This window comes from Heterodontus francisci, chromosome 41 (genome assembly GCF_036365525.1).
Source record: "Heterodontus francisci isolate sHetFra1 chromosome 41, sHetFra1.hap1, whole genome shotgun sequence".
Lineage (NCBI taxonomy): Eukaryota > Metazoa > Chordata > Chondrichthyes > Heterodontiformes > Heterodontidae > Heterodontus > Heterodontus francisci.
In genome coordinates this window covers 13,458,415-13,601,744 of record NC_090411.1, presented here as the reverse complement: position 1 = coordinate 13,601,744, position 143,330 = coordinate 13,458,415, and the positions used below count along the sequence as shown (strand labels likewise).

Below are 143,330 nucleotides of genomic sequence, written 5' to 3'. Positions count from 1 at the left end.
CAGAGCAGGAGGGGGCAAGAGGGGCTTGACACAGGGGGTGGGGATGGGGAGTTAGCGGGGATGGGCAGCAGGCGAGTGGGTTGTGAAGGGCAGGGTGGCGAGATGGAATAGGGCATGATGACCAGCTCATCATTTCCACCCTTTTTCGCAGGTTTGTATTGTAGAGGCAGGATTGTACAGCTCCATTTTGACAAGGTTGAGTAAAGCTTTAAACCGTTGGAACAGCCCGGGGGAATTTGCTCCAATAAGTAGGCAGTATTTACATAAATACCATGAATTAGGACAAATTAAATCTGAAATAAGTTCGTTTCTGATTGAATCATACTCCAGCAATTCAGTCCTTTATAGATTGTTCTGATAGATAGCAACCATTCACTCTCAGCCCAGAGTGTGGCCCTGGGCACCAAACCAAACCAGGCTGTATGACAGCTCAAGGTCACACATTATTAAACCCATTGTTAATAACATACTTTGCTGCATCAAATGCCAACATGTAGGTTATGCTAATTCCGAGCACATGAATCCTTAACAAAACAGCACAGCGGACAGGGGAGCAGAGTGTCGCAAGTCCATGGTGGGAGGAGGGAGTGTCGCAAGACAGGGGTGGGGTGGGGGCATAGGGAGTGAGACAGAAGCTGGAGGCAAGTCCATGCAGCTAATTACTGAATCCCCCTCCAGCACAGTGAAGCACACTCCTACTGCTTTCATCCATCAACAATTCTAACGTCACTTTCTGTTAATTGTGTGATTATATGCAGGTGAAGGGAATTCACTGGGGTTTTAGTTGAGCACTTGAAAGCAGTCACTCACTGGGAGAGGGATTTGTGTGAAGAGCAACATGTTTGTAATCCTTTTATTCTGCACAATAAATGTGAAACTGCGCAAATATTGACTCCAGCCTTATCCTTTTACAAGCTTTCAGGAGTTTAACACTTTCTCCTCTCATCTTAGGTGAAACTCTGTACTTCTTCCAGCACTAACAGTTCCAAAAAACTTGGTTCCCTCCTTTGTCCCCTGTATAATTCATAACCTTGAACAACTCCCTGTTGATACATGAGCTAAGGGTTCATGGGGTTGGGGATAATATATGGGATGGGATAGAGGATTGGAAAACAGGGAGTAGGAATAAACGGATCATTTTAAGGTTGACAATCTGTTACTAGTGAGGTTTGTGCTGGGGCCTCAGCTATTTGCACTCTATATATTAATGACCAGTTCCAGGATTTTGACCCAGCAACAGTGAAGGAACGGCGATATAGTTCCAAGTCAGGCTGGTGTGTGACTTGGAGGGGAACTTGCAGGTGGTGGTGTTCCCATGCATTTGCTGCCCTCGTCCTTCTAGTTGGTAGTGGTTGCGGGCTTGGAAGGTGCTGTCTAAGGAGCCTTGGTGAGTTTCTGCAGTGCATCTTGTAGATGGTACACACTGCTGCCACTGTGCGTCGGTGGTGGAGAGAGTGAATGTTTGTAGATGGAGTGCCAATCAAGCGGGCTACTTTGTCCTGGATGGTGTCCAGCTTCTTGAGTGTTGTTGGAGCTGCACCCATCCAGGCAAATGGAGAGTATTCCATCACACTGCTGACTTGTGCCTTGTAGATGGTGGACAGGCTTTGGGGAGTCAGGTGGTGAGTTACTCGCCGCAGGATTCCTAGCCTCTGACCTGCTCTTGTAGCCACAGTATTTATATGGCTACTCCAGTTCAGTTTCTGGTCAATGGTAGCCCCTAGGATGTTGATAGTGGGGGATTCAGCGATGGTAGTGCCATTGAATGTCAAGGGGAGATGGTTAGATTCTCTCTTGTTGGAGATGGTCATTGTCTGGCACTTGTGTGTTTTTAGTTTTTTTAGTTTTAGAGATACAGCACTGAAACAGGCCCTTCGGCCCACCGAGTCTGTGCCGACCATCAACCACCCATTTATACTAATCCTACACTAATTCCATATTCCTACCACATCCCCACCTGTCCCTATATATTTCCCTACCACCTACCTAAACTAGGGACAATTTATAATGGCCAATTTACCTAACAACCTGCAAGTCTTTGGCATGTGGGAGGAAACCGGAGCACCCGGTGGAAACCCACGCAGACACAGGGAGAACTTGCAAACACCGCACAGGCAGTACCCAGAATTGAACCCGGGTCGCTGGAGCTGTGAGGCTGCGGTGCTAACCACTGCGCCGCCACTGTGGCGCGAATGTTATTTGTCACTTATCAGCCCAAGCCTGGATATTGTCCAAGTCTTGCTGCACGGACTGCTTCAGTATTTGAGGAGTTGCGAATGGTGCTGAACATTGTGCAATCATCAGCGAACATCCCTACTTCTGACCTTATGATTGAAGGAAGGTCATAGATGAAGCAGCTGAAGATGGTTGGGCCTAGGACACTACCCTGAGGAACTCTTACAGTGATGTCCTGGAGCTCAGATGATTGACATCCAACAACCATAACCATCTTCCTTTGCACTAGGTATGACTCCAACCAGCGCAGAGTTTTCCCCCTGATTCCCATTGACTTCAGTTTTGCTAGGCTCCTTGATGCCATACTCAGTCAAATGCTGCTTTGATGTCAAGGGCACTCACTCTCACCTCACCTCTTGAGTTCAGCTCTTTTGTCCGTGTTTGAACCAAGAGTGTGATGAGGTCAGGAGCTGAGTGGCCCTGGCGGAACCCAAACTGAGCGTCACTAAGCAGGTTATTGCTGAGCAAGTGCCGCTTGATGGCGCTGTTGATAACACATTCCATCACTTTACTGATGATTGAGAGTCGGCTGATGGGACGGTAATTGGCCGGGTTGGACTTGTCCTGCTTTTTGTGTACAGGACGTACCTGGCAATTTTCCACATTGCAGGGTAAATGCCAGTGTTGTAGCTGTACTGGATCAAGGTCACGGCAAGTTCTGGAGCACAGGTCTTCAGTACTATTTCCAGAACCCATAGCCTTTGCAGTATCCAGTACCTTCAGTTGTTTCTTGATATCACATGGAGTGAATCGAATTGGCTGAGGTCTGGCATCTGTGATGCTGGGGAATTCAGGAGGAGGCCGAGATGGATCATCAACTCGGCACATCTGGCTGAAGATTGTTGAAATGCTTCTGCCTTATCTTTCACACTGATGTGCTGGGCTCCCCCATCATTGAGGATGGGGATATTTGTGGAGCCACCTCCTCCAGTTAGTTGTTTAATTGTCCATCACCATTCATGGCTGGATGTGGCAGGACTGCAGAGATTAGATCTGATCCGTTGGTTTTGGGATCGCTTAGCTCTGTCTATCACATGTTGCTTACACAGTTTGGCACGCAGATAGTCCTGTGTTGTAGCTTCACCAGGTTGACACCTCATTTTGAGGTATGCCTGGTGCTGCTCCTGGCATGCCCTCCTGCAGTCTTCATTGAACCAGGGCTGGTCTCCTGGCTTGATGGTAATGGTAGAGTGGGGGATATGCCGGGCCACGAGGTTACAGATTGTGGTTGAGTACAATTCTGCTGTTGCTGACAGCCCACAGAGTCTCATGGATGCCAAGTTTTGCATTGCTGGATCTGTTTGAAATTTATCTCATTTAGCATGGTGGTAGTGCCACAATAAAAGATGGAGGGTATCCTCAATGTGAAGGTGGGACTTCGTCTCCACAAGGACTGTGTGGTGGTGACTCCTACCAATACTGTCATGAACAGATGCATCTGCGGCAGGCAGGTTTGTGAGGACGAGGTCAAGTATGTTTTTCCCTCGTTGGTTCCCTCACCACCTGCCGCATACCCAGTCTAGCAGCTATGTCCTTTATGACTCGGTCAGCAGTGGTGCTATCCAGCACACTCTTGGTGATGGACATTGAAGTTATTATTTAAGTTTTGCTGCAGTTGCCCAGGGCTTTGCTGAGACAACACCTGCAGTACTGTGTGCAGTTTGTATGTGAGAGAGATAAAGTTCTACTCTCTGTACCTAAGGAAAGATATACTTGCCTCAGATGGGGTGGAAGAAAGGTTCATTAGATTGATTACTGAAATGACAGCATTGTCATTTGAGGAGAGATTGAATAGAACGGACTTAAACTCTGAGGCTTAGAAGACTGAGAGCTGATCTCATTGAATCATACAAGATTCTGGGAGGGCTTGACAGGGGAGATGCTGAGAGGCCGATTCCCCTGCCTCGAATATCTAGAACTTGGGGGCATTGTCTCTGGATAAGGTATTAGCCATTTAGGGCTGAGATGAGGAGAAATATCTTCACTCAGATGGCTGTGAAGCTTCTGAATTCTGTACCCGAGAGCTTTGGCTGTCCAGTTGGTAAGTATATTCAAGACTGAGATCAATAGATTCTTGGAATCTAAGGGTATCAAAGGATATGGGGAATGGGCGGGAAAGCGGAGTTGATGTAGATGAACAGCCGTGATCTTATTGAATGGTGGAGCAGGCTCAAAGGACTGTATGGTCTACTCCTGCTCCCATTTCTTGTATTCCCATTTTCCAGCCAATTTCAAGTGCGCTTGGAGCAGGGGTGTTGCGGAACAGCTCCACAGTCACGATCTCTTCGAGGTTTTTCTCTGGGAAGCAACCCAGAAATGGTGGGTATATTTAAAGCATGTGATAATATTTGACCTCGTCAGCAGACAGGATCGCTTCAGACGACTAGCAAAGATCGGATGTCCACCAAAGCTACTAAGTATCATCACCTCATTCCATGACAATATGAAAGGCAGTATTCAGCATAGTGGGGTGTCATCAGACCCCTTTCCTATCCTGAGTTGCGTGAAACAGGGCTGTGTTCTCGAACCCACATTGTTTGGGATCATCTTCTCCCTGCTGCTCTCTCATGCGTTCAAGTCTTCAGAAGAAGGAATTTTCCTCCACACACGATCAAATGGCAGGTTGTTCAACCTTGCCCATCTTAGAGTGTAGACCAAAATACGGGAGGTCCTCATCAAGGAACTCCTCTTTGCTGACGATGCTGCATTAACATCTCACACAGAACAGTGTCTGCAGAGACTCATTGACAGGATTGCGGCTGCCTGCAACGAATTTGGCCTAACCATCAGCCTCAAGAAAACGAACATCATGGGACAGGACATCAGAAATGCTCCATCCATCAATATTGGCGACCACGCTCCGGAAATGGTTCAAGAGTTCACCTACCAAGGCTCAACTATCACCAGTAACCCGTCTCTCGATGCAGAAATCAACAAGCGCATGGGAAAGGCGTCCGCTGCTATGTCCAGACTGGCCCAAGAGAGTGTGGGAAAATGGCGCACTGACACGGAACACAAAAGTCTGAGTGTATCAAACCTGTGTCCTCAGTACCTTGCTCTACAGCAGCGAGGCCTGGATAACATATGTCAGCCAAGAGCGGCGTCTCAATTCATTCCATCTTCGCTGCCTCCGGAGAATCCTTGGCATCAGGTGGCAGGACCATATCTCCAACGCAGAAGTCCTCGAAGTGGCCAACATCCCCAGCATATACACCCTACCGAGCCAGCGGCGCTCGAGATGGTTTGGACATGTGAGCTGCATGGAAGATGGCAGGATCCCCAAGGACACATTGCACAGCAAGCTCGTCACTGGTATCAGATCCACCAGCTGTCCATGTCTCCACTTTAAAGACATCTGCAAACGCGACATGTAATCCTGTGATATTGACCACAAGTTGTGGGGGTCAGTTGCCAGTGACGGCCAGAGCTGGTGGAAAGAGTGGCGAGTCGAAGAGACTTAGCAGCTGGCAGGAAAAAAGACAGAAGCGCACGGGGAGAGCCAACTGTGTAACAGCCCCGACAACCAATTTTTTCTGTAGCACCTGTGGAAGAGTCTGTCACTCTGGAATTGGTCTTTATAGCCACAAACCACTGACCACCTCTAGGCACTTAGCCATTGTCTCTCGAGACAAGGTTTTTTTTTAATTTCCAAAATATATTTTATTCATAAAAATCTGTAAAAATTACATTACCAGCTTCAAACAGCACCAAGTCAAAAAATACAAACAGTGCAAAGGAGGTCCGTTTGCTTCATTACAATCATGAGTTGCCTCACAACACTTCCATTTCACATTTGTCATGCCAATTACATTTTTACATTTTACAGCAAATGAAAGTTTTCCCGATACAGTTCGAGGGGTTTCCAATGGATCCAGCCCCTCAGTTCAGCTTGGTGGAGGGAGCTTACACTGTGATCTTTCCCCATTGAGCCTTTGCTGCGGCTGCCCCAAGCTTTAGTGCGTCCCTCAGCACGTAGTCCTGGACCTTGGAATGTGCCAGTCTGCAACATTCGTTCGTGGACAACTCTTTGCGGTGGAAGACGAGCAAGTTTCAAGCAGACCAAAGGGCATCTTTCACCGAATTGATAGTCCTCCAGCAGCAGTTGATGTTTGTCTCGGTGTGCGTCCCTGGGAACAGCCCGTAGAGCACAGACTCCTGTGTTACAGAGCTGCTTGGGATGAACCTTGACAAAAACCACTGCATCTCTTTCCACACCTGCTTTGCAAAGACACATTCCAGGAGGAGATGGGCAACCGTCTCTTCCCCACCACAGCCACCTCGAGAGCATTGCGCGGAGGGGGCGAGACTTCGGGCGTGCAGTAAGGATCTGACGGGGAGGGCTCTTCTCACCAACAGCCAAGCTACATCTTGGTGCTTGTTTGAAAGTTCTGGTGATGAGGCATTCCGCCAAATGACTTTGGCGGTCTGCTCGGGGAACCATCCGACAGGATCCACCGTCTCCTTTTCCCGTAGGGCCTTGAGGACATTCCGTGCAGACCACTGCCTGATGGACCGGTGGTCAATGGTGTTTTCCCGCAGAAACTGCTCCACGAAGGATAGGTGGTACGGCACGGTCCAACTGCATGGAGCGTTCCGCGTCAATGTGACCAGGCCCATCCTTCGCAACACTGGGGACAGATAGAACCTCAGCACGTAGTGACACTTGGAGTTTGCATACTGGAGGTCTACACACAGCTTGATGCAGCCGCACACGAAGGTGGTCATCAGGATGAGGGCCACGTTGGTTACATTTTTCCCGCCCTTGTTCAGAGGTTTGAACATCGTGTCCCTCCGGACCCGGTCCATTTTGGATCCCCAGATGAAGCGGAAAATGGCTCGGCTGACTGCCACAGCGCAGGAGTGGGGTATGGGCCAGACCTGCGCCACGTACAGCAACAACGTGAGCGCCTCGCACCTGATGACCAGGTTCTTACCCACAATGGAGAGAGATCGCTGCCCCCACATTCTCAGCTTGTGTTGTACCATGGCTACTCGCTCCTCCCAGGTTTTGGTGCACACCCCGGCCCTTCCGAACCATATCCCCAGCACCTTCAGATAGTCTGACCTGACGGTGAAGGGGACACAGGATCGGTCAGCCCAGTTCCCAAAGAACATGGCCTCGCTCTTGCCGTGGTTAACTTTGGCTCCCGAGGCCAGTTCGAACTGGTCGCAGATGCTCATCAGTCTGCGCACGGACAGCGGATCCGAGCAGAAGACGGCGACGTCATCCATGTACAGGGAGGTTTTAACTAGAGTGCCTCCGCTGCCTGGGATTGTCACCCCTCTTATGCTCGCGTCCTTCCTAATAGACTCAGCAAAGGGTTCAATACAGCAAACAAACAAGACCGGGGAGAGACAAGGTGGCCAAGGAGAGAGAGAAGAGATAATAGAGAACCTCATACATCACTAGTATATGTAGGTGATAGGGAAATATAGGGACAGGTGGGGACAGGTGGGGACGTGGTAGGGATATGGGATTAGTGTAGGATTAGTATAAATGGGTGGTTGATGGTCGGCACAGACTCGGTGGGCCGAAGGGCCTGTTTCAGTGCTGTATCTGTAAACTAAACTAAACTTCTTCCATCATCACTTCCACAGGACACCAAACATTACAGTAACAGGTGGAAGGGTGTTTAAATTCTACAGGGTCCCCAAGTCACAGGAGGTTGAGTGTATTCTCTGATCCTGCTCTCCTCAGTCCCGAGCCTGGGTAACTCCCACCCGGAGCACATCAGACTGATCGAGACAGTGAAGCACCTTCCCACCAAGGCATATAATGCCCATGTTTAACTCGCATTCCTTCCTGACCCTCCCTCCCAAATCATCTCCTACCTTCCCCACCCCTCAACCCTCTCACCCGCGCTCACCCCTCCCCACCCCACCCTCCCTCTCACAGGCTCCGCTTCCCCCCTCCTTCCGCGGCCAGACCCTCCGCCGCCTTTCCCGGGCCGGCTCGCCGTTTCCCCCTCTCCCGGACACTCACATCAGGTCGGGCCGGTGGCGATGGATGATGGCACAGAAGGCGAGCCCATCCCTGAAGCTCGAGCTCATGTTCTTCACATCCACCCCCGGGTATCCGGCGGCCTGCAGCCGGGCCCATTCCTGCAGCGCTCGGGTCGCCATGGGAGCGGCTCCGAACTCTCAGCACCAGCGGCTGCCGCCACTTCCGGTCCGGCAACACCCGCGCCCCCTGCGGCCACCGGCAGTACCGCAGCTCCACCGCCCCCCGCGGCCACCGGCGGCACTACATGTCCACCGCCCCTGCGGCCACCAGCGGTACCGCAGCTTCACCGCCCCCTGCGGCCACCGGCAGTACCGCAGCTCCACCGCCCCCCACGGTCACCGGCGGCACTACATGTCCACCGCCCCTGCGGCCACCCTCAGTACCGCAGCTCCACCGCCCCCCGCGGTCACCAGCGGCACTACATGTCCACCGCCCCTGCGGCCACCAGCGGTACCGCAGCTTCACCGCCCCCTGCGGCCACCGGCAGTACCGCAGCTCCACCGCCCCCCGCGGTCACCGGCGGTACTACATGTCCACCGCCCCTGCGGCCACCAGCGGTATCGCAGCTCCACCGCCCCCCGCGGCCACCGGCGGTACTACATGTCCACCGCCCCTGCGGCCACCAGCGGTATCGCAGCTCCACCGCCCCCCGCGGCCACTAGCGGGACCGCAGCTCCACCGCCCTCCCCCGCGGCCACCGGCGGTACTACATGTCCACAGCCCTCCGAGGCCACCGGCGGGACCGCAGCTCCACCGCCCCCCGCGGCCACCGGCGGGACCGCAGCTCCACCGCCCTCCCCCGCGGCTACCGGCGGCACTGCAACATTTCTGAGGCGATCATAGCGTCATCCTCTGTTCAGAAATGGCACTGCACCAGTTTTAACACAAAATAAAAACAAAATGCTGGACATGTTAAACATCATATGGGGATAGAGAAATGGAATTAAACTGTCAGGTCATTGATTTTTGGTCCGTTTTAAGGCATCTGCCACCTGTGTAAAGGTCAGGGTGCTGCCCAATGACCATGTTCTCTGATGGCTTTGCCTGGAATGTCATTTTTCTTCACCCTGCTGATGACCTGTGTGATTATGTTTTAGAAAAGTTTCCAGCTCCTTTTTTTGGGGTGGGGAACCAAAACTGGTCCAGATCTTGCTGTAATGAAGCATCCCGCCCACCATTAGACTTATTCCTGCACCCTTCAACTCAAACCATTTTTGTGATGTAACTTGCTGGCAGCACAAGCTGATAATGGCAGGGCGCGGGCAATAGGGCCTCTGGGACCTTGGTAAACAGAGGGACAAACAGTGGACCTTAAACCATGAAAGAGAGGAACAACGTGAAGGTAATTGGTTGGATTAGAGTCAAATCAGGTACAGAAAGAGAAATAAAGAGAGGAAAAGATTGGATTTGTGAGAGAGATAAAAAGACAAAGTAAAAATTTAAAAAAGCTTGAAATTTTTTCAATCTCTAACAACAATTTCATACCTGCAGGAATGAGACTGAATAGTTTAAATTTTTCCATTTCTGGAGGTTGATTGGCATTGCATTAACAATTAATAGCACTGAGCTGCCCAACGGCATTTCTCCATGCCTCGCGGTGCTTTCCCCTTCACTTCCAAGATAAATGAGCAATATGCCTAGGGAAAAGTACATGAGATGGTTTTTTGTTGCCTTCCTCATGTGTGCTGTCATGCCCATCGGCAGTGCGATGATGCAAAATTCACAGACTAACCCTGAAGAGTTATGAGAAAACAGACTTTCTTTTAAAAAAATGAAAAAGGGGATAAACCAGTGGGGATCTGCCTGACATGTTTCCAGTGTGGCAAATCTGGGCATGCCCAGGCCAATTGTTGGTATGCCAGGAAGCACTGCAGTCAAGACTATGTCTGTGGCTTTGAAAGTTATAAGCCTGTGTTCTAATATAACACAAGAGCACATATCAGAACTTTATGCACAGAGGAAAAATGACTCCTTTAGTGTCCCAGGCACCAGACAAGGAGATAACCATCCTCAGGGATACCGATTGTTTTCATACCCTACTGGCAGCCAAACTGACAGAAATGCCACCGGAAAGCAGAACAAATACCAGGATATTAGTAAAAGGGTTTACTGGCAAATGCTTGAAGGCTCCCCTAGTTAAAATTTACCTACAGAGTAAGTTGGTCACTGGGGTAGTGACAGTTGGAATCATTCCAAGCTTACCCATGCAGGGGGTATACCTATTGCTGGGCAATGACTTGGCAGGAAGCACAGTATTGTACCCAGAAGGTCCAGAGCAGTCCAAGAAGACTGGAGAAACTGAGGGGAGAAAACAGAACTATGTGCAACTGCAGAGGGCTGAGGAAGTCCCAAAAATCCCATGGGGTGGGAGGGGCGGCGATAGAGCCAGAAGAATTTAAAAGGGCCCAGATAGAGCTGAAAAGATTTAAAGAAGCTGAAATAAAATCCACAAAAGCTGAAGGAAAAGCAACTGAGATATGGTTTGCTTGAAACTTTTTCTAAAGGTTTAAATGGGGACAAGGAAAGTTCCCAAACTGGAAAGCCAAGAGTGAGGGAGATGCCTCACCTGGTTGAAGTGCCACAGGGGAGAGTAGTGGAAGCTGGAAAATCAACTTCGAGCAGTAGTGTCCCAGAGGACATGAGCCAGATTAGGGAAACACCTATCTCTGAATTGAAAGGAAAAGGGAAACTAACAAGAGAACTAAAAGTGAGGTCAGTACGGATCTACCCACTGAAGAATCACACAATCAGGTTCCAAATCCAAAACTGATCAAACCCAACAATTTAGAGTCAGAACTCTGCAAGAACAAGGGGCAGGAAGAAATTCCAGATGCCTCGTAGGGGCTAAAAAACAATGTATCATCCACTATCACCCTAGAAATAAGAACTACCAATGTGCCAGAATCTGAATGGTTAACTGTTATGATCCTAAAGTTTTTTTTTTCTTTTCCGGGAAGTATGCGATGTGCCTTTAAGGCTGTAAAAGGATCAGTACTGCTTTAAGAACCAGCAAGCCTCACCATACGGAGAGGGAACCAACCAGCTTCAAAGAATGCATCCTGGTTACCCGGCAACAGCCATTTGGAGAATGAGGACAAAAGGTACAATGTTGCCAATTGCCTTTTGAAAAACTAGCTAAAAAACTGGCTTTTGACAGACACAGTTTAACAGACAGACACAGTTTAACTGGCAGACAGCTGCTCTGCCAGAATATACTGAAGGAAAAGAGAGGTCTCCCTCTGGTTGTTTAAACCCTATTTATTAAACTCCCAGAATTCTGATAAATCAAGCCAGATTAATTTCTCAAAAGAAAATAACCAATTACTTTAACACTGAACTGTAATTGCTGAACTCATTGCTAGAAAAAGGAGAAGAGCATCACTTCAACTGGAACTAGACTACTGACTGTTCTACTGTTGAAGAACCTTTTTTCCCCATCGGATGGCTGTGAGGACTTCAAGCAACCTTGGACTGTTCCACATTGGGAGGTTTCACTTCGGCAGGAGTGTAAATCTGCAAAGAGACTAATTTTTTCTATTTTAAATGTTGTTTATATCTTGGTAGTGTTTAAGAATTTCGTTTTTCCAGTTAAACAGTTAATTTGTTGATCTAAAGACACCTAGTTTGGTTAGCCTCATTCGGGGGTTAATAGATAGTCAATGTAGCTCTGGTTTTCTTTAATTTGCAAAGTTTAAAGTGATATGTTAGGTGATCTGTGAAGTGGTAGGAATGATTTGACAGTGTTTTCCTCCCACCGCAATCAGAATCATATATTTTGATTGGGGGCTTTGTCTTGTATTGTAACGCCATGTATTGTGGAAGCAGTAGTCAAGGGGTTAAAGCTTGCACAAACAGAGAATCTTGCCATAAACAGTAACAGAAATTTGCATACTACAAGATTCACCAACAATCACGTGGTCCTGCAGATTAATATTCCTAAAGTAGTGCAAACTGGTGTGAGAGAAACTACAACCCCATTTGACAACACGTAACCAAAAGATATGCAAATTTTTGATGCTACCTCATCCAAAAAAGGATGATGAAAAATGTAGGATGGAAGCCTGAGGAGTGAATGAAATAAACATGTAAAGTAGTGTGACTCTAAACTATTTTACTGATTTGTTTTCCCCTCTTTTTAAACCCCAAAAACATAAAAATGAAAGCCAAGGAATTTCACTTTTTCCTCTCATGCACCTTGGAAGTTCGATGACACAACATTCATGGACTAACCCTGAAGAGTTATGAGAAAATGGACATTGCTTTAAAAAATAAACGATGGTCCAAAATGGCCACTGAAGAAAAAGAGGATTAGCCCTTTGTGTGTTCAAATAGTCTGACAAAGACAAAGGACAAATCTTCAAAGCCAAAAGGAGTTAATGAAATCCATCTTACATCTATCCTAAATAAATTCCAGAATTGAATGTCTTCAAAACAAAGGATGTGTGAAGTAGCCATGTCCTGGGCCATTGTGCGATCACCATGGGGAGGAAACCAGAATGTCTCCTAACAGAAGGTGAGAGGCTACATATTTTTACCTTAAAACAAAGACAGCCAGAGAGAGAGACAGGGGGAGACTGAACAATGAGCTGAAGCTACTTATAACAGTTGGCATTCCAGCAAGTTCCAAGGAAGGCTCTGCTTCACAGCAGAGAAGGAAAAGGGGTGGAAGAGCTATAGTGATAGGGGATTCTATCGTAAGGGGTGCAGATAGGCGTTTCTGTAGCCGCAAATGAGGCTCCAAAATGGTATGTTGCCTCCCTGGTGCTAGGGTCAAGAATGTCTCGGAGCGGCTGCAGGACATTCTGAAAGGGGAAGGTGAACAGCCAGAGGACATGGTCCATATTGGTTCTAACGACATAGGCAGGAAGAGAGATGAGGTCCTGCAAAGTGAATATAGGGAGTTAGGCAGAAGGTTAAGAAGCAGGACCTCTGGATTACTCCCTGTGCCATGTGCTAGTGAGGGTAGGAATAGGAGGATAAGGCAAATGAATGTGTGGCTGATGAGCTGGTGTAGGTGGGAGGGCTTCAGCTACTTGTATCATTGGGATCTCTTCTGGTGCAGAGGTGACCTGTACAAGAGGGACGGGTTGCATCTGAACTGGAGGGGGACCAATATCCTTGCAGGGAGGTTTGCTAGTACTACTCGGGAGGGTTTACACTAGTCTTGCAGGGGGGGTGGTAGTAGTCTCTCCGATGAGATAGTTGAGGAAAATGTAGAGGTTAAAGCAAGCAAGTCCAGTAGGCAGGCCAAGCAGGGGCAGGACAGGGAGCGTGGAAGGTCTGGTAGGCTAAACTGCATTTACTTTAATGCAAGAAGCCTTACAGGTAAGGCAGATGAACTCAGAGCATGGATCGGTACATGGGATTGCGATATTATAGCTATTACGGAAACGTGGTTGAGGGATGGGCAGGACATGGCACCGGGGTACCGATCTTTCCGGCGTGATAGAGGTGGAGGTAAGAGAGGAAGGGGAGTTGCACTATTGATTAAGGAGGACATAACGGCAGTACTTAGAGAGGATATCCAGGGGGAACGTCCAGAGAGGCCATATGGGTAGACCTTAGAAATAAGAAAGGGGTTGATGAGATTATACTATAGGCCCCCCAATAGTCAGAGGGAATTGGAGGAGCATATATGTAGGGAAATCACAGATAGATGTAGGAATTATAGGGTTGTAATAGTAGGTGATTTTAACTTCCCTAATATTGACTGGGACTGCCTTAGTGCTAAGGGATCAGATGGAGAAGAATTTGTTAAGTGTGTCCAGGATAGTTTTCTGAAGTAGAATGTGGATGGCCCTACGAGAGAAGGGCTACACTCAATCTCCTCTTAGGAAATGAGGATGGGCAGGTGTTTGATGTGTCAGTGGGGGAGCACTTTGGGACCAGTGACCATAACTCTATTAGCTTCAAGATAGTTATGGAAAAGGATAGGACTAGTCCTCAAGTTGAAGTCCTAAATTGGGGGAAGGCTAATTTCGATGGCATCAGACAGGAACTCTCAAAAGTTGAATGGGAGAGGCTGTTTACAGGTAAAGGGACGTCTGGCAAGTGGGAGGCTTTTAAAAGTGAGATAGGAAGAGTTCAGGGCCAGCATGTTCCTGTTAGATGGAAGGGCAAGGCTGGTAAGTTTAGGGAACCTTGGTTGATGAAATATTGAGGGTCTGGTCAGGACAAAGAAGGAGGCATATGTCAGGTATAGGCAGCTGGGATCGAGCGAGTCCCTCGTGGAGTATAGGGGATGTAGGACTACACTTAAGAAGGAAATTAGGAGGGCGAAAAGGGGCCATGAGATTTCCCTGGCAGATAAGATAAAGGATAATCCTAAAAGATTCTGTAAGTATATTAAGAGTAAAAGGGTAGCTAGGTAGAGAGTAGGTCCCCTTAAGGATCAGTGTGGTAATCTATGTGTAGAGCCACGGGAAATGGGCGAGGTCCTAAATGAATACTTCTCGTCTGTTTTTACCGTGGAGAAGGTCCTGGAAGCTAGTGAGTTCAGGGGAGGGAACAGTGATATCAACATTACAAAGGAGGAGGTGTTGGAGGTTTTGAAGGTGGATAAATCCCCAGGGCCTGACCAGGTGTATCCTAGGATGTTATAGGAAGCAAGGGAGGAGATTGCTGGGGCCCTGGCAGAGATTTTTGTATCATCGTTAGCCATGGGTGAGGTACTGGAAGACTGGAGGATAGCTAATGTTGTGCCTTTATTTAAGAAGGGCAGCAGGGATAAGCCAGGGAACTACAGGCCGGTGAGCCTTACATCAGTGGTGGGAAAGTTATTGGAAGGGATTCTGAGAGACAGGATCTATATGCATTTGGAAAGGCATGGTCTGATTAGGGATAGTCAGCATGGCTTTGTGTGTGGGAAATCATGTGTCACGAATTTGATTGAGTTTTTCGAGGAGGTGACCAAGAGGATTGACGAGGGCAGGGCGATGGACGTTGTCTAAATGGACTTTAGCAAGGCCTTTGACAAGGTCCCGCATGGTAGGCTGGTCCAGAAGGTTCGAACACATGGGATCCAGGGTGAGCTCGCAAATTGGATACAAAATTGGCTTGGTGATAGGAGGCAGAGGGTGGTAGTGGAGGGTTGTTTTTCAGATTGGAGGCTGGTGACCAGTGGTGAGCCGCAAGGATCGGTGCTGGGCCCTCTGTTGTTTGTCATATATATTAATGACTTGGATGAGAATGTAGGGGGCATGATTAGTAAGTTTGCAGATGACACCAAAATTGGTGGTATAGTGGACAGTGAAGAAGGTTGTCTAAGGTTACAACAGGATATTGATCAACTGGGAAAGTGGGCAAGGGCGTGGCAAATGGAATTTAACGCCGACAAGTGCGAAGTGATGCAGTTTGGGAAGTTAAACCAGGGCAGGACATATACAGTGAATGGCAGGCCCCTGGGGAGTGTTGTTGAGCAGAGAGACCTTGGGATGCAAGTAGATAGTTCCCTGAAAGTGGCAACATGGGTAGACAGGGTGGTGAAGAAGGCGTATGGCATGCTTGCCTTCATTGGCCGAGGCATTGAGTACAAGAGTTGGGACGTCATGTCACAGTTGTACATAACGTTGGTTAGGCCGCATTTGGAGTACTGTGTGCAGTTCTGGTCGCTGCACTACAGGAAAGATGTGTTTAAGCTAGAGAGGGTGCAGAAAAGATTCACAAGGATGTTGCCTGGTTTGGAGGGCTTGAGTTATAAAGAGAGATTGGGTAGGCTGGGTTTGTTTTCCCTGGAGCGAAGGAGGCTGAGAGGGGACGTGATCGAGGTATATAAAATTATGAGAGGCATAGATAGGGTAGATAGCCACAGTCTGCTTCCCATGGTAGGGGTGACTAAAACTAGAGGGCATAGATTTAAGGTGAGAGGGAGGAGATTCAAAGGAGTAAATGTTTCACACAAAGAATAGTGGGTATCTGGAATGAGCCAGAGGAGGTGGTGGAGGCAGGAACAGTAGCGACATTTAAGAGGCATCTGGACAGGTACTTGAATGAGCAAGGCATAGAGGGATATGGAATTAATGCAGGCAAGTGGGATTAGTATAGATAGGCATTATGGTCGGCATAGATGCAGTGGGCCGAAGGGACTGTTTCTATGCTGCACGACCCTATGACTCTCTATGACTCTAAGTCAGAAAGCACCTGCCTGGTTGAAACAAATCTGACATCTACATTATACAACAGAGAGAGAGAGCTGGAAGTGACCCACCATCTTCAACAGAACCTTCAATCAAGACAGAAATCTACAATCATCTCAGGCCTGCAACTTTCTGGAATTTGAGTCTCAAGAGAATTCAACAGGTTTATCGTAACCCTCCTCCCCACTAAAGCCCACCTACCTCTGTCCCTTCTCTATCTGTTTATTCATGTGTGTGTGTGTGTGCATGTGAGCGAATGTGTGAGGGAATGAGGTTGCGACAATTTTGGGATAAGACGTATTAGAGTCATAGAGTTATACAGCACAGAAACAGGCTCTTCGGCTCATCGTGTCTGTGCTGGCCATCAAGCACCTAACTATTCTAGTCCCATTTTCCAGCACTTGGCCTGTAGCCTTGTATGCTTTGGCATTTCAAGCGCTCATCTAAATACTTCTTAAATGTTGTGGGGGTTCCTGCCTCTGCCACCCCTTCAGGCAGTGTGTTCCAGATTCCAACCACCCTCTGGGTAAAAAAAAATGTCCTCAAATCCCCTCTAAACCTCCTGCACCTTACCTTAAATCTATGCCCCCTGGTTATTGACACCTCCGCTAAGGGAAAAAGTCTCTTCCTATCTAATCTATCTATGCCCCTCATAATTTTGTATACCTCAATCAGGTCCCCCCTCAGCCTTCTCTGCTCTAAGGAAAACAACCCTAGCCTTTTCAGTCTCTCTTCATAGTTGAAATGCTCCAGCCCAGGCAACATCCTGGTGAATATCCTCTGCACCCTCTCCAGTGCAATCACATCCTTCCTATAGTGTGCTGCCCAGAACGGTACACAGTACTCCAGTTGTTTCCTAACTAGCGTTTTATACAGCTCCGTCATAACCTCCCTGCTCTTAGATTCTGTGCTTGAGCTAATAAAGGCAAGTATCCCATATGCCTTCCTAACCAGCTTACCTACCTGTACTGCTGCCTTCAGTGATCTATGGACAAGTACACCAAGGTTCCTCTGACCCTCTGTACTTCCTAGGGTCCTACCACCCATTGTATATTCCCTTGCCTTTTTAGTCCTCCCAAAATGCATCACCTCACACTTCTCAGGATTAAATTCCATTTGCTACTGCTCTGCCCATCTTACCAGCCCATCTATATCATCCTGTGATCTAAGGCTTTCCTCCTCACTATTTACGACACCACCAATTTTCGTGTCATCTGCGAACTTACTGATCATAGCTCCTAAATTCATGTCTAAATCATTAATGTACACTACAAACAGCAAGGGTCCCAGCACCAATCCCTGTGGTACACCACTGGTCACAGACTCCCACTCGCAAAAACAACCCTCGACCATCACCCTCTGCCTCCTGCCACTAAGCCAATTTTGGATCCAATTTGCAAATTGCCCTAGATCCCATGGGCTCTTACCTTCTTAACCAATCTCCCATGTGGGACCTTATCAAAAGCCTTACTGAGGTCTATGTAGACTACATCAACTGCTTTACCCTCATCTACACATCTAGTCACCTCCTCGAAAAATTCAATCAAGTTAGTTAGACACGATCTCCCCTTGACAAAGCCGTGCTGACTATCCCTGATTAATTTCTGTCTCTCCAAGTGGAGATTAATCCTGCCCCTCAGAATTTTTTCCAATAGTTTCCCAACCACTGATGTTAGACTCACCGACCTGGAATTACCTGATCTATGTTGTCACTGAGACTGCCCTCAATGCAGCCCAGTCTCTACCAGTCATGGATGAGCTAGACGGACAGCCAACAAAATCGGAACTCAGTGATGCATCGATTCTCTAGCTAGTGGAAAAGCCCCTGGGAAGGACGGCATTACCCCTGAAATAATCAAGAGTGCCAAGCCTGCTATACTCTCAGCACTCCATGAACTGCTATGCCTGTGCTGGGATGAGGGAGCAGTACCACAGGACATGCGCAATGCCAATATCATCACCCTCTGTAAAAACAAAGGTGACCGTGGTGACTGCAACAACTACCGTGGAATCTCCCTGCTGAGCATAGTGGGGAAAGTCTTCACTTGAGTCACTTTAAACAGGCTCCAGAAGCTGGCTGAGCGTGTCTACCTTGAGGCACAGTGCGGCTTTCGAGCACAGAGATCCACCATTGACATGCTGTTCTCCCTTCGCCAGCTACAGGAGAAATGCCGTGAACAACAGATGCCCCTCTAAGTTGCTTTCATTGATCTCACCAAAGCCTTTGACCTCGTCAGCAGACGTGGCCTCTTCAGACTACTAGCAAAGATCGGATGTCCACCAAAGCTACTAAGTATCATCACCTCATTCCATGACAATATGAAAGGCACAATTCAGCATAGCGGCGCCTCATCAGACCCCTTTCCAGTCCTGAGTGGCGTGAAACAGGGCTGTGTTTGGGATCTTCTTCTCCCTGCTGCTCTCACATGCATTCAAGTCTTCAGAAGAAGGAATTTGCCTCCACACAAGATCGGGTGGCAGGTTGTTCAAACTTGCCCATCTAAGAGCGAAGTCCAAAGTACGGAAAGGCCTCATCAGGGAACTCATCTTTGCTGATGATGCTGCATTAACATCTCAGACTGAAGAGTGTCTGCAGAGACTCAGACAGGATTGCGGCTGCCTGCAATGAATTTGGCCTAACCATCAGCCTCAAGAAAACGAACATCATGGGACAGGATGTCAGAAATGCTCCATCCATCAATATCGGCGACCACGCTCTGGAAATGGTTCAAGAGTTCACCTACCTAGGCTCAACTATCACCAGTAACCTGTCTCTAGATGCAGAAATCAACAAGCGCATGGGAAAGGCGTCCACTGCTATGTCCAGACTGGCCCAAGAGAGTATGGGAAAATGGCACACTGACACAGAACACAAATGTCCGAGTGTATCAAGCCTGTGTCTTCAGTACCTTGCTCTATGGCAGTGAGGCCTGGACAACGTATGTCAGCCAAGAGCGGCTTCTCAATTCATTCCACCTTCGCTGCCTCCGGAGAATCCTTGGCATCAGGTGGCAGGACTGCATCTCCAACACAGAAGTCCTCGAGGCGGCCAACATCTCCAGCATATACACCCTACTAAGCCAGTGGCGCCCGAGATGGCTTGGCCATGTCAGCCGCATGGAAGCTGGCAGGATCCCCAAGGACACATTGTACAGCGAGCTCGTCACTGGTATCAGACCCACCGGCCGTCCATGTCTCTGCTTTAAAGATGTCTGCAAACGCGACATGAAGTCCTGTGATATTGATCACAAGTGGGAGTCAGTTGCCAGTGATCGCCAGAGCTGGCGGGTAACCATAAAGGCGGGGCTAAAGTATGGCGAGTTGAAGAGACTTAGCAGTTGGCAGGAAAAAAGACAGAAGCGCAAGGGGAGAGCCAACTGTGTAACAGCCCTGACAACCAAATTTATCTGCAGCACCTGTGGAAGTCTGTCACTCTAGAATTGGCCTTTATAGCCACTCCAGGCGCTGATTCACAAACCACTGACCACCTCCAGGCGCTTACCCATTGTCTCTCGAGACAAGGAGGCCAAAGAAGAAGAATCCCTACTACCCTTCTTGTATAATGGTACCACATTCGCTGTCCTCCAGTCCTCTGGTACCTCTCCAGTGAAAATTTGTGTCAGAGCCCCTGCTATCACCTCCCTTGCCTCACTTTACAGCCTGGGATACATCTCATCTGGGCCTGGGGATTTATCCACTTTTAAGCCTGCTAAAGCATCTAATACTTCCTCCCTTTCAACGTTAATATGTTCAAGTATATCACAATCCCCCTCCCTGATCTCTACACCTACATCGTTGTTCCCCACAGTGAACACAGATGAAAAGTAATCATTTAAAACCTCACCTACGTCCTCCGGCTCCACACACAGATTTCCATTTTGGTCCCTAATGGGCCCTACTCTTTCCCTAGTTATCCTCTTGCCCTTAATATTCTTATAAAACGCCTTAGGATTTTGCTTTATATTGACCGCCAATGTTTTTTCATGTTCCCTCTTCACTCTCCTAATTACTTTTTTAAGAACCCCCCCCTCCCCCTACACTTTCTTTCCTCCTCTAATGCCTCTGCTGTTTTCAGTGTTCTGAATCTTCCATTGATCAATAAACAACTGACTTTCTGTTTTTCAAAACCTACAAAAAAAAAACTGTGGCTGTCTGTTTATTTGAAAAATAAAACCCCAAGGGGCTAAGCTCTTAATACAAATACACTTGCTGCAGTCAAGTGGCGAGTTGAAGAGTAGGGAGCCATCATGTGGCCGGAACAGTGCTTTTTGGAAACAACAATCCTCTTCCCACAGGATCCTCCATCTGTAAGCAGCCATTGGGCTTCGAGGATTTAACTCTTCCACCATCACCACCGAAAATTCGCTGTTTCCACCATTGGCCATGACTCGTAACCCTGAGCATGGGACCCTAACGTGCACTTGCAAAAGGGGCAGGACCACCACTCCCTGGGGGCCCAAATGACCCTGCTACCTTACCCTACTTCCAAAGGTTAATTACCAGACTTAACTTTCTGTGGCGAGTTTAATGAGCAGTTAATGTACAAACCCAGCAGGCTCCTAACAATAACACTGAAAGCTAAGGACAAGATTCTGTGGCCTGAGTGTAAACTGACCATCAAAATTGTGCAGATTCGCAACTCCTGGCATATCTCTTAATCCCCTAAAGTTGTTGATTGATTTTCACATCGATAGCAGAGCGTAGCGTTAACACACCTTTAATTTCCCAACTCCTTCCAGCCCAATGTGTGGTGAGACTCGCTCGGTTTGAACCCGCACCCTCAGTTTTGTATGTTCTAGATTGTATTCAATTCATTTTTTTTTTTTTAATTTCCAAAATATACTTTATTCATAAAAATCTGTAAAAATTACATTGCCAAACAGTTTCCAAACAGCACGAAAAAATACAAACATTGCAAAAGAGATCAGTTTCCTTCAATACTGTCATGAGTTTCTTCTCAACCCTTCCGTTTCACAATTGTCATGTCAATTACAGTTTTACATTTACAGCAATTGAGAATATTAACGATACAGTTCGAGGGGCTTCCCATGGTTCCAGCCCCTCAGTCCAGCTTGGTGGGGGAACCTTACACTGTGGTCTTTCCCCATTGAGCCTTTGCTGCGGCTGCCCCAAGCTTTAGTGCGTCCCTCAGCACGTAGTCCTGGACCTTGGAATGTGCCAGTCTGCAACATTCGGTGGTGGACAACTCTTTGCGCTGGAAGACCAGCAAGTTTCGGGCAGACCAAAGGGCGTCTTTCACCGAATTGATAGTCCTCCAGCAGCAGTTGATGTTTGTCTCGGTGTGCGTCCCTGGGAACAGCCCGTAGAGCACAGACTCCTGTGTTACAGAGCTGCTTGGGATGAACCTTGACAAAAACCACTGCATCTCTTTCCACACCTGCTTTGCAAAGGCACATTCCAGGAGGAGGTGGGCGACCGTCTCTTCCCCACCACAGCCAACGCGGGGGCACTGTGCGGAGGGGGCGAGACTTCGGGTGTGCATGAAGGATCTGACGGGGAGGGCCCTTCTCACCACCAGCCAAGCTACGTCTTGGTGCTTGTTTGAAAGTTCTGGTGATGAGGCATTCCGCCAAATGACTTTGACGGTCTGCTCGGGGAACCATCCGACAGGATCCACCGTTTCCTTTTCCCGTAGGGCCTTGAGGACATTCCGTGCAGACCACTGCCTGATGGACCGGTGGTCAAAGGTGTTTTTCCGCAGAAACTGCTCCACGAAGGATAGGTGGTACGGCGCCGCCCAACTGCATGGTGCGTTCCGCGGCAATGTGACCATTGTATTCAATTCATTCTCACGTTATGGTCAGCTCTAACATGCTCGATTCGTTGCCATCGCGAGCCATTTCAGGGGGCGTTTAGGGGTCAACCACATATAAGTCAGACTGGGTTAGGACTGCGGGTTTCCTTGCATTAAGGAAACGTGATTTGGGTTTGAAGTGTGGGGGAGGTTTAATTATAATTCCAACTCAGACCAGTCTGTGCAGCAGTGTGTCTGAGTGAGAGAGAGACTGTGTTCACTCAACTATGTGTCAGCGTCTGGCGAGAGGGGTGTGACAGAAACGATAGATTCAGCAGTAGCTGTGATCGGAACATGTTGCTTCCTGTCGAATGTTTCAGATCATGTGCTTGTGACTCAGCATCGATTCGAAAACAGATTTCAAGCCGCGCTTTTAAACTGAGATGGCTCCTCGGAAATGATTCGTCAAATACTCTTCAAGCAGCTGCATGGAGAGGGACAGAGCAGGAAGTTACAAAGCCTAGTGACTGCAACACCCTCAGTCTCCTTACACAATCAGCCTCAGCAGCCTCAATAGATATTACTGATTATATACCATATATTACTGTGTACAGTGTATGTTACCCATTATATAAGTCGCCACTGACTATATAAAGTTTATATTACTGATTGCATATAATGTATATTACTAACAGTACGGTGTACATTACTGACATTATAGTGTATATTACTGACTGTGTACAGTGTATATTACTGACAATTCTTTTCTTTTTCTTTTGGGCCTCCTTATCTCGAGAGACAATGGATACGCGCCTGGAGGTGGTCAGTGGTTTGTGAAGCAGCGCCTGGAGTGGCTATAAAGGCCAATTCTGGAGTGACAGGCTCTTCCACAGGTGCTGCAGAGAAATTTGTTTGTTGGGGCTGTTGCACAGTTGGCTCTCCCCTTGCGCCTCTGTCTTTTTTCCTGCCAACTACTAAGTCTCTTCGACTCGCCACAATTTAGCCCTGTCTTTATGGCTGCCCGCCAGCTCTGGCGAATGCTGGCAACTGACTCCCACGACTTGTGATCAATGTCACACGATTTCATGTCGCGTTTGCAGACGTCTTTATAACGGAGACATGGACGGCCGGTGGGTCTGATACCAGTGGCGAGCTCGCTGTACAATGTGTCTTTGGGGATCCTGCCATCTTCCATGTGGCTCACATGGCCAAGCCATCTCAAGCGCCGCTGGCTCAGTAGTGTGTATAAGCTGGGGATGTTGGCCACCTCGAGGACTTCTGTGTTGGAGATACGGTCCTGCCACCTGATGCCAAGGATTCCCCGGAGGCAGCGAAGATGGAATGAATTGAGATGTCGCTCTTGGCTGACATACGTTGTCCAGGCCTCGCTGCCATAGAGCAAGGTACTGAGGACACAGGCTTGATACACTCGGACTTTTGTGTTCTGTGTCAGTGCGCCATTTTCCCACACTCTCTTGGCCAGTCTGGACATAGCAGTGGAAGCCTTTCCCATGCGCTTGTTGATTTCTGCATCTAGAGACAGGTTACTGGTGATAGTTGAGCCTAGGTAGGTGAACTCTTGAACCACTTCCAGAGCATGGTCACCAATATTGATGGATGGAGCATTTCTGACGTCCTGCCCCATGATGTTCGTTTTCTTGAGGCTGATGGTTAGGCCAAATTCATTGCAGGCAGCCGCAAACCTGTCGATGAGACTCTGCAGGCACTCTTCAGTGTGAGATGTTAAAGCAGCATCGTCAGCAAAGAGGAGTTCCCTGATGAGGACTTTCCGTACTTTGGACTTTGCTCTTAGACGGGCAAGGTTGAACAACCTGCCCCTGATCTTGTGTGGAGGAAAATTCCTTCTTCAGAGGACTTGAACGCATGTGAAAGCAGCAGGGAGAAGAAGATCCCAAAAAGTGTGGGTGCAAGAACACAGCCCTGTTTCACGCCACTCAGGATAGGAAAGGGGTCTGATGAGGAGCCACCATGTTGAATTGTGCCTTTCATATTGTCATGGAATGAGGTGATGATACTTAGTAGCTTTGGTGGACATCCAATCTTTTCTAGTAGTCTGAAGAGACCACGTCTGCTGACGAGGTCAAAGGCTTTGGTGAGATCAATAAAAGCAATGTAGAGGCGCATCTATTGTTCACGGCATTTCTCCTGTATCTGACGAAGGGAGAACAGCATGTCAATGGTCGATCTCTCTGCACGAAAGCCACACTGTGCCTCAGGGTAGACGCGCTCGGCCAGCTTCTGGAGCCTGTTTAGAGCGACTCGAGCAAAGACTTTCCCCACTATGCTGAGCAGGGAGATTCCACGGTAGTTGTTGCAGTCACCGCGGTCACCTTTGTTTTTATAGAGGGTGATATTGGCATCACGCATGTCCTGAGGTACTGCTCTCTCGTCCCAGCACAGGCAAAGCAGTTCATGTAGTGCTGAGAGTATAGCAGACTTGGCACTCTTGATTATTTCAGGGGTAATGCTGTCCTTCTCAGGGACTTTTCCGCTGGCTAGAGAATCAATGGCATCGCTGAGTTCCGATTTGGTTGGCTGTATGTCCAGCTCATCCATGACTGGTAGAGGCTGGGCTGCATTGAGGGCAGTCTCAGTGACAACATTCTCCCTGGAGTACAGTTCTAGGTAGTGCTCAACCCAGCGGTCCATTTGTTTGCGTTGGTCAGTGATTATGTCCCCTGATTTAGATTTGAGGGGGGCGATCTTCTTGATGGTTGGCCCAAGAGCTCTCTTAATGCCATCATACATTCCTCTGATGTTTCCGGTGTCTGAGGCCAGCTGAATATGACTGCATAGGTGTTGCCAGTAGTCGTTTGCGCAGCCTCTGGCTGTTCTTTGTGCAGTGCTTCTGGCTGCTTTAAGTGCTATGGATGTTAACTCACCGGGGGCTTTCTTGTAGTTCAACAGTGCTTAGCGGCTATGACAGGTTCCAGCTCTTCATTATGAGATTGAAACCAGTCTGCATTTCTCTTCGCACTTTTGCCGTAGGTGGTCAAAGCTGACTCATAGATGGCATCTCTGATGTGGGCCCACTTGGTCTCAGCATCCCCTGTGGGAGTGTTTTGAAGGGCTGTTACAAGTGAATTTAGAAATTTTTGTAACAGCTGTGGGTGAGAAATTCTGCTCGTGTTGATGCGTGGGTGGCCCTTCTGCTTGGAATGATGCAACTTCTTTGGTCTGAGTCTAACCTTGCTGCACACCAGGGAGTGGTCGGTGTCGCAGTCCGCACTGTGGAAGCTGCGTGTGATTTGAACACTGTTTCAGGCGGTTCGCCTTGTGACAATGAGGTCTAGCTGGTGCCAACGACGCGATCTTGGGTGCCTCCATGAAACCTGGTGACAGGGTTTAGTGTGAAAGAACAAGTTGGTGATGCAGTGGTTATGATAGGTACACAACTCAAGCAGTCTCTGCCCGTTCTCATTCATCCTTCCAACGCCATAGCGCCCAAGGCAGGAGGGCCATGAGTCATCGTCGGCCCCAACCCTGGCATTAAAGTCCCCCAGCAGGAATAGGTGTTTGGTATTGGGGATGCTGTTAATGATGTTATGGAGTTCATTGTAGAACTGATCTTTAACCAGGTGGGGAGCAGAGTGTTGGAGCATAGATGCTGAGTAGGTGTACTAGACCAGAGGTGGTGAGCAGTCGCATGGACAGTATGCGTTCCGAGCCATTTGAGGGAGGCTCTATCATGCTGAGCAAGGAGTTTCTGATGGCGAAGCCCACTCCATGCTGTCTTGGTTCTTCAGGATCCCTACCCTGCCAGAAGAAGGTGTAGTCTTGCTCTTTTAGAGATCCACTCGCTGGGAGGCGTGTCTCCTGAAGTGCTGCAATGTCTACATTGAGTCTACTGAGCTCGTTGTTAATGATGGCGGTCTTCCGAGAATCGTTGATTTGTGTAAGGTCTTCCGACAGGCCAGGACACATAGTTCTGACATTCCAGCTTGCAAAGCGAAGGGCTGGTACCTTCTTTCCTTTTTTCGTGTTGTTTGGTGCGGTGTTTCAGTCCACCTTTCGGGCAATGACCCTGAGCTCCAAGCACCCATTGAAGCAGGTATACTGTGGCGGGACAGAACCATATTGACCGGGGGCTGCCCGGTTTGAGGCGGGCGGTAGCTGTCCAGTGAGGTGCGATGACCTCTCCCACCAACAAAGGCAACCCATGGCACCCAGTTTCTATGCCAATTTATCTGGACTAAAAACCCGTAACTGCTGCCTTCCGTGTTGTTTCAGTTGCTGTGAGGCAACTATGGAGTGACCTCTCCATGGCGCATGCCTGGGCGAATTTATGGAGGTTGAGAGTTGCCCAATCGTCAAAACCCCACTCTCGGCCTTTCTGGTGGGGTCCAAAGGAGTATAGAGCACGACATTTGGCACCGGTATGGCTGCAGGAACTGCCGGAAACATGCCAAAGGTGACACATGACCGCCTACGGGGTTCGGCTCTGGATTTTCTGTTCGGGTTTACTCCCTTAGCCTTGGTCTCTCCCGAGACGCCGACAAGACAGTGGGGTTGTTAAGGCCCCTACACAGGTGTAGGATGATGCACTGACTGCATACAGTGCGCATTACTGACTGTAAACACGGGGACTGTAGCATAGTGGTAATGTTACTAGACTAGAAATACAGAGGCTGAGACGAATGCTCCAGAGTCATGAGTTCAAATCCCACCACGTAGTGCATATTACTGATCATAAGCAGTGTTTATTACTGACTGTAGTGTATAGTACTGAATATAAACAGTGTATATTGCTGACCGTGCACAGTGTATAGCACTGACTGTATAGTGTATAGTACTGAATATAAACAGTGTACATTGCTGACTGTGCACAGTGTATAGCACTGACTGTATAGTGTACAGGTTTGCATCTGCCTGCAATGAATTTGGCCTAACCATCAGCCTCAAGAAAACGAACATCATGGGGCAGGATGTCAGAAATGCTCCATCCATCAATATTGGCGACCATGCTCTGGAAGTGGTTCAAGAGTTCACCTACCTAGGCTCAACTATCACCAGTAACCTGTCTCTAGATGCAGAAATCAACAAGCGCATGGGTAAGGCTTCCACTGCTATGTTCAGACTGGCCAAGAGAGTGTGGGAAAATGGCGCACTGACACGGAACACAAAAGTCCGAGTGTATCAGGCCTGTGTCCTCAGTACCTTGCTCTACGGCAGCGAGGCCTGGACAACGTATGCCAGCCAAGAGCGACGTCTCAATTCATTCCATCTTCGCTGCCTTCGGAGAATACTTGGCATCAGGTGGCAGGACTATATCTCCAACACAGAAGTCCTTGAAGCGGCCAACATCCCCAGCTTATACACACTACTGAGTCAGCGGCGCTTGAGATGGCTTGGCCATGTGAGCCGCATGGAAGATGGCAGGATCCCCAAAGACACATTGTACAGCGAGCTCGCCACTGGTATCAGACCCACCGGCCATCCATGTCTCCGTTATAAAGACGTCTGCAAACGCGACATGAAATCGTGTGACATTGATCACAAGTCGTGGGAGTCAGTTGCCAGCATTCGCCAGAGCTGGCGGGCAGCCATAAAGACAGGGCTAAATTGTGGCGAGTCGAAGAGACTTAGTAGTTGGCAGGAAAAAAGACAGAGGCGCAAGGGGAGAGCCAACTGTGCAACAGCCCCAACAAACAAATTTCTCTGCAGCACCTGTGGAAGAGCCTGTTACTCCAGAATTGGCCTTTATAGCCACTCCAGGCGCTGCTTCACAAACCACTGACCACCTCCAGGCGCGTATCCATTGTCTCTCGAGATAAGGAGGCCCAAAAGAAAGAAGAAAAGAAAGAACAGTCAGTAATATACAGTTTATAGTCAGTATTATACACTATACAGTCAGTACTATACACTGTGCACAGTCAGCAATGTACACTGTTTATAGTCAGTACTATACACTATACAGTCAGTAATATACAGTTTATAGTCAGTACTATACACTATACAGTCAGTACTATACACTGTGCACAGTCAGCAATATACACTGTTTATAGTCAGTATTGTACACCATACAGTCAATAATATACTGTTTATATTCAGTATTATACACTATACAGTCAGTACTATGCACTGTGCACAGTCAGCAATGTGCACTGTTTATAGTCAGTATTATACACTATACAGTCAGTAATATACAGTTTATAGTCAGTATTATACACTATACAGTCAGTACTATACACTGTGCACAGTCAGCAATGTACACTGTTTATAGTCAGTATTATACACTATACAGTCAGTACTATACACTGTGCACAGTCAGCAATATACACTGTTTATAGTCAGTATTATACACTATACAGTCAGTACTATACACTGTGCACAGTCAGCAATATACACTGTTTATAGTCAGTATTATACACTATACAGTCAGTACTATACACTGTGCACAGTCAGCAATGTACACTGTTTATAGTCAGTATTATACACTATACAGTCAGTAATATACAGTTTATATTCAGTACTATACACTATACAGTCAGTACTATGCACTGTTTATAGTCAGTATTATACACTATACAGTCAGTAATATACAGTTTATAGTCAGTATTATACACTATACAGTCAGTACTATACACTGTGCACAGTCAGCAATGTACACGGTTTATAGTCAGTATTATACACTATACAGTCAGCAATGTACACTGTTTATAGTCAGTACTATACACTATACAGTCAGTACTATACACTGTGCACAGTCAGCAATATACACTTTTTGTAGTCAGTATTATACACTATACAGTCAGTACTATACACTGTGCACAGTCAGCAATATACACTGTTTATAGTCAGTATTATACACTATACAGTCAGTACTATACACTGTGCACAGTCAGCAATGTACACTGTTTATAGTCAGTATTATACACTATACAGTCAGTAATATACAGTTTATATTCAGTACGATACACCATACAGTCAGTACTATACACTGTGCACAGTCAGCAATGTACACTGTTTATAGTCAGTATTATACACTATACAGTCAGTAATATACAGTTTATAGTCAGTATTATACACTATACAGTCAGTAATATACAGTTTATAGTCAGTATTATACACTCTACAGTCAGTAATATACAGTTTATAGTCAGTATTATACACTATACAGTCAGTAATATACAGTTTATATTCAGTACTATACACTATACAGTCAGTACTATACACTGTGCACAGTCAGCAATGTACACTGTTTATAGTCAGTACTATACACTATACAGTCAGTACTAGACACTGTGCACAGTCAGCAATGTACACTGTTTATAGTCAGTATTATACACTATATAGTCAGTAATATACAGTTTATATTCAGTACTATACACGAGACAGTCAGTAATATACAGTTTATAGTCAGTATTATACACTATACAGTCAGTACTATACACTGTGCACAGTCAGCAATGTACACGGTTTATAGTCAGTATTATACACTATACAGTCAGCAATGTACACTGTTTATAGTCAGTACTATACACTATACAGTCAGTACTATACACTGTGCAGAGTCAGCAATATACACTGTTTATAGTCAGTATTATACACTACACAGTCAGTACTATACACTTTGCACAGTCAGCAATATACACTTTTTATAGTCAGTATTATACACTATACAGTCAGTAATATACAGTTTATAGTCAGTATTATACACTATACAGTCAGTACTATACACTGTGCACAGTCAGCAATATACACTGTTTATAGTCAGTATTATACACTATACAGTCAGTACTATACACTGTGCACAGTCAGCAATGTACACTGTTTATAGTCAGTATTATACACAGTACAGTCAGTACTATACACTGTGCACAGTCAGCAATGTACACTGTTTATAGTCAGTATTATACACTATACAGTCAGTAATATACAGTTTATAGTCAGTACTATACACTATACAGTCAGTACTATACACTGCGCACAGTCAGCAATGTACACTGTTTATAGTCAGTATTATACACTATACAGTCAGTAATATACAGTTTATATTCAGTACTATACACTATACAGTCAGTACTATACACTGTGCACAGTCAGCAATGTACACGGTTTATAGTCAGTATTATACACTATACAGTCAGCAATGTACACTGTTTATAGTCAGTATTATACACTATACAGTCAGTAATATACAGTTTATAGTCAGTATTATACACTATACAGTCAGTACTATACACTGTGCACAGTCAGCAATGTACACGGGTTATAGTCAGTATTATACACTATACAGTCAGCAATGTACAATGTTTATAGTCAGTACTATACACTATACAGTCAGTACTATACACTGTGCAGAGTCAGCAATATACACTGTTTATAGTCAGTATTATACACTACACAGTCAGTACTATACACTTTGCACAGTCAGCAATATACACTTTTTATAGTCAGTATTATACACTATACAGTCAGTAATATACAGTTTATAGTCAGTATTATACACTATACAGTCAGTACTATACACTGTGCACAGTCAGCAATATACACTGTTTATAGTCAGTATTATACACTATACAGTCAGTACTATACACTGTGCACAGTCAGCAATGTACACTGTTTATAGTCAGTATTATACACTATACAGTCAGTAATAAACAGTTTATATTCAGTACTATACACTATACAGTCAGTGCTATACACTGTGCACAGTCAGCAATGTACACTGTTTATAGTCAGTATTATACACTATACAGTCAGTAATATACAGTTTATAGTCAGTATTATACACTAAACAGTCAGTAATATACAGTTTATAGTCAGTATTATACACTCTACAGTCAGTAATATACAGTTTATAGTCAGTATTATACACTATACAGTCAGTAATATACAGTTTATATTCAGTACTATACACTATACAGTCAGTACTATACACTGTGCACAGTCAGCAATGTACACTGTTTATAGTCAGTATTATACACTATACAGTCAGTACTATACACTGTGCACAGTCAGCAATGTACACTGTTTATAGGCAGTATTATACACTATACAGTCAGTAATAAACAGTTTATATTCAGTACTATACACTATACAGTCAGTGCTATACACTGTGCACAGTCAGCAATGTACACTGTTTATAGTCAGTATTATACACTATACAGTCAGTAATATACAGTTTATAGTCAGTATTATACACTAAACAGTCAGTAATATACAGTTTATAGTCAGTATTATACACTCTACAGTCAGTAATATACAGTTTATAGTCAGTATTATACACTATACAGTCAGTAATATACAGTTCATAATCAGTATTATACACTATACAGTCAGTAATATACAGTTTATAGTCAGTATTATACACTATACAGTCAGTAATATACAGTTTATAGTCAGTACTATACACTATACAGTCAGTACTATACACTGTGCACAGTCAGCAATGTACACTGTTTATAGTCAGTATTATACACTATATAGTCAGTAATATACAGTTTATAGTCAGTATTATACACTCTACAGTCAGTAATATACAGTTTATAGTCAGTATTATACACTATACAGTCAGTAATATACAGTTTATATTCAGTACTATACACTATACAGTCAGTACTATACACTGTGCACAGTCAGCAATGTACACTGTTTATAGTCAGTATTATACACTATACAGTCAGTAATATACAGTTTATATTCAGTACTATACACTATACAGTCAGTACTAGACACTGTGCACAGTCAGCAATGTACACTGTTTATAGTCAGTACTATACACTATACAGTCAGTACTATACACTGTGCACAGTCAGCAATGTACACTGTTTATAGTCAGTACTATACACTATACAGTCAGTAATATACAGTTTATAGTCAGTATTATACACTATACAGTCAGTACTATACACTGTGCACAGTCAGCAATGTACACTGTTTATAGTCAGTACTATACACTATACAGTCAGTACTATACACTGTGCACAGTCAGCAATGTACACTGTTTATAGTCAGTACTATACACTATACAGTCAGTAATATACAGTTTATAGTCAGTACTATACACTATACAGTCAGTACTATACACTGTGCACAGTCAGCAATGTACACTGTTTATAGTCAGTACTATACACTATACAGTCAGTAATATACAGTTTATAGTCAGTATTATACACTATACAGTCAGTACTATACACTGTGCACAGTCAGCAATGTACACTGTTTATAGTCAGTACTATACACTATACAGTCAGTACTATACACTGTGCACAGTCAGCAATGTACACTGTTTATAGTCAGTATTATACACTATACAGTCAGTACTATACACTGTGCACAGTCAGCAATGTACACTGTTTATAGTCAGTATTATACACTATACAGTCAGTAATATACAGTTTATAGTCAGTATTATACACTATACAGTCAGTACTATACACTGTGCACAGTCAGCAATATACACTGTTTATAGTCAGTATTATACACTATACAGTCAGTACTATACACTGTGCACAGTCAGCAATGTACACTGTTTATAGTCAGTACTATATACTATACAGTCAGTAATATACAGTTTATAGTCAGTATTATACACTATACAGTCAGTACTATACACTGTGCACAGTCAGCAATATACACTTTTTATAGTCAGTATTATACACTATACAGTCAGTACTATACACTGTGCACAGTCAGCAATGTACACTGTTTATAGTCAGTATTATACACTATACAGTCAGTAATATACAGTTTATAGTCAGTACTATACACGATACAGTCAGTACTATACACTGTGCACAGTCAGCAATGTGCACTGTTTATAGTCAGTACTATACACTATACAGTCAGTCATATACAGTTTATAGTCAGTACTATACACTGTGCACAGTCAGCAATGTACACTGTTTATAGTCAGTTCTTCTTCTTTGGCCTCCTTGTCTCGAGAGACAATGGGTAAGCACCTGGAGGTGGTCAGTGGTGTCAGTCGCTGCGAGGCAACTATGAAGTGACCTCTCCATGGCGCATGCCTGGGCGAATGTATGGAGGTTGAGAGTTGCCCAAGCGTCAAAACCCCCCTCTTGGCCTTTCTGGTGGGGTCCAAAGGAGTGCAGAGCACGACGTTTGGCACCAGTATGGCTGCAGGAACTGCCGGAAACATGCCAAAGGTGACACATGACCGCCTACGGGGTTCCGCTCCGGATTTTCTGTTAGGGTTTACTCCCTTAGCCTTGGTCTCTCCCGAGATGCCCACAAGGCAGTGGGGTTGTTAGGGCCCCTACACAGGTGTAGAATGAAGCCGGTGGGAGGAGGGGGTGCGAGGGGGAGGAGTGGAGGGGGTGCTGGGAAGGGGGCTGTAAGGGGTTGCGGGGGGTGCAGGGGAAGGGGGTGCAGGGGGAAGATGGTGCAAGGGGGAAGCTGGAAAGGAGTTATGAAGGGGGAGGGGGTGCGGGGGGTGGGGGGGGTGAGCTGAGAGAGTGGAGCTGGGAAGGGAGAGGGAGGTGGAAGGGGGGAACGGGGGGATGAGCTGATAGAGTGGAGCTGAGAAGGGGGAGGGGGAATGGAAGGGGGAGGAAGGGGAAGGGAGGGCAGGTAATAAGCCATTTCCTCAGCTCCCACCATCGATGCCTGGAAAACTCCTCGGCGTCCTTCGGGAGGTGAGCAACATCCCCGTGCTACAGCCCATGTTATTAGTCCACTAACATAGCAATAAAAATAATATACCCTGGATTATTAGTCCATTGACATAACAATAACGCTACTGCACCCTGGATTCTAGTCCAGTAACTTTACAATAGCACTACAGCACTCTGCATTAAAGGACCCTAACATAACTTTAAAAGTTACAGTACCCCGGATTATTAGTCCAGTAACATGATAATAAACCACAGCACCCTGGAATATTAGTCCACTCACATAACAATTGCACTAAAGCACCCTGGATTATTAGTCCATTGACATAACAATAACACTACTGTACCCTGTATTATTAGTCCACTAACATGACAATAACACTGTTGCACCCTGATTACAAGCCCACTAACATAACAATAACACAACAGCACCTTGGAATATAAATCCAGTAACATAACAATAACACAACTGCACCCTGGAATATTAGTCCAGTAACATAACAATAACACTATGACACCCTGGAATATTAGTCCAACTAACATGACAATAACACTGCTGCACCCTGATTACAAGCCCACTAACATAACAATAACACTACAGCACTCTGTATTATAGGGCCCTAACATAACAATACCAGTACAGTACCCTGGATTATTAGTCCAGTAATTTAACAATAACACTACTGCAGCCTGGATTATTAGTCCACTAACATAACAATAACACTACTGTACACTGGATTTTTAGTCCGGTAACATACCAATAACACTACTGCACCCTGAATTATTAGTCCACTAACAGAACAATAACACTACTGTTCCCTGGATTATTAGTCCAGCAACTTATTAATAACACTACTGCACCCTGGATTATTAGTCCAGTAACATAACAATAACACTGCAGCACCCTGGAATATTAGAACACTAACATAACAATTACAATAAAGCAACCTGGATTATTAGTCTATTGACATAACATTAACATGACTGCATCCTGGATCATTAGTCCAGTAACATAACAATCACACTACTGTACCCCGGATTATTATTCCACTAACATAACAATAGCACTATCCCCTCCCCCCTTGGATTATTAGTCTACTAGCAAAGCAATAACACTGCTGCACCCTGATTAAAAGCCCACTAACATAACAATAACACTACTGCACCCTGGAATGTTAGTCAATTAATATAACAATATCAATACTGTACCCTGGGTTATTATTCCACTAACATAACAATAACACTACTGCATCCTGGATTATTAGTCCACTGTCATAACAGTAACACTACTACAGCCCGTATTATTAGTCAAATAATATATCAATACTGCACCCTGGATTATTAGTCCACTAACATAACAATAACACTACTGTCCCTCGAATTATCAGTCAGTATTATACACTATACAGTCAGTAATATACAGTTTATAGTCAGTACTATACACTATACAGTCAGTACTATACACTGTGCACAGTCAGCAATGTACACTGTTTATAGTCAGTATTATACACTATACAGTCAGTAATATACAGTTTATAGTCAGTACTATACACTGTGCACAGTCAGCAATGTACACTGTTTATAGTCAGTATTATACACTATACAGTCAGTAATATACAGTTTATAGTCAGTATTATACACTATGCAGTCAGTACTATACACTGTGCACAGTCAGTAATATACACTGTTTATAGTCAGTATTATACACTATACAGTCAGTACTATACACTGTGCACAGTCAGCAATGTACACTGTTTATAGTCAGTATTATACACTATACAGTCAGTAATATACAGTTTATAGTCAGTACTATACACTATACAGTCAGTACTATACACTGTGCACAGTCAGCAATGTGCACTGTTTATAGTCAGTACTATACACTATACAGTCAGTAATATACAGTTTATAGTCAGTACTATACACTGTGCACAGTCAGCAATGTACACTGTTTATAGTCAGTATTATACACTATACAGTCAGTAATATACTGTTTATAGTCAGTACTATACACTATACAGTCAGTAATATACAGTTTATAGTCAGTACTATACACTATACAGTCAGTACTATACACTGTGCACAGTCAGCAATGTACACCGTTTATAGTCAGTACTATACACTAGACAGTCAGTACGAGACACTGTGCACAGTCAGCAATATACACTGTTTATAGTCAGTACTATACACTATACAGTCAGTACTATAAACTGTGCACAGTCAGCAATGTACACTGTTTATAGTCAGTACTATACATTATACAGTCAGTACTATACACTGTGCGCAGTCAGCAATATACACTGTTTATAGTCAGTACTATACACTATACAGTCAGTACTATAAACTGTGCACAGTCAGCAATGTACACTCTTTATAGTCAGTATTATACACTATACAGTCAGTACTATACACTGTGCACAGTCAGCAATATACACTGTTTATAGTCAGTATTATACACTATACAGTCAGTAATATACTGTTTATAGTCAGTATTATACACTATACAGTCAGTAATATACAGTTTATAGCCAGTATTATACACTATACAGTCAGTACTATACACTGTGCACAGTCAGCAATGTACACTGTTTATAGTCAGTATTATACACTATACAGTCAGTAATATACAGTTTATAGTCAGTATTATACACTATACAGTCAGTACTATACACTGTGCACAGTCAGCAATATACACTGTTTATAGTCAGTATTATACACTATACAGTCAGTAATATACAGTTTATAGTCAGTATTATACACTATGCAGTCAGTACTATACACTGTGCACAGTCAGCAATATATACTGTTTATAGTCAGTATTATACACTATACAGTCAGTACTATACACTGTGCACAGTCAGCAATGTGCACTGTTTATAGTCAGTACTATACACTATACAGTCAGTACTATACACTGTGCACAGTCAGCAATGTACACTGTTTATAGTCAGTATTATACACTATACAGTCAGTAGTATACAGTTTATAGTCAGTATTATACATTATACAGTCAGTACGAGCACAGCTGCCGATACTTCAATCTCCGATCCTGCTGTCTTCACAGTCCAGAGTGTCTGCAGCCACGGCATGCGGTAAGTCCATTGAGGTGAAGAAGGAGCTGCGGGACCCGAGAGAAGTCCTGTGAAAAGGTGCCCCGAACACCCAAAACATCCACGAACGGCCCCCCCGGCCGCAACTTCAAAGCGCCCGCGGGAGATCGCTTGGAGAGCATCTGCAGCGCACTGTCGGCAATGCTGCATGCCTTTATTTAAACCACTGCAGAAAAAAAAAAACCCTTAGCAAATGTAATCACCTCTCAGTCTGCCAAATGATGCTTCACCTCCCGAAGGACGTGGATGAGCTTTCCGGACGTCGATGGTGGGCACTGAGGAAATGGCTTATTACCTGCACCAGATTCCACCCCCCCTCCCCCCCCCTTTACCCCCCTTCCACCCCCCCCACCCCCGTCCCCTTCCCTGCTCCACCCTCTCAGCTCACCCCCTCACAACCCCGTCCCAGCCCGCCCCCCCCTCGCACCATCTTCACCCCGCACCCCCTTCCCCTGCACCCTACCCACCCCCTCCCTCTACCCCTCCCCCTTGCATCCCCTCCTCCCACCGGCACCATCCTACACCTGTGTAGGGGCCCCAACAACCCCACTGCCTTGTGGGCGTCTCGGGAGAGACCAAGGCTAAGGGAGTAAACCCTAACGGAAAATCCGGAGCGGAACCCCGTAGGCGGTCATGTGTCACCTTTGGCATGTTTCCGGCAGTTCCTGCAGCCATACTGGTGCCAAACGTCGTGTCCTGCACTCCTTTGGACCCCACCAGAAAGGCCGAGAGGGGGGTTTTGACGACTGGGCAACTCTCAACCTCCATAAATTTGCCCAGGCATGCGCCATGGAGAGGTCACTCCATAGTTGCCTCACAGCGACTAAAACAACACGGAAGGCAGCAGTTACGGGTTATAAGTCCAGATAAATTGGCGTAGAAACTGGGCGCCACGGGTTGCCTTTGTCGGTGGGAGAGGTCATTGCACCTCACTGGACAGCTACCGCCCGCCTCAAACCGGGCAGCCCCCGGTCAATAAGGTTCTGTCCCGCCACAGTCTGCCTGCTTCAATGGGTGCTTGGAGCTCAGGGTCATTGCCCGAAAGGTGGACTGATACACCGCACCAAACAACATGAAAAAAGGAAAGAAGGTACCAGCCCTTCGCTTTGCAAGCTGGAACGTCAGAACTATGTGTCCTGGCCTGTCGGAAGACCTTACACAAATCAACGATTCTCGGAAGACCGCCATCATTAACAACGAGCTCAGTAGATTCAATGTGGACATTGCAGCACTTCAGGAGACTCGCCTCCCCGCGAGTGGCTCTCTAGCAGAGCAAGACTACACCTTCTTCTGGCAGGGCAGGGATCCTGAAGAACCAAGACAGCATGGAGTGGGCTTCGCCATCAGAAACTCCTTGCTCAGCATGATAGAGCCTCCCTCAAATGGCTCGGAACGCATACTGTCCATCCGACTGCTCACCACCTCTGGTCCAGTACACCTACTCAGCATCTATGCTCCAACACTCTGCTCCGCACCTGAAGCTAAAGACCAGTTCTATGAACAACTCCATAACATCATTAGCAGCATCCCCAACACCGAACACCTATTCCTGCTGGGGGACTTTAATGCCAGGGTTGGGGCCGACCATGACTCATGGCCCTCCTGCCTTGGGCGCTATGGCGTTGGAAGGATGAATGAGAACGGGCAGAGACTGCTTGAGTTGTGTACCTATCATAACCTCTGCATCACCAACTCGTTCTTTCACACTAAACCCTGTCACCAGGTTTCATGGAGGCACCCAAGATCACGTCGTTGGCACCAGCTAGACCTCATTGTCACAAGGCGAGCCGCCTTAAACAGTGTTCAAATCACACGCAGCTTCCACAGTGCGGACTGCGACACCGACCACTCCCTGGTGTGCAGCAAGGTTAGACTCAGACCAAAGAAGTTGCATCATTCCAAGCAGAAGGGCCACCCGCGCATCAACACGAGCAGAATTTCTCACCCACAGCTGTTACAAAAATTTCTAAATTCACTTGTAACAGCCCTTCAAAACACTCCCACAGGGGATGCTGAGACCAAGTGGGCCCACATCAGAGACGCCATCTATGAGTCAGCTTTGACCACCTACGGCAAAAGTGCGAAGAGAAATGCAGACTGGTTTCAATCTCATAATGAAGAGCTGGAACCTGTCATAGCCGCTAAGCGCATTGCACTTTTGAACTACAAGAAAGCCCCCAGCGATTTAACATCCGCAGCACTGAAAGCAGCCAGAAGTACTGCACAAAGAACAGCTAGGCGTTGCGCAAACGACTACTGGCAACACCTATGCAGTCATATTCAGCTGGCCTCAGACACCGGAAACATCAGAGGAATGTATGATGGCATGAAGAGAGCTCTTGGGCCAACCATCAAGAAGATCACCCCCCTCAAATCTAAATCGGGGGACATAATCACTGACCAACGCAAACAGATGGACCGCTGGGTTGAGCACTACCTAGAACTGTACTCCAGGGAGAATGCTGTCACTGAGACTGCCCTCAATGCAGCCCAGCCTCTACCAGTCATGGATGAGCTGGACATACAGCCAACCAAATCGGAACTCAGTGATGCCATTGATTCCCTAGCCAGCGGAAAAGCCCCTGGGAAGGACAGCATTACCCCTGAAATAATCAAGAGTGCCAAGCCTGCTATACTCTCAGCACTACATGAACTGCTATGCCTGTGCTGGGACGAGGGAGCAGTACCCCAGGACATGCGCGATGCCAACATCATCACCCTCTATAAAAACAAAGGTGACCGCGGTGACTGCAACAACTACCGTGGAATCTCCCTGCTCAGCATAGTGGGGAAAGTCTTTGCTCGAGTCGCTCTGAACAGGCTCCAGAAGCTGGCCGAGCGCGTCTACCCTGAGGCACAGTGTGGCTTTCGTGCAGAGAGATCGACTATTGACATGCTGTTCTCCCTTCGTCAGATACAGGAGAAATGCCGTGAACAACAGATGCCCCTCTACATTGCTTTCATTGATCTCACCAAAGCCTTTGACCTCGTCAGCAGACGTGGTCTCTTCAGACTACTAGAAAAGATCGGATGTCCACCAAAGCTACTAAGTATCATCACCTCATTCCATGACAATATGAAAGGCACAATTCAACATGGTGGCTCCTCATCAGAGCCCTTTCCTATCCTGAGTGGTGTGAAACAGGGCTGTGTTCTCGCACCCACACTTTTTGGGATTTTCTTCTCCCTGCTGCTTTCACATGCGTTCAAATCCTCTGAAGAAGGAATTTTCCTCCACACAAGATCAGGGGGCAGGTTGTTCAACCTTGCCCGTCTAAGAGCGAAGTCCAAAGTACGGAAAGTCCTCATCAGAGAACTCCTCTTTGCTGACGATGCTGCTTTAACATCTCACACTGAAGAATGCCTGCAGAGTCTCATCGACAGGTTTGCGTCTGCCTGCAATGAATTTGGCCTAACCAGTACTGACTGTATAGTGTATAATACTGACTATAAACTGTGTATATTGCTGACTGTGCACAGTGTATAGTACTGACTGTATAGTGTATAGTACTGACTATAAACAGTGTACATTGCTGACTGTGCACAGTGTATAGTACTGACTGTATAGTATATAGTACTGAATATAAACTGTATATTACTGACTGTATAGTGTATAATACTGACTATAAACTGTATATTACTGACTGTAGAGTGTATAATACTGACTATAAACTGTATATTACTGACTGTGTAGTGTATAATACTGACTATAAACTGTATATTACTGACTGTATAGTGTATAATACTGACTATAAACTGTATATTACTGACTGTATAGTGTATAATACTGACAATGAACTGTATGTTACTGACTGTATAGTGTATAATACTGACTATAAACTGTATATTACTGACTGTATAGTGTATAATACTGACTATAAACTGTATATTACTGACTGTGTAGTGTATAATACTGACTATAAACTGTATATTACTGACTGTATAGTGTATAATACTGACTATAAACTGTATATTACTGACTGTATAGTGTATAATACTGACTATAAACTGTATATTACTGACTGTATAGTGTATAATAGTAACTATAAACTGTATATTACTGACTGTATAGTGTATAATACTGACTATAAACAGTGTATATTGCTGACTGTGCACAGTGTATAGTACTGACTGTATAGTGTATAATACTGACTATAAACTGTATATTGCTGACTGTATAGTGTTTAATACTGACTATAAACAATGTACATTGCTGACTGTGAACAGTGTATAGTACTGACTGTATAGTGTATAATACTGACTATAAACAGTGTATATTGCTGACTGTGTACAGTACTGACTGTATAGTGTATAATACTGACTACAAACTGTATATTGCTGACTGTATAGTGTATAGTACTGACTATAAACAGTGTACATTGCTGACTGTGCACAGTGTATAGTACTGACTGTATAGTGTATAATACTGACTATAAACAGTGTATATTGCTGACTGTGCACAGTGTATAGTACTGAATGTACAGTGTATAATACTGACTATAAACTGTATATTACTGACTGTATAGTGTATAATACTGACTATAAACAGTGTACATTGCTGACTGTGCACAGTGTATAGTACTGACTGTATAGTGTATAGTACTGACTATAAACTGTATATTACTGACTGTATAGTGTATAATACTGACTATAAACTGTATATTACTGACTGTATAGTGCATAATACTGACTATAAACAGTGTATATTGCTGACTGTGCACAGTGTCTAGTACTGACTGTCTTGTGTATAGTACTGACTGTAGACAGTGTACATTGCTGACTGTGCACAGTGTATAGTACTGACTGTATAGTGTATAGTACTGAATTTAAACTGTATATTACTGACTGTATAGTGTATAATACTGACTATAAACTGTATATTACTGACTGTATGGTGTATAATACTGACTATAAACAGTGTACATTGCTGACTGTGCACAGTGTATAGTACTGACTGTATAGTGTATAGTACTGAATATAAACTGTATATTACTGACTGTATAGTGTATAATACTGACTATAAACAGTGTACATTGCTGACTGTGCACAGTGTATAGTACTGACTGTACAGTGTATAATACTGACTATAAACAGTGTATATTGCTGACTGTGCACAGTGCATAGTACTGACTGTATAGTGTATAATACTGACTATAAACAGTGTATATTGCTGACTGTGCACAGTGTATAGTACTGACTGTATAGTGTATAATACTGACTATAAACTGTATATTACTGACTGTATAGAGTATAATACTGACTATAAAAAGTGTATATTGCTGACTGTGCAAAGTGTACAGTACTGACTGTATAGTGTATAAACAGTGTATATTGCTGACTCTGCACAGTGTATAGTACTGACTGGATAGTGTATAGTACTGACTATAAACACTGTACATTGCTGACTGTGCACAGTGTATAGTACTGACTGTATAGTGTATAATACTGACTATAAACAGTGTATATTGCTGACTGTGCACAGTGTATAGTACTGACTGTATAGTGTATAGTACTGACTATAAACAGTGTACATTGCTGACTGTGCACAGTTTATAGTACTGACTGTATCGTGTATAGTACTGACTATAAACAGTGTATATTGCTGACTGTGCACAGTGTATAGTACTGACTGTATAGTGTATCGTACTGACTATAAACAGTGTACATTGCTGACTGTGCACAGTGTATAGTACTGACTGTATAGTGTATAGTACTAACTATAAACAGTGTACATTGCTGACTGTGCACAGTGTATAGTACTGACTGTATAGTGTATCGTACTGACTATAAACAGTGTACATTGCTGACTGTGCACAGTGTATAGTACTGACTGTATAGTGTATAGTACTGAATATAAACTGTATATTACTGACTGTATAGTGTATAATACTGACTATAAACTGTATATTACTGACTGTATAGTGTATAATACTGACTATAAAAAATGTATATTGCTGACTGTGCAAAGTGTATAGTACTGACTGTATAGCATATAGTACTAACTATAAACAGTGTACATTGCTGACTGTGCACAGTGTATAGTACTGACTGTATAGTGTATCGTACTGACTATAAACAGTGTACATTGCTGACTGTGCACAGTGTACAGTACTGACTGTATAGTGTATAGTACTGAATATAAACTGTATATTACTGACTGTATAGTGTATAATACTGACTATAAACTGTATATTACTGACTGTATAGTGTATAATACTGACTATAAACTGTATATTACTGACTGTATAGTGTATAATACTGACTATAAACTGTATATTACTGACTGTATAGTGTATAATACTGACTATAAACTGTATATTACTGACTGTATAGTGTATAATACTGATTATAAACTGTATATTACTGACTGTATAGTGTATAATACTGACAATAAACTGTATATTACTGACTGTATAGTGTATAATACTGACTATAAACTGTATATTACTGACTGTATAGTGTATAATACTGACTATAAACTGTATATTACTGACTGTATAGTGTATAATACTGACTATAAACAGTGTACATTGCTGACTGTGCACAGTGTATTGTACTGACTGTATAGTGTATAATACTGACTATAAACAGTGTATATTGCTGACTGTGCACAGTGTATAGCACTGACTGTATAGTGTATAATACTGACTATAAACTGTATATTGCTGACTGTATAGTGTATAATACTGACTATAAACAGTGTACATTGCTGACTGTGCACAGTGTATTGTACTGACTGTATAGTGTATAATACTGACTGTGCACAGTGTATATTGCTGACTGTGCACAGTGTATAGTACTGACTGTATAGTGTATAATACTGACTATAAACTGTATATTGCTGACTGTATAGTGTATAGTACTGACTACAAAGAGTGTACATTGCTGACTGTGCACAGTGTATAGTACTGACTGATTAGTGTATAATACTGACTATAAACAGTGTACATTGCTGACTGTGCACAGTGTATAGTACTGACTGATTAGTGTATAGTACTGACTATAAACTGTATATTACTGACTGTATAGTGCATAATACTGACTATAAACAGTGTACATTGCTGACTGTGCACAGTGTCTAGTACTGACTGTACAGTGTATAGTACTGACTATAGACAGTGTACATTGCTGACTGTGCACAGTGTATAGTACTGACTGTATAGTGTATAGTACTGAATATAAACTGTATATTACTGACTGTATAGTGTATAATACTGACTATAAACTGTATATTACTGACTGTAGAGTGTATAATACTGACTATAAACTGTATATTACTGACTGTATAGTGTATAATACTGACTATAAACTGTATATTACTGACTGTATAGTGTATAACACTGACTATAAACAGTGTACATTGCTGACTGTGCACAGTGTATAGTACTGACTGTATAGTGTATAGTACTGAATATAAACTGTATATTACTGACTGTACAGTGTATAATACTGACCATAAACAGTGTACATTGCTGACTGTGCACAGTGTATCGTACTGACTGTATAGTGTATAATACTGACTATAAACAGTGTATATTGCTGACTGTGCACAGTGTATAGTACTGACTATAAACCGTGTACATTGCTGACTGTGCACAGTGTATCGTACTGACTGTATAGTGTATAATACTGACTATAAACAGTGTATATTGCTGACTGTGCACAGTGTATAGTACTGACTGTATAGTGTATAATACTGACTATAAACTGTATATTACTGACTGTATAGTGTATAATACTGACTATAAAAAGTGTATATTGCTGACTGTGCACAGTGTATAGTACTGACTGTACAGTGTATAGTACTGACTATAAACAGTGTATATTGCTGACTGTGTACTGTGTATATTACTGACTGTATAGTGTATAATACTGACTATAAACTGTATATTACTGACTGTATAGTGTATAATACTGACTATAAACAGTGTATATTACTGACTGTATAGTGTATAATACTGACTATAAACAGTATATATTGCCGACTGTGCACAGTGTATAGTACTGACTGTATAGTGTATAGTACTGACTATAAACTGTATACTACTGACTGTATAGTGTATAATACTGACCCCTGGGAAGGACAGCATTACCCCTGAAATAATCAAGAGTGCCAAGCCTGCTATACTCTCAGCACTACATGAACTGCTATGCCTGTGCTGGGACGAGGGAGCAGTACCCCAGGACATGCGCGATGCCAACATCATCACCCTCTATAAAAACAAAGGTGACCGCGGTGACTGCAACAACTACCGTGGAATCTCCCTGCTCAGCATAGTGGGGAAAGTCTTTGCTCGAGTCGCTCTGAACAGGCTCCAGAAGCTGGCCGAGCGCGTCTACCCTGAGGCACAGTGTGGCTTTCGTGCAGAGAGATCGACTATTGACATGCTGTTCTCCCTTCGTCAGATACAGGAGAAATGCCGTGAACAGCAGATGCCCCTCTACATTGCTTTCATTGATCTCACCAAAGCCTTTGACCTCGTCAGCAGACGTGGTCTCTTCAGACTACTAGAAAAGATCGGATGTCCACCAAAGCTACTAAGTATCATCACCTCATTCCATGACAATATGAAAGGCACAATTCAACATGGTGGCTCCTCATCAGAGCCCTTTCCTATCCTGAGTGGTGTGAAACAGGGCTGTGTTCTCGCACCCACACTTTTTGGGATTTTCTTCTCCCTGCTGCTTTCACATGCGTTCAAATCCTCTGAAGAAGGAATTTTCCTCCACACAAGATCAGGGGGCAGGTTGTTCAACCTTGCCCGTCTAAGAGCGAAGTCCAAAGTACGGAAAGTCCTCATCAGAGAACTCCTCTTTGCTGACGATGCTGCTTTAACATCTCACACTGAAGAATGCCTGCAGAGTCTCATCGACAGGTTTGCGTCTGCCTGCAATGAATTTGGCCTAACCATCAGCCTCAAGAAAACGAACATCATGGGGCAGGATGTCAGAAATGCTCCATCCATCAATATTGGCGACCACGCTCTGGAAGTGGTTCAAGAGTTCACCTACCTAGGCTCAACTATCACCAGTAACCTGTCTCTAGATGCAGAAATCAACAAGCGCATGGGTAAGGCTTCCACTGCTATGTCCAGACTGGCCAAGAGAGTGTGGGAAAATGGCGCACTGACACGGAACACAAAAGTCCGAGTGTATCAGGCCTGTGTCCTCAGTACCTTGCTCTACGGCAGCGAGGCCTGGACAACGTATGCCAGCCAAGAGCGACGTCTCAATTCATTCCATCTTCGCTGCCTTCGGAGAATACTTGGCATCAGGTGGCAGGACTATATCTCCAACACAGAAGTCCTTGAAGCGGCCAACACCCCCAGCTTATACACACTACTGAGTCAGCGGCGCTTGAGATGGCTTGGCCATGTGAGCCGCATGGAAGATGGCAGGATCCCCAAAGACACATTGTACAGCGAGCTCGCCACTGGTATCAGACCCACCGGCCGTCCATGTCTCCGTTATAAAGACGTCTGCAAACGCGACATGAAATCCTGTGACATTGATCACAAGTCGTGGGAGTCAGTTGCCAGCATTCGCCAGAGCTGGCGGGCAGCCATAAAGACAGGGCTAAATTGTGGCGAGTCGAAGAGACTTAGTAGTTGGCAGGAAAAAAGACAGAGGCGCAAGGGGAGAGCCAACTGTGCAACAGCCCCAACAAACAAATTTCTCTGCAGCACCTGTGGAAGAGCCTGTCACTCCAGAATTGGCCTTTATAGCCACTCCAGGCGCTGCTTCACAAACCACTGACCACCTCCAGGCGCGTATCCATTGTCTCTCGAGATAAGGAGGCCCAAAAGAAAAAAACAGTGTATATTGCTGACTGAGCACAGTGTATAGTACTGACTGTACAGTGTATAGTACTGACTATAAACAGTGTATATTGCTGACTGTGTACTGTGTATATTACTGACTGTATAGTGTATAATACTGACTATAAACAGTGTACATTGCTGACTGTGCACAGTGTATTGTACTGACTGTATAGTGTATAATACTGACTATAAACTGTATATTACTGACTGCATAGTGTATAATACTGACTATAAACAGTGTACATTGCTGACTGTGCACAGTGTATAGTACTGACTGTATAGTGTATAATACCGTCTATAAACAGTATATATTGCCCACTGTGCACAGTGTATAGTACTGACTGTGTAGTGTATAATACTGACTATAAACTGTATATATTGCCGACTGTGCACAGTGTATAGTACTGACTGTATAGTGTATAGTACTGACTATAAACTGTATATTACTGACTGTATAGTGTATAATACTGACTATAAACAGTGTATATTGCTGACTGTGCACCGTGTATATTACTGACTGTATAGTGTATAATACTGACTATAAACAGTATATATTGCCGACTGTGCACAGTGTATAGTACTGACTGTATAGTGTATAGTACTGACTATAAACAGTGTCTATTACTGACTGTGTGCAGTGTACATTTTGGACTGTGTACAGTGTATATTTTTGCCTGCGTACAATGAATAGTCCTGACTCTATACTGTGTAGTACTAACTATAAACAGTGTATATTGCTGACTGTATTTATTTATTTATTCGTTCGTTCGGGGGATGTGAGCATCGCTGGTTAGGCCAGCATTTATTTCCTATCCCTAATTGCCCTTGCGAAGGTGGTGGTGAGCTGCCTTCTTGAACCACTGCAGTTCATTTGGGGTAGGTACACCCACAGTGCTGTTAGGAAGGGAATTCCAGGATTTTGACCCAGCGACAGTGAAGGAACGGCGATATAGTTCCAAGTCAGGATGGTGTGTGACTTGGAGGGAAACCTGGAGGTGGTGATGTTCCTATGCATCTGCTGCCCTTGTCCTTCCAGGTGGTAGAGGTCACAGGTCTGGAAGGTGCTGTCTGAGGAGCTTGGTGTGTTGCTGCAGTGCATCTTGTAGATGGTACACACTGCTGTCACTGTATCAGTGGTGAAGGCAATGATTGTTTGTGGATGGGGTGCCAAACAAGCAGACTGTTTTGTCCTGGATTGTGTTGAGCTTCTTGAATGTTTTTGGAGCTGCACCCATCCAGGCAAGTGGAGAGTTATTCCATCACATTCCTGACTTATGCCTTGTAGATGGTGGACAGGCTTTGGGGAGACAGGAGGCGAGTTACTCACAGCAGAATTCCCAGCCTCTGACCAGCTTTTGTAGCCATAGCACTTATGTGGCTGGTCCAGTTCAATTTCTGGTCAATGGTGACCCCCAGGATGTTGATAGTGGGGGATTCAGCGATGGTCAAGTGGAGATTGTTAGCTGCTCTCTTGTTGGAGATGGCCATTGCCTGGCACTTGTGTGGCACAAATGTTACATGCCATTTATCAGCCCAGGCCTGGATATTGTCCAGGTCTTGCTGCATATGCACATGGGCTGCTTGAGTGTCTGAGGAGACATGAATGGTACTGAACATTGTGCAATCATCAGCGAACATTCCCACTTCTGACTTTATGATAGAGGGAAAGTCATTGATGAAGCAGCTTAAGATGGTTGGGTCTAGGACACTACCCTGAGGAACTCCTGCTGTGATGTCCTGGCACTCGGATGATCGACCTCCAACAATCACAACCATTTTCCTTTCTGCTCGGTATGACCCCAATCAGTGGAGAGTTTTCCCCGATTCCCATTGCCTCCAGTTTTGTTAGGGCTCCTTGATGCCATACGCGGTCAAATGCTGCCTTGATGTCAAGGGCACTCACTCTCACCTCACTTCTGGAGTTCAACTCTTTTGTTCATGTTTTGACCAAGGTTGTAATGAGGTCAGGAGCTGAGTGGTCCTGGCAGAACCCAAACTGAGCGTCACTGAGCAGGTTATTGCTCAGCAATTGCTGCTTGATAGCACTGTCGACGACCCCTTCCATCACTTTGTTGATGATTGGAAGTAAACTGATAGGGCGGTAATTGGCCAGCCTGGATTTGTCCTTTTTTTCTGCACAGGACATACCTGGGCAATTTTCCTCATTGCAGGGTAGATACCAGTGTTGTAGCTGTACTTGGCTAGGGGAGCGACTAGTTCTGGAGCATAAGTCTTCAGTACTATTGCCGGAATGTTGTCAGGACTGTTTACACTGAATATTACTAACTGTAAAAGGTGTATATAACTGTACACAGTGTATATTACTGACTGTATAGTGTTTATTCTGTGTCCAGTATATATTACTGACAGTGTACATTGTGTATTATGACTGTATACTGTGTATATTACTGACTGTATATGGTTTATACATCTGACTGTATAGTGTATAGTACTGACCATAAACAGCTTATATTACTGAGTATATATAGTGTATATTACTGATTGCCTACAGCGTATATTACTGACTTTATAGTATATAGTACTGACTATAGACAGTGTATATTACTGACTATAGTGTATATTGACAGTATACAATGTCTATTACTGACTGTGCACAGTGTATCATCCTGACCATAAACAGTGTATATTACTGACTGTATACACTGTATATTACTGATTATGTACAGTTTGTATTACTGACTGTATACAGTGTCTTATTGACTGTATACAGTGTATAGTCCTGACCATAAACAGTGTATATTACTGACTGTATACACTGTATATTACTGATTATGTACAGTTTGTATTACTGACTGTATACAGTGTCTTATTGACTGTATACAGTGTATAGTCCTGACCATAAACAGTGTATATTACTGACTGTATGCAGCGTATATTACTGCATACAGTGCATATTACTGTGCACAGTTTATATTACTGATTGTATATTGTGTATACACTGTAGTGTAGATAACTGTATACAACATATATTACTGATTTTGTAGTGTATTATTGATTATATTGTGTATATTACTGACTGTATACAGCATATACAATTGACCTTATACAGTGTGTATTACTGTGTAGTGTATATCACTGACTGCATACGGTATAGATCACTGTGTACAGTTGTGACAAAAGGCCATTGTGCTGAGACATTAAGCAATCTTCCTCTCTCTGCAGCTACTTCCTACTTGCTGAGTCCTTACATTTTCTGTCTCGATTTCAGATCTCCAGAATTTTGTTTGGAAAGGCATAGATTATATCAAATGAAGGTTGGATTACTTGACAAATCAGACACCCTGCTTGCAGGAGAAATGGGCCCATAACACCAGGGAGACATTGAGGACTGGCGGTGGGATCCCTGATGTGTGTCCTCTGATGTCAGCAGAGGCGGAGGCTCTGGAGCTACTGGGTACCCAGGGCAGCTGGGCAATCATGGACGGTGAGACTGGAGTATCTGCACAAGACAGTGAGGAGACATTGTGTTCAGGGGTCCTCCACCATACTTCTGGTTATCCACATCACGTATGGCTGAACAACCAAATCCACAAATGTTTGTGTTCTCTCAAGCAGGTCATGGCACTTCGGAGCCGCTGGGATGGGGGCCTGTCGTCGACCTCTGAGGAGGAGGAGGAACAGTCAGAGGAAGCACCGTCACATCATTCCCCTGCATCCCCCCAGCAGATACCTTCATGCTTGGTATGCACTCGGACTTAGATTCAGGGTCACAAGCTGGTGAGAGCACCGCACATGCGCCCAAGCAGCTGACAGACGCTGACACAGCCGAGGCCATTGACAGTCGGAGGACTGCGGGTGGCCAGGCTCATGGTGAGCCCAGGCTGATCACCAGCCTCTGCTGTCAGCAGCACAGTTGCAGAGAGAGGTAAGGGAACATTTGGTGGAGCTGCCAGAGGCAATGCACGGCCATGAGTGATCGATGGAGGAGTCCATCCACGTCAACAGTGCTGTCATGTCTCAGGCATTTGGCTTCTTCCATCGAGAGGTTGACGACCTTCATGGAGAGCCAGATCCCACAGATGTGCACAGACCTACACACCATCACCATGGCCATGAGCTCCACACAGCAGTGGCAAGGTGAGAGAAGGATGAGGCGCCTGGAATCTTATCCAGGTCCTCATCCTTCTATGGTCAGGAGGAAGGAGCAGGTGAGCCTTGAAAGGGAGGAGGAGAAGCTGCCCTCCACATCTGGGGGCTCGCCTCTGGGCACTCTGAGTGTGGGCAGTGGCTCCTCAGCCCCTCTGCCAGTGAGCCCAGCTCTCGTAGCTGTGATGACTGAGAAGGCTCTTGCACTAGTGCAGGAACCCTTCAACCAGCCCAGGCCCTCCAGACTTCAGGCAGCCAGAGGACACCCGCCAAAGTCATCCCAGGCCAAGGGGCAACCTGAGCAGCTGCCAGCGCAGAGGTCGCACCAGCTAGAAGCACATGAAAACATATATAGAAGAACCTAGACACACTTGGAGTTTTATGGGTATATTAATTGTGGCCTTGGCATTGGTTGCTTCCAATATGTGAATAAATGGAGGTCACAATCATTGCTGCAAATGGCTCACACTTTCATTGCTGCCTTCTGAGGTGCATCCTTCATCCTTGCTCCCTCAGTGGGCAGCCAGTGTAAGCACAGGCTGCACTTGGTCAGTTTCTCAGGTTGGTCAGAGCATGTGGTGAACCTGGGTGCTAGGCACTGGAGTGTGATAGGCAGGAGGCAGCAAACGGAATACAGTGGGTTGAGTCTTTATTGAGTTTACTTTGAGATGCCACCATGGTGGCAGGAAGTAGGTATGTATGAGATTGAGGAGCGCACAAGGGAGGCAAGGCCCAATGGCCCTGGCCTCCAGTAGAAGGGAACAAGATCCAGTGCTGCCAGCTCAGTAGCCTCCTCCACATCCTCCTTATCAGATGAGGACTGGCGATCAAACATGTCCTCTTTATGCAAGGCCTCCCACTCCTCTGCTGTGCTGGATTGTGCAGAGCTCAGCAGACCATAACAATACACGAGACCCTCACTGGGGCAGACTGTACGGCTCCACCGGATCGATCGAGGCACCGGAATCTCATCTTCAGCAGCCCAATGGCCCGCTTGATGGTCGCTCGGGTGGTGTCATAGAGTCATTACGGCACAGAAGGAGACCATTTGGTCCAAGTCCATGCCGGCTGGGTGGAGCTGTGGCAGGTGTTGTACCTCCCTTCTGCTGAAGTGTGAGGGTACCTTACATGTGTCAGTAGCCAAGTCTTCAATGGGTAGCCCTTGTCCACGAGAATCCATCCCTGAAGGCGAGTGGGGGACCTGAAAAGCTGTTGCACTTGGGACAGTTGAATTATGTAGGCATCGCGGCTGCCTCCCAGGAAGCAGACATACACCTGCAGGTCACAGACTAGTTGGACATTGATGGGATGGAAGCCCTTCCTGTTGATGAAAGCGGCTGACTGCTTCATGGAACACTATGCTCCATGGGGGAATCCAGTGGTGGCACTGAAGCCGATGGCCCTTTCCACCTGACTGTCAAGGTCCATTTGATATTGCGCACAGTCGCTGGCCTTCTTGAACATGGCATTGGTCACCTCCTTGATGCAACGATGCCAGGGAGACCCCACACAGGTTCCCAGGGGATGCCTGGAAAGATCCAGAGTTGCAGAAATTGAATGCCACGGTGATCTTCAGGGCCACGGGCATTGGGTGTCCACTGAAGCCCAAGGTTTGCAGCTTGTCCTGCAGCATGGTGCCCAAGTGGGTGACGGCCTCCCTCTGAGCTGCTGTTGCACAGCCAGGGGTCCTTAAAGACTGGGCATATGAGCCCCACGCTAGCAGATCTTTAACCCTCCTGTGTGCTGTACTTAGAGAGACAATCTTGCCTTGGATCTTCCCGTTGCTACTGCCCGCTGAAGACGCACTAATGCCCCCCAGCGCCCACCCTTGCAGAAATCCCAGCACCATAGGCCGGCAATGGTCTCTGTGCCCCCCTCCCCCACCCTCCTTATCCACCTGTTCACCATGGCTGCCTTACCGTAGCGGTATGAGGCCTCACCTCAGTGCCGCCACCTTTAAACGGCCAGGATCTGAAGCCACGTGATCCCAGTGTGCCGTTGACGAAATGAATTTGCTTCAATTCATTCCAAATGCATTCTAACTAGCTCTTCACCAATTCAAATTACAGTCCCTCCGCTTTGTGGTGGCAACACTGCCTCAGAGCTTCCTCACCACCGACAAAACCCAAAACCGGCATCGAGTTTTCGGAAGAGCATGTCAACCCCAATTTTTTGCACCCCTCCCCCCACCATCCTGCCTCCAGAGCTCCACTCCCCCTCCTACTGGCTGGATAAAATTGTGCCCCCTATTGCTGTTCTACATTGAGGCTGCTGTCAATGGATTAAAGATGAACCCTGACTGCTTCTTGCTGTTCATCAGTTGTTAAATGGGTGAGCTGTGATGCTGCAATTCTGACTGACTGGAAAGTTAGCACTGCCCAGAGCATGAGAAGCTCCCTCAGCAAAATCTATTACTGTAGAATGAACAGGTCCTGAAATGCTGCAACAGCTAAGTTCATGGAACACAGGCCATTGCCCAGGGAACACAAATTACACAGCCTCACTCCAACACCCCATCCAGTCATTGGGAGAGTCAACACAGGATAAAACCAGATACACTTCCGCACCATTACAAATTATTCTCAAGTATTTACAGCACAGAAACAGGCCATTTGGCCCAACAGGTCCATGCTGTTGTTTTATGCTCTCCACAAGTCTCCTCCCACCCTTCTTCATTTAACCCCATCAACATATCCTTCTATTCTTTTCTCCCTGATGTGTTTATCTAGCTTCCCCTTAAATACAATATCTTCTTCTTCTTTGGCCTCCTTGTCTCGGGAGACAATGGGTAAGCGCCTGGAGGTGGTCAGTGGTTTGTGGAGCAGCGCCTGGAGTGGCTATAAAGGCCAATACTAGAGTGACAGACTCTTCCACAGGTGCTGCAGAAAAAATTGATTGATGGGGCTGTTGGCTGTCCAGTGAGGTGCAATGACCTCTCCCACTGACAAAGGCAACCCGTGGCGCCCAATCTCTACGCCAATTGAGCTGGACTTATAACCCGTAACTGCTGCTGCCTTCCGTGTTGTTTCAGTCACTGTGAGGCGACTATGGAGTGACCTCTTCATGGCGCATGCCTGGGTGAATGTATGTAGGTTGTGAGTTGCCCAAGCGTTAAAACCCCCTTCTCGGCCTATCTGGTGGGGTCCAAAGGAGTGCCGAGCATGACGTTTGGCACCGGCATGGCTGCAGGAACTGCCGGAAACATGCCAAAGGTGACACATGACCACCTACGGGGTTCCGCTCCGGATTTTCTGTTAGGGTTTCCTCCCTTAGCCTTGGACTCTCCCGAGAGGCCCACAAGGCAGTGGGGTTGTTAGGGTCCCACCCCAACTACTCCCTATGGTAGCGAGTTCCACATTCTCACCACTCTTTGGGTAAAGAAGTTTCTCATGAATTTCCTATTGGATTTATTAGAAACTATCATCTTTATGACCCCTAGTTTTGGTCTCGCCCACAAGTGGAAATATCTTCTCCATGTCTACCCTATCAAAGCTCTTTCATACTCTTAAAAGACCTCTATCAGGTCACCTCTCGGCTTTCTCTTTTCTAGATGAAACAGCCCCACCCTGTTCAATCTATCCAGATATCTAGAACTTCTCAGTTCTGTTATTCTAGCAAATCTGCTTTTCATCTTTTCCAGGGGCCTCTATATCCTTTTTATTATAGAAGACCAGAACTGTACATAATACTCCATATGTGGTCTAACCAAGGTTCTATACAGTGTTATGACCAAGGCAGGAGAAATGCACTGTTAATTCAGTACCATTTCTCCATGAGTCACAGCATATCAATGAATTTTCCCACCTACCGAAGAATAGCCAATTAGAAACTCTATTTACTCCCCAGAATAAAGCACACCAACCAGGTTTCTTTAGACAACAATAACTATTTATTAGACAAAAAAAAAGTGTCTTAACCACTAATGAGATAAATCTATATAAAAGCTCCTTAGGTTCGTAGCTCTCACACACATACACGTACATTAAAAAAAAGGGTTTACAGCCGTTTCGTACGAATAAAAAGAATAAAATAATTCAGTTTGTCATGTTCTGGTAGGAAATCCTTCGGTTGGATGAGGTGTCCCAGAGTCGAATAGTCAGATGCCACTCGAAGTCTCTCCAGGCGAGGTTGATCAACAGTCTGTGATGGGTAGGCGGCCAAGGCAATTCGGCTACGGCAGGCATCACATAGGTCTTTCAGCAGGGGTGTAGTAAAAGGTCTGCTCAGGACTCACAACAGCAGTATAGCAGTAGAAGCTTTCTTCAGGTGCCAGGTTTTCCCAAAACACAGGAGGCAACAAGAACCACATTGAATGCAGGAATTCTTCAGAGACAGCAGGCAGTAGGAATCTGCCACCTTTCAAATGCAGGATTTCTTTTCAAGAGATGCAGTTTCCTTTACAGAGAGAGGTCTCTTTCTCTAGTCTCCCGGGAGGTCAGGTCTAAGTTTCAAAAATGCCTGCTCTTTGTCCAACTCATTCGTTTTTAAAAGAGTCCGAAGTGAAAGTAAATCTTCCTGAGCCAATCATATGATCAGACATAGTGTCTTCGCTGTCATTCAAAGTGTTGCTCTGAGGAGGTCAAAACCCCCTGACTTCCTTGAAACTGCCTGCTTTCCTATTCTTGTATACAAAGTCAACATCCAAAAGTTCCAGCTATTTGCAGGTGTAAACATGTGTTCAAATCCCTCCATAGCCTTGCCCCTCCCTACCTCCATAATCTCCTCCAGCCCCACAACCCTCCAAGATTTCTAATTCTGACCTCTCCAGCATCCCTGATTTTAATCACTCCACCATTGGCAGCTGTGCCTTCAGTGGATCCTTTATCATTTGGGCGTCAGGACCCACCGAGCTGCAGGTCCTTCAGCGAGCTGTTATTCTCTTTGTATACCTTCCGCAGGCTAGGGTCTTTGACCACTTGAATGAGATAGGACTCCAGGTCGAGAGCCTACTTCTCCAACCAAACAGCCTGGGATTCCCACCTTGTGGTCAACCCCTGGCAAACTCCTGACAGAAGAGATTGACATGACGTGATCCTTGCCCACATCCACCATCACTTCAAGGAAGGGAAGCCCCCATTTCATTCTCCAGTCAGCTCAGATTTGACGGAAAAGTCCCAGAACCATTCATCCTCCAGCAGAAAGCTATTAAAAGTACCAGAACGCAGACCCCCAACTATGCATGGAGTAGAGCGAGACTCAAACAAGGCAAGTGGGGGGTCCAAGCACTGCCCATATACCAGTGGTAGCCAGAGCGCATTCCATATACCTGCCGGGGGGCAGTCCAAGGGTCTTCCACACACCAGCCACAGGGAAGTTCTGATGAAAGGTCACAGACCTGAAACATTAACTTTGCTTCTGTCTCCACAGATGCTGCCTGACCCGCTGAGTATTTCCAGCACTTGCTGTTTTTATTTCAGATTTCCAGCACCTGCGGTATTTTGCTTTTATCTCCTTGTATTAAAGGCCAACATACCAGATGCATTGATTCCTGTATCCATAGGCCAACTTTCAGTGATTTGTGTACAAAGAAACCCAAATCTCTGAATCCAACATTTACTAGCCTCATTTTTTTTTTTAGAAAATATTCTGCTTTTCCACTCTTCTTCCACATTATACTCCATCTGCCACCTTCTTGCCCAGTCACTTAACTGTTTACGTTCTCCTCACAGCTTACTTTGAGACCTAGCTTTGCATCCTTAGCAAACGTGGATATATTAAACTTGGTCCCCTCATCCAAGTCATTCACATAGCGTGTACATTGCTGAGGTCCAAGCATTGATCCTTCCAGTGCTCAACTAGTTAAACCCTGCCATGCCAAAGATGATTCATTTATTGCTGTGCTTGCTGTCTGTTAACCACACTCCATACTCCAAATCCATGAGCCCTACCTTTATGTAATAACCTCTTTTGTGCTATTGTATTGAATGCCTTCTGAAAACCCAAGTATACTACTTCCACTGGATCCCTGCCAGTTACACCTTCAAAAAATTAAGATTTGTTAAGCACAATTTCTCTTTCATAAATAGTGCGGACTTGGCTTAAGCATCATGTCAGGTCCAAGGGATTTGTCAGTTTTCAGTTCCATTAATTTCTAAAACCCAGTTAGCTCTGGTCAGCTGCTGTTTAATAAAAACAATTTACTGAATTAACTGCAATTTGAACAGATGTGCAATGCGTTGTAGGTGTATCAATATTAGTTTAACTTTCCAGCCATAACCATTCCATGTATAACCACTTGCAGTTTCCCTGTCCGCCCGTCATCTTCGAACTCTACTTCCACTTGCTTCAGTATCAAGTCACGTATCACAGCATTTTTAAACAGTCACCTGTCTGGCCTTTGGTCCTCCATTGGTCATGATAGTTCCGCATTTGTCGATTGCTCAACCATTTCCTCTCCTCCACCTTTTCTCAAAAAACTCCAAGAGGTTTATCAAACATGATTTCCCTTTCATAAATCCATGTTGACTCTGCCCAGTCCTACCATTATTTTCTAAGTGTCCAGTTATTGCATCCTTTATAATAGATTCTAGCATTTTCCCTACTACTGATGTCAGGCTAACGCATCTGTAGTTTTCCGTTTTCTCTCTCCCACCTTTCTTAAATAGCGGGGTTACACTTTCTACCTTCTAATCTGCAGAACTATTCCAGAATCTACAGAATTTTGGAAGATGACCACCAAAGCACCCACTATCTCTCTATAGCCACCTCTTTCAATACTCGGATGTAGATAGTCAGGCCCAGGGGATTTATCAACTCTCAGTCCCATTAATTTCTCCAGTACTACCATCTTACTAATACTAATTTCATTCACTTCTTCATTCTCGATGGTCCCTTGGTTCTCTAGTATTCCTGGAAGGTTTTTTGTATCTTCCTCTGTGAAGACAGATGCAAGTATTTGTTTAGTTTCTCTGCCATTTCCTTATTCCCCATTATAAATTCTCCTGTATCTACCTGGAGTGGACCTACATTTGTCTGTTTGATTACTTACTTGCTATGATCTTAACATGAACCAATTGGACAGGTTTTCTTGAGTTTAACAAAGAGGTTAACTTTATTGTACTTAAACTGAACAAATTAAAATAATAAACTATGCATCAACTTTCACACGCACACACACCAGAGGTTCACACACACAAATAAATATGTTAGAGTGGGGAAAGGTAGATTGGTCAAGTTAGAGGCCATAGAAAAAAGGGTCTACAGACTGTGGAATTTGGTGATTTGGCTAGCTTCTAGCTGAATTTGGTGGTCCTGAGGCTTTCAGTTTGACGAGATAGACGACGGATTCAGTTGGTCTCTTGGAGACAGTGATGTGGATAATTTCCTCCAACGGGGTTTCTAATTGTAGCTAAATTATGCAGAGGTGGATAGTCAACAGGCAGGGTTTGTTGCTTGCAAGCTGGAATGGAGAGCGAGAGTGAGACTCCCACTTGGGCCTGCACATGTCAGAGAAACACCAGCTTAAAACTGCAGTGGGGAGCGGGGGATCACATGACAGCCACACAGTGAGTCAAGCATGGTAGTTAGCAGTGTTTCTTCATGCTAAAAAGAACAAGCAGTTCCCTTAAACTTCCTGGGTCTTGGTTCTTGCTGGGATGAGCAGACATTTAGTCTCCCGCACAAGCCTTGCAATGTAGGATACAGTGCTGCAAATTAGGTGGCCATCTTAAGCTGCTAGCAAAGTCATCATTTATCTGTTCCTTTTTGCATTTCTTTAAAAATATGAATTCAGATCTCCAGTCAGTGGATTAAAGAAAATTATCATTCAACAAAAGCATGCTGGTGTGATAATGGTCTTAGGCAGACAGCCCTAAAGCACAGTTAACTGAAATTTTGACAAAGCTGACTGTTATATGTTTGGTTCTGTATGCTGCCACTGCAGAGTCTAGCCAGAGAGGTACTTCGACTGTAGTGTTTAAATATTAATATTTATTTCATGACACTCTACACTCGCCTTTGTGGCTCTTTCATAAGCTACGCTGTATCTGTTTGAGAGCCTCTCCCACATGATCTCTTACATCATGGTGGCTGTATTCTTTACACTCACTCAAGATTAACTCTTCAGACCCTTATACTACTTCTCCCCCAACTCTTTATCCAAATATATATTTACATACACCTTTTTTATTTACATACTACCCCATCGGTCCCCATGTCTCTGCCTTCATAGATGCAATCTTTCAGGAGGCTTACAACTCTCCCTGATCTTGTTATCATCAGATGTTGAAGATTGGTAGTCTTTTTCTAATCGCTTGTTTCTAGACTTGGACAGCCTTTGTTAAGGTTTGTAGTACTTAGTGCTTTTTGAAGTTCCGGTTCAACATCTGATTCGTCTAATTGTATGATTGATTGATGTCTTTGCTGTAAAGGAATAAGATTCTTTCTATTTCTCAGTGTAGTTCCTTCTCAGGTTCATAGTATATAAAATCGCTGTTGATCCTTCTCTTTCTGGAGAATTACTCCTCTATTTTGGTCTCATACCCATACCTTTTGCCCGTCTGACAACTTCGGCCAGTTTCTGGTATGGTATCTTCTGTTATAATTATGAGTTTGTTTCTTTCGATACGACTATTCTTTGTCTTGTACTTTCTGCTAATCCTTTCTTTGTAACCCTGGAAGTAACTTCTTGGGTAGAATTGGAAGTTGTGTTCAAAATGTTCTTCCCATTTAGAGTTCTGATGGTGCTAATCTGCACTATTGTGGCCAACCTTGCTCGCAATTTTGGCAGACATAGATGCATTCATCTTGCCTCTGTGCCTGACGAATTTGTTGACTTGCTTCTTCCCGAGTGCTCTGTCCGTGCAGGAACTTGCTGCATTTCTCTTTCGCACTCTGGTAGTCTTTGGGCAGCATGGCAGGCGGTGATGTGCTGTGCGGGTTCTCTCTCCATTGCGCTGGCTGTCTGGTAGGGTCCGGACTCTCCGCAGTGTTCAGGTCGGGGTGGGGGCGGAGGCTCTCCCTCTGTCCTGGCTCTTGGATTCTTGTTGTTTGACTTTTTTTTTTCTCTCAAAGGTGAAGCTCTTCAACAGAGAACTCCTGATTTATGACATACAGTGTTCCTAATATCTGCTTTCTCTTGTACTGAAGTGTTGCCAAGATCAACCTCCCCTGGGCTATGTAACTAAGTTTCTGTTGTTTGCAGGAAGTGTGTGGAAAACCATGGCTCTTTGTCTGTTACACTTGCTCTGGTGTTGAGTTTGAAATTAGCAATAAGTCTGTTGACCAAAATGCTTGATTCAGATTGTTGATCTCGCCAAGAAAACGTTTCAGTTGGTCTGCTGCAGGAGATTGTTTAACTTCATTAACCTCTGTATTGTTGAATGCTTTCACTTTAAAATTGGAGGTAGTCGAGATTTTATTTTGTGATATCTTACTGAAATGCCCTATTTTTCCACAATAAAAGCATTCTGCTCTATTGGATATTGTTCGTGCCTGTGGGTACTCGTGGTGGCTCATCGCTGGCAGGGTCCTTTGCACCACCGCACCCTCCCCCCCAGCATATCTTTGTTCTGGGTGTATCTTTTGCACTCCTCTGGGAAAGGAACTGAACCATTGCAGGAGGTGCCCTGACCGAAGGTCTTTCTTCAACACACAGGATTGGTCTGTTGTTTTTCCTGTCCTCAGCTTGCCTCACCAGCTGAAAGCTTTATCCCGGGTGAGGTCTTCTGTAAGAGAACTGATATGGAATCACCCGCAACAATACTAATCGCTTATCTGTCATCTTTAAGGTCTCCATACTCATCCCTCTGGAAGCCTGTAAAGATCACTGATAATAGTATTGACTGTTTCACCTGCTTTTTGGACCCTTTCGTTGAATTTTGCTCTTTCTATAATCATATTGCGCCACAAAGTGAAGTAGGAATTACAAGCCTTTAAAACTTCATCAAATTTGGCAGATATTTCAAGACCTTGTCTTCCAATTAGGTCATCAGCAATAGCACCAATTGGATACAATAGGGTATTCACTTGCTCTGCTTCAGACTTGCTGTCTAACTTGGAAGCTATTCTAAATTTGAGAAACGCTTTTTCCCCAAAAAACCCAGTTTTGATTCTTATTGGGTCCCTTATGACTTTTGAAACTCTCCGGCATTCCCAATTTTTGATCCATGTTGTTTTATAGCCTTTTTTAAAATAACTGTTCCCCTTTAAGAAGCTGTTTTTCAGGTGAGCTTGCACTAATGGGGTGTGGCAGGTGCTTTTGAGCATCCCCTGCTGTTTTTAAATAGGGTGTTTAAGGGCTTTCCCCCTCTGCTTGAGCACTTCACTTTGTTTACTCAGCTTGCCTAATGGAGTTGACACAGCTGTTTGAATCTTCCCTGCTATTTTTAAACAGGCTTCCCCTTTCTTGGAGAGCTGCAATTTGTTTGCTTTGCTTCTTCAGACTTGGCTGTATTATTGGAGTTATCCTGCTGTGTTCAGGGGTGGAGGTTCCAGCATTTTTCAGTGGTTTCCCACTCTTCACCCTCACACAATGCCTTTAGAGAATTACTTATAACTCTTCAATAGCTTTTATTTTAAGCACAATTCCTTGACCGTCGGTGCTATCACTCACCCGATCGATTGATTTGCAGGCAGCCGCACTTCTGTTCAATGGAGCTTCTCTCCGTCTCTGAAGGTCTGTGATTTTTTTTTTCTCTTTTCAGCTAGTTGTTTTAAATTCTCTCTTCTGGCTGAAGGATGGTAGTTGTTTTAAACTTCTGGGTGTACAAATCTCACTGCCGATCACAATCCCACCACTGTTCACTGTTTTATGTTTGGTTCTGTATGCTACCACTATATAGAGGCTAGCCAGAGCAGTCCTTAGACAGCAGGGTTTAAACATTAATATTTATTTCATAACTATATACACTCCACACAAGCCTGTGTGACTCCTTCAAAAGCCACGTTGTATCTGTTTGAGTGTCTCTCACATGATCTCTTACATTATCATGGTGGGCAGTATTCTTTACTCTCGCTCAAGATCAACTCTTTCAGATCCTTATACTATACTGACCAAAGCCAAGAAACTGAATTATAATCCTGAAACACAGTTAAGTGACTAAGGGAGTGCCTCCCACCTTGCTGCTGGCTTAGCCTTTCTTAGACTCAAAAGGTGGTGAATCTTAACCAGAAATTAACAGTGATACAGCCTTATTTCGGAAATAAAAGGGGACAAACCTACTTGCAAGAGGTAACACCCCTATATGCAAAAAAAACTAGTTATGCAGCTGAGAGATCGTATAAATATGGGAAGCACACAGTGCATTTTTAGATGCGGTGGATTCACATCAGCGTTTTTCAGGGTAAGGGTTCTGCTACGGTGGTTTGGCAACGCCAGTTCTTCCCTTAATTGGGATAGAGGTATCTCACTAAACTCTGCCGCTTTCTACAGAGATTTAAGGGAAATGCTGCTTTAAATATTAATGCATCTCAAATATTTTACTGTAACAATATTTACACTCAAAATTTGTATTCTCTACTGAAATGAGATTATACTTTCCTTCTTTTCTTAGAACTATTAAAGTTGTAATCGACTTCCCATCACGTGAATTGCATGTTCAGTTCTTTATTAAAGGTTTATATAATTTAGAAAATATATCGTCAGTCTTCTGTATCGCAACCCATCTCTGAACATTCTTCATTGGGGAGGTACATTATTAAGTAGAATTGGCCAGACCCTTATAATATCCAGGTTATTATAATCTGGTTAAAATTGTTAAAAAGGACAGTAATATCCTTGGCTTGTTCCTTTTGGGAGAGTTAGAAACAGTTCTTCAGACCCATTCAAGTGTCTGAGAGATCGGTCTTTCTTCAGTTTCAGTGGAAGTGATCATCTGGGGAGTACGCCTGATCCGGAGTAGTAACAAAAAGGGGCTAGGATTATAATCCACTTCAGGACTGGGGGTAATACACTGGCATGGATTGAGAATTGGTTAACGGACAGAAAACAGACAGTAGAAATAAATGGGTCATTCTGCTGTGGACTAGTGGAGTACCGCAAGGGGGGAGCCAAATGTAATATTTCCACGTTGGCTGATGGCACAAAACTAGGTGGGAATGAGAGTTGTGAGGAGGATGCAAAGAGGCTTCAAGAGGATTTAGACAGGCTAATCGAGGGGGCAAGAATATAGCAGATGGAATATAAGGTGGAACAATGTGAAGTTATCCATTTTGGTAGGAAAAACAGAAATGCAGAGTATTTCCTTTTTTGAGAGATTGGAAAGTGTTGATGTTCAAAGGGACCTGGGTGTCCTTGTTCATATATCACTGAAAGCTAACATGCAGGGGCAGCAAGGAATTAGGAAACCAAATGGTATGTTGGCCTTTATGGCAAGAGGATTTGAGTACAGGGAGTAAAGATGTCTTGCTGCAATTGTACAGAACCTTAGTGAAACCGCACCTGGAGTATTGTGTACAGTTCTGATCTCCTTACCGAAGGAATGGTAGATATACTTGCCATAGAGGGAATGCAACCAAGGTTCACCAGACTGAGCCCTGGGATCGTGGGATTGTCCTATGACGAGAGATTGAGGAAACTGGGCCTGCATTCTTTAGAGTTTAGAAGAATGAGAGGTGATCTCATTGAAGCTTATAAACTTCCTACAAGGCTCAACAGGGTGGATACAGGAAGGATGTTTCTCCTAGCTGAGGGGTCTAGAACCAAGGGTCACAGTCTTAGAATAAGATTGAGAAGGAATTTCTTCACTCAGTAGGTGGTGAATCTTTGGAATTCTCTACCCCAGTGGGCTGTGGAGGCTCAGTTATTGAGTATGTTCAAGACAGAGATCGATAGATTTCTAGATATTAAAGATATCAAGGGATATGGGGACAGTGCAGGCAAATGGCATTGAGGTAGATCAGCCGTGATCTAGTTGAATGGCAGAGCAGGCTAAGGGTAATGGATAAGGTAAAAGGATAAGGCTAATGGCCTCCTCCTGCTATTTCCTATGTTCCACCTCTCCTCCCAGACCCAGCCATCTCCCTGTTTACCCTCACAGACACAGACAATGGCAACTCCCATCTCCCCTCCCAGACAAACCTATAACATAAATGAAACTTGGACAAACAGTTCACTACATACAATTTAATTAAATGATTTGGTAAATGTTTAACAGAAACGTCATTAAAAAGGTACAGTTAAGTTTCAGTCTCCATGTATTGTGGCTGAAACAGCGACAGCTTGGGTTCTGCACCCACCGAATCTGAGCCCATGAACCCTCGCCCACCTGTCGAGTGTGGGACACACTGCCCGGGTGAGACTGTGTGTGTGTGTGTGTGTGGGGGGGGGGGGGGGGGGGGGCGGGGGGGGTTTGGGGGGCAGCTGGCCATTTCCCATTGGCAGTTGTGTGATGCAGAGCAGCCTGAGGGTGTTACCCACCTTCACACACAATACAAAACATGCCCGTTGATTGGAGCTGCACTGGAGAATTCTCTCAAATCTTCCAGCAGCAGAACTGGGCCGTTAATTTGACTCCAACAATGATGGTCCTGGGACACAGACTCTGGGGTCTCAAGTCAGAATGAGATGCCCAGACTAACTATCTTTTTCAGTCCAACAGGGGACAGGGACTGTTTATTTCAAAGGTGCTGCTTCGGAAACCAGGCTGTGGAAGGTGAGGTCACCCACAAATGATCTGTCATTACTGACAGTGAACTTAGAACGTCAGTTATGCTTCAGGAGCTGCTCAAGGACACATTTCCTGATTCAAATAAGTGCAACCCCCCCTCTCCTTTTATTACATTGCGCTTCCTCACTCACTTCAGCTGGACATTGCCAGCACACAGCTTTGGGACATTTACCCTCACCTAGAGTCAGGGTCAGTGCCAGTGTGAGGGACAGGTGTGCACTGTGTCGAGTGCTGTAACGCAGCCAATCTCTCTCCACCAGTCGCCTCTTCAGTGGTCTGACTTCAGCCAATCTCAGGCTGGAGATCCAGTGTACTCAGAGTCCGAACACTGACCAGGTAATGCTGCCTATTCAATGCAGCCTGCGTCAGGGCTCGGGTTACAGTGGGTGGGGTGGTCAGTGATTGGTCCCTTCAGTGCAGGCTTGTTGTTGCAGGAGTGATGATGAACTCCAGAAACTATCCGCATTACTTCACAGAACTGAGTGCCAGTGGTTAATTCCAAAACAAAAAAAAAAGTTTCACAGAAACTTCAATCTCGAAGACGACATTACACAGAAGATAAAACACAGACACAAAAAGCCACTCTCCTCACTCCAGCCGAGTGAAAATATAGCAACACTTCGACAAATAGGCCCAGCAGGAAAATTCCAGAGAACCAGTGTTTTTAGGAAGTAAAGAATCACAGGTCAGGTTTGAACTTTGATGTTTTGCTGCAGCAGCCACTCGTGCAGGGCTGAGAGAAGCAGGAGATTTGCACTCCTGCTCTGGGCAGCATTTTAACTTTTAAATAACCTCCATACTTGTTTGGATCCCTCCTGTTTTACAGACACTGCCCCGGAGACAGCAAGCCCCACTCCTGGGACTGGGGCTCGGATCCCATGCTGGGTCCAGTCCTGTCCCAGCCTCTCCTGCACTCAATGCCAGCCGCTGCAATGTGTTACTGGATTAAACAATAATTGTGCTCAGCTCACCAAGTTTTTTCCCTTTTGCCTGGGCTTCCCTCTGTATTGTCCAGTGAGATGACCACTTCGCAGCTCGTGTCTGGTGTCTGAGCTCGACCTCTGGCCATACTCAGGACACCAGCTGATAGAGGAGGCTGGACTCCGACCTTGGGCTTCGGAAATAGCCACAAATGCAACAGACACTAGGAGGCACCATTCATTCTTCCTTGTGATTGGATATTAGCAAAAGCACCAACTGGAATGTGGAGGAGAGATGACTGACATTTGGAACAAGCTCCGCCCTTTTTATCTGACCAATGATGTGTTATCAAGACACTCCTGGCAATGCAGGCTCCCAGGCAATAGGTGCATTGCTCCAGGTTGACCCAGCACTGCTTGGGTCAAGAGAGTTCTCTGAAGTTCCTCATATTCATTGTGTCAGGTCTCTAGGGACAGGACAGCATGCACTTGCGGGACAGAAATTGTACTTCCCTGCTTCCCTCTCCCCGCTTCTCCCTCCCTGCGTCAGGAGCAAGCGTTTCACAGATTTCACAAATAGGAAAATGTAACTACCTCTTTGGCCAGGAGGCAGGGGTGAGTGAAAAGCCACCACTTCCCCCGACTCACCAGGTCGAGGTTCACTCCCCAGTCTGGACCCAGTAGTAATTGCATTTACAATGGACATTTGATTCTTTTACATCACATTTCACAAGAGTCAAGTTTGATCCACAGATTGACTCAGTCTGCCTGAACCTGCAGACTCAGTCGCCAGTCGCCGGCCTCCACCAATCTGCAGGCCACACTCACTCAGCCATGAGACAGCGAGCGGGCTGTTGCTGCTCCCTCTGTCACAGTGCACTGCACTTCAATCGCACAACTCCTTAGGAGGCAGGGAAGAGAAGAGAAATGAGTTTAGTACTCGAAAGAAATCTCAAATTAGAATCTGAATAGAAACCAGCTTTGCCACAAACTGAAAATTCTGGGAAAATAAAGGTGCTGAATGGTTGTGAAGAAAGTCCAAGTGCTGCTGTTTGAAGCTGACTCAAATCGGAAGCACAGCACTCAAGTCGAGTAGTTTGTGAAACCAACAGGTCCCAGTAGTGGCACAATCCTAGACAGTAGATGCGGCACAGTCATCCTGACCCTCTGGCATGGGGCTCACTGCCAGTGACGCTATGTAATCTTCCCAGTCTGATTGTACATCTCAGCAGCCTTTTCAGCCACCTGGCCCCAGCTCTCCTTCCGGTAGGGGTTCTCCAGAATGTATCGATACTTTGCAAAGTTTTGAAGCAGATGTTTGGGAGCGTACATGTGCTCTTTGGGGTCTGCAAGGGGGTAGTCTTGCTCAGTGCCATCAAACCATCCCCCAGTCTGGATCAACTGCTGAATGTAGCTCAACTCCCTTTTCTCCTCATAGTTCCCCCAGCGGGGAAAGTCCCCATTCTGTGCAGACAGTAGCTTATAGCGGATGCCCTCTGGCTTGAAACACCAGGAGCAGTGCCAGCCGGCGAAGTGAAGTGGACTTCCCACCGCCCAGGGCACTAGGATATGCCCCGTGCTGTTCTCGTACTGCCGGAAGTTTGGCATCAGGTAGTATTCCCTCCGCCGCAGCTTGATACCATCACCATTGTACACCATGAAGAGCATAGCCACAGTGCAGCCTGACACCACCTCCAGGCTCCCTGGCTGCTTCCAGAAAAAGCCATAGAGCGACTTGCGCAGATGGAACGCAAATGGCTCGGTCCAACCGTCAAAGAGTTTGAGGAAGAGCACGCCATCGTGAGCTGGGATCTCATCGGCATCGTTGATGAAAAAGATGTCATCGTCCCGCAGATCGATGATTCGACTCATCCCGTTCTGGGTCAGGAAGGTCCGCAGGTAGTCGTCAGCTATCCAACCATCCTGCCTCCCTCCGCTTGGGAAATGGTCCAGGAAAACATACAGGATCTTGTGACTCATGTAACTGTAGCTTCCGTTCAGCAGCATCTCGGCGAATTTCAGGGGTTTGGGCTCCCCAAAGGCGGTGAAGTTGGACTCACAGATGATGAAAACATCGACCACATCGCCCAGCTCATGAAACCGGACGTCCAACAAATCAAACTCGTGGTTGATGTTAACGGCGTTGATGACTCTGCGAGGCACTGCCCGTGGGCTCAGCCGCTCTTTCGTTGGTAGATTAGAATACTGGACCATGGTGGGAACACCACAGTAGGGGCCATGCCAGCCTGGCAGGCAAGGGCACCCAACCCACCGCCGCCTTGGCTTTCCGTTTAACCTCCGGCTCATCACCTTCTGTGTTAGCTGCTTGTCCATTGCATGACGGCCCCAGACCATCGCTCCCTCCACAGATGCTGCCAACTTGGTTCCCTGCTTGAAACAGATGGCTCCAGCCTTGGTTTGGATGAAGTACTTTGTCTCATCATCCTTTAACTCAAACAGGGCTCGGTGTAACTGTGGCCGGCCTCCGTTCTGGGCCTTGGCTGCGATCTGAAGCTTGATGACAGCATTTAGATCCTCCACTGCACTCTGCTTCCAAAAGAACTGAGAGTCGACAAAGATAGACCTGAGGGAAGGGCTGAAGGAAGAGAGCTCACGGGAAAACGTGATGTAGGATAGGGCTTTTAGGAAGTGCATGAAGGAGATGAGACAGAGTCCTGCCATACACAGAACCAGAACCACACGGTGACGCCGCATCTTCATCCTAAACCAGAGAGAACAGAAAACATCAGCAGTTAAAAAAACATTCAAGAACGTTCAAACCATGACCTTCCAAGGCAGAGGCGAGAGTGTGGTTAACACTGAATAATCTGTACAATCACCAACGCTCAGAGCATATCTCACACAGACAAACATGCAGACCTGGTAAAACAGTGACCTCGGAATGACAAAATAGGGTAGAAAAGATCTGGAACCTCTACCCCTCAATCCTCCTCCTTTAACACTCCTTAAAACCTACCTCTTTTGGTCATCAGCTTTAACAACTTTTTGTGGCTCAGTGTCAAATTTTGTTCGATAATGCTCCTGTGAAACACTTTGGGGTGTTTTATGATGTTAAACGATGCTATATAAATTCAACACTCTTGTTACGACCAAGTGAGAAGGGGTCTAGGGATTCCCTCGGGGAGAGGGAAAGAGAGAGAGAAAAGAGAAAGAGAAAAAGAGAGAGAGAAGAGAAAGAGAAAGAGAAAAAGAGAGAGAGAAGAGAAAGAGAAAAAGAGAGAGAGAGAGAGAAGAGAAAGAGAGGAGAGGAGAGAAGAGAAAAAAAAAAAAGAGGCTTCCTTGCTCCAGGTTCCAATTCAAGCAGTCTTCTGCCTCTCTGTGGCACAATTCAAAATCTCCAGTATAATAAAAGCGAAATATTGCAGATGCTGGAAATCAAATAAAAACAAGAAATGCTGGAAATACTCAGCAGGTCAGGCAGCATCTGTGGAGAGAGAAGCAGAGTTAACGTTTTAGGTCAGTGACCCTTCATCAGAACTGACTTGAAACATTAACTCTGCTTTTCTCCACAGATGCTACCAGACCTGAGTATTTCCAGCATTTCACGTATTCAAAAAACTTCACGTTGTCCAGCAGGTTAGTCATGTGACTGGCTAGTTTGAGCACTTCTGTTTGTGGATTCGGCCACCTTAGCAGTCATCCTGGAATGTGAGCTTCCTCACCTTCAATGTCTGGTGATCACAGCCCATTTTGGGTTAAGTGGAGCAAGGAATAATCCTTTGACTCGCCAAGCACTGTCTGTTAGTATGCAAATGTTTTTCCAGCCAAATGTCTGGTAATTAAAAAAAAAGTCCTTTCTTCACTCTGGCAACAGTTTAAAATTCAATGTTCATATGACAAAATTAAAGTGCCTCATTCTTGGCAGGTGGGGGTCTGCATGACACTGTTATTGTGATAAAGGACAGGCTCTTGTACTACATGTGCTGCAAATTCCTCAGCAAGTCCCTGATATCAGAGGGGTTTGGCAGTTGAGGTCAGAGCCTGGCCTTCCCACCTTTAACATCAGGGGAAACTCATCACAATAATTAACCCATCAAATGAGTGGTGAAATGGGCAGGGAGAGTGATGGTTCGAATAAACCAGCCTACAATCAACAAAATATTTTCAAAAATTTCAGGTAAAGAGGCAGAAAGGCAATTGGAAAATATAAAGCCAAATTTAATATGTTGTGATCTATTAAAAAAAAGTCAGAAAACGCAATTAGCTAAATCACATGGGACTTATGGCCGTATACGAGTCACAGCTTTGCGAGCCAAATGCAAATGTCGTCCACTCCCAACTCCATGGTCCCAGTCCCCACCCCTCCGTGGAGCCCTGCATCCTTCCCTACAGTCCCCCGGCCGGGGTCCCCTCCCTGCAGTCCCCCACTTCCCACCCCATCCTCAGGGTCTTAGGAACATAGGAAATAGGAGTAGGCCATTCGGCCCCTCGAACCTGCTCCGCCATTCAACTAGATCATGGCTGATCTTCTACCTCAACGTCATTTTCCCCACACTATCCCTGGATGCCTTTAATATCTAGAAATCTATTGATCTCTGACTTGAACATAATGACCGAACCTCCACCGCCCTCTGGGGTAGAGAACGCCAAAGATTCACCAACCTCTGAAGAAATTCCTCCTCATCTCAATTCTAAATGGCCTGCCCCTTATTCTGAGACGGTGTCCCCTGGTTCTAGACTCAGACAGTGGAAACATCCTTCCTGCATCCACCCTGTCCAGCCCTGTAATAATTTTGTATACTTCACCTCTTATTCTTCTAAACTTGAAAGGTCAAATCTCCTCAATCTCTCCTCACAGGACAATCCTGCCATCCCAGGGATCAGTCTGGTGAACCTTCGTTGCTCTCCCTCTAAGGCAAGTATATCCTTCCTTAGGTAAGGAGACCAAAACTGTACTCAGTACTCCAGGTGCCATCTCACCAAGGCTCTATACAATTGCAGCAAGACATCTCTACTCCTGTACACAAATCCCCTTGAAATGAAGGCCAACATACCATTAGCGTTCTTAATGGTATGTTGCACCTTTACGTTAGCTTTCAGTGACTTATTGACAAGGACACCTAGGTCCCTTTGGACATTTACATTTCCCAATCTCTCACCATTTAAGAAATACTCTGCACATCTGTTCCTTCTACCAAAGTGGATAACCTCACATTTTTCCACATTATGTTTCATCTGCCATGTTCTTGCCCACTCACGTAGCCTGTCTAAATCGCCTTGAGGCCTCTTGACATCTTCCTCACAACTCACATTCCCACCAAGTTTTGTGTCATCAGCAAACTTGAAAATATTACATTTGGTCCACACATCCAAATCATGGATAGATTGTGAACAGCTGTGACCCCAGCACTGCACCTTATGGTAACCCACTAGTCACAGCCTGCCATCCTGAGAATGACCCATTTATTCCTACTCTCTGTCCATTAACCAATTCTCAATCCATGCAGGTATATTAACCCCAATCCCATGTGTTCTAATTTTGCTTACTAACCTCCTGTGGTGAGATCTTATTGAAAGTCTTCTGAAAATCCAAATACACCACATCCACTGGTTCACCCTTATCTATTCTGCTAGTTAGATCCTCAAAAAACTCTTCACCCCCTGCCCCTTGCCCTGTGGTTACTGCCCCCAATGACCAGAGTCTGCCTGAAGCCGGCCAATCACACATTCAAGTAGAGCCCCCCAGTTCAAACTGGAAGGTAAAATATCTTTCCAGAAACTTCCAGCTTACCTCCCCTAGTAATGATATTTAAACCACTATGACTATCATAAATAACTGGGCTGGAAACAGGGAGAGGGAATCATACAATGATACAGTACAGAAAGAGGCCTTTTGGCCCATTGTGGCTGTGCTAGCTCTTTGGTAGAGCTATCTAATTAATCCCAGTCCCCTCTTTCCCATTAGCCCTGCAAAGTTTTCCCCTTTAAAGGATTTATCCAACTCCCTTATGAAAGGGAATATTGAACCTGTTTCCACTGCCTTTTCTGACAGTGCATTCTAGATCACAACAACTCGCTGTGTAAAATAGTGTTTCCTCATGTCACCTCTGGTCCTTTTATCAATCATCTTAAACCTGTCCTCTGACTGCTGCCACTGCAGTTTCTCTTTATTTACTCTATCCAAACCCTTCATGATTTGGATCAATTCTATCAGATTTCCTCTTAACCTTCTCTGCTCTGTGGAGAATGTAGAATATTTCCAGCTATTCCAGTCTCCCCACCATACTCATGAAGTCTCTCATCCCTGGTCCCATTCCAATAAAGCTATTTTGCATCCTCAAAAGCCTGGATATCCTTCCGAAAGTGTGGTGCCCAGAATGGGGCCAGACCTGTGTTTTATAAAGGTTTAGTATAAAGCTTGCTTTTGTACTCTGTGCCTCTACTTAGAAAGCCCAAGGATTCCACATGCTTTAAATTTTAAAAAACAGCCTAATCCACTTGTGCTGCCACCTTCAAGGGGTCAGAGTTTCATCTCCTGGATCGTGTGGTCCTGCGGACAATCAGGTTTCAGACATAAACATTCAAAGATTCAACAACAGGAGACAGACTGATCACACGAACAGTTGCACCGTGAGGGGCGGGGCCACCTACTCCAGACCACATCCCTCGCAGGGAGCAGGGTCACTGACTGTTGCGGTGAGTTGTATGGGGTGCCCTGTACCCCAGTGCGGGAGGCAGTGGGCATCCTGTACCCCGACACGCTGTCTTGGGCCTTGATTCAAAGCTTGGCATCACATGGAAGTTGCTGTTTATTCAGCCTGCAACAGTGACATTGAGCAAAAGAAGCTTTTTAGCCCCAAGTGACATTTTGGCAGAAATATGTGTGTTGAATGTGTCAACAACACGCCAGAGATCTTGAGAGATTTGTCTGAGCACAAGTACCCTGTACAAGAGCTTGCTGCAGCCACACCTGATCGAGTGTTTTACATCTCATTGCTGATTCAAAGATTTCTAATCATTCAGTGCCATTTACACGTGTTATCCCATCACTTATCAGTGTTTCAACTATTTTTATACAACCATATATTGCAAGCAGACTTTCTCCTCATGAGCTGCATGCGCAAACGAGATTAAGTCAGCAGATTTTAAAGCCATTGTCGAGTGGGATGCACGGGCTCCAAATCTTAGACATGCCCAGGAAGTCCCATGGGCATGTGCTACCCCTCGAAACTCATTGGCATCCCCCCCCACATCTTGAATTCAAGATGTTTCGTAACCACACCACATACCCAGTAGTGAATGTGCCAGAGAGGTCCCGCTAAGCATCCATTCACTGGCAGCTTTACACTTGCTCCAGAAGAATATTTGAACAGGAAGACAGTGACCAGGGTCGCTGTCACCAGAAAATTGCAGAGAGTCTTATTCAAATGGTCCAGGAACACAGTCACTTCACGTTCCTGTGCTAGATTCATCTTGAAGGGGAAAACACATGTCCTGCCCAACATGGGGAGGGTGAATAAAACAAACTGCTGGGGGGGGGGGGGTGGGAAAGCAGGCTACGTGGAAGAGATCATCATTCTCCAGAATCTGCCTGATCTATTGAGAGTTGCCATCCAGTAAAGGCAAATGTAGTGTCTATTAGGTGACTTTTCCCCCGCTCCAAAAGGCAGCTGGGGAAGGGGTGAGTTTTTGCTAGGCGAGGGTTAGAGTTCTCGATGGGCCAGGTGGGGGTGCAGATAGAGGAATTCTCAACCATCAACATGGAAGATGAAATCGCAGAATAGCAGACTGCAAGTTCAGTGAATCTGGTGAATACTGGGTTGGTATCAGAAAAATTACCATAAGATATGCAAAAACCAAAATGGTTCACTCGGCAAGGGGAGCGATCACCTCTATCCGGCCTGACCAAGTGACTCCAGTCCCACCCCTACCCATCCTGGCCTGGCCCAGTGACCCCAGTCCCACCCCTACCCAGCCCAGTACAAGTTCTGTACTGCCAAATGATTAATTACAAGTGTGGAATCTCATTGCTTCAAGTTTAAATTTTTGGAGATTTTTCTTAAAAAAGGTAAAACAACTTTTAAAAAATAAGCTCATTTTGTCCTGTTCCTCTCAATCTAATATTTCTTGCCCTTTATTTCTTTTCTTGTACCTGATTTAACATTGAATTCACCCACTCTAATTTACACTTCCTTGTTCAGTCCTCGCACTCCATTTCCCAATCCTCCAATCTCACTGGTTAAGGAGATACCCTGTTGCTTGCCCTGTTCACTCAGGTCCCAAATGCCTGGCTTCCTCACCTTTCCTTCCATCTCACGCTGCCAGCAACTTGCAGTGCAAAATATCAGCGAGATTAAATGGGCAAGGGCAAGTCTAATGATGGGCACCATTCACTGGCCTGTTACAGCAAACTTAGGCATCACCTTGATCACGTTTTGTTCTCTGACCCAAGATCTGATGCATTCTCAGGTTCAGCTCATCAGTTTTATACATCCTTCATACATCCTACTTATCCTTCCAGCTCAGAACTGAAACCCAGCAGTACAGTTCCTTCCTGTCCCAGTACTGCTGCCGAGTATCCCAGAAAATGGAATCCCTCCTTCTCACACCAGCCACATTTTCACTTGCCTGATCTGCCTATCCCTATTAGCCCATGGCTCAGGTGGTAATCTGGAGATCAGCATCAAGGTCCTGCTCCCTTTAACCTGCACGGACCTCCTCCCTCCTTCCCTCTGATGCTTCGAACACTGACCACTGGGCAGCAGAGACCCAAAGCTCCTGCTCCTCCTGGCCCCACAAGGGCAGAAAAACACTCACCCTTTCAACCTGAGCTAACATTACAGTCTGGTCCCTACGTCATCAGCACCCAACATGCACATGTTAAAACAGATCCCATCTGCTCAGGAGTGGTAGGATTAAAAATCACCTTTGTGTTCATTATCCTGAGATAACTATCAGATATTTATCTCGAAATAGTCAGTGAAGAGAGGAACAGGATTTAAAAAAAAAAATAAAAACAAGAAATGCTGGTCTGGCAGCATCTGTGGAAAGAGAAGCAGAGTTAACGTTTCGGGTCAGTGACCCTTCAAAGAACCTGCCGAGTGGTTCCAGCATTTCTTGTTTATATTTCAGATTTCCAGCATCTGCAGTATTTTGCTTTTATTTTAGGATTTTTTTTTTTATTCATTCGCAGGACGTGGACATTTACTGCCCAACCCCAATTGCTTCTTTATTTCCAAAATATACTTTAGTCATAAAATCTGTAAAAAAAAATACATTACAAATCTATTCCAAAAAGCACAAAGTCAAACAATACAAAGTGTGCAAAGGAGATCAGTTTCCTTCAATACAGGAGTGAGTTGCCTCACAACCCTTCCATTTCATTTTTTATGCCATGTACATTTTACAGCAAACAAATATTTTCTGGCTACAGTCCGAGGGGTTTACCATGGATCCCACCCCTCAGTTCAGCTTGGTCGGGGGACCTCACACTGTGGTCTTTTCCCCATTGAGCCTTTGCTGCGGCTGCCCCAAGCTTTAGTGCGTCCCTCAGCACGTAGTCCTGGACCTTGGAATGTGCCAGTCTGCAACATTCGGTCGTGGACAACTCTGCGCTGGAAGACCAGCAAGTTTCGGGCAGACCAAAGGGCGTTTTTCACCGAATTGATGGTCCTCCAGCAGCAATTGATGTTTGTCTCGGTGTGCGTCCCTGGGAACAGCCCGTAGAGCACAGACTCCTGTGTTACAGAGCTGCTTGGGATGCATCTCGACAAAAACCAATGCATCTCTTTCCACACCTGCTTTGCAAAGACACATTCTAGAAGGAGGTGGGCAACCGTCTCTTCCCCACCACAGCCACCTCAAGGGCATTGTGCAGAGGGTGAGACACTCCGGGCGTGCAGGAAATATCTGACCGGGAGGGCTCTTCTCACCACCAGCCAAGCTACACCTTGGTGCTTGTTTGAAAGTTCTGGTGATAAGGCATTCCACCAAATGACTTTGGCGGTCTGCTCGGGGAACCATCTGACCGGATCCACCATCTCCTTTTCCCGTAGGGCCTTGAGGACATTCCGTGCAGACCGCTGCCTGATGGATCGGTGGTCAAAGGCGTTCTTCCGTAGAAACGTTTCCACAAAGGACAGGTGGTACGGCACGGTCCAACTGGATGGAGCGTTCCGCGGCAATGTGACCAGACCCAACCTTTGCAACACCGGGGACAGACAGAACCTCAGCACTTAGTGACACTTGGTGTTTGCGTACTGGGGGTCTACACACAGCTTGATGCAGCCGCACACGAAGGTAGTCATCAGGATGAGGGCAGTATTGGGTACATTTTTCCCGCCCTTATCAAGGGGTTTGAACATCGTGTCCCTCCGGACCAGGTCCATTTTGGATCCCCAAATGAAGCGGAAAATGGCTCGGGTGACCGCCACAGCGCAGGAGTACAGCAACAACGCGAGTGCCTCGCATCTGATGACCAGGTTCTTACCCACAATGGAGAGAGATCGCTGCCCCCACATGCTCAGCTTATGGTGTATCCTGGCTACTCGCTCCTCCCAGGTTTTGGTGCACACCCCAGTCCCTCCGAACCATATCCCTAGCACCTTCAGGTAGTCTAACCTGACTGTGAAGGGGACAAAGGATCGGTCAGCCCAGTTCCCAAAGAACATGGCCTCGCTCTTGCCGTGGTTAACTTTGGCTCCCAAGGCCAGTTCGAACTGGTCGCAGATACTCATCAGTCTGCGCACGGACAGCGGATCAGAGCAGAAGACGGGCGACGTCATCCATGTACAGGGAGGTTTTAACCCGAGTGCCTCCGCTGCCTGGGATTGTCACCCCTCTTATGCTCACATCCTTCCTAATAAACTCAGCAAAGGGTTCAATACAGCAAACAAACAAGACCGGGGAGAGAGGACAGCCCTGTCTGACTCCAGATTGGATCAGGAAACTTTCTGATTCCCACCCATTAATTGAGACTGCGCTACTGATGTTTGCGTCGAGCAGTTTGATCCAATTGTGGATTCCCTCCCCAAACCCCATTTTGGAAAGCACATCCATCATGTAGGTGTGCGATATCCTGTCAAAAGCCTTCTCCTGTTCCAGGCTGATGAGGCAGGTGTCCAGCCTCCTGACCCGTATGGAGGCGATCGTATCCCTGAGTAGCGCGAGACTATCAGAGATCTTTCTGCCGGGTACAGTACAGGTCTGATCAGGGTGGATCACCAACTCCAGAGCAGACTTAACCCGACTGGCTATGACTTTGGACAGAATCTTGTAGTCAACATTAAGCAGTGAGATGGGCCTCCAATTTCTGATTTCTGCCCTCTCCCCCTTCCGCTTGTAAATGAGGGTGATGATGCCTTTCCTCATGGATTCTGACATGCTGCCGGCCAGGAGCATACTCTCGTATACTTCCAGCAGGTCCGGGCCGACCCAGTCCCACAGGGCCGAGTACAACTCGACCGGTAAGCCGTCGCTTCCGGGAGTTTTACTCGTCTCGAAGGACTCGACGGCCTTTGTCAGCTCGTCCAGAGTTAGCGGCTTGTCCAGTCCCTCCCTCCTGCTGTCATCTAAGACCTCTGTGATAGATGACAGGAAGGACTGGGAGGCTCTGCTGTCTGTGGGCTTCGCGTCATACAGCCCAGCATAAAAGGATTTGCTGATCCTTAGTATGTCGGACTGCGAAGACGTTACCGAGCCATCTTCTTCCTTCAGGCTGCTGATAACAGAGCTCTCTCTGTGTACCTTTTGGAAGAAGTAACGCGAGCACGTCTCATCCTGCTCGATGGAGCGGACTCTGGACCGGAAGATGATCTTGGAGGCCTCCTTGGCAAAGAGCGAGGCCTGCTGGCTCTTCACCTCTTGGAGGTCCTCCTTGACCTCGACCCCCATTGACTGCAACCGGAGTAGATTTTGCATAATTTTCTGGAGTCGGGACATTTCCCTCTGTCTCTCTCTCGCCTTCTGAACACCTTTGAGGATAAAGAACCTCTTGATGTTCTCCTTAATCGCCTCCCACCAGTGAACTGGAGACTCAAAGAGGGGTTTCACGGTCCTCCAACCTTTGTAATCCCTTTTGAGTTCCTCAATGTTCTCTGGGGTTAGCAGTGTCGCATTGAGCTTCCACGTCCCCCTCCCAACCCACTGGTCATCCTGTAAGTGACAGTCAGCCAGCAAGAGGCAGTGGTCGGAGAAGAACACTGGCTTGACGTCGGTGGATCTGACCTTGACAGCACGGGACACAAACAGGAAGTCAATCCTGGAACGGGCAGACCTGTCCGATCTTGACCATGTGTATCTGCGCTGCGCTCCGTCTGCAGGTTTGCTGAAGATGTCGTGCAGTTTGGCATCTTTAACTGTTTCTATTAGGAATCTGGACGTAGCGTCCAGTTTGCTGTCGTCTCTGCCAGATCGTCCAGCCGCATCGATGATGTAGTTGAAGTCACTGCCTAGAATGACCGGCCTGGACGTCGCCAGCAGCAGTGGGAGCTGCTGAAAGACGGTCAGCCGCTTGCTGTATTGAACCGGGGCGTGTGCGTTGATCAACCGGAGCGGAGCGTTGTTGTACATTACGTCTGCTGCGAGGAGGCGACCGCCCACCACCTCCTTAACTTCGGAGATGGTGAAGTTACCTCCCTGCAGCAGAATACCCAGGCCGGAGGAACGGCAATCATTACCCCCCAACCAGATCGATGGCCCGTGGGACCACCATCGCAACCATTGCCTGTCGGTGCTGAGGTGTGGTATTCCACACTCCTGCAGAAGCAGGTGGTCAGCTTTGACATTGGCGAGGTAGTCCAAGGTTGAAACACATCACATAGTGGATTTAATGCTATGCACGTTAATTGAAGCAATCCTTATACCCATTTTTAAAGTTAATTGTTGTTTCCCACACCATTTGTCCTTGCTAGAACCAGTCCTTGGGTATGTTCCTGCATACCCATGGTGTACACACACTGTTTCACGTTCGTTGGGCTCAGAAACTCCTCCTGCTTTCTCATGCAGGGTTTGTTCCGCTGATGTGACATCAGGTGAGGGGGGTGGGGGGGGGCAATCTTAAAGACAGCAAGGATTGGGCTGTCCTCTGCTGTTGTTTCCTCCTTGAGAACATCACTGCTCCCGGCTTCCCAGAGCTGGAGCGCACCAGACGTGTCTTTGCCCTCAGTGTCCCGGAGCTGGGGTGCGCAAGGGCGTGTCGCTAGGTTTGGCACCTTGGGTTTGGGGCACGCTGGGCCCATCACAGCTTCCAGTGCCCGGGGGCTGGGTGGCTTCATCTTCCATCTCTTTTGAGTTCTGCCGCCTCTTTTGAAGGGGCCGTCGTTCCGGCACTTCCTCGTCCAGTGAAGAGGAGCTGCTGTCGTCAGTCTCAGACGGTAGCCTCCTCTTGCCACTGGTTTGGGTGGTGACCTGCTCTGCTTTAGGCAGAGTTTTCCTTGTGGTTTTCTTTTGTACCACTTGCCACTGATTTGTTTGTCCATCTGCTGCCTCCTCCTCCATAGACTCTGGCTGTGGAGGAGGGTGTTTCCGGGCGCAGGGTAGGTGTTAGGTCGCTGGTTTCAGCTGCCTCCCCTTTCTTCTTCTTCTGAGGTGGGCTTTCCTTGCTGCGGAGAGGGTTGTTTGTCTCCTTCCCAGCCCAACCATAATTTTTTTTTAATTCCCAAAATATACTTTATTCATAAACTGTAAAAAAAAATACATTACCCTAATTGCCTTGAAGTTGGTGGTGAGCCACCTTCTTGATAACTGAATGACTTGCTAGGCCATTTCAGAGGACAATTAAGAGTCAACCACATTGCTGTGGGTCTAGCTTCACGTGTAGGCCAAACCAGGTAAAGACAGATTTCCTTCCCTAAAGGACATTAGTGAATAAATAGATTTTTGCAACAATGCAGTAGTTTCACATTCACCATCACTGATAATAGCTTTTTAATTTCAGATTTATTTAATTAATGCATTGTATTTAAATTCCACAGCTGTTGTGCTGGGATCTGAACTCATGTCTCTGGATCATTAGTCCAGGTCTCTAGATTACTAGCCCAGTTACATAATCAGTATCCTACCATACCCTTAGAAATAGGCCATTCAGCCACACAAGCCTGTTCCATCATTCAACAAGTTGGGCGGCACAGTGGTTAGCACCGCAGCCTCACAGCTCCAGGGACCCGGGTTCGATTCTGGGTACTGCTTGTGCGGAGTTTGCAAGTTCTCCCTGTGTCTGCGTGGGTTTTCGCCGGGTGCTCCGGTTTCCTCCCACATCCAAAGACTTGCAGGTGATAGGTAAATTGGCCGTTGTAAATTGCCCCTAGTGTAGGGAGGTGGTAGGGAATATGGGATTACTGTAGGGTTAGTATAAATGGGTGGTTGTCGGTCGGCACAGACTCGGTGGGGCCTAAGGGCCTGTTTCAGTGCTGCATCTCTAAATAAATAAAAAAAAGATCATGGTGGACCTTAACCTTAACTTCATCCACCTACCTTGGCTCTATATCCCTTTCTACCCCTGTCAAAAATCTATTGATCACAGATTCAAAATTAATTGATCTAGCATCTGCTGCTTTTTGTGGGAGAGAGTTCCACACTTTTCCGAGTCTGTGCTGACCAACAACCACCCATTTATACTAATCCTACATTAATCCCATATTCTCTACCACATCCCCACAATTCTCCTACCACCTACCTACACTAGGGGCAATTAACAACGGCCAATATACCTATCAACCTGCAAGTCTTTGGCTGTGGGAAGAAACCGGAGCACCCGGCGGAAACCCGGTCACAGGGAGAACTTGCAAACTCCACACAGGCAGTACCCAAAACTGAACCCAGGTCGCTGGAGCTGTGAGGCTGCAGTGCTATCCACTGCGCCACCCCTGTTACTTTGACTACTCTTTGGTTGAAGAGTTACCCAACTTCTCTCCGGAATGGCTCATTCTGATTTTAAGATCACATTCCCTTGTCCTAGAATCCCCCACCAACAGAAAAACACTATCTAACCCATCAATTCCTTTCAAAACCCTAAAAGTCTCAATCAAATCACCCCTGAACCACCTATATTGCAGAGAATCCAACCCTAGTTTATTAAATCACTTCTTACAATCTAACCCTTGGAGCAGCCCGGATAACATTCTGTCGAATCTGCACTGCACTCCTTCTAAGAATAATATATCCTAAAAGGTGCAGTGCCCGGAACTGTACACAACAATCCAGATGTAGACTCACCAAGGCCTTGTATAGCGTAGCAAAACTTCTTCCCCTTTTTTAATAAAGGGTAACATTCCATTAGCCGTTGTGATTTTTTTTTGTATTTGACTGCTACATTTTAGTGACCTCTGTGCACAGCCCGAATCTCTTCTGGACCTCCACCGCCTAAGCTTTTCATCTTTTATGCAATACGCAGACCTATCCTTATTTGGTCCAAATGGATGACCTTTCTCTTACTTGCATGGAAATTCATTTACCAGTTTTTCCATCTGACTGAATTGATCCATATCTGAAATGTTATGCTCCCATCTACACTAGTTACTATATTACCAGCCTTTATCAATAACAGACTTGTACACACATCTCTTTATTGTGTTATCCAAATTGTTAATAAATATAGCCAATAGTTGAAGTCCCAGCACAGAACCTTGTGGGGAGCTACTAGTCATTCCAATTTGAGTACCCATTATTCCTACTCACCGTCTTCTACTGCCTAACCAATCTCTGAACGAAGTCAATAATTTGCCTTCAATTCCATGAGCTTTAATTTTAGCCAACGGTCTCTTATGTGGAAACTTAAGGAATGACTTTTAGAAGCCCATATAAACGATATCCACAGACAATTCCCTGTCCTACTACTTTAATTACTTTCTTAAAAATACAATTAGGTTCATTAAACCTGACCCATCCTTTTACAATCCATGTTGGCTCTCTCTAATCAGCTCAAATTTCTCTACGGGCTGCGTCACTTTGTCTTTAATTATAGATTCCAATAGCTTCCCCACAACAGATGCGAGACTAACAGGTCTATAAGCTCCTGGTTTTCCCCTCCCTGCAAATAATAGAGTTACATTTGCAAGTTTCCAATCTAAAGGGACAATTCCTGAATTGAGAGCGCTTTGAAAGATTATAGCGAAAGCATCTGCAATTTTCTCACCTACTTCCTTTAAAACCCTGGGGTGGAAACCATCAGTCTTGGGGATTTGTCAGTCATCAGTACCATTTTTTCCCCCCCCGAATACGGTTTTCTCATTTATACTAAGAAATTCAAGACTGAAAAATGTGCTCACACTCACCCCAGGAGTATAATCAAAAAGATAAATGTTTAGGGTCAGGGAGGCCACAGGGATCAGTGCTTAGGCCCCAGCTGTTCACAATATATATCAATGATCTGGATGCGGGGTCCAAAGGTAGTATTTGGAAGCTCGCAGATGATACAAACCCAGATGGGAAGATGCAAAGTGGCATCAAGGGCATTTGGACAGACTTAATGAGTGGGCAAGAACATGGCAGATGGAATATGTTGAAAAATGTGAGATTATCCACTTTGGTAGGAGGAACAGATGTGCAGAGTATTCCTTAAATGCTAAGAGATTAGAAAGTGTAGATGTACAAAGGGACCAGGGTGTCCTCATCAATAAGTCACTGAAAGCTAACATGCTGGTGCAGCAAGCAATTAAGAAGGCTAATGGTATGTTAGCCTTTATTGCAAGAGGATTTGAGTACAGGAGTAGTGAAGTCTTGCTTCAATTGTCTAGAACTTTGGTTAGACCTCACCCGGAGTACTGTATGCTGTTTTGGTCCCCTTATCTTCGGAAGGATATTATTGCCATAGAGGGAGTGCAACGAAGGCTCATCAGACTAGAGGCCTGCTACCCGACCCAAACCAGACGTGTGTTGGGTTGAGGTAGGGTCGGGCCAGGCACGGCACACACGCTAAGTGTTCTGCTGATAAGTACTGAAATTCAAAAAAAAAAAAAATTACTTGACCTGGGAATCTGGGACGAAACAGTCTGCACAGTGATCGAGTGACATCATGATGACATCATCATGCATGCACTGCAGCTTCGTGGAGATTCCAAGTCCAAAGGTGGGTAAAAGGGATGGTCGGGTCGGGCTTGGGTCGGGTTCTTTTTTCCCGACCTGAGCAGGCCTCTACACCAGACTTGTTCCTGGGATGGCGGGACTGTCCTATGAAGAGATTGGGGAAACTGGGCCTGTATTCTCTAGATTTTTGAAGAATGTGAGGTGATCTTATTGAAACCTACAAAATACTTAAAGGGATAGACAGAGTAGATGCAGGCAAGATATTTGCCCTGGTTTGGGAGTCTAGAAGCAGGGGACAATTTCAAAATAAGGGCAAAGCCATTTAAGACAGAGATGAGGAGAAATTTATTTGCTCAGAGGGTTGTGAATCTTTGGAATTCTCTACCCGGAGGTTTGTGGAAGCTCATTGAGTGTGTTTAAAGCAGAGATTGACTGATTTCTAAATACCAATGACAAAGGGATATGGGGATAATGTGGGAAAAAGGCATTGAAGTGGATCATCAGCCATGAATGGTGGAGCAGGTTCGATGGGCTGAATGGCCTACTCCTGTTCCTAGGAAACCTGAAAAAAACCCTAATCAGGGCAAATCACAGAACAGTGGATTGGCACATATCAGAGCTGGAAGATCAGTGGTGAGAGGACAGTTGTTACATGAACCCTTCAAAGTCCTGAACTTCAATTATCTGACATATATACACAATGGTGTACCCTGTACACTTATTTCAGACTTTATGCACTGTGTTCCAATTGTAAATAAACAGATAACAGAATAGAAAGTATCACATCCCTGATAACGAGCAGGGTGGAATAATAAACTGGGAGCAGTAAAATGTTAAATTTGTACACAGCATTAAGCTCAAATCAGGTACTTCCCACAGATCAGTTTACAGAGTCAAAAGGTCACTTCCCAGCATCAACTGCAGGGTTTCGACACCAACAGACCTGCATTAAACTGCAGCTTACTCACTCAGCAATCCTACTAATGTGCCTATGGGGACCTACCACCTGACGGACTACAGACCTGGTGCCACTTCAGTGACATCATCATACAGGCTCCCAACACCAGGAGTCGCCTGCAATGCTGCTCCTGGTGCAAGAAATCAGACAAGTATACACGCAAAGTGTGCTACACTTGTGTTCAAAATCCCTCCATGGCGTCACCAGTCACTGTCTATTCTCTGAATCCCTCTAACTAACAAAAGGCTGTTATCTGTGATTCAGAATCTCCCTACAGAGGGAGATAAGAGAAATTTTGCAAATTCATTCACCAACCTAAGCAAACTGGCCTTCCTTAATATAAACACCCTCTTTGCGTGGAAGCTTACAGCACCTGTTTATCCGTTCAGCTAAGCTGTGTGCTCAGAATAATGAGTGATAACCATTCCAGCGCCACAATGCTGACTGCTTATGAGATATACACAATGACAGCCCATTGTTTCCCAATTACATCCTTAAAAAGGACTCAAATGGTTTAAAAATATTGTACCTCTGGGAGCCAAGGCATTGTAAAATGTTGTACACTATCGTACATGGAATAAAGCAAAACCCATTTGGCCCATCATGCATGCGCTAGTGCTTTTAACTGGTGAAACCTGTTCTAATCGAATTTCCCTGCCTTTCCCACCGCCCCCCCACCCCACCCCCCCCCCCAAGATCCTTAGAAACAGGCCATTCAGCCTATCATGTCTATTCCAACTCTCTGGTAAAGCAGTCTGAAACAAAATTCTTTGCCCTATTCTCTGCCACCTCCTTTTCTCTCTCGCTTGACTACCTTTATCTTCTTCTGCTTCAAATATTCATCCGCTTTTCACTGAAATGAATGGGCTCTGTCTCAGTTACTCTATGGTAAAGCACTCCATGCTCCAGCAACTAATCAAGCTTCCCCTAATCTCTCTCCTCACCCCTCAGTGCTCATTGATAGTCCTTCATCAGTTCACTATTCACCCTCGCAAAACCCTTCATAATTTTAAAAACCCAGATTAAAACTGAATATTAAATATCTCCAGTCATTCCTCACAATTATAAATCCATGGTGAATGAATTGAGCATTTTGCACTGAATCCTTGTTCTTTCTACAATAAGATGTTCAAAACTGCAACAGTACATTCGCTTGCACAAATTTATTGCTTCTTTACTCACTTATCTGGTGTTTTAAATAAAACTTATCAAGCCATTGGGTTTTTAAAACAGGTTTCTCTAGTTTAACTACACACTTGTAAAGAATTTTAATGTTGAGTGTTTCTTCATCCAAAACTTTCAGGAGCTTTCCAGCGAGCGTACACACATGGCCCTGGTTTTTCTCTCCCAAACCTGACATTTCTTTGCATTAAACTGCAGCTGCCTGTCTCCCCATTCACCCAACCTGGCTGGGTCCTCCTGACACCCTCCTCACTATAAATGCAAATTTCATTTGCTAGCAAGTTTTAGATTATGCTTTCTACATCTAAATCTCCGACACAAACCATTGGTTAAGCCAGTTTGAATAGAGTGTATATTAGGCAAGTCGCTTGCATGTATATAGCACCTTTCACGACTACAGGACGTCCTAATGCGCTTTACAGCCAATGAAGTGCTTTTGAAGTGCAGTCATTGTTAGAGCATTGAAGCAATGCGAAGGATGCAGGAGAGATTTGCTGTGTAAAGGATGAGCTAGACTAGAGAAACAATGGCAAGCAGTTTAAGTGAAGATCTGATAGAGACATTCATAATTATGAGGGGATTTCCCAAGGTAAATAGGGGAAAAAGTACTTCTACTGGCTACAAGGTCTCGGGTTCGAGTGCCACTCCCAACAGCCCAGCGAACAGAGACCAGAACGCCAGTCTTAGGACGGCAGCGACATCTAGTAGGGTACTATCCTATTGGCCTTCATTTCAGGGGGCTGGAGTACAAAGGCGTGGAAGTTATGTTACAGTTTTAGCGATAGCTCTGGTTAGACCCCATCTGGAGAATTGCATTCAGTTCTGGGCATTGCAACTCAGGAAGGTTATATTTTGCCTTGGAGGGGGTACAGTGCAGACTCAACAGCTCTGTAAAATCCCGGCCTAGGAGTGTAAATTAGTTCCAATTAAATAATTATGAGAGGCCTGGATAGAGTACACAGGAAGGACCTGTTTCCCCTAGCGGAGAGGTCAATTACCAGGGGGCACAGGTTTAAGGTGCTTTCATTGCAGCAGCTTTTTCGGGAGCAGAGTGTGAGCGAGTGAGCAGCTGGGAAGGTCGGTTTGAAAGTAAATTTAATTTCCTTTTGTTTTTCGGCGGAGGCCAGGGGGCTGCTGGGTAAGTAAAACACTATATATTTGGGCGGTTTCTGAACCCGAGACACCACGCTTGTCGTGTCTCCCACCCGCCCTCCTCCTCTAACCAAAAAAAAAAAGGACTCGGTGGGGTGTTTATAAGGTAAGGCATTTTCGATTTCTCTGGTTTTGTTGTGATTGGTAAAAACTTTTCGTTCCTTTTTCATTTAACTAAGTTAAGCTTAAGATTAAAAATGGCAGGAGATCTCAGACCCGTGTCATGCTCCTCTTGCTCAATGTGGGAGCTCAGGGACATGGCTGATGTCCCTGACTCCTTCACGTGCAGGAAGTGTGTCCAACTGCAGCTCTTGTTAGACCGCATGACGGCTCTCGAGCTGCGGATGGACTCACTTTGGAGCATGCGCGATGCTGAGGAGGTCGTGGATAGCACGTTTAGTGAATTGGTCACACCGCAGATTAGGATTGCTGAGGGAGAAAGGGAATGGGTGACCAAAAGGCAGAGAAAGAGCAGGAAGGCAGCGCAGGAGTCCCCTGCGGTCATCTCCCTCCAAAACAAGTATACCGTTTTGGATACTGTTGAGGGAGATGGCTCACCAGGGGAAGGCAGCAGTAGCCAGGTCCATGGCACCGTGGCTGGCTCTGCTGTTCAGAAGGGCGGGAAAAAGAGTGGAAGGGCTATAGTCGTAGGGGATTCGATTGTAAGGGGAGTAGATAGGCGGTTCTGTGGTCGAAAACGAGGCTCCCGAATGGTATGTTGCCTCCCAGGTGCACGGGTCAGGGATGTCTCAGATCGGCTGCAGAACATTCTAAAGGGGGAGGGTGAACAGCCAGTTGTCATTGTGCACATAGGCACTAATGAAACAGGTAAAAAACGGGATGAGGTCCTACAAGCAGAGTTTAGGGAGTTAGGAGCCAAGTTAAAAAGTAGGACCTCAAAAGGTAGTAATCTCAGGATTACTACCAGTGCCACGTGATAGTCAGAGTAGAAATGAAAGAATAGTCAGGATGAATGCGTGGCTTGAGAGATGGTGCAGGAAGGAGGGGTTCAGATTTTTGGGACATTGGGACCGGTTCTGGGGGAGGTGGGACTATTACAAATTGGACGGTCTACACCTGGGCCGGACTGGAACCAATGTCCTTGGAGGTGCTTTTGCTAACGCTGTTGGGGAGGGTTTAAACTAATGTGGCAGGGGGATGGGAACCAATTGAGGTCAGTTGACAGTAAGGAGGTAGTAACAAAAGCCTGTAAGGAACTAGATAATGAAGTCAGTGTGACTAAGGGGAAGAGCAGGCAGGGAGCAGATGATGAATATAAAGGGACTGGTGGTCTGCGGTGCATTTGTTTTAATGCAAGAAGTGTAGTAGGTAAGGCAGATGAACTTAGGGCTTGGATTAGTACCTGGGAGTATGATGTTATTGCTATTACTGAGACTTGGTTGAGGGAAGGGCATGATTGGCAACTAAATATCCCAGGATATCGATGCTTCAGGCAGGATAGAGAGGGAGGTAAAAGGGGTGGAGGAGTTGCATTACTGGTCAAAGAGGATATCACAGCTGTGCTGAAGGACGGCACTATGGAGGACTCGAGCAGTGAGGCAATATGGACAGAACTCAGAAATAGGAAGGGTGCGGTAACAATGTTGGGGCTGTACTACAGGCCTCCCAACAGCGAGCGTGAGATAGAGGTACAAATATGTAAACAGATTATGGAAAGATGTAGGAGCAACAGGGTGGTGGTGATAGGAGATTTTAATTTTCCCAACATTGACTGGGATTCGCTTAGTGTTAGAGGTCCAGATGGAGCAGAATTTGTAAGGAGCATCCAGGAGGGTTTTCTAGAGCAGTATGTAAATAGTCCAACTCGGGAAGGGGCCATACTGGACCTGGTGTTGGGGAATGAGCCCGGCCAGGTTGTTGAAGTTTCAGTAGGGGACTACTTTGGGAATAGTGATCACAATTCCGTATGCTTTAAAATACTCATGGACAAAGACGAGAGTGGTCCTAAAGGAAGAGTGCTAAATTGGGGGAAGGCCAACTATACCAAAATTCGGCAGGAGCTGGGAAATGTAGATTGGGAGCAGCTGTTTGAAGGTAAATCCACATGTGATATGTGGGAGGCTTTTAAAGAGAGGTTGATTAGCGTGCAGGAGAGACATGTTCCTGTGAAAATGAGGGATAGAAATGGCAAGATTAGGGAACCATGGATGACAGGTGAAATTGTGAGACTAGCTAAGAGGAAAAAGGAAGCATACATAAGGTCTAGGCGGCTGATGAAAGACGAAGCTTTGAAAGAATATCGGGAATGTAGGACCAATCTGAAACGAGGAATTAAGAGGGCTAAAAGGGGTCATGAAATATCTTTAGCAAACAGGGTTAAGGAAAATCCCAAAGCCTTTCATTCATATATATGGAGAAAGAGGGTAAGTAGAGAAAGGATTGGCCCACTAAAGGACAAAGGAGGAATGTTATGCTTGGACTCAGAGAAAATGGGTGAGATTCTAAACGAGTACTTTGCATCGGTATTCACCGAGGAGAGGGACATGACGGATGTTGAGGTTAGGAACAGATGTTTGATTACTCTAGGTCAAGTCGGCATAAGGAGGGAGGAAGTGTTGGGTATTCTAAAGGGCATTAAGGTGGACAAGTCCCCAGGTCCGGATGGGATCTATCCCAGGTTACTGAGGGAAGCAAGAGAGGAAATAGCTGGGGCCTTAACAGATATCTTTGCAGCATCCTTAAACACGGGTGAGGTCCCGGAGGACTGGAGAATTGCTAATGTTGTCCCCTTGTTTAAGAAGGGTAGCAGGGATAATCCAGGTAATTATAGACCAGTGAGCCTGACGTCAGTGGTAGGGAAGCTGCTGGAGAAGATACTGAGGGATAGGATCTATTCCCATTTGGAAGAAAATGGGCTCATCAGTGATAGGCAACATGGTTTTGTGCAGGGAAGGTCATGTCTTACCAACTTAATAGAATTCTTTGAGGAAGTGACAAAGTTGATTGATGAGGGAAGGGCTGTCGATGTCATATACATGGACTTCAGTAAGGCGTTTGATAAGGTTCCCCATGGCAGGCTGATGGAGAAAGTGAAGGCGCTTGGGGTCCAAGGTGTACTAGCGAGATGGATAAAGAACTGGCTGGGCAACAGGAGACAGAGAGTAGCAGTAGAAGGGAGTTTCTCAAAATGGAGACGTGTGACCAGTGGTGTTCCACAGGGATCCGTGCTGGGACCACTGTTGTTTGTGATATACATTAATGATTTGGAGGAAAGTATAGGTGGACTGATTAGCAAGTTTGCAGACGACACTAAGATTGGTGGAGTAGCAGATAGTGAAGGGGACTGTCAGAGAATACAGCAGAATATAGATAGATTGGAGAGTTGGGCAGAGAAATGGCAGATGGAGTTCAATCAGGGCAAATGCGAGGTGATGCATTTTGGAAGATCCAATTCAGGAGTGAACTATACAGTAAATGGAAAAGTCCTGGGGAAAATTGATGTCCAGAGAGATTTGGGTGTTCAGGTCCACTGTTCCCTGAAGGTGGCAACGCAGGTAAATAGAGTGGTCAAGAAGGCATACGGCATGCTTTCCTTCATCGGACGGGGCATTGAGTACAAGAGTTGGCAGGTCATGTTACAGTTGTATAGGACTTTGGTTCGGCCACATTTGGAATACTGCGTACAGTTCTGGTCGCCACATTATCAAAAGGATGTGGATGCTTTGGAGAGGGTGCAGAGGAGGTTCACCAGGATGTTGCCTGGTATGGAGGGCGCTAGCTATGAGGAGAGGTTGAGTAGATTAGGATTATTTTCATTAGAAAGACGGAGGTTGAGGGGGGACCTGATTGAGGTGTACAAAATCATGAGAGGTATAGACAGGGTGGATAGCAAGAAGCTTTTTCCCAGAGTGGGGGTTTCAATTACTAGAGGACACGAGTTCAAAGTGAAAGGGGAAAAGTTTAGGGGGGATATGCGTGGAAAGTTCTTTACGCAGAGGGTGGTGGGCACCTGGAACGCATTGCCAGCGGAGGTGGTAGATGCGGGCACGATGGAGTCTTTTAAGATGTATCTAGACAGATACATGAATGGGCAGGAAGAAAAGAGATACAGAACCTTAGAAAATAGGCGACATGTTTAGAGAGAGGATCTGGATCGGCGCAGGCTTGGAGGGCCGAAGGGCCTGTTCCTGTGCTGTAATTATCTTTGTTCTTTGTGACTGGTAGGAGTAGAGGGGACATGAAAAACTTTTTCACCGAGAGGGTGGTGGGTCTCTGGAATTCACTACCTTGATCGGTGGGAGAGGAAAGGAACCCTCAAAACACTGAAAAGGTACCTGGACTTGTACCTGAAGTTCTGTAACCTGCAAGGCTACAGACCAGGTGCTGGAAGGTGGGATTAGATTGGGCGGCTAGTTTTTTTTCAGCTGGTGCAGACACAATGGGCTGAATGGCCTCTTTCTGTGCCGTAACTTTTCTACGGTTTCTACACAGGAGAATTATGAATTTATATTCCCTATTTGAGGTAATTTAAGATGATCAAAAGGACTTGATAGGGTAGATAAAGAAACCATTTCCTCTGATGTGGGGAGTCTAGAACAAAGAGGGATAACTTTATAATTCGAGCTAGGCTGTTCAGGGGTGACAAGAGTATAGGGGAAATCAGGAATTTGCTCTCCCAAAAAAGCTGCTAAGGCTGCCAGTCAATTGAAAATGTCAAAACTGCGATGGATTGCTTACTGTCCACCAACAGCATTAAGCTTCATGGAACAAAGAATTGGAGGTCAGATACTGAGCAGCCATGATCCATCTAAATAGCAGAACAGGCTCGAGGGACTGAATGGCCTTACTCCTGCTCCTATGAAACAACAAGAGTTTCATACAAAAACCTGGGGGAACAAGAACAAAGAATGTAAAGTTATCATAGATGGCAAGTTCCTCAGCGAAGCAGCAAAAAGGATCAACCCGATCAGGTTCATAAAGCAACAACAGAGGCTGGGCAAGAAGAAAAGCCTGACTGAAACAAACAGGACTTTGCTATTGCATTCAGTCCTTCTATAAAACCAGAGAGAGGTCACGACGACTGCAGCATGGTGAGGGAACATATGAAACACAACATGCACTTTGGGTTCCTCATTTGACGAGGCCAGCTTCAGAGAAAGTGTGATGCACATTGAGGGGAAGGGATCGGAGTTAGAGAAATGAGAGCACTGCTAAAACCAGACTCTCTCACACTGGGGAGACAGCAGGCAAGGGGGTTTGTTAGAGGTACTCAAAATGAAGAAAAGAATGGAGAAGGTAAACAAAGATCAAAACACGTTGGCCCCAACTGGTATCGAGCAGGATATCACCCTGAGAGAGAGGAGGACTGAGACACACCAGTCAGTGTACAGATATCTCCCTGAGCACATGGATTGGGGGTATTATAGTGGTATGGATTGAGAATTGGTTAACTGACAGAAAACAGAGTGCCGGAGTAAACATGTAATTCTCAAAATGGCAGTGGCACTGCAAAAATCAGTTCTGGGGCCCCAGCTGTACACAATCTATATAAATGATCTGAATATGGGGACCATATGTAATATTTTCATATTCGCTGACGACACAAATCTAGGTGGGAATGTAAATTGAGGAGGATGCAAAGAGGCTTCAAGGGGACTTGGACAGGCTAAGTGAATGGGCAAGAACATGGCCGATGGAATATAACGTGAAGAAGTGTGAAGTTATTCACTTTGGTAGAAAAAACAAACGCAGAGTATTAAATGGCGAGAGGTTGGGAAGTGTTGATGTCTAAAGGGACCTGTGTGTCCTGGTTCATGAGCCACCAAAAGCTTGGATGCAGGTACAGCAAGCAATTAGTAAGACAAATGGTTTCCTGGCCTTCTTTGCAGGGGATTGGAGTCCAGGAGTCAAAATATCTTGCTGCAATTGTATAGAGCCTTGGTGAGACTGCACCTGGAGCACTGTGTAGAATTTTGGTTTCCTCACCTAAAGAAAGATATACTTGCCATAGAGGGAGTGCAACAGATGGTCACCAGAACCAACCCCTGGGATGGCAAGATTGTCTTATGAGAGATGGAGGGAATGGAGCCTGTATTCTCTAGAGTTTCGAAGAATGAGAGGTGATCTCATTGAAACTTACAAAATTCTTACAGGGCGTGACTGGGTGGATGTGGATAGGATGTTTCCCCTGGCTGGTGAGTCCAGAACCAGAGGACACAGTCTCAGAATATGGGGTAGGCCATTTAAGACTGAGATGAGGAGGAATTTCTTCATTCAGAGGGTGGTGAATCTGTGGAATTCTCAACTCCAGAGGGTGTGGACGCTCAATCACGGAGCATGTTCAAAACAGAAAAATCGATAGTTATCTGGATACTAATGACAGCAAGGGATATGGGGATAGTGCGGGAAAGTGGTAGAGGTAGATGTTCAGCCATGATCTAATTGAATGGCAGAGCAGGCTAGACGGGCTGAACGGCCTACTCCTGTTCCTAAAGTACAAAAACCCAGACATTAGGAGAAACATTTCACACACAATTATCAGAATGTGAAATAGTTTGTCACAAGTAGTGACTGATGATGGAACTGATTACAGCTCCAAGACACTGTGCAACCCCCTAGATGTCTTTTGATTTAACTGATATAGCAGATACACACTGCTTCTAGGGGTACAAAAGGCCCAATTCTGGCCATTACTCAGCAATGAGAGCTAACTGATGAAACATCAACACATCAAACACTTCAATCTGTTGCTGAAAGTACTTTGAAAAACTGTGGGAATCTGGCAGGGGAGTTTGAATTTTTAATATTAGTTCATGGGATGTGGGCGTCACTGGCTAGGCCAGCATTTATTGCCTCCCTAACTGCCTATGAGAAGGTAGTGGTGAGCTGCCTTCTTGAACCACTGCAGTCCATAGTATAGGTACACCCTCAATGCTGTTAGGAAGGGAGTTCCAGGATCTTGACCCAGCGACAGTGAAGGAACGACAATATAGTTCCAAGTCAGGATGGTGTGTGACATGGAGGGGAACTTGCAGGTGATGGTGTTCCCATGCACCTACTGCCCTTGTCCTCGGTGGGTAGAGATCATGGGTATGGAAGGTGGTCAAAGGAGCCTTGGTGCGTTACTGCAGTGCATCTTGTAGATGGTACACACTGCTGTCACTGTGGGTCACTGGTGACAGAAGTGAATGTTGAAGGTGGTGGATGGGGTGCCAATCAAGCAGGCTGCTTTGTCCTAGATGGTGTGGAGCTTTTTGAGTTCTGTTGGAGCTGCACCCATCCAGGCAAGTGGAGAGTATTCCATCACACTTCCGACTTGGGCCTTGTAGATGGTATACAGGCTTTGGGGAATCAGGAGGAGAGTTACTCGCTGCAGAATTCCTAGTCTCTGACCTGCTCTTGTAGCTACAGTATCTATGTGGCTACTCCAGTTCAGTTTCTGGTCAATGGTAACCCATAGGATGCTGATAATGGGGGATTCAGCAATGGAAATGGCATTGAAATTCAAGGGAGATGATTAATTCTCTCTTGTTGGAGATGGTCATTGCCCGTCACATGTGTGGCACAAATGTTACTTGCCACTTATCAGCCCAAGCCTGGATGTTGCATCTCGAGAATGGGCTGCTTCAGTGTCTGAGGAGTTGTAAATGGTACTGAACATTGTACAATCAGCAAACATCCCCACTTCTGACCTCATGATTGAAGGTCATTGATGAAGTAGCTGAAGATGGTTGGGCCTAGGACACTACCTTGAGGAACTCCTGCAGTGATGTCCTGGGACTGAGGTGATTGACCTCCAACAACTACAGCCATCTTCCTTTTTGCTAGGGATGGCTCCAACCAACCGAGAGTTTTCCCCGATTGCCATTGACTCCAGTTTGGCTCGCGCTCCTTGATGCCATACTCGGTCAAATGCTGCCCTGATCTCAAGGGCGGTCACTTTCACCTCACTTCTTGAGTTCAGCTCTTTTGTCCATGTTTGAACCAAGGCTGTAATGAGGTCAGGAGCTGAGTGGCCCTGGCGAAACCCAAACTGAGCAGTGAGCAGGTTATTGCTGAGCAAGTACTGCTTGATAGCACTGTGGATGACACCTTCCATTACTTTGCTGATGGAGAGTAGACGGATGGGGCAGTAATTGGCTGGGTTGGACTCTTCCTGCTTTTTGTGCACAAGTCATACTTAGGCAATTTTCCCACATTGCCAGGTAGATACATGTTGCGGTGTACTGGAACAATTTGGCTAGGTGCACAGCTACTTCTGGAGCACAAGTCTTCAGTACTATTGCCAGAATGTTGTCAGGGTATAGCCTTTGCAGTATCTAGTGCCTTCAGCCATTTCTTAATATCACGTAGAGTGAATCAGATTGGCTGAAGACTGGCATCTGCGATGCTAGGGACCTCAGGAGGAAGCAGAGATGGATCATCCACTCAGCACTTCTGACTGAAGATTGTTGCAAATGCTTCAGCCTTATCTTTTGCACTGATGTGCTGGTTCCCCCATCATTGAGGATGGGGATATTTGTGGAGCCTCCTCTTCCTGTCAGTTGTTTAATTGTTCACCACCATTCATGACTAGATGTGGCAGGACTGCAGAGCTTAGATCTGATCCATTGGTTGTGGGATCGCTTGCTCTGTCTACTTTCTGCTGCATCCGCTGTTTGGCATGCAAGCAGTCTTGGGTTCTAGCTTCACCAGGCTGACACCTCATTTTGAGGTACAGAAACATAGAAAATAGGAGCAGGAGTAGGCCATTCGGCTCTTCAGGCCTGCTCCGCCATTCAAAAAAGATCATGGCTCATTGTGCTGATCCTGGCATGCCCTCCTGCACTCTTCATTGAACCAGGGCTGGTCTCCCGGCTTGATGGTAATGGCAGAGTAGGGGATACAGGTGAGGTCCCAGAGGACTGGAGAACAGCCAATGTTGTTCCTTTGTTTAAGGGTAGCAAGGATAATCCAGGAAATTATAGGCCGGTGAGCCTTACGTCAGTGGTAGGGAAATTATTAGAGAGGGTTCTTCAGGACAGGATTTACTCCCATTTGGAAACAAATGGACTTATTAGCGAGAAGCAGCATGGTTTTGTGAAGGGGAGGTCGTGTCTCACTAACTCGATTGAGTTTTTTTGAGGAAGTGACGAAGATGATTGATGAAGGAAGGGCAGTGGATGTTGTCTATATGGAGTTTAGTAAAGACTTTGACAAGGTCCCTCATGGCAGACTGGTACAAAAGGTGAAGTCACATGGGATCAGAGGTGAGCTGGCAAGATGGATACAGAACTGGCTCGGTCATAGAAGACAGAGGGCATCAGTGGAAGGGTGTTTTTCTGAATGGAGGGCTGTGACTAGTGGTGTTCTGCAGGGATCAGTGCTGGGACCTTTGCTGTTTGTAACATATATAAATGATTTGGAGGAAAATGTAGCTGGTCTGATTAGTAAGTTTGCGGACGACACAAAGGTTGGTGGAGTTGCGGATAGTAATGAGGATTGTCAGAGGATACAGCAGGATATAGATCAGTTGGAGACTTGGGCGGAGAAATGGCAGATGGAGTTTAATCCGGACAAATGTGAGGTAATGCATTTTGGAAGGTCTAATGCAGGTGGGAAGTATACAGTAAATGGCAGAACCCTTAGGAGTATTGACAGGCAGAGAGATCTGGGCGTACAGGTCCACAGGTCACTGAAAGTGGCAACGCAGGTGGATAAGGTAGTCAAGAAGGCATACGGCAAGCTTGCCTTCATCAGTCGGGGCATAGAGTATAAAAATTGGCAAGTCATGTTGCAGCTGTACAGAACCTTAGTTAGGCCACACTTAGAATATTACGTACAATTCTGGTCGCCACACTATCAGAAGGATGTGGTGGCTTTGGAGAGGGTACAGAGGAGGTTTACCAGGATGTTGCCTGGTCTGGGGGGCATTAGCTATGAGGAGAGGTTGGATAAACCCGGATTGTTTTCACTGGAACGACGGAGGTGGAGGGGAGACATGATAGAGGTTTACAAAGTTATGAGCGGCATGGACAGAGTGGATAGTCAGAAGCTTTTTCCCAGGGTGGAAGAGTCAGTTACTAGGGGACATAGGTTTAAGGTGAGAGGGGCAAAGTTTAGAGGGGATGTGCGAGGCAAGTTCTTTACACAGAGGGTGGTGAATGCCTGGAACTTGCTGCCGGGGGAGGTGGTGGAAGCAGGTACGATAGCAACGTTTAAGAGGCATCTTGACAAATACATGAATAGGATGGGAATAGAGGGATACGGTTCCTGGAAGTGCAGAAGGTTTTAGTTTAGACAGGCATCAAGATCGGCGCAGGCTTGGAGGGCCAAATAGCCTGTTCCTGTGCTGTACTGTTCTTTGTTCTTTGATATGCCGGGCCATGAGGTTAGATGTGGTTCAGTACAAGTCTGCTGCTGCTGACGGCCCACAGCGACTCATGGTTACCTAGTTTTGAGTTGCTAGATCTGTTTGAAATCTATGGATTACTAGTGCAGTGAAATTACCTCTATGTCACTGCCTCCCCTGTTGAGAGCTTGGCTGTTGAGTTGCCTGAATGGTGGCCTTGAACAATTTAAAGGTGTGGTTGCACAGTGAACAAGGATAAACTTATGCTTAGTGTGCATTATCTTGCTTTAACATTCATTATTAGGATGTAGGTGTCACTGGCAAGGCTGCCTTTATTGCCCAGCACTTGTTGCCCAGTGTTTTCAGAAGGAAGATAAGAGCGTGGGAATGGATGGTTTCCTCCCCTAAAGGACATTAATGAACGTCGGGTTTTTTGCAACAATCCAACAGCTTTACTGATAAATTGTTTTTTTTAAGAAACGCTGGTAAGTCCTCAAACTGCAATGGCAGGGTTTGAACTCTCAAACCGTGCACTGTTACTCCAATAGCAAACTCTACACTACCATACCAACCCTGAAGGATATCTCAATCACAAAGGTATGCATGAAGGAGTGGGCAAGTGAGTGGGCTGCTCAAGGAAAGCAGAGCTCTAGGGCAAGCCAGCAGCACCCACTTACTAGAATGCGTGCAGCTCCAACAACACTCAAGATGTTCAAGACCATCCAAGACAAAGCAGCCCATTTGATCAGCACCCCATCCACCACTGGCACATTGTGTACCATCTACCAGATGCTCTGTAGCAATTCACCAAGGCTTCTTCGACAGCACCTTCCAAACCCGCGACCTCGACCACCTAGAAGGACAAGGCAAGCAGATGCATAGGAACACCACCACTTGCAAGTTCCCCTCCAAGTCACCCACCATCCTGACTTGGAACTATATCGCCGTTCTTCATTGTTGCTGGGTCAAAATCCTGGAACTCCCTTCCTAACAGCACTGTGGGAGTACCCACACCATACAGATTACAGCGGTTCAAGGCAGCGGCTCACCACCACCTTCAAGGACAGTTAGAGATGGGTAATAAATGTTAGCCTTGCCAGCGATGCCTACATTCATATTTGCATAAAAAAGGTCAGAAATTTCCCAGAACAGAAGAACCTCTGGAAGTTTGCTTTTTGTCACGACCTAACAACATAGCGAAAAGTTGGTTGGAACCTTTACAGGATTGAAGAGCAGAACTTCAAGGCTCATAACCTCAGGGTTAGGCAAGTAGGCTGGAGTAAACTATACACATCAACATATCTTCAGCTCCCATCTTCAACCTCTAAATTTGAGCCCACTGAAAACTCTGCTGCCTATATCCTAACTCACACCAAGTCCCATCCGGCCATCACCCTGTGCTCGCTGACCTACATTGGTTCCCAGTCCAGCAACTCTTCAATTTTAAAATTCCCATCCTGGTGTTCAAATCCCTCCATGGCTCTAATTTCCTCCAGCCCTACAACCCACTGAATTCTAAGTGCTTCTTTAACTCTACCCTCCTGGAGCATCCCCAATTTCTATCATACCACCATTGTGACCAGGCCTTCAGCTGCCAAGGCCCAAAATTAGGAATTCCCTCCCTAAACTTCTCTGCCACTCTACCATTTTCTCCTTCATTAAGATATCAAGCTCCGTAAAACCTATCACTTATCCCAGGATTTTGGTCACGTGTTTTAAGATCCTCTTCTGTGGGTGAGTACCAAATTTCATTTGATATTCGCTCCTGTAAAGCACCCTGGGATGTTTGACTATGTTAACGACACTATATAAACACAAGTTGTTGGTGAGATGGGCAGACCGAAAGACTCAGATTCCTGGGACATTGGGATGAATCCTGGGTGGGCAGGGGGTGAAAGCTATTCCGCTTAACTGGGATTTACCAGAATTAAACTTTTGTAATATCCTCACAGAAGTAGTAAGTGGAAAAAGAGCACAGGGGCTGGAGAGGATTTAAACCACTTAGATAGGGGAGGTACAGCAAATAAAGCAGATGAAAGGTGGGGGGAGGGGGGGGGGGGCAGAAAGTCACGACAAGAACTGGAAAAGTGATGAATAGGTTGAAGGAACATATTAAATTATTTTGTACAAATACATCAGAATTAAGAATTGGAGGTATATGTGTCTGTGACAAAAATTAACTGTTGACTAAAAGTCAATTTCCCCTCATTTGTTGCCGGGGTTAGGGCCTGGGCAGGGGAAGGTGCTCTGGGACCTGTTACACTTCCAGGAGCACAGATCTCATGGTACCATTTCAAGAAGTGGGGAGTTCTCCCTGGGTCCTGAAGACTATTGTCAACCACCATCAAAAAAGATTAACTGAATTTATCTGGTTGTGGGACTTTGCTGTGTGCTGACTGCCATTATTTGCCAACATACCAAAAGCAACTTAATTGGTTGTAAAGTGCTCAGGATGTGAAAGGTGCTATATAAATGCAAGTTCCGTGATTCCTTCAGGAGGGAGGGCATGTCCAGTAATGAATTGAGCAGTCTTGGATCCCTGGAGACTCCATGATGCTGGAGGGAGCCGGCCGGGAATTGCAGAGGTGTTAGTGTTCAAGTGGGTGGGGGGACAAGGCGGGAGGTTAGTTGATGCATGTGGAGTTGAAGGTGGCCTGGCCAGCCTTTTCTCACTGTCTGCCTTTCTTTACCAGAGCTCTTTGGTTTTGAAAAGGGACAACAAAGAATCCCAGTAAACCAGCAGCCAATGAAAAAACAATCGGCCCCCGCATCGCATTGCAGCAACACAAGAAGCAGAAAGCTTTCATCAGAGAACGAAACAGCCTGACTATTGTTTATTCACAGTATTTAAAGGCTATTGGCTTCCCGATTGAGCTCAGTGCTCTGTACGTGCACAATGCCTTCTTTCACATAGTGTGTCTCACCATCCTTGAGTTACGCCTCTCACTCCTGCTACGATTCAGAGCAACCAGATACTCCGAGAAAAAGTCAACTCCAAAACAACAGTACAGTGTGCATGGAATGACTCACTCACATAACACGAGATGGCCTGCGAAGGGAATGCACAACAGGTGTCTCCAAACAGAGGGCTGGGCCGTCCACAGTTGAACGTGAAATAGAACTCTAGTTAAAGAGGGAGACATATCTCATCATTAAAACTACAACTTAAAGCCCCAACATTGACTTAAAAGGAACTGAATGCAAGATACTGATGAAGAAACCAGATTGAGAATACCCACCCTGGGATATCAGAAATGTGGCCTCAATGTTAAAGAAATAACAAATAGCAAATACCGCACACTTAAGGCTACTAAACTACTTAAAGGAGATTAATTTTTTTAAATTACTGTTCCCTAGAAACAGACCTCAGGCCTTACTGAAGATCCTACCTCATGCAATCCGTGCTGAAATGTAGTTAGTATCTTACTCAATTCACCCAGCCTGTAGAATGTGCCCAACCCATCCTGCCAAACAAACTGCAGACTTGGCATCGCCTTATCAGATTTGGCTTTACCTCATCTTCTGTCCCACTTGTGCTAGGTCTGGGGTGGTTCACCGGTGGTCCTGGCAGTCTCCACACTTCAACTAGCTGTCCTGCACCCAGTACTCGGACTTGCACTGGAAGTCACAGGAAGCAGGTTAACGTGGTTACAGGGAGTGGTTTCTGAAGGTGACGGGAACTAGGCAGCAGTGGAGTTTTTAAACTGCACCTTACCCAAGCTGTTACTTCAGTCTGGAATGTTATCTGACTTGCCTAACCATAGTCTGCTCCTGGATCCATTCAATTTCCACAATCAACTCTGAACCTAGATACAGGCTGGTCGAGGCTCTGAGCTGAATCCACCTGGTCTGGTTATCAACCTCATTGCACAAGACCTCAAACTATAACTTGAAACACTCAATCGTTTTCTCTGTTCTGTTTACAAGCAGTAGACACTTCTCCCAATCTCTGGCAGACCCACGCAATCTGAAATTGCTCACTTGCCTGCATACTTTGGCCACCACATGTTATTTGTCTCCCTCTGGGTGCCTCCCCGGTTTCCTCTGCTCCAAAAGAATCAGAAAGTTTACGGCACAGGAAGAGGCCACTCCTGTCATCTGGTCATGCAGCTTCTCCCAATCCCTGCCCCAACCCTTCACTAATCCTCTGCCTTAATGCTCTCTGCTACTGTTTGGGATTTGAATGCCCCTCGGATGAGCTTCACTCTGTGCCTCTCTTGCCCTCCTCCTCCTCAAGACATTTGTCACTGCCTCACCCTACTCTCCATGGTACAGGAAGCCATTCAAGTGCAGGGAGAAAAAAGGAACGTAGTGGTAGTAGGGGAGAGTACAGTTAGGGGGATTGACACTGATCCCTGCAGCAAAGAATGAGAGTCCCAGACGGCTGTATTGCCTGCCCAGTACCAGGGTTCGGGACATCTGCTGAGTGCTGGAGAAGAATGTACAGTGGGAGGGGGAGGATCCGGTTGTCATGGTCCATGGAGGTACCAACAACATAGGCAGGACTAGGAAAGAGGTTCTGCATATTCAGTATGAGGAACTAGGTGCCAAATTAAGTAGAACCTCAAAGGTAATAATCTCTGGATTATTACCTCAGCCACGTGAAAATTGGCATAGGGCAAATAAGAATAGAGAAATTAATGTGTGGCTCAAAGACTGGTGTGATAGAAGTGGGTTCCGGTTCGTGGCACTGGCACCAGCACTGGGGAAATTGGTGGTTGATACCTGAACCATGCAGGGGCCGCTGTTCTCGCAAGCCGCATAACTAGGGAAGTAGAGAGGGTTTTAAACTGAGTAGTGGGGGCAAGGGATCAAATTTGGGAAGATATGGTAAATCAAGGAGTAGAGACAAGGCAAGGGAGAAAGGTATTAATATGGGAAATGATAGACAGTGACAGGAAGGGACAGAGCGTACAAATCTAAGAGTAAATCAACAGATAAGGCTAGAGGTTACAAAAATAATAAAAAAGGACAAAACCAAAGGCTCTGTATCTGAATGCATGTAGCATTCAAAACAAAACAGATGAACTGAGAGCACAAATAGAAATAAATATGATCTGATTACAGGGACATGGCTGCAGGACAACAGATTGGGACATGAATATTGAAGGGTACATGGCATTTAGGAAGGACAATTAATGTTTGTGGGATAATTTCTTGGAACAATACGTTCGGCAGCCAACCAGAGAGCAGGCTATACTAGACCTGGTATTGTGCAACGAGATAGGATTAATGAGCTCATAGTTAAGGCACCCCTGGGTAGCAGCGATCATAACATAATTGAATTTTACATTCAGCTGGAGGGAGAGAAGGGTGGGTCCAAGACTAGTATTTTAAACTTAAATAAAGGCAATTATGCAGGCATGAAAGCAGAGTTAGCTAAAGTGAACTGGCAAATCAGGTTAAGAGATAGATCAATAGGAGATGGAGTGGCAGATATTTAAGGGGATATTTCAGAATACACAGAATAGTTACATTTCAACGAGAAAGAAAAATTCAAGGGTGGGACCCACCATTTGTAGTTAAAGTAAAACAGTTAAAGATAGTATCAAACTTTAAAAAAAGCCTCTAATTGCACAAAGGTTGGGTGGCAGGTTAGAAGATTGGACAGAATATAAAAAACAGCAAAGAATGACAAAGTTTGATAAGGAAGTTAAAATTAGAGTATGAGAGAAAGCTAGCTAGAAATATAAAGACAGAGAGTAAGAGTTTCTATAGATATTTAAAAAGAATAGTTAACAAAGTGAGCGTTGGTCCTATAGAAAGTGAGCCTGGGGAATTAATAATGGATAATAAGGAGATGACAGATGAATTGAACAGATATTTTGCATCGGTCTTCACTATTGAGGATACAAGTAACATCCCAGTATTAGCTGTAAGTCAGGAAATGGAAAGGAGGGAGGAACTCAAGAAAATTACAATCACCAGGGAAGTGGTACTGAACACATTGTTGGAGCTGCGGCTGACAAGTCCCCGTGTCCTGATAGACTTCATCCTAAAATGTTAAAAGAAGTGGCTTAACGAGATAGTTGATGTGTTAGTTTTAATTTTCCAAAATTCCCCAGATTTGGGAAAGGTTCCATTAGATTGGAAAATAGCGAATGTAACTCCTTTATTCAAAAAGGGAGTTAGACAGAAAGCAGGAAACAACAGGCCAGTTAGCTTAACAACTGTCTTAGGGAAAATGTTAGAAGCTATTATTAAAGACGTTATAGCAGGGCATTTAGAAAAATTCAAGTAATCAGGCAGAGTCAACATGGTTTGTGAATGAGAAATCATGTTTAACCAATTTATTGGAGTTGTTTGAGGGAGTTACATATGTTGTGGATAAAGGGGAACTGGTGGATATGTTGGACTTAGATTTCCAGAAGGCATTTTATAAGATGCCACATCAAAGGTTATTGCAGAAAATAAAAGCTCATGCCTTAGGGGTAACATACTGGCATGGACAGAAGATTGGCTAGTTAACAGGAAACAAGAGTAGAGTCATTTTCTGGTTGGCAAGATGTAACTAGTGGTGTGCCAAAGGGATCCGTGCTGGGGCCTCAACTTTTTACAATTTATATAAATGACTTTGAAGGTTATCGGGGGTAGGTGGCAATGTGGAGTAGTCAATTCAGCCATGAACCTATTGAATGGCGGAGCAGGCTCAAAAGGCAGAGTGGCCTACTCTTGCTCCTAATTCGTATGTTCGTACTCTCTCACTGACCTTGTTGCCCAGCGTGCCCACTGGGGACTAATCTTGCCAACTTCCTCCCTGTTCCACCACTGCCCCCTTGGACCCCGTCAGTAGATTAGCGAGCACCATCTTTCTCTGCATCACCCTCCCTTCACTGGTGACCTCGTTATTTCCATAACCCATGGCCTATTGGGGATGACTGCTTCAATATTAGGGCCATGAACGAAATGGAGCTGAAGCTGGTGACCCTGCCCCTTAAATGAAGCCTCTTCAGCTGGCAAGACCCTCCACAACTCACCCTGACCTAACCATCGCTGTGACAGCGTGAATCTCACCACCTTGCCTTCTCCAATATGCCTCTGCACCTTCTCCTTCAAGCGTCCCATCTTGTTCCAGCCCTCCTTCAAAATCATTCTTTTCTACCCCTCAGTTTCATTTGCTCCTTCAGTTTCTGCACTGAACTACTCCTCATCCTGGCATTCCAATCTCCACCTCAATACCCCTTTCCCGCTCCCCTGTTATTTAACTGCCCTCCAATCCTTCCCAAACCTCTCACTCCATATAAACCCTCCTACCCATATTAATGGCCAGCCTTCCATATCCTGTAGTCCCTCTGTCATCACCTCGATCACAGACATGGCAAACCACTGATCACTTCTCCCCGTCTATCCTTACCCCTTCCTACACTCGCTCCACATCCTCAATACTTTTTACTACATTAAAGGCGCTATATAAATGCAAGTTGTTACTTTGTTGATTTTTTGTTTATCTTGATGTTCTCGACTTCACTTTGGTTTAATATTTATTTCTACTTTTTCCCGTCCCATTACACTAGCATGCCCTCTAAGAAATCTAAAAAGGTGGATTCATATCACTTCCTGCGTACCGCTTAGAGCGAGTACCCCCTTGCTTTAACCACCCCCCCCCCCCCCAAAGACCCGGGTGCGCCCCCTTGCTCCAACACCCTGCTCCTCCAAACCACCCCACCCCCCCCCCACCCGGGTGTGCCATCACTCTCCCTCTCTCACACCCACCCCCAACCCAGGTGCACTGCCTCGTTCTAACCCCCTCCTACCTCCACCCTCCCCCATTCCAGGTATGCCCCCTCGCTCTACCCCTCATCCACCCAATCCAGGTGCACCCCCCTCGTTCTAATAACACACACCCCCCCCCCACCACCACCGGTGCGCTTACCCGCTCTACCACAAACCACCCCCCACCCACAATCCGGGTGTGCCCCCTCACTCTACCTGCCCTGATCCAGGTGCTCCACACAGTGCTGATGTTGTCTGGACTACTGGAGCATTTATTACTGCAGGTCACAGTCACACTTGACTAGAGATATTTGGAAAACTAATCTACCTGAAAACGAAGGAGGGTGCAGTTTCATGTAGGTACTTGTAGAACTGGTAGCTAATGAAAAATCACACTTTGTGCAGTGCTCATAATTCCTGACTTTTGGCAGTGTGGAACAAACAGTATCTCGGAGTAGTGAAAAGCCTAACATTCTAACACAGAATTATTGTGCAGCAGCCTCCAGCGTGCTCTCTGCCACCCACCACCCTGCGGCTGCCCCGAGCTGTTGGTAGTCCTGGGGCAGTGATAGATACAAAACCTTCAATGGGAGGAACCACAGGCATACAAAAAAATAAAGAGGTTTCCTCTCGGAGTACAGCAACTCAATGAGGATTGCGAGAAGGCACAACCCAGCTCATGACAAACTCTTCCTATCCTGCTCAGAATACAATGAACAAACGACCCTGCACTCCACACAACAAAAGCCAGATAGACCCCATGCTCAAGATGGCATAATGCAAACCTAAAACATCTACATACAAGGTATGCCACAAAAAGAAAGCATCTTCTAACTCTGGAAGATAGCCTTAAGTGAGAGCGCTGGGGAAAGACTTGATGGTCACAAGTGGCAGTATGACTGAAACTCTACAATGCTTTTCTCAACCAGATTCTATTTGTACATCAGACGTCAAATGCTACAGCAGTTGGAACAGGTGACATCAGTTCTTCACCGAGGGGATGAGAAGTAAACATTCCAGGTTATAACATCCTTAGAAACGGGAAAACAAAAAAAAAGCATTCCTGATTTAAAATACAGACCATTTGGCCCATCAGCTTCATGCTAGTGTTTGTACTCACAAGCCTCCTCCACTTTACTTCATTTAATTCCATCAATATATTCTCCTATTCCACGTGCTTATCAAGCGTCTCCTTAAATGGATCTATGCCATTCGCCTCAATTATTCCATGTAGTAGCAAGTTCCACATTCTCACCACTCTCTGGGTAAAGAAGTTTCTCCTGAATTCCCATTAGGATTTATTTGTAACTAGCTTGTATTTATGGCCCCCCTAGCTCATTTCCTTTGCAACTGGAAACGTCCTATTAAACCTTTTCTTGCCTAGAGAAATAAGCCTGTTCAATCTTTCTTGATAGACATAACCTCAGTTCTGATCTCTTCTAGTAAATCTATTTTGCACCTACTCTGATGCCTCTATGTTTTTTGGCAATATAGAGATCAGAACTGTTCATAATATTCTGGGTATGGTCTAACCAAGGTTCTATATGTTTAACATAACTCCTCTGGTTTCAATTTCATTTAGAAATCAACCCCAGTGCTTGGTTTGCATTTTGCCAACATGCGTTGCTACTTTGTGATTTGAGATTCTGAAATCTGTACCCCCAGATCTCCCTGCTCCTCTACCACTTATGGCAGTTGTCTCTGGAGTATAAAGTTCTGTAGGCTAGGTAACCAACAGCAGCTGCTCCAATAGTCAGTGAAATTGCTGCAACCCATTCTTTCACCGCCGAACTGCTCCCCATCCCTCTGGCTGATTCGATCCGTTGCTCCTTAACTCATTTAGACACCCATTTTCCAAGGATTATGTGGCCTCCTTATACCTCCTACCAAAATGCACCACCTCACACTTACCTACATTGAAATTTGTCATTTACACGCCCATTCTGCAAGATTATTAATGTGGTTTTGCATTTTGCTGCAGTCCTCCTCTGTATTAACTATAACGCCCAATTTGATGTCATTCACAAATTTTGGAATTGTACTTCTGATCGGTTATGGGATCAGTTAATCCTTATTGAACACCAATTCCCAACTGGGCAACACCTTTAAGCCCTACTCTCTTCTACTCCTCGTGCTCCGACCTTAGTCATCAGACCTTATCAAAGGCTGTTTGAATATCCAAGTATATTACATTTACCACTTTCTTCTTCTTCTTTGGCCTCCTTGTCTCGAGAGACAATGGGTAAGCGCCTAGAGGTGGTCAGTGGTTTGTGGAGCAGTGCCTGGAGTGGCTATAAAGGCCAATTCTAGAGTGAGACTCTTCCACAGGTGCTACAGATAAAATTGTTTGTCAGGGCTGTTATACAGTTGGCGCTCTCCTTGCACTTCTGTCTTTTTTCCTACCAACTGCAAAGTCTCTTCGACTCGCCACTTTTTAGCCTCACCTTTATGGCTGTCTGCCAGCTCTGGTGATCACTGGCAACTGACTCCCATGACTTGTGATCAATGTCACAGGACTACATGTCGCATTTACAGACATCTTTAAAGCGGAGACATGGACGGCCGGTGGGTCTGATACCAGTGACAATCTCGCTGTACAATGTGTCCTTGGGCAACCTGCCATCTTCCATGCGGCTCACATGGCCAAGCCATCTCAAGCGCCGCTGGCTCAGTAGGGTGTATATGCTGGGGATGTTGGCCGCCTCGAGGACTACTGTGTTGGAGATGCGGTCCTGCCACCTGATGCCAAGGATTCTCCGGAGGCAGCGAAGATGTAATGAGTTGAGACATGGCTCTTGGCTGACATACGTTGTCCAGGCCTCACTGCCGTAGAGCAAGGTACTGAGGACACAGGCTTGATACACTCGGACTTTTGTGTTCCGTGTCAGTGCGCCATTTTCCCCACACCCCCTTGGCCAGTCTGGACATAGCAGCGGACGCCTTTCCCATGCGCTTGTTGATTTCTGCATCTAGAGACAGGTTACTGGTGATAGTTGAGCCTAGGTAGGTGAACTCTTGAACCACTTCCAGAGCCTGGTTGCAGATATTGATGGATGGAGCATTTCTGATGCCCTGTCCCATGATGTTCGTTTTCTTGAGGCTGATGGTTAGGCCAAATTCATTGCAGGCAGCTGCAATCCTGTCGATGAGTCTCTTCTGTGCGGGATGTTAATGCAGCATCGTCAGCAAAGAGGAGTTCCCTGATGAGGACTTTCCGTACTTTGGTCTTCGCTCTAAGATGGGCAAGGTTGAACAACCTGCCATCTGATCTTGTGTGGAGGAAAATTCCTTCTTCTGAAGACTTGAACGCATGTGAGAGCAGCAGGGAGAAGATCCCAAACAGTGTAGGTGCAAGAACACAGCCCTGTTTCACGCCACTCAGGATAGGAAAGGGGTCTGATGAGGCACCGCTATGCTGAATTGTGCCTTTCATATTGTCATGGAATGAGGTGATGATACTTAGTAGCTTTGGTGGATATCCAATCTTTGCTAGTTGTCTGAAGAGACCTCGTCTGCTGATGAGGTCAAAGGCTTTGGTGAGATCTAAGAAAGCAATGCAGAGGGGCATCTGTTGTTCGCGGCATTTCTCCTGTAGCTGGCGAAGGGAGAACAGCACACCAATAGTGGATCTCTGCTCGAAAGCTGCACTGTGCCTCAGGGTAGACGCGCTCAGCCAGCTTCTGGAGTCTGTTTAATACGACACGAGCAAAGACTTTCCCCACTCTGCTGAGCAGGGAGATTCCACGGTAGTTGTTGCAGTCACCAGAGTCACCCTTAAATCTACTACCTCACCCTTATCTACTCAGTCAGTTCTTCAGAAGAATTCAGTAAGATTGAGCAAGTATGGTCCTCCTTTTGAAATCTGTGCTGACTATGCTTTATTATGGTTTCAGTTTCCAGATGTTTTTCTATTACATCTTTCCCATCACCGATGGGAAGCTCATTTGTCCATCGCTCCATCCCCCTTTTTAGATACAGGAACCACATTTGCTATCCGCCAATCCTCTGGCACTATTCCCTTTTCTAATGAAATCATTTTAACCTCCCAGTCTAGTTCATCAATTATCCCCCCCTATCTTAAATATATTGATATCCTTTTTGATCTTTTCTAATGTCATGTTAACTTTGTTAGTTAGTTTCCCTGGTACTGAAGCTATGCAATTAATATTTCTGCGATTTCATAGTCATAACCTGTGACTTTATCATATTAGTAGCCCCATCACTACCCTGATGCTTTTTATACATATTTTTGATATTCTGTACTTCCTGTTTTCTGGACTGTATTTTTGACTTCTTTCCCAACCTCATTCTCTTTTGACATCCTCTCCTCATCTATATACCTTTTTCTTTAGTTTCAATTTTACCCTATTTGTTCATTCATCCTTGGTGTTTTATTATTGGCTAGTTATGCTCTTGCTTTTTCGTGAAATATATTTTTTCTGGACTCAATCACCTTCTTAACTATTTCCTACTGCAATTCCATTTGTCAGTTTTTCCCAGTTTATTTTCCCTCATTCCATTCTCATCCCCTTAAAATAAATTTTTGCCAATCTATTACCTTAATCCTCATTTTGTCTTTTGCAAACTGTTATCTTAAACATTATGTTGTGATCACTATTGCCTAGATGTTCCTTAAACACACTTACCCCAACTACTCGGATTCATTTCAGATAATTAGATTCAGCAGTGATTCTTCACTTGTAGGACTTTGTACAAAGTGAAAAGGAGTCCTTTGTAAAAACTCTATTTCATAGCTCTTCCTGTCCGTTTGAGGGTAGCTGAAATCTCCCATGATTATTCTACATCTCTTACTTCACAGATTAGCTTACATATTTCTTGCTCCACTATTCAGGTGGTCTGTAGAAAACCCCTATTAGTATTATTAATTGCTTAAGTTAGTTAGTGGGCAGAAAGAAAAAAATATTGCCAGTGTTCAGTGCCACTCAGAGGTCCTACGTAAAGAATAAATGGAGTGGATCGGTCAGACGGCTGAGTAGAGATCGCAGCAACACATCGAATGTTTTTGAATGGGGTATCGAGGATGGAGGATGATACTGGAGGGCTGCATACCTTCACTTCCTGAAAGCCTTTGATAAATTGCCACACAGACAACTATTGCTTTGTGGTTTTGACAGGCAGAATGGAAGCTGGATAGTGAAGTGGCTGATTTCCAGCAAGCAGGGGGAAGTAATTAACGGAAGCATGCCTTGGATGAAGGCATCAAAGCCAACATTTGTTTGGTTTGTGCCAACACGAAGAGTGCGCAGGCGTTAGGAATGTAGATGAAATAAGCTGGGTACAGGCTGATCTTCATACACAGGGACACATCGCCCTTCTGGAGGCAAGTATGGTCTGCTGTCCACTGGCCATGATAATACCAGGCATGGTTCCTCCTCAATGTTATGGGGCTTCAGAAGGACATGGCGACTTTTAAAAAAATTCATTTGTGGATGTGGGCGTCACTGGCTAGGCCAGCATTTATTGCCCATCCCTAATTGCCCTCGGGAAGGTGGTGGTGAGCTGCTTTCTTGAACCGCTGCAGTCCATGGGGGGGTGGTGGGGGGGCGGGGGTGCAGGTACACCCACGGTGCTGTTCGGAAGGGAGTTCCAGGATTTTGACCCAGTGACAGTGAAGGGACGACAATATAGTTCCAAGTCAGGATGCTGTGTGGCTTGGAGGGGAACTTGCAGGGATGGTGTTCCCATGCATCTGCTGCCCTTGTCCTTCTGGGTGGTAGAGGTCGTGGGTTTGAAAGGTGCTGTTGAAGGAGCCTTAGTGAGTTGCTGCAGTGCATCTTGTGGATGGTACACACTGTTGCCACTGTGTGTCAGTGGTGGAGGGAGTGAATGCTGAAGATGGTGGATGGGGTGCCAATCAAGTGGGCTGCTTTATCCCGGATGGTGTTGAGCTTCTTGAGTGTTGTTGGAGCTGCACCCATCCAGGCAAGTGGAGAGTATTCCATCACACACATGACTTGTGCCTTGTAGATGGTGGACAGGCTTTGGGGAGTCAGGAGGTGAGTTACTCACCACCGGATTTCCAGCCTCTGACCTGCTCTTATAGGCACAGTATTTATGTAGCTGGTCCAGTGCAGTTTCTGGTCAATGGTAACCCCCCAGGATACTGACAGTGCTGATGCTTTACATGCAAATCAAAAGGTTACAGAAAGTATTCAAGACTATTTAGAGTCACTGCAAAATAAACACAAGAAGCAATGAACTTCCGTTAGTTAACAGGTCAACTACTTTAAAAGGAAATAAACAAAGCTTTAAATAAATGCAGAAAAAAAAAATGTCGAAGTAGAGGAAGTGAAGGCACTGAAATGAGCATGGAGAGATTATGGGGAACAGAAAATGGCAGAATTATTTGAATATCACTCCATAGTGGAGCCAGATTTGGCTCAGTGAAGAGGACTACCAGATATTGTGGATTCAATTTCCACACCAGAGATTTGAATACATAATCTAGGCTGACATTTCTGTGCCATTACTGAGGGTGTGCTGCTCTGTCAGAGGTACCACCTCAGATGAAATAGTAAACCAAGTGTCATGCTAGAGCCCCCCCCCACCTGCTAAGAATAAGGCATATTAATTTCACCACATGGACATTAAATATCAAACTGTTGATGAGGTGAAGAAAGGACATTAAAAAAAAAAAATTACCAGGCCCTTGCTATGCAAAAGTGTTTTTCCAGCCAACAGCCAGTGTTTGGAAGGACAAACGGGCTGTTCCCTGCTCCAATCTAACCCACAATGGACTTTGAGCACCAGGTACATTGTGCAAGAAGGGCCCAGGGTTAGCTAAGACCAGAGAATCCACAAACAGATGTGGTCAGACCAGCTGGTCACATGACTAACCTACTTGGCAACCTGGGTTTTTCTGAATTGTACAAACAGTTTGAACTCAGAGTGTCTGTTTGCTTCTAGACTGAAAAGACCTGTCCTGTCTGCTCCCATCTTTCTCACGCAACTCCAAATCCACTGAAATCACATGAATCCCAAGAGACAGAAAAGTCTCCTACAGCAAACAATGTTTAAACAATAATACTTGCCCCTAATGAAAAGCAAGATCTACCTACAATCAAGGATTCTACAGTGAGCTCGAAGAACCATAACAAAAGACCCTCTTCAGGAGATTGCCTCAAACTTTTCCACTTTATTTTCTTCTGCTCTTTTCTGACTATCTGCATGTGTGTATCGCATATGGATGCTAGAGTGGGCGTGTCGTGTATCCATAGGCATTAACTGAATTAGAACAAAGTTCAAGTTTAACAAATTTCAACCTTCCTTCTTTAAGCCTAAGAAAACCTGTTTGGGCTGGTTTCTTTGCCTTACAATTGGAAAGCAGTGAACAAGGATTCAACAAAGGGGAGCTACAAAAACAGTGTGCTTAAAAATAAAACCATGTTACGGTAAGACCAGGTGAAGGCTGAGAGGGAACCCTAGACCCCTTTCACACCTAGTCGTAGCACAAGGCTCTGTCAGCCCTCTCAGGTGTGTGTAAAAGATCCCACGACATTATTCTGAAGAGAAACAAGCCAACTCTTCCCAGTGACCTGGGCCAATATTTACCCATCAATTAATATCATTCAAACAGAATCTGGTGAACATCACACTGCTGTTTGTGGAAGCTTGCTGTGCAAAAGGTGGCTGCCGAGTTTCCTACATTAGAACAAGCAATTACACTTCAAAAAGTACTCATTGGCTGTAAAGTGCTTTGGGACATCCTGAGGTCGTGAAAGATTCCATTAAATGCAAATATTTCTTTAGGAGCCAGACTGGCCCCAGGGTTGGTTCAACCATCAACGAGCAGGGTTAAAGCAGGCAGCAGACTGACTCTGAAGCCAAGTGCTGAGCAATGAAGCATGTGAGCACTCACTCGCTTTCCCGAGGTGCTAACCCTTGATTCTACAGAGCGTCAACCACCGCTGGTACATATTGCAAATGTTGGTCTAGACAGTCAACGCCAACACCAGCAGGATACTCACCAATGGGGGATATTTTAGCTGGGTTCACTGTCCATAAACACACATTAGGGGGTCACCCAATAACGGTCACGAGGAGAGGGGGACCCTGGCCAATTACTCTGCTCCATGCCCTGCATCACACCAAGTAGTACATTTGCCCACCTGACCTATCAGAGGAACTGGACACAAATTAGAGAGATTCAAAGGATCTTACATGCTCCCTTCAAGTGGTACTACATAGATCTACATTAGCCACACATGATAAATATCTCCAGGGTCATATTTCTGACATGTAGACTAACCACAGGACATTCTGACACGAATAGAGGCCCAGGTTTGAAAGGGAATAGCGTCTGAGGGAAACATCTGCAACAATTAATTACTTTGTGAGGCAACATTCCCATTCTGATATCACTGAACCATTATGACATCACAGCCATGTTCACCCTAGGTCTTACTGTGCACCTTCAGGATAGGACAGGCTCTCTACAAACATGACCATTCACAGTTTGAGCAACACACAGAAATTGGGGATATCCATATTTCAATTGAAAAAGCAAGGTTACCCAAATCACCTGGGTGTTAACACCAGTATATTTCCATACGTTTTGCAAATTGAGATTGGTCGTGTCTGCAAAAAGTATATCCTGTTCTGGAGATTTCTACGTTAAAAGGAGGAGATTGAGGTAGAGGGGTTTAGGAAGGAAAGTCCAGAGCTTAGGGCCAAGACAGCTGAAGGGATGGCCGCCAATGGTGAAGTGAAGGAAATCAGGAATGTGCAAGAGGCCAGAATTGGAAGAGGGCAGCGAACTCGGAGGATTGTCGGGCCAGAGGTGATTCCAGAGACAGGGAGGGAGCAAGGCTATGGAAGGATTTGAAAATAAGAATGAGAATTCAAAAATCAATGCCTTGCCGGACCGGGAATCAGTAAGTATATCGACAATGGTTAAACAGAATTTAGTACTTGCTCGGATACAGGCAGCAGAGTTTTCCATGAGTTTAATTTTAACAGAGGATGGAGCACTGCTCCTTTGGTGTCTGACTATCCTTGCCTGGTCCCAGAGAATCACCTGCAACGTCTTCCCTACCCACTCATCCTCAGCAACATCATCTGAAAACACATCAGGTCTCACATGAACACTGACAACATCAGCTCTACTTCATCATATCTCTCAACACCTCCACTGTTATGCTGCATGTCCAACATCCACTATTGGACGAGCAGAATTTTTTTCCAATTAAATTCTGGGAAAACCTTATCTTCAGACTTGACTAGTAGATTGCTTTCTTGATCAGGCTCCCAGCTTGCATTCTCTAAACATCAGCGCATCCAGCCTTATTACCAGCTGAGATTACTGCATTCCTTCAGTTCTGGCACATCCACCACTTTCAATGCCTCCAATATTGGCAGTCGTGTCTGCAGCTGCCTAGGCCAAGTTCTGGAATTTGTTCCCTTCCTTTAGGATGCCCCTTAGGACCTACCTCATTGACCAAGCCTTTGGGCACCTGTCCTAACATCACCTTATGTGGCTCTGGCCAATTTTGTTTGCTAACACTCGAGGGGTTAAACTTACATTAAAGATGCTATACATAAAACAAGTTGCTGTAATTTTAGGCATCTCCATCAAGTAACCCCTTAATCTCATCTGTTCTAAAAGGCTCAATTTTTCACATCTTTATTTGCATTTCCTCTTACCAGGCAGCATCCTAGTGAATCTATTGCCTCAACATCCTTCCTACAGTGGAGCCCAATACATCACAACATCTTATTGAAACATACAAGATTCTGAGGGGCCTTGACAGAGTAGATGCTGAAAGGATGTTTCCCCTCGTGGGGGAAAATCAAAAACTAAGGGGGCACAATTTAAAAATAAGGGATCTCCCATTTATGACAGAGAAATTTCTTCTGAGGGTTGTTAATCTTTGGAATTCTCTACCCGAGATCAGTGGAGGTTGTGTCATTGAATATATTCAAGGCTGAGTTAGACAGATTTTTGATCTACAAGGGAGTAAAATGGGGGGCAGGCAGGCAGTTGGAGTTAAGGCAACAATCAGATCAGCAATGATCTTAATGAATGGTGAAGCAGGCTCGAGTGGCCGAATGACCTACTCCTGCGCCTATTTCTTATAATCTTTATATTCTATACCCCTAGCTATAAAGCCCGATATTCCATGATTTTTTAAATGACATGATAGACTTCAAGTGCTGCTTTTAATGTTCTTCCTACTGATCAATTTCTAATCCAATTTTCTATCCTCCCACTTATTCCACATCCAATAATCTCTGACAATAATCTCCTGCGTATTACCTGGTCAAAGGCTTTCTGAAAATCCACGTGCACCACATCCACTACAGCACCGTCACCTCCTTAAATAAACTCATTAGGTTTCTCAAGCACCAACTCCCTTTCTGAAATCCACGTCAGCAGCTTCCAAGTGTTTTATCTAGATAGTTAATCATCTAAAGATTTCTCTCATACGGATGCTAAACTAACTGGCCTGGAAGTACCCAGTATTAGCTATCGCACTTTTTTGAAAATGGGTATTACACTGTCAGACCCATTGCCTGTGCATTGTGATTGTGCCTGGAGGGTCCCAGAAAGAGCCACTCTTCTCAACAAGAATTCCAAGACTCCTTGAATTTAACGAGACTAAATTGATTTGAGCAGGTGGGCAAATGAAATGCTGTTTTCCCAACTATTCCTTTCCAAGTGGAATCTATTTTCCTGCAGTTACAAGGCCAATTTTACAACTGGTTTAAATGAAAATCTTTCAAGTTGCACTTTTTTTTAAAAATAAAAACTGGTTTCCCTTGGTCCCAGGGCATCAATATACCACAGATAGAAGCCCCACACCAATTTACACTGTGTGCAAGGATTTCCTCAGCTGACAGTGCAACTTCACATGAGGAGTGTACAGCCCTCTGCTACTACTGCATTTAAAAAGATCCCCAGGTTATCTCAGGATCAGGAAACTTTTAAAACTTGGCTTCACATAAAACCACAGTGAACCTGTGCGTGGCCTCAGTGGTGAGATGAAGTCAAAACAATGCAAAATAATCCTTGGTCACACTGTTCTAGTGCCACTAAAGAGATGGAAGAGGCGAAAGAGGGGAAGTTACAGGAACACAGATATACAACTGAAAGGCACAAACAGCCGATACAGAAATATCATACAGCATACAAGGCGGCCATTCGACCCATGTGGGGCTCTTTGAAGGAGCTTTCCAGTTCGGCTCACTTCCCTGCAGCCCTGAAATTTCTCCTATTCAAATAGTTCTCAAATTCCCTTTTGAAAGTTATTGCTGAATCTGCTTCCACCACGCTTTAAAGCAGCACATTCCAGATCATAACAACTCACTGTTAAAAAAATCACATATTCTTCATCTGGTTTTTCTGACAAATGCATTTAAACCCACAACTCTGGTTATCAACCCTCCATAATCTTGAATACCTCTATTAAATCTCTCTTTAACCTTCACTGCTCGATGGAGAACCACCCCAGCTTCTCCAGTCTGTTAAATAACTGAAATCCTGCATCCCGGGTACCGTCCGATGAAATCTGCTCTGCATCCTCTTGATGGCCTGGACACTCTTCCTAACGTGTGATGGCCAGAATTGGACCCAATATTCTTGAGAGCCCTAACCAGTACTTTTTTAAAAAAAAAAGTCTCATCATAAAATCATTGAATTTTTACTCTTATAAAGCCAAGGATCCTTTTTTTTTAAAAAACATAGAAAAGGCTGATCAGCTTGTCCCCCCAAAATCGCTTATACTGCCTCTTCTCATTCTTCCTTGCAAAATGCCACAATGCTGGGTGCTGAATTTCATCTGCCATGTGTCTGCCCATTTCACCAGGCTATGTGCCCCCCTAAAGTCTGTTGCTTTTCTGCTCATTGTTTACATTGCCACACATGCCTTCCAGCTCACAGGGCTAATCCCCAAACCCAATAGACACTGCAGCCTGCATCCTCCTGGGGAATGACTGGGCACAGCTGCATGTGGATGGAGGGAGACAGGGCTGCCAGCCCCTCTATACTGCCCAGGCTTTAAACAGGGGCCTGGCAATCACCCCAAAGCCCCAGCCCAGGACCCCCGCAGACTCTGGGAGGAGCTCCCTTACTGCAATGCCCGAGCCCGGGGGGGGGGGAATGGAGATGGACAGGGCCTGGGGGTGGGGGATTGACAGTAAACGCCGCCCGGAGAGGGAGCGGGGAAGGCTGGGGCCCGGACCCGGGGGCTTGGAAGGTCGGGAGGAGACCGGAACCGGGGCCGGGGGTTTTGGGGGGGGGACCGGGATCCCGGGGCTCCCGCTCCTGCCGTCGCTGCCGTTCACTCACCCATTGCCCGCTCTCGGTTACGCGGCTGCCGGGCCCCCCGCTCCCATCCCTCAGGCTGGGCTCCGTTGTTGACGCCTTTTCCTTCCGCGACTTCACATTCGCATTCAACTAAACATCTCCTCCTCCCCGCCGCTGCAGAGAGGCGGTTCCCATCCTCACCACTTAAAGGGGCCGCCTCCCATCCTCATCGCTTAAAGGGGCCGCCTCCCATCCTCACCGCTTAAAGGGGCCGCCTCCCATCCTCACCACTTAAAGGGGCCGCCTCCCATCCTCACCGCTTAAAGGGGCCGCCTCCCATCCTCACCACTTAAAGGGGCCGCCTCCCAACCTCACCGCTTAAAGGGGCCGCCTCCCATCCTCACCACTTAAAGGAGCCGCCTCCCAACCTCACCGCTTAAAGGGGCCGCCTCCCATCCTCACCACTTAAAGGGGCCGCCTCCCATCCTCACCGCTTAAAGGGGCCACCTCCCATCCTCACCGCTTAAAGGGACCGCCTCCCATCCTCACCGCTTAAAGGGGCCACCTCCCATCCTCACTGCTTAAAGGGGCCGCCTCCCAACCTCACCGCTTTTATGCGCGCCTCCCATCCTCCCCGCTTAAAGGGGCCGCCTCCCATCCTCACTGCTTAAAGGGGCCGCCTCCCAACCTCACCGCTTAAAGGGGCCACCTCCCATCCTCACCGCTTAAAGGGCCGCCTCCCATCCCCGCCGCTTAAAGGGACCATCTCCCATCCTCATCGCTTAAAGGGCCGCCTCCCATCCTCACCACTTAAAGGGGCCGCCTCCAACCTCACCGCTTAAAGGGGCCACCCCATCCTCACTGCTTAAAGGGGCCACCCCCCCATCCTCACCGCTTAAAGGGGCCGCCTCCCATCCTCACTGCTTAAAGGGGCCACCCCATCCTCATCGCTTAAAGGGGCCACCTCCCATCCTCATCGCTTAAAGGGCCGCCTCCCATCCTCACCGCTTAAAGGGCCGTCTCCCATCCTCGCCGCTTAAAGGGATCGTCTCCCATCCTCATCGCTTAAAGGGACCATCTCCCATCCTCATCGCTTAAAGGGCCGCCTCCCATCCTCACCACTTAACGGGGCCACCCCATCCTCACCACTTAACGGGGCCGCCCCATCCTCACCGCTTAAAGGGGCCGCCTCCCAACCTCACCGCTTAAAGGGGCCACCTCCATCCTCACCGCTTAAAGGGGCCACCTCCATCTTCACTGCTTAAAGGGGCCGGTTCCCATCCTCGCCGCTTAAAGGGGCCGCCTCCCATCCTTATTGCTTAAAGGGACCGTCTCCCATCCTCACCGCTTGAAGGGGTTGACTCCCATCCTCACTGCTTAAAGGGGCCGCCTCCCATCTTCACCGCTTAAAGGGGACGCCTCCCATCCTCACCGCTTAAAGGGGACGCCTCCCATCCTCACCGCTTAAAGGAACAACTTCCCACCCTCACTGCTTAACGGGACTGCCTTCCCTTTCCACTTAAAGGGACCACCTCCATTCCAGCACAGCTGCACTGCCACACCACCGCTCCCCCCCCAACCAATCAGCCAAAACTCAGCTCAGCTCTCAATCTCAGCAGTGCCATATAAGACAAACTGATTTTTTTTTAAAACTCAAAATATAACCAAAAAACAAAATGGCTTAGCATAAAAACTGCGGGCTGGCTAATCAATTGAAGGGTTGGCGGGGTTGTGGGGGTGGGGGGGGGGGGTGGAGAGCAGGTACCATGTGCCTTTGGGCCAGGAGGTCCCAGGGTTTGATCCCTGACCCCTGCACAATGGCCTCCACAGCTCCATTCCTGCAAAATATTACTGTCCCTGACCATGCATTGCCAGACATAGTTGAATAGCCTGTCTAATTTATTTATTTTTTATTTATTTAGAGATACAGCACTGAAACAGGCCCTTCGGCCCACCGTGTCTGTGCCAACCAACAACCACCCATTTATACTAACCCTGCAGTAATCCCATATTCCCTACCACCTACCTATACTAGGGGCAATTTATAATGGCCAATTTACAGATCAATCTGCAAGTCTTTGGCTGTGGGAGGAAATCGGAGCATCCGGCAAAAACCCACACGGTCACCGGGAGAACTTGCAAACTCCGCACAGGCAGTACCCAGAATTGAACTGGGTCCTTGGAGCTATGAGGCTGTGGTGCTAACCACTACGCCACTGTGCCGCCCTAAATACTCAGTGAAGTACAGGCAATAGAATCCCAAGTGACCTCTGCCTGCAGAAAATTGGTTCACAGAGAGATGTTCAAACCCAGATACAGTTCTGGCTCTCTCCCTGTCTGCTCCATCTAACTGGCACACCTCCCTTTTTTAGCACAGACTTTATTCAATTTGGCCACTAAACAAGTAACAATGAAACAAAGGGTAAAACCTGAACTTCAATAATCCATAAAATCCTCTCCCTTGTCTCCTCCACCCTCACCAACAATAAGTGCAAGGAGTTTAAGGGCTTCTTTGTCACTAAGATTGAGGGCATCCGGTCACCGACCTCTGGCACGTCCCTTAGCTCATCAAGCCAAGCATCCACCAAGGTTCCCCTCATTTCTCTCCTTGTACCCACTTCTTGTCCACGAGACCCATGTTTTGTTTTCTTGCCCCTATTCCCATTAAACTGCCAAATTCCCTTCCTGGCTCCCATGTTAGTTGAATTTGTAAATGGTTCTTTCTCCTCCCCTTCAAATCTGCCATTATCACTGCCTCTCAAAAAAACAACTCTTAACTCCTCTGTCCTTCCAAACTACCATCACTAACCCCCCTTTCCTCTTCAGTCTTTAAATCTGTTGTCGCCTCCCAAATCCGAGCCCATCTTTCCCAGAACTCTATATTTGAATCCCTCCAATCAGGTTTCCGCCACTGTCACAGTAGCGAAACAGCTCTTATCAAAGTCGCAACTGACATCCGATGTGACTGTGACAAAGGTAAACTATCCCTCATTGTCCTTCTCGACCTGCATGCTGACTTTGACACGGTTAATCGTGCCACCTTTCTCCAATGTCTTTTCTTCTGTTCAGCAGAGTAGGATTGCCTTCGCCTGGTTCCATTCCTACCTATCCAGTCACTGCTCCCAAACTCCGCAATTCTTGCTATTGTGTATACTAATAATTTTTCACAGCAAGTTGTGGTGTGACTTTTCTAGCAGAGGATCATGGAGGCAGAACGATCTAACATTTGGGGTCATTCTCAATATCATCATCACAGTAAGTTCCGGGTATGTGATGTTTTGTAAAATTACCATACGTATTCTTCACCCTGAATTCCGCCCAGCCAATCAAACAGGCAACAGGAACAATGAGTATTATTGAAAGAATGAGTAGCACTCGGCTTCTTAGAATCTTAAAACCATACAGCACAGAAGGTGGCCATTCGGTCCATCATACCTGTGCTGGCTCTTTGAAAGAGCTCTCCAATTAGTCCCATTCTTCTGTTCTTTTCCCAAAGCCCTGCAAATTTTTCCTCTTCACGTATTTATCCAATTTTATTTTGACAGTTGTTATTGAATCTGCTTCCACCACCCTTCCAGGCAGCACATTCTGGTACCCACAAATGGACACAATATTCCAGCAGAGGCCTAACCTGTGTGATATATAGGTTTATCAGAACTACCTTGCTTTTGTACTCTATTTATTTGTACTGTATGCTTATTTAACAACCTTCTCAACTTGTCCTGCCACCTTCAAAGTTTTGTTTACATACACTCTCGGTCTTTCTTTGTTACTGCACCCCCTTTAAAATTGTAGCATTTAGTTTATATTGCTTTTCTTATTCTTCCTACCAAAATACATTCCTTCACACTTCTCTGCATTAAACTGCATCTGCCATGTGAATGACCAGTCTGTCTATATCCTTCATGAAGTCTGTTATATCATCCTCACTGTTTACTACATTTTTATGTCACCTATAAACTTTGAAATTATTGCCTGTACACCCAAGTTCAGGTCATTAATATATATCAAAATACTGCCCCCTTGGGACACCATTGTATACTTGCCTCCAGTCTGAAAAACAACCTTTCACTACTAATCTCGGCTTTCTGTCCTTAAGCCAATTTTGTATACATGCTGCCACTCACTGTCTCTTTAATCCCATGCGCTTAATTTTGCTAACAAGTCGATTGTGTAATACTTTACCAAAAGTCTTTTGAAAGTCATATACACAACATCAACTGTACTACCTTCATCAACCCTTTCCATTACTTCATCAAAGAACTCAATCAAGTTCATCAAACATGATTTGCCTTTAACAAATCCACACTGGCTTTCATTTATTAACTCATATTGTTCCAATTGGCAATTTGTCTCAGATTATTGTCTCTAAAAGATCTCCCACCACGGATGTTAGACTGTCTGGCCTCTAATTCCCGCATTTATCCCTCTGTTTTTTTGTGAGCAGGATTATAACATTTGCAATCCACCAGTACTCTGGTAGTGCCCCCATAACCAAGGAGGATGGGAGGATTGTAGCCACAGCCTCTGCTATTTCCACCCTTATTTCTCTCAGCAACCTAGGATCCCACTTGGACCAGGCGACTTTTCTACCTGAGTGCTACCAATATTTTATCTATTTCTATCCTATCAGATTTCTCGACGACTAACTCCTTTACTGCTACTTTGGCAGCATCCTCTTCTCTAGTGAAGACAAATACAATGTCTTCATTTAGCCATGCCCTCTGCATCTACATGAAGTTCGCCTTTTTTGGTCTCTCATTATCCCCACCCCTCCCTTAACTACCTTTTTACTATTTATATGTTATAAAAGACTTTTGGGTTCCCTTTTATGTTACCAGATAATTTATTCGCGATATTCTCTTCTGTCTTCTTATTCCCTTCTTCAGTTTTTCCCTTTAATTTTTTGCATTCAGCTATTCTCGACTGAGTTATGAATTTAACATTTATCATAAGCCTCCTTTTTCTGTTTAATTTTAATCCCTATATCTTTATCCAGGGAGTTTCAGCTTTGGATGCGCATCCTATCATGTGGGAATGTGGCCAGTCTATTCCTGAACTATCTCCTCTTTGAAGGCCTCTCATTGCTCATATACTGTTTACCTGCCAATCTTTGGGCCAGGTTTTATTTTAAATTCATTCATGGGATGTGAGCATCGCTGGCAAGGCCAGCATTTGTTTCCCATCCCTAACTGCCCTCAAGAAGATTCCCTGTCAACTCACTGAAATTAACTCTCTTCCATATTTTCGCATTTCATTATTCCTTGCCTTTATCAAAAATTACTCTGAACTTAATGTTATTGTGATCACTGGTTCCCAAATGCTCTCTCACTGAAACATGCTCCACTTGCCCCAGGACTAGATCCAGCACTGCTTCCTTCCCCATTGGGCTGGAAACATACTGATCAAGAAAGTTCTTCTGTACACATTTCAGGACTCCTCCCTCTCTTTGCCCTTGACATTGTTATTTTCTCAGTCTATATTAGGATAATTGAAGTCCCCCATTATCATTACTCCATAGTTCTTGCATTTCCCTTTAATTTGCCTGTAACTTTGCTCTTCTATCTTCTTCCCACAATTCAGTGACATACAGTATACACCCAACAGAACAATAGCTCATGTAATTTTCCATTTTTCGAAGAAAATGGACTCTGTCTTTAACTTTAATCAATCCTGCCACCCTATCGCTCCTTTTTCCCCTCCCTATCTTTCCTGAATACATTGTATCCAGGAATATTAAGTATCCATTCCTTGTTTGAGCCAGGGCTCAGTTCTTCTTTTCCAAAATATACTGTATTGATAAAATTTGTAAAAATACATTACAAACAATTCAAATAGGGAATTTCATAAAGTGCAAAACTTCTTACAAAGCAGTACATGAGGTGCCTCATTACTCTTGCCATTTCAGGTTCATTTGCATTACATATGAAAAACATTCTCTCGTGCATACAGCCCTAGGGATTTTACACGGGTTGCAGCCGCTCGGTTCACTATGGCGGGAGGACCTACCCCCATTGAGCCTTTGTGGCAGCTGACCCAAGCTTTAGTGCGTCCCTCAGCACGTAGTCCTGGACCTTGGAATAGCCAGTCTGCAACACTCGGTGGTGGACAACTCTTTTCGCTGGAAGACCAGCAAGTTTCGGGCAGACCAAAGGGCGTCTTTCACCGAATTGATAGTCCTCCAGCAGCAGTTGATGTTTATCTCGGTGTGCGTCCCGGGGAACAGCCCGTAGAGCACAGACGCCTGTGTTACAGAGCTGCTTGGGATGAACCTCGACTAAAATCACTGTATCTCTTTCCACACCTGCTTTGCAAAGACACATCCCAGAAAGAGGTGGGCAACTGTCTCTTCCCCACCACAGCCACTGTGAGGGCATTGTTTGGAGGGTGTGAGACTCCAGGTGTGCAGGAAGGATCTGACGGGGAGGGCCCTTCTCACCACCAGCCAAGCTACGTCTTGGTGCTTGTTTGAAAGTTCTGGTGATGAAGCATTCTGCCAAATGACTTTAGCAGTCTGCTCAGGGAACCATCCAACCGGATCCACCATCTCCTTTTCCCGTAGGGGCAAACAAACAAGACCGGGGAGAGAGGACAGCCCTGTCTGACTCCAGATTTAATTGAGAAACTTTCTGATTCCCACCCATTGATTGAGACAGTGCTACTGATGTTTGTGTAGAGCAGTTTGATCCAATTGTGGATTCCCTCCCGACAATTTAGAGAGAATGTCCATCAAGTATGTGTGCAAAATCCCATCAAAAGCCTTCTCCTGGTCCAGGCTGATGAGGCAGATGTCCACCCTCCTGTCCCGTACATAGGCGATCGTATCCCTGAGTAGCGCGAGACTATCAGAGATCTTCCTGCCGGGTACAGTACAGATCTGGTCTGGGTGAATCACCAACTCCAGAGCAGACTTGACTCGACTGGCAATGACTTTGGACAGAATCTTGTAATCAACATTAAGCAGTGAGGTGGGCCGCCAATTTCTGATTTCCGCCCTCTCTCCCTTCCGCTTGTAGATGAGGGTGATGATGCCTTTCCTCATGGATTCTGACATGCTGCCGGCCAGGAGCATACTCTCGTATACTTCCAGCAGGTCTGGGCCGACCCAGTCCCACAGAGTCAAATACAAGTCAACTGGTAAGTCATCGCTTCTGGGAGTTTTACTCATCTCGAAGGACCTGACAGCGTTTGTCAGCTCGTCCAGAGTTAGCGGTTTGTCCAGACTCTCCTGCATACTGTCATCTAAGATCTCTGTGATAGATGACAGGAAGGACTGGGAGGCTCTGCTGTCTGTGGGCTTCGCGTCATACAGCCCAGCATAAAAGGATTTGCTGATCCTTAGTATGTCGGACTGCGAAGACGTTACCGAGCCATCTTCTTCCTTCAGGCTGCTGATAACAGAGCTCTCTCTGTGTACCTTTTGGAAAAAGTAACGCAAGCACGTCTCATCCTGCTCAATGGAGCGGACTCTGGACCGGAAGATGATCTTGGAGGCCTCCGTGGCAAAGAGCGAAGCCTGCTGGCTCTTCACCTCTTGGAGGTCCTCCTTGACCTCGACCCCCATCGACTGCAGCCGGAGCAGATTTTGCATTTTTTTCTGGAGCGGGACATTTCCCTCTGTCTCTCTCTCGCCTTCTGAACACCTTTGTGGATGAAGAACCTCTTGATGTTCTCCTTGATCGCCTCACACCAGTGAACTGGAGACTCAAAGAGGGTTCTCCAACCTTGGTAATCCCTTTTGAGTTCCTCAATGTTCTCTGGGGTCAGCAGTGTAGCATTGAGTTTCCACGTCCCTCTGCCAACCTGCTGGTAGTCCTGTAAGTGACAGTCGACAGTAAGAGGCAGTGGTCGGAGAAGAACACTGGCTTGACGTCGGTGGATCCGACCGTGACAGCACGGGACACAAACAGGAAGTCAATCCTGGAACGGGCAGACCCGTCCGATCTTGACCATGTGTATCTGCGCTGCACTCCGTCTGCAGGTTTGCTGAAGACGTCGTGCAGTTTGGCATCTTTAACTGTTTCTATTAGGAATCTGGACGTAGCGTCCAGTTTGCTGTCGTCACTGCCGGATCGTCCAGCCGCATCGATGATGCAGTTGAAGTCACCGCCTAGAATGACCGGCCTGGACGTCGCCAGCAGCAGTGGGAGCTGCTGGAAGATGGTCAACCGCTCGCTGCGTTGTACCGGGGCGTACACGTTGATCAACCGGAGCGGAGCGTTGTTGTACATTACATCTGCTACGAGGAGGCGACCGCCCACCACCTCTTTAACTTCGGAGATGGTGAAGTTACCTCCCCGCAGTAGATTACCCAGGCCGGAGGAACGGGAATCATTACCCCCCGACCAGATCGATGGCCCGTGGGACCACCATCGTGACCATTGCCTGTAGGTGCTGAAGTGCAGTATCCCACTCTCCTGCAGAAACAGTAGGTCGGCTTTGACCTTGGCAAGGTAATCCAAGGTTGAAACACATCGCATAGTGGATTTAATGCTACGCACGTTAATTGAGGCAATCCTTACACCCATTTTTAAGTTAATTGTTGCTTCCCACACCAGTTGTCCTTGCTAGTCCCAGTTCTTCAGTACATTCCTGCATACCCAGAGTGTACACAAGCTGTTTCACGTTCATTGGGCTCAGAAACTCCTCCTGGTTAATCATGGGAGGGTTTGTTCCGCTGGGATGACATCAGTTGTGGCGGGGGGAGTCTTGTAGGCAGCAAGGATTGGGTTGTCCTTGCTGCTTCCCTCTGTTCCCCCTCGTAGATATCACTGCTCCCGGCTTCCCGGAGCTGGAGTGCGCCAGACGCTTCTTTGCTCTCAGTGTCCCGGAGCTGGGATGTGCTGGGCATGTCGCTAGGTTCGGCGCTTTGGGTTTAGGGCATGCCGGGCCCATCACAGTTTCCAGTGCCCAGGGGCTGGGGGGCTTCATCTTCCAGCTCCTTTGAGTTCTGCCACCTCTTTTGAAGGGGCTGTTGTTCCAGCCCTTCCTCGTCCAGTGAAGAGGAGCTGTTGTAGTCTGTCTCAGACGGTAACCTCCTCTTGCCACTGGTTTGGGTGGTGGCCTGTTCTGTTTTTGGAAGTTTTTTCTTTGTGGTTTTCCTTTGTACCAATTGCCACTGACCTGTTTGTCCTTCTGCTGCCTCCTCCTCCATTGATTCTGTCTGTGGAGGAGGGGTTTCCAGGCACAGGGTAGGTGTTGGGTCGTTGGTTTCAGCTGCCTCCCCTTTCTTCTCCTTCTCAGGTAGGCTTTCCTCGCTGCGGAAAGGGTTGCTTTTCTCCTTCCCAGCACCAGACGCATTCGTCATCCTTCTCCCGGCCTTTCCTTGGACCTTGCCGCCTGAGCATAACTGAGGCAGCGTTTGGGGCAGGTTTTGTAGAGATGGCCTGCCTCACCGCAGGTTGCAGCACTTACTCTGCTTACAGTCCTTGGTCTGATGGCCTTCCTTCTTGCAGTTCATGCAGATGACTGTGCTGCAGTTAGCTGCCATAGGACCAGATTTGCCACAGGTGCGGCAAACTCTGGGCTGCCCAGCGTAGACCAAGAAGCCTCGACTTCCCCTGATAGTGAAGCTGGAGGGAGGGTGGATGATGGCTCCATTGGCATCGACCTTGAATGTCACCTTGACCTGCCGCTTGCTGGTCCAAATCCCAAAGGGGTCCTTGACATCAGTGCTGCTGCCGACCACCTCGACGTACCTGGCTAGGAAGGTGAGTACATCCACCACCGGAACATGGGGGTTATAGAGGTGAATCGTCACCACCTGGTCATGTTGTGATGGCAGTGTAAAGAGTGGCTCCACTGTGAGGATCGACAGTGGCGCCTGGTTTCCCTTTCTCCTTGAACACCTTCAGGAAATTGATGCATCCTGTCACATTCTTGAACGTCACGTCAAAATATCCACTGCTGAGGAAGTCCTGCAGGCAGAAGATGTCCGTAGCTTGGAACCCACAGCAATGAGGATTCTCTTGATGAAGAAGGTACGATCAACAGGTGCACCTCCTTCCTTATCCTTCACAACCACCTGAACGGTGTTACGCACTCCCTGGCCTGAAGCTCTAGAATTGGTTACAGCAATTTTATTCAAAACCTACCTGGAACAGGATCAAAGGCCACTGATCATGGTCTCTCCACTGCCAGGTAAGCATTTACTTTGCCACCATATCATAATCCCATGTTGCTACTTTGCCTGCAGCTCATCAACCTTATTGGCCACACTCTGTGCATTTGCACGCACTTCAAACTGATCCTCGTCTGCCTCGTATTTTAACCCTGTCTGATCTGTCCTATTTCTAAACTACTCTTATTGCTAATGCTATTTGTGTCACCCAGTCCTCTGTGCACCTTGTATCTCCACACTTATGCTTCATCCTGGTGCCCCTTCCCCTTAGTTTAGTTAAATTAGTTTAAACCCTTCCCCACAGCACTATTTAATTTACCAGCGAGGATACTGGTCCAGCCTGGCTGAGGTGTAACCCGGTCATGTTGTACAGAAGCCTCCTGCCTCGGAACTGTTCCCAATGCCTCAGGAGTCTGATGGTTCTCCCACCCCTCACTGTCACCACCCTCCCACCAGCACCATTTCTCGAGCCACAAATTAAGCTGCTTTATCTTGCTACTCCTATGCTCACTACTATGTTGCACTGGAACTAATCCAGAGATTACTACCTTGTTAACAAACAACAAACTGAATTTAAATCAGGAAGGTCTGCAGCTGGTGTAATAAGGAAGGAAATGTTGGTATTCAGTCCAACAGTTGGACACGGAGCGTGAAATGAGTCCCATAATCTGTAGTCTGTCATGTTTGCTATATTCAGTGTTATGGGATCAGTGGCATGTATTGTTTGCTAAGTGTGGTTCTAAATAAACAATTGGCTGCGTTAATGTGCTCAGGAAGATCAATGCATGTGACTGGTTCATTGTTAATTCATGATAAAAGTAAGATGGAGGGAATGAGTAAAAGACTAATTAGAGTATGTTATCGAAATTTTCTTTTCCTCATGTTTACATCTCTTTAACCTTTGCCCCTCTCTATCTATGTAAGCTCCTCCAGCCCTCCCCCTTTTTTCATTCTTGGGGCATGGGTGTCACAGGGGTAAGATGGTATTTATTTCCAGTTTCTAGTTGTTTTGAGACAATGGTGGTGGGCCTTCTTCTTAACCCCCGATGTCTGTATCCTTTGTAACAATTTTGACACAACCAAGTGGCTTGCTAGGCCACTTCAGAGGGCAGTTAAGAGTCAACCGAGTTGCTGTGGAACTGGAGTCATATATATGTCAGACTGGATAAGGATAGAAGATTTCCTTCTCTAAAGGCCATTAGTGAACCAGTTGGGTTTATACAACAATTCGACAGTTCCATGGTTTTATATTTTATTCATTCGTGGGATGTGGGCGTTGTTGGCTAGGCCAGCATTTGTTGCCAATCCCTAATTGCCCTTGAGAAGATGGTGGTAAGCATCCTTCTTGAATCGCTACAGTCCATGTGGGGTAGGTTTACCCACAGTGCTGTGAGGAAGTTCCAGGATTTTGACCCAGCGACAGTGAAGGAATGGTGATATAGTTCCAAGTCAGAATGGTATATGGCTTGGAAGGGAAACTTGCAGGTGGTGGTGTTCCCATGCATCTGCTGCCCTTGTCCTTCTAGTTGTTAGAGGTCATGGGTTTGGAAGGTGCTGTCTAAGGAGCCTTGGTGAGTTGCTGCAATGCATCTTGTAGATGGTACACACTGCTGCCACTGTGCGTTGGTGGTGGAGGGAGTGAATGTTGTGGATGGAGTGTCAATCAAGCGGGCTGCTTTGTCCTGGATGGTGTCGAGCTTCTTGAGCTCTTGAGTGTTGTTGGAGGCAAGTGGAGAGTATTCCATCACACTCCTGACTTGTGCCTTGTGGACAGGCTTTGGGGAGTCAGGAAGTGAGTTACTCACCGCAGGAGTCCTCGCCTCTTACCTGCTCTTATAGCCACAGTATTTATATGGCTACTACAGTTCAGTTTCTGCTCTATGGTAACCCCCAGGTTGTTGATAGTGGAAGATTCAGCGATCGTAATGCCATTAAATGTCAAGGGAAGATGATTAGATTCTCTCTTGTTGGAGATGGTCATTGCTTGGCACATGTGTGGCGTGAATGTTATTTGCCACTTATCAGCCCAAGCCTGGCTATTGTCCAGGTCTTGCTGCATTTCTACACGGACTGCTTCAGTATCTGAGGAGTCGCAAAGGATGCTAAACATTGTGCAATCATCAGCGAACATCCCCACTTCTTACCTTAAGATTGAAGGAAGGCCATTGATGAAGCAGCTGAGGAACTCCTGCAGTGATGTCCTGGAGCTGAGATGATTGGCCTCCAACAACCACAAGCATCTTCCTTTGCACTAGGTATGACTCCAAACAGCGGAGAGATTTCCCCCTGATTTCCATTGACTCCAGTTTTGCTAGGGCTCCTTGATGCCGTACTTGGTCAAATGCTGCCTTGATGTCAAGGGCAGTCACTCGCACCACACCGTGGTTACTTTAACTGACCTCAACTTTTTATTCTGAGATTTTTAAAAGTCTGATCCAAAATCTCAAACTGCCATGAAGGGACTTGAACTCACATTCTCTGGGATATTAGTTCACTCACATAAACTCTGCATTACTGTATCCCCCTACCTGATCTCTCCATGCCACCAACCTAACCTTTGTACAACTCTCTCCTTTTTCTCTCTTTCCTTTCAGTCCCCGATCAGCAGCTGTGCCTTCAGCTGCTTCTGCCCCACACTCCAATTCCCTCCCTAGACTGCTTCACCTCTTTTGTAATGCATCCTTTATATTGTCTGATGCAACATAAATGAGATGCTTGGAGTCCAGTTGGTTAAAGATCTCAAACAGGTTTATTACAGCGAATCTATTATATACAGTACAGAGCAAACTATTTACAGTACCTTACTCTGGATCTTACAGTTACAGAGTGACTCAGGCTTTGAGTCACATGACCACGTCTGGTACATAGCTCATTGGCATCCAAAGATCTTCAAGGGACATCACTCTTAAAGACAATCATGCAACATCCCCTTTCTTTCCAAAGATAAGTCTCATATGCTACAAATAAAAATACATAAAATTAGATTACATCAAAATTATTTACACAGGGATAGAGATTATGAACTTTACATATTCAGAAGCTGAAGAGTCCATATATCGTTTCGGTGGTGTGTCGGAGAACTTGCATCTCACCTGTTGCTGTTTTTTCTGAGGTTTCTCACTTTCTGTATTCTGTTTCTGTTGTTTTGCCTTCCACCTGCTAATATATTCTGTCGCTTTTGTCAAGATGACCACTTTTGAGGTCTTGTCATTCTTGGAAAGTTCTGGCATCTCATTTCGAAGAACCAACAGACAATGCTTCAACTCATTCCTCCTCTCCCTCCTCAGGACATGCCATGTCCATTGCCTCTCCTCATCCTCCATGTCTGAAGGTCTGGGGCTTAAGGTTGAGGACTAGTTGGGGAGGAGTATTTGGGCTCTTGGTACCTGTCCATTCAGGCTCGTTGTGGTGCTGGCGGTTCTCTAGCGAGCAGAAGTGAAGGCGCAGCATAGTTGTGCTGTTGCTGGGTTTCCAGACTGCACTGTTTGATGCCGGTCAGAGTCTGCGAGCGGGTTCCGGTCCTTGGAGATTTCCCCTTGGCAATGCTCCCCACTGCCAGCCTTTGCTTCTCAGTAGTGACAACATCAATCTCTTCTTCTGAATCGCTGGAGCGCGAGAAAACATTGTCTGTTGACAAAGAACTTTCCCCATCTGAGATTGGATCTTCATTCTCTTGGTGTGGCATTTATGAGAAGGGGCTGATACTCTCCAAGCCAGAACCACTGAGATCCTGGAGCGACTGTGACTCGATGTGGGTGCCCTTGGTGTCTTCTGCTGTAATTGGTATCTTGGTAACCTCATGGATAGTTATGATGCTGAGGTCCTTACACACTGGTAGTCCTGCCACTGCTGGTTTGCTCGTATCTATCAGGTAGAATATTTGTGGTTTCCATGCCGACTTGCCATAGCAACATTGCATTGTTAGTGTGCCACTGCAAGGAATGGGTGACCCGTTTATGCAGATAACTTGGCAGTTGTCGGTTTTATCATTGATTTCCAATGACTCCGGCACATATCCTTCAGCACTTTTGCACTAGCGCCGGTGTCAATCTTAACCCTGAGTGTATATTTGCCAGCTTTCTTTGGGCACGTGTTGTTAATAGTGGTGAAAGCTTCCAGTTGTTTGACTTCATCAACACAATGTGTCAGGTTCACAGTGTGAAATACCTTCTCGTCTTTTGGCTGAGAATTGCTTCTCCCTGAGTCTTGTCTCAGGTCTGCTTTGCTGTGACCTTTGTGTATCAACTTGTATCTTTTACCGCTCGCTTAGGCCATAGCCGGGAAATAAAGGGAGAGATGAAAGGATACAAGATAGGCTCCAAGAACTTCTTGAAAACCCACAATAGGACTGGAATGACTATGCAAGGTATGCAGACCATTGCGACAGCAGCTCAAACACCCGGCTACCTCGCCGGCCAACTCCGACAATGCTCTGGCACTTTCCTTGCTGCTGTTGCTCTGTTTCCTGTTTGCTTGTATCCTACCATGACTTCTGGCTGCATCTTGGAGCCAGATTTCCTGCTTGGCGGGCCCAGTGTTCTTTTGCACCACATGCCTTGCACAGATCTTGAAATGCAGGACAACTTTGCAGTGAGTGGGATAAACCACACTTACCACACTGCTTGCTTGCTTTTTGTGACCTGGTTACCATGCCAATACTGTTGGCTGCACCTAGTACTTGCCAATGCTGTTGTACAGCTACAATATCTTCATATTTCCTGCCTTTTTCTAGCAGTGCATCAATGCTGTGACCTTTCTTTTTCCCCAAGAGGTTTTTCTGAAATACTTCAATGGGTGTTGATACACCAGCTCCATTAGTCACTCTAACAGCTCAATTTCTGAAAAATCGTATTCGTTGCCCATACTATGGCATCTACTGATGAACTGATCTATCGATTCCTGTGGCTGTTGCCTGTAGGACATCAATTCCAATGGTGAATTCTAAAATTCACTCATAATCAAAGCTGATCTTCTATCTCTTTCCATATCTTTGTGGGATGTTTCTGGTCCTCTTCAGATAAGTTAGAGGTGTTGATTCATTTACAACTGCTATTAGTATTTTTACAGCCTGTTTTTATGGTTCTGCAATCAGTTGGTCTTTGAAGCATAACTGCATTCTTTGTTTGAAAAGTTGGAACTCGGATAGGTTATCAATGGTTTTCCAGTTCATGGTGGGAAATTTGGTATCCATCTTCCTGCTGTTCTTTTGCTTAAAACTTGCTTTAAGACTTGTTCTAATACTCTGCACTGTTTCCCCTTTAAGAAACTCTCTTGTTGAGACTAGCTGCATGGATTGAGAGGAGCAGGTGTTTGACAGTGCTCCGTGTTTATCTTGCTTGCAGCACTTAAGCTTGTCTGTTTGCATAGCAGTCAATATTTTATTTGAATTTTATTTTATTTAGAGATACAGCACTGAAACAGGCCCTTTGGCCCACCGAGTCTGTGCCGACCAACAACCACCCATTTATACTAATCCTATATTAACCCCATATTCTCTACCACATCCCCACCATTCTCCTACCACCTACCTATACTAGGGGCAATTTACAATGGCCAATTTACCTATCAACCTGCAAGTCTTTGGAGGTGGGAGGGAACCAGAGCACCTGGCGGAAACCCATGCAGACACAGGGAGAACTTGCAAACTCCGCACAGGCAGTACCCAGAACTGAACCCGGGTCGCTGGGTTGTAGGGATAAACCAGGTAATTACAGGCCAGTGAGTCTAACATCAGTGGTTGGGAAAATATTGGAAAAATTTCTGAGGGACAGGATTAATCTCCACTTGGAGAGACAGGGATAGTCAGCACGGCTTTGTCAGGGGAAGAGTGTGTCTAACAAATTTAATTGAATTTTTCGAGGAGGTGACTAGGTGTGTGGATGAGGGTAAAGCAGCTGATGTAGTACTGATGGACTTCAGTAAGGCTTTTGATAAGGTCCTGCATGGAAGATTGGTTAAGAAGGTAAGAACCCATGCGATCCAGTCAATTTGACAAATTGGATCCAAAATTGTATCAGGGCAAGAGGCAGAGGGTGATGGTCGAGGGTTGTTTTTGCGATTGGAAGCCTGTGATCAGTGGTGAACCGCAGGGATCGGTGCTGGGACCCTTGCTGTTTGTAGTGTATATTAATGATTTAGACATGAATATAGGAAGTGTGATCAGTAAGTTCACAGATGACATGAAAATTGGTGGTGTCATAAATAGTGAGGAGGAAAGCCTTAGATCACAGGACAATATAGATGGGCTGGTAAGATGGGCAGAGCAGTAGCAAATGGAATTTAATCCTGTGAAGTGTGAGGTGATGCATTTTGGGACGACTAACAAGGCAAGGGAATATACAATGGATGGTAGGACCCTAGGAAGTGCAGAGGGTCAGAGGGACCTTGGTGTACTTGTCCATAGATCACTGAAGGCAGCAGCACAGGTAGATAAGGTGGTTAGGAAGGCATATGGGATACTTGCCTTTATTAGCCGAGGCATAGAATAGAAGAGCAGGGAGGTTATGATGGAGCTGTATAAAACGCTAGTTAGGCCACAGCTGGAGTACTGTGTACAGTTCTGGTCACCACACCATAGGAAGGATGTGATTGCACTGGAGAGGGTGCAGAGGAGATTCACCAGGATGTTGCCTGGGCTGGAGCAGTTCAGCTATGAAGAGAGACTGGATAGGCTAGGGTTGTTTTCCCTAGAACAGAGAAAGTTGAGGGGGACATGATTGAAGTATATAAAATTATGAGGGGCATAGATAGGGTGGATAGGAAGAAATCTTTTCCCTTAACGGAGGTGTCAATAACCAGGGGGCATAGATTTGAGGTAAGGGGCAGGAGGTTTAGAGGGGATTTGAGGAAAAATCTTTTCACCTCGAGGTTGGTTGGAATCTGGAACACACTGCCTGAAGGGGTGGTGGAGGCAGGAACCCTCACAACATTTAAAAAGTGTTTAGATGAGCACTTGAAATGCCATAGCATACAAGGCCACGGGCAAAGTGCTGGAAAATGGGATTAGAATAGGTAGGTGCTTGATGGCCGGCATGGACTCAATGGGCCGAAGGGCCTGTTTCTGTGCTGTATAACTCTATGACTCAATGTCTAAGCCCCACACTTCTAACACCCACATCTCTCAGCTTTACTGGCATCTATGCCCTGACATCGCACTGTGGCTTTGTCACACCCTGTCTCAGTGATCTTTATCTCTTTGCATGCACCTTCCACTTCTTTAACAATGGACGTCTCTTCACCCTCAGCATTTCTGACATTCCCTCACTCTGTCCAACACCAGATATCTCCTCACCCCTCGCTTCCTCTAGTCCTCTGATACCAGATGCAGATTGGATGCAGTAAACTTAGAGGGTGCCTGGATCCATTGGGAAAATAATTGCAAATAAATGTTGTGGGCTAAAAGTGGGGCAAAGGATTTATAACAGCAAGAGGGAAGGGCTAACTTTGTTGGCACAATGCCAGTCAAGTTTACATACTTGAAAACATATTCAATCAAACTGTGCTGTAATAGGCATCCAGAGATCTATTAAGTGAGGCACTGACTCAGATACTAAAAGAAAAACAGTAAACCAGTAGAAAGCATTGGAGACAGTGCTGAATAGAAGACAAGGGCAGTGAAGATCGTTCAATTTTGATATAGATCTTGTACTCAGGAAGAAAAAGATAACAAAATGTTACAGATCAGGGAGGCCTGAACAAAGGCCAGACAGGTAATCTGGGGATTTGAGTTACTCACACACTGTCTGGAGAGAACTCCAAATAATGGTATAATTCTAGAATCCTAATCCTGACTTTGGCTTTGTAGATAGCGGACAGGCTTTGGGGAGTCATGAGGTGAGTTACTTACCACAGAATTCCCAGCCTCTGACCTGCTCTTGTAGCCACATCATCTGTCCTAATATCTTATGTGGCTCGGTGTCAAATTTTGTTTGGTAACATCCCTGGTAGGCACCTTTTGACAATGTTAAAGGTACTATATAAATACAAGTTGTTGCAAACATGGAGAAAGTGCAGGGATTTAAGTAGATACAGGCATAGGCATGATGGGCCAAATGGCCTCCTGTGTTGTCATTTCTAGGTGTCTGGAATTACAGGAAAATCTATTCAGTCACCATTTGACTGTTTGGTGCTTCCCAGAAGACTGAGTCCCAGCCCTGACTTGGAATTGTTCCATTATTACAGACTCTGGAAAAGATGGTGGATTCAAACAAATTTCATATAATGGAAGCAGCTCCAAGCCCAGTGTAAATGTTGGAAAGTTACATTTGTTTACAATGGTTATGATTTATACTCTCTACCTCCTGTGCATGTCCCTCTCTCTCTCATATGGCAATCTCAATATACCATAGTCATAGAGAGATACAGCACTGAAACAGGCCCTTCGGCCCACCGAGTCTGTGCCGACCAACAAACACTCATTTATACTAATCCTACATTAATCCTATATTCCCTACCACATCCCCACCACCTACCTACACTGGGGGCAATTTATAATGGCCAATTTACCTATCAACCTGCAAGTCTTTGGCTGTGGGAGGAAACCGGAGCACCGGGCGGAAACCCACGCGGTCACAGGGAGAACTTGCAAACTCCGCACGGGCAGTACCCAGAACTGAACCTGGGTCGCTGGAGCTGTGATGCTAACCACTGCGCCACTGTGCCGCCCCAATGTTTCAATGGCATCTGCCACATCATAACTTCTTAACTGACCTGTCAAACAAAGTCAGAATTCTGATCTGGAGCCTCACTCACCTGCAACTGAGCCCAGCATCATTTTAAAAACTCCACAGTGATTCACCAACTAACCTTAAAGGGATACACATCTACATTTCATTTTAAACGGTATGGAGTTCCTGTCCTTGTCAAAAGTATCCTCCAACTTAATGAAAACATGGTCCACTGGTGAGATTGTTCCTCACGACAGCTGTGATCTTTCCAAATTCGTTTAGTGCCCTTCAGAATCTCGAGCATTATTTGCACTGTGGAGATTGGCTAATGAGCCTGGTCAATAGCAAGTTTGTGGCCTTTTTTATTTTGAATATCGAAGCTACATTTACAGTCTTAGCTGTTCCAGTATTTATGGAAGTCTGAAGAGTATGAAACACTAGCTGATGCTCACACTTCTGGCACAAATGATACAAGGGAGCAGCAGGCGTTCCCTTCACCATTGATTCTCCTCAGAATGTCCAGGAGCAGTCCCGCACACATGCCCGAGGCTATGAGATCTGCTTGGCTGCTTTCTCAGTCTGCATGTGCCTGTTGCTATGGCCACATGGTGTGGATGTAGGTGATTCCCATTGTACAACTCCCCACCTGATTGCAGCAAATACTTTGTGATTGGAGTTCAACCCCTTGGTGTTTTATTTTTCAGAAAAACAGACAGCAACAGGTTTTCTTGTAGGTTTTAAAAACAGAAAATCAATTATTTATTGATCAATATGCCTCATTGCAAAATTGTTGCAACCTCATCTGTTGGGTTTGTTGTTTGTGTAGCATTGCCGGGGTGTTCCAGACAGAGACTCTTAGACTCTGGTGGAAGGTTAACTAACAACTCTTTATTATTTACATTTACAACATACATACTTTCACAAGCCACCTAAGCTAGCATCATATGTGCATAGGAAGCATTTGTAAGGGCTGGAAGGCTAGGAACAGATGAAGCACTTGAGGAATATAAAGACAGTAGGAAGGAACTTAAGCAAGGAGTTAGGAGGGCTAAAAGGGGTCATGAAAAGTCACTGGCAAACAGGATTAAGGAAAATCCCAAGGCTTTTTATACATATATAAAGAGCAAGAGGGTAACCAGGGAAAGGGCTGGCCCACTCAAGGACAGAGATGGGAATCTATGCATGGAGCCAGAGGAAATGGGCGAGGTGCTAAATGAGTACTTTGCATCAGTATTCACCAAGGAGAAGGACTTGGTGGATGATGAGCCTAGGGAAGGGAGTGCAGATAGTCTCAGTCATCTCATTATCAAAAAGGAGGAGGTGTTGGGTGTCTTCCAAAGCATTAAGGTAGATAAGTCTCCAGGGCCTGATGGAAACTACCCTAGAATACTGATGGAGGCAAGGGAAGAAATTGCTGGGGCCTTGACAGAAATCTTTGCATCTTCATTGGCTACAGGTGAGGTCCCAGAGGACTGGAGAATAGCCAATGTTGTTCCTTTGTTTAAGAAGAGTAGCAAGGATAATCCAGGAAATTATAGGCCGGTGAGCCTTACGTCAGTGGTAGGGAAACTATTAGAGAGGATTCTTCGGGACAGGATTTACTCCCATTTGGAAACAAACGAACTTATTAGCGAGAGACAGCATGGTTTAGTGAAGGGGAGGTCGTGTCTCACTAACTTGATTGAGTTTTTTGAGGAAGTGATGAAGATGATTGATGAGGGAAGGGCGGTGGATGTTGTCTATATGGACTTTAGTAAAGCCTTTGACAAGGTCCCGCATGGCAGACTGGTGCAAAAGGTGACGTCACATGGGATCAGAGGTGAGCTGGCAAGATGGATACAGAACTGGCTCAGTCACAGAAGACAGAGGGTAACAGTGGATGGGTGTTTTTCTGAATGGAGGGATGTGACTAGTGGTGTTCCGCAGGGATCAGTGCTGGGACCTTTGCTGTTTGTAGTATATATAAATGATTTGGAGGAAAATGTAGCTGATCTGATTAGTAAGTTTGCGGACGACACAAAGGTTGGTGGACTTGCGGATAATGATGAGGATTGTCAGAGGATACAGCATGATATAGATCGGTTGGAGACTTGGGCGGAGAAATGGCAGATGGAGTTTAATCCGGACAAATGTGAGGTAATGCATTTTGGAAGGTCTAATGCAGGTGGGAAGTATACAGTAAATGGCAGAACCCTTAGGAGTATTGACAGGCAGAGAGATCTGGGCGTACAGGTCCACAAGTCACTGAAAGTGGCAACGCAGGTGGATAAGGTAGTCAAGAAGGCATACAGCATGCTTGCCTTCATCGGTCAGGGCATAGAGTATAAAAATTGGCAAGTCATGTTGCAGCTGTACAGAACCTTAGTTAGGCCACACTTAGAATATTGCGTGCAATTCTGGTCGCCACACGACCAGAAGGACGTGGAGGCTTTGGAGAGGGTACAGAAGAGGTTTACCAGGGTGTTGCCTGGTCTGGAGGGCATTAGCTATGAGGAGAGGTTGGAAAAACTCGGTTTGTTTTCACTGGAACGACGGAGGTGGAGGGGCGACATGATAGAGGTTTACAAAGTTATGAGCGGCATGGACAGAGTGGATAGTCAGAAGCTTTTTCCCAGGGTGGAAGAGTCAGTTACTAGGGGACATAGGTTTAAGGTGAGAGGGGCAAAGTTTAGAGAGGATGTGCGAGGCAAGTTTTTTTACACAGAGGGTGGTGAGTGCCTGGAACTTGCTGCCAGGGGAGGTGGTGGAAGCAGATACAATAGCGACGTTTAAGAGACATCTTGACAAATATATGAATAGGAAGGGAATAGAGGGATATGGGCCCCGGAATTGCAGAAGGTGTTAGTTTCGGCAGGCATCAAGATCGGCGCAGGCTTGGAGGGCCGAATGGCTTGTTCCTGTGCTGTACTGTTCTTTGTTCTTTGTGCTGCTCCTTGTTCTCCTCCAGCCTATCTCATGTGGCCATTACAGTGGGAGGGGTCTCTCACTGTCTTTGGTCCTTTACATCCTTATACTACATCTCCCCCCAAGTCTTTATCCAACATTTTTACAAACATATATACATTTATGACTTCTTTACTACTCTCTCTCTCCCCAAGTCTCTGACTTTACAGATTCAGTCTCATCAGAGGTTTGACAATTCTCCCCGATCTGGTTATAATCTGGGACTATCAGTAGTCTTCGTAGGAAGGCTGGGTTGCTGACTTGGTTTTTAGTTTCCTCGGGTTGTAATATTTCATTCAGTTTGGGTTTGTTCATCTTCATCTGGATCTTGCAGATGGATTATTGGCTGTTGCTTTTGCCGAATGGGAATGATATTCCTCCAACTCCTTCACATGTTCCCTTCATTCGTTCGTGTAAGATACAATTGCTGATAGTCCTCATGTTTATGGATTACTGTACCTTCTCATTCCAGGTCATGTATCCAAAACTTTTGACCATTGTTTAATTTGAGTAAGCGTATCGCTCAAAATCTCCTATTATAGCTCCATGATTGTTTGCTTCTGTAGGAGTTTTCTCTTTCTCAGATTTCCTCATAGTCTTGAGTCTTCAATTCAGGCATTAATTGTTGAGGCAATACTGGAAGCTGTGTTCTCAACTTCCTTCCCATTAGTAATTCTGTCTGAAAGGAATTGTTTACCTTTGTTTGCTTGACGTTGGCTACCTTTTCAATCAACTATAGTTGCAAGCATGAATTCCTGCTCAGTAAAGAAAATTCTGATTGTGTAAGACATATAAGGTCTCTACCAGATGTCTGCTTCTACGTTGAAGAGTTGCTTGGAGTTTGCCTTTTACTCGCAGTTGAATCCTGCCTGGACCATGCAATTATATATCTGTCGGTTGCAGGTAATGTCTCTTCACCCAAGGCTCTTGGTCAGACAATACCGTGATGCCAGCCCGTGTCAAACTTAAAATTCGTGAGGTGTCCATTCACGTAGATGCCTGCTGTCCAGAAATTTGGGACTGGATTACTGATTTCTCCAAAGAACTCTCCTGGTCTTTCCCTTGTAGGTATTGCTGTACTTGATACACTGCTGTTTGCATCAAAGTCTTCTGCTTTGTACCTTTAAGCGCAGAAATTTTGCTGTGGCACATCGTCCTATAGTGTCCAGTTTTCTCACAATAAAAAACTCAGTTTTAATTGCTGGGCACTGCTCTCGTTTGTGGGTCTTCTTGGCTGCACAATGTTGGCAAGGTTTACCGATTTCATGCCTTCTCACCTGTATGTTTTTTTCTGTTCCTCAAAGTGTTTCCCTGGCTTTGGCTTAACCAGTTGGACGAGCATTGGACTCCTTCTCATCCACGGCTTGTCTTCAGCTCATAGGATGTCCCTACTCTGTTTGCGAACTTCTGCCTGTCTTACAATTTGAATGGCCTTTTCCAGTGTAAGGTCTTCCTTGGATTGCAACAGGTCTGACAAAGATTCATCTGGTATGCCGGTGACTATCCTGTCTCTGATTAGTTCTGCCTTTAAATTGCCATATTCACAACCTTCTGCCAATCTAATTAATATAGGAGTCTACAGATTCACCAATCACCTGCACCCACTTATTAAATTTGGCTCTTTCCAAAATTTTATTGATATGGAGATTAAAATATTTATCAAAGGCTTGGAGTATCTCTTCGAATTTATCGGTAGCCACATTGATCCCTTGTCAGACTATTACGTCATCCGCAATTGGACCTACTGAATATAGGAGGGTGTTCACTTGCTCCATTTCAGATTTTGTATGGAGTTGTGAAGCGTTCTAAAGCATAGGAACCTTTTTCTCCAAAATACCCAGTTTTGAATCTGATTGGGTCCCTTTTGATTTTGGAATCTCTCTGGCATTTCCAATTTTGAATCCATTTTGCCTTATTTAATAGACATTTTTAAAGAGTGTTCTCCTTTAAGAAACTTCACTATTTTCAGGCTAGCTTGCTTTAATGGAGTGCCACAGCTGTTTTCAAGTGCTCCTTGCTGTTTTAATAGGCTGTTTTATGGGTTTCTCTCTTTGAGAACTTCATTTTTTTTTCAGGCCAGCTTGCCTTAATGGAGTTGACACAGCTATTTGAGAGTGCCCTACTGTTTTAATAGGCTGTTCTAGGGTTTTCCCTTTTCTTTGAGAACTGCACTTTGTTTTTCCCCTTGGCTTAGTTGCCTTAATGGAGTGTCCCTGCTTTGTTTGGGGCATTCCCACGCTTTTTGGCAGTTTGTGCACTTTTCAGGCCTTTCCCATTCTTCACCCTCACATTACCTGAGTGAAGGATTGGATTTTTCCAGTTTTCTTTTCTAGCAGAAAATTACTTTAAACCCTTCAACGGCTTTTAACAAGATTCCTCGACCATTGGCACTGTAACTCATCCAATGGATGGGTTTTATTTGCAGGCAATCACACCTCTGTCCCATGGAGCAACTTGTCTTTCACCACAGCTGCGGAGCTTCTTTCAGCCTCTTCTGTAGGTAATCAGTTTCGTTAAATTACCGTGCCAGTATTTCTCTTGAACTTTCATGTTGTCCTTCTGGTGTTTCTTCCAAAGGTAGAGAGATCTTCAAATTCTCCTGGTCACTTTCATCATTGCCACCACGTTGGGTTAGTTGTTTGTATAACATTGCCGGGGCATTCTAGAAAGAGTCTTAGACTCCAGTAAAGGTTAACTAACTACTCTATTATTTAGAGTTACAATATACACACTCCACAGGCCACCAAAGCTAGCATCATATGTGCTGCTCCTTGTTCTCCTCCAGCCTCTCATGTGACCATTACATAATTGTTCATACAGTGGGAGGGGTCTCTCTCACTGTCTTTGGTATTAACCCTTTACATCCATACACTACAGCATCCACTCACACATTTGCTTGCGCACGCACACACAACAGATAGAGAGGGAAAAATTGTGACTTTTAGTTGAGGGGGGGGGGTACGATAAACCTGTTGAATTCTCTTGGAAATCAAGTTCTCGACAGGTGCAGGCCTGAGATGATTGTAGATTTGTCTCTTGATTGAAGGCTCTGTTGAAGATGGTGGGTTACTTCTAGCTCTCACTGATGTATACTGTAGATGTCGGATTTTACAGCAGGGCACGCGCCTTCTGGCTTGCTGGAACACAAGCTGTGAGATGTTGCTTCTCTCTCTCTTGCATTAGGCTGTCTTTTTTAAAGATAAAGTTGTGTTACATCTCACTTCCTGGTAGGAGACATTCTCATCTCTTCCACATGTTGATCGCACAAAGGCCCAGGACATGACTAATTCACATCTTCTTTGTTTCAGAAGACGACATTCAATTCTGGAATGTTTTAGGATGGGAAGCAATTGACACCTCTTAGCTTTGTACATTTGTCCTTTGTCTTTGTCAGACAGTTTGAATACCATTTGTATTCATAGTAGACCATTGCTCACTTTTTAAAATAAGGGTTCATTTTTTAAAAGACAAAGTCAGTTTTTCATAACTCTTCATGGTCCATAATTTGTATCATTGCACTTCTGGTTTGCCTGACACGATGTGTGGTGTGAATGTGCCCCACTGTTATTTTTGCCTTTGTCATTAATTTGGTGCATTGAGATTTTTACAGGCACAGGTGTAATCTTGCACCTTCTTTCTCGTTTTCTTTTTTCAAAGGAGTTTCACCGTCAGTTGGGTGGAGGGCAATCCTATGGGGATTCCTTTAGCCCCCATTTGTTGAAATTCTGGGGCTGTTTACTCCACATCTCCGAGGTTTCCATGGATCTTCCTGTGGAATTTCAACACAAGAAGCAGTTGCACAGGAGTGAACAGAGGATGATGTGCCTGCTGGTGACACCAGCCCTGCCAGAGGGAGGGACATGTTGGTGGAGATGTACCTTCGCCACCTGCTGTCCGTGATATGGCTTTGGGACCCAACGGAGGAGATGGAGGCCCAACCACAGCTCAGGGCAAAGACCTGAAATTCCTCCTAAAACCCCTTTGTAGGCCATTGGAGCCATAATCCAGGCTCTGATAGTCAGGCTTTGACCTCAATGTTGAGCCGCCCTGTCCAGATGTACACAATGCCGTGGATCGACACACTTCACCAATGCCATCCACTGCACGGCAACTAATCTCCATCATTTAGTCTCCAACAAACCCAAACATGAAGTGAGGAAACTCGCAGTGGTGGTGAGCTGTGGGAGCCGTAGGTCCAAAGTCACCTGTTCCTCCCAAACACGCAACACTCACTATACATAATATCTCAAATGACTCATACACTGTATTCCAAAATATTATTTTATGACAGAGATCTATCTAATTTTCATTTGAATGAATCAATACAATTGTTTACACTGGAAGCCTGTTCCATAGATTAACCACTCGCTCACTGAAACATTGTTTGTGCAGATTAGTTCTGATATTCTCCCTTCAAGTGCAGGCCGTGTCCTTTGCTTCTATTCTGTTGGACAAGGTGAAATGGTTGATCATGATCAAAGAACAGTACAGCACAGGAATAGGCCATTCGGTCCTCCAAGCCTGCGCCGTTCATGATGCCTGCCTAAAATAAAACCTTCTGCACTTCCGGGGTCCGTATCCCTCTATTCCCATCCTTTCATGTATTTGTCAAAATGCCTCTTAAAGGTCGCTATTGTACTTGCTTCCACCACCTACCCCGGCAGCAAGTTCCAGGCACTCACCACCCTCTGTGTAAAGAACTTGCCTCGCACATCCCCTCTAAACTTTGCCCCTCGCACCTTAAACCTATGTACCCTAGAAACTGGCTCTTCCACCCTGAGAAAAAGCTTGACTATCCACTCTGTCTATGCCACTCATAACTTTGTAAACCTCTATCATGTCGCCCCTCCACCTCCGTCGTTCCAGTGAAAACAATCCGGGTTTACCCAACCTCTTCTCATAGTTAATACCCTCCAGACCAGGCAACATCCTGGTAAACCTCTTCTGTACCCTCTCCAAAGCCTCCACCTCCTTCTGGTAGTGTGGCGACCAGAATTGCACGCAATATTCCAAGAGTGGCCTAAATAAGGTTCTGTACAGCTGCAGCATGACTTGCCAATTTTTATATTCTATGCCCCGACCGATTAAAGTCCTAAAAAAGAGCAACTGTATCATCTCTCAATGAGAATCTTTTCCAATGAGAATATGCTTGATTTACATAATCAACCCTCAGAATCCTGTCCCTCCATCTGTTCAATTATTCTAGTTTCTCTCTTCTGTATCCTTTCAGTAGCTGCAATATCCTTTCTGTACTGCACACTGTATCTTGGTGCATGGAGGTCCCTGTCAGTTGGGTATCAGTGGAACTGTCTTGGGAATTAGGTGGTTGTGTATCTCTTGGAGCATCCAGAGAATTGGAGGCAGACCGGCAACAAACACAAAGGCCTCAATATTTACTGGGGTGTGGTTTCAGAGTGGAAGGAAGAATTATGGGCAGAAAACCCAGACATATGGTTTTCCCCAATACCCCTGAAGTTTCAACTGTAGGACGTGTTTGAATTTTCTTTTCTGATTGACAGGTTTAGCTGCTGGAGTGGGGGGTGGGGAGGTGAAGGTGAAGGAGGGGGTGCGGTTAAAGCTGCCGCACAAGGCCACAGTATGACAGAACGGGTGGGGAGATCATGAGGTGGGGGCAGGGGAGGGAAGAGTTGAGCAGAAGAAATCGCACAGCAACAAGGCAAAGGAAAAGTGTAAGTGAGAGTGCAACCCATTGAGCCACAGCTCTCTCCCTTGGATTTCTTCCAGTTAATTTAGATTCCTGCCTAT

General features: G+C 45.6%; 2 protein-coding genes across 7 annotated transcripts in view; both read right to left on the bottom strand.

The window, feature by feature from the left end:
- micall1a (MICAL-like 1a) overlaps positions 1-8,413 on the bottom strand; it is a 182,658-nt gene extending 174,245 nt beyond the window's left edge. The window contains exon 1 of the mRNA XM_068019331.1: positions 8,219-8,413. Within this exon, the coding sequence (XP_067875432.1) occupies positions 8,219-8,358 (140 nt within the window). The 5' untranslated portion in view covers positions 8,359-8,413. The remainder of the gene's footprint in view (positions 1-8,218) is intronic.
- Positions 8,414-21,880: 13,467 nt separating this feature from the next.
- On the bottom strand, positions 21,881-116,050 carry LOC137353256 (beta-1,4-mannosyl-glycoprotein 4-beta-N-acetylglucosaminyltransferase-like). 6 transcript variants are annotated; one of them, XR_010969826.1, is made up of 4 exons: positions 115,878-116,050; positions 65,343-68,013; positions 36,728-37,002; positions 21,881-22,613 (listed from the first exon to the last, which is right to left on the bottom strand). XR_010969826.1 is itself a non-coding variant. In XM_068019332.1 (2 exons), exon 2 carries the CDS (start codon positions 68,010-68,012, stop codon positions 66,486-66,488), a length of 1,527 nt encoding a protein of 508 aa, XP_067875433.1. In that variant the 5' UTR covers position 68,013; positions 115,878-116,050; the 3' UTR covers positions 63,813-66,485. The 6 variants fall into 6 exon arrangements, 1 of the variants encoding a protein (XP_067875433.1); XR_010969827.1 differs by having other exon boundaries at positions 36,735-37,002; XR_010969828.1 differs by having other exon boundaries at positions 36,744-37,002.
- Positions 116,051-143,330: the final 27,280 nt, after the last annotated feature.

Bases quoted from the DNA above. Each gene is read 5' to 3' on its own strand.
- LOC137353256 (XM_068019332.1), bottom strand. From the start codon at position 68,012: ATGAAGATGCGGCGTCACCGTGTGGTTCTGGTTCTGTGTATGGCAGGA.